Raw genomic sequence first — 144,179 nt, 5'->3', positions numbered from 1 at the left:
TGACTTTACCGAAATAACCAAGAAGAACAATAGCACTACCATGGAAATCTCTTTTCTCCAGAGCATATATCCACAGTGGCCCAGAATGAAATGTGGAAGGACCTGCCTACTTTGGGTGAAGAGGACCTTCTAGAAGAAGAGGTCAAACAAAGTGACCTGGACATGACAGTGAGTAACTCTTTGGTTTTTTCGGTAAAGTCACGTATAAAGATAAAATAATAAATAAAATAATAGCATACGACGTTTCGATTGCAACACAAGCAATCATCATCAGGTATAAATGAAATAGCAACAAAAATCTGCCTTTCCTGTAAACAGAGTGTCCTAACGAGCCATCAGGTCTCTTCTCGATCAAAACATCCAGGAATTGTAGCTTGCCATCATTTTCCACTTCTATTGTGAATTTGATAGATGGGTATATGAAATTCATGTGGTTGAAAAATTGGTTCAGTGCTGACAGGCCATGTGGCCAGATGACGAACGTGTCATCTACGTATGTCTTCCAAAAGGAGGGACGTAGGGTGGATGTCTGGATGGCATCTGTCTCAATTTCTCAATGAAAACATTCGCTACCACTGGCGATAAAGGGGAACCCATTGGGGTACCCTCATTTTGTTTGGAGAATGTGCCATTCCAGGTGAAGTAAGTGTTGGTAAGGCAGTGCCTCACCAAAGTTGGTACATCAGGATTCAGTCCCTGTTGAACCAAGTCTTCAATGATTGCAATGGTGTCAGGTACAGGTACCTTGGTGAACAGGGAAACTACATCGAAACTAACAAGAAAATAATCTGGAGACATTGAGATGTCCTTGATTAGAGAACCAAGTGAGCTGAGTTAAGTACAGCTGAGGTGGTCTTGCCCGTGAATTGAGGCAAGGTCTCAAACATAAATCGGGCCAGGTTTTAGGTAGGTGAGTTGATGGTAGAAACGATAGGATGGAGTGGAGACCATAAAATCTGGGTGGTCTGGCAGCCCAAGGCTTTAGAGAGAGCTGCTTTTTCGATTCGATTAGAGAAGTCGAATTAGTGATGATATGGTTGGTTTTTGTAGCCAGGCAGTTGGTTGGATCTTTGTTAATTTTAGTATAACTGCCATCATTAAGAAGGTCCTGGATTTTGTTGTTGTATGTGGTTTTATCCATGATGACCGTCATCGATGTGAAGGCGCGCTACGAATGTACATTGACATGCTAATCACGTTTACACAGTACATTTGCATGCACATTTCTCCGATCTTACATTTGCATGCAGTTCTCGATGTGACGGCGTGCTGCGAGCTTACATTGACATGCCAATCACATTTACACAGGACATTAACATGCACATGTTTCACTTTAACATTACTAGCCCCTCCCCCAATTCGTTTATGACTCTGGGCTATGCCCATCTCTAACCTTTTAAAGCAGCCTGCATCAGCAACTTCCCTCCTCTTTCTTCTACCTGATGACGATTGCTTGCGTTGCTATCAACACGTCTTGATCTATTGTTAATTTTTACCTACGTGACTTTCCCGAAAGAAGATTATCCACAATAAATATAAATTTGTCGATAAACCCGCCATCACCCGACACAGCCAGTTAGTAAGGTTTGTCACGTAAACAGAACACGCCAGTTAGTTACTACTGCAGCCCACCGGTGTGTTGGAGACTAAAGACCGCAACATTACATTTCGAGCACAACGTTCCGCTGTGAGTGACAGTCTCCGGATGTGTGAGCGAATGCGTTGAGGGGGTGGCTCTGCGTGAGTGTGTGTAAGTTTCCGTGTGTACGTGAGCCTCTCCGTGCGTGTGGGATAGTCTATGTTTGTGAGAGGGTCTGTGTGTTAGTGGGACGGTCTGTGTTTGACTCGAGGGAGACAAGGTGATCGGGTATGCCGCTGGCTACACCCCCCTTCGTGTACTGTTTTGGCCTTCATAGGTGCTCGCTAACAGCACATGCCCCAGCAGTCTGTTAATGATATCTGGGGGACGTTTGTCGTGTGTATGTGAATAGTAAGTAGGGAGCGGTGGCGCAGTGGTTAGTGCACTCCGTTACTGACCCAAATACCAGAGTATGAGTCTCTATCGTGGCCAATACCAGTGACGAGCATCTGGCACTGGTCCTGGGTCCAGCTTGACCAAAGTGTCAAGTAAAAATAGCAATGCCTCGCTGAGTTTCAATCCTCTTGGTTTCAAGCAGGTGCTTCTACATGGGGTTGTTTGGCCAATTCCACCTGTGACAAAATAAATACGAAGACCATTTGTCTCCTTCACATTCACATATCCGTATCGCCACTTACAGAAACATGTAACTTTTTTTTACACATCCCGTCAGCCGCACGGTCGACTGGGATTGCATAAACCTCATCGGCATTGCTTCGAAACGAGCAAATCGCTGGACCGGTTTTGTCGCGCGGTGTCATCACCAGCGGAGTGAGAGACCCCGATGCTTGGAATCCAAAGGTGGTGGCGAAACGGCTGACGTTACCAATGGCACGGGGCAGCTCTACTTTACTACGCGGGACTCTCGCTTCGCTGACGTTTAGAGTATTGTTGAGCGGAGGCAGAGCGGAGGAGCCTGAGAAAATCCGGCACGATCAGAGGAGGCTCGGTGGCATGTGCTTCGCTCCACCGTCGCGATGCGTCTGGCGCTCGGGGCCGCCTCCGAGTTAGACTCCACGCCGCGTCGCCTCCAATTACAGCTCGCCCAGCCGTGATGGGCGAGCGCCTGAAACTTGAGCCAATTAACCGCGAACCAGCCCCGATAAGACGTGTGTCGTGCAGGGGAGAGGGAGAGTAGAAGCGTGTGTGTGTGAGAGAGAGTCTGTGTGTGTGTGTAATCGAGTAATTATCACGCTGCGCTATGAACCCGCCGACTCGAGTTCGATTCCCGGTCACGACCAACGTCGCCAACGAATTTCAGAACCGGCCCTCGGCCTCCCCTAGGTTGACTGAGCCTCAATTTAGTTCCTGGTGTGGTGTGTAATTATTTCCACTAGGGAGACAAAGGCGGCCCGGCGTGGTGTTGGCCTCCTATCTCCTCGTGTGCCGTGCCGGCCTTCATAGGTGCTCGATAACAGCACTTGCCTCTACAGTCTGTTACAGGCTATACGGGTCATTTTTGTTGTATGTGTGTGTGTAGGCGTCTAAATTTGTGGAAGAGTGTATATTGTTTGTGCACCACTCACACTTGCCATCACCACTGCATACAGCTCCCTATCTCCCTCGACACTCTCTCTTTCACTATGCCTCGTTTAACTCAGATAAGAGTGTCTCTCTCATAACCTCATATTTTTACAAACCACAGACAGGCTCGTCGTTTGAACGTTTCCCCCCCATATAATTAGATTCCTATAAGATTGTCTCTTTAAATTGAGCACACACACACGCACATCCACACGCAGAGATACCAATCCCCCATGTAACCGTTATCATCAGACTCTTTGAGGAAATTGCTGTTAGCGAGCACCTATTAAGTTCGGCACGGCATATGAAGGAAGAGTGTCTAACATATTCAAACACACAAACTCCTACAAAGGCAAAGCTCCCCCTACAGCCGTGACAGGCTGTTGGGGCAAGTACTATGAGCGAGCACCTATGAAGGATAGCAAGGCACACGAAGCGAATTGGTGGGCTGGCATCACACCCAATGGCCGTTGTCCCCCTCAGTGCTGTTTAGATACTCAAAGTCGTTTAAGGCTGAGTCAATCGAAGGGAGACCCATGGACTGGTTCAGATTATTGTCAATTGGCCGGGAATCGAACACAGGTTACCATGTTCTTCTATCGCAGTTCGGTAACCACTGTACTGCAGCACACATATACAAGGGCCGTATTAGAACACATTTAATTAATGTAAGAGTCACCTAAGGACACCTTAAGTAAGTAGTTAATGAACGACGGCTGGGACAGGAGTAAGCACGTGATTGGCTGAGAATTGGAAAGCGAGAGCAAGAGATTTGGCACTAAAGAATAAATGAGGAAGAGGAGAAAATTAGAGGCAGAGAAAGATAGCCAATTGACAGGTTTGGTATATTCTTAGGTTTTTTCGGTAAAGTCACGTAGATAAAAATTTAAAATTAATAAAAGTAAAATAAAATAAAAATCACGACGTTTCGGAGGCAACACAAGCTTCCGTCTTCAGGTGGAACTGTCACAGCACGATAGCTGTATCAATTGAGAGAAATTCCAAGAACACGGTATTTGTATATATACTGGTTGAGGGTGGGAAGAGCCAAGGTAGGCCCTGAATATTATTTTTGTAAGGTTCGGTGCGGCTGAAGCACGCTGTTAGGAATGAGCCTTTGTTGTGTAAACTAGGTGCGGATGATGTAAAGGTGCATGTAAAAGGGACTGCGCCTTTTTGTTATGTAGAGATGATGCGGCTTCCTACTTGAAACCCGATTCCCACCACCACCCATCTCAAAAGAATTATCTCATCAAACGCTATACCACAGAGCTAATGGCATTTCTGACCAACACCACCTGACCAGTGAATTAAGACATGTACATCGGGCCCTCAGGATGAACAGATACTCTGACCGCACCATCCGCCAAGCTGTTTCTCCCACCATACAGAAACAGCCACATGAAACTCCGATCAAAACTATCACGTTACCATACATAGCAGGCGTGACCAAAAAGATCTCCAAAATTCTAAACAAACATAACATTCAAGTCCGATTCAGTACAGTACATAAAATCCGTGATCTAATTCCATCTGTGAAACATGTCATCCCTGACTTACAATACCCTGGAGTCTACAAACTGAGTTGCAGTTGGGGTGATTGCTACATTGGAGAAACGAAACGTCATATCTCTGATCGTGTCCGCAAGTCAGATCTGAAACACGGCCAAACTGATTCTTCCGCCGTTGCCGATCATTGCTACAATGCTGTGGGCTCTCATGAAATTGTCTTTTCCGAGACTAAGGTGCTCTGCAAGCCTCCTGGCTACCATCAAAGGTTTGTACACGAGGCCATCCAAATATACAAACACAGACATCATTTCAACCATGATGATGGGTACAAACTTAGTAATCATTGGAAAGATGTTATTAACCATGCAAAAAAAATTTAACTACACATATTTGGAGCATTCCTGGTAGCGATTTCAGCCGCACCACCTCTACATAATAATAGGCTCAGTCAACAATTCTACACAACAAAGACTCAATTCCTGGCAGCGATTTCAGCCGCATCATCTCTACATAACAAAAAAGGCGCAGTCCCTTTTACATGCACCTTTACATCATCCGCACCTAGTTTATACAACAAAGGCTCATTCCTAACAGCGTGCTTCAGCCGCACCGAACCTCACAACAATAATATTTAGGGCCTACCTTGGCTCCTCCCACCCTCAACCAGTATATATACAAATACTGTGTTCTTGGAATTTCTCTCACTTGATACAGCTATCGTGCTGTGACAGTTCCACCTGAAGACGGAAGCTTGTGTTGCCTCCGAAACCTCGTGATTTGTATTTTATTTTATTTTACTTTTATTAGTTTTAATTTTTTACCTACGTGACTTTACCGAAAAAACCTAAGAATATGAATCCTTGCAGTCACGAAAGCTTCAAATATAGGTTTGGTATAAATTAATAAAAGGAGGAACCTTCTGGAAGGTTCCACAAAGGATGGCTAGCGTGATAAGTGAAGGAGGTGCAATTTGAGAAAGGGTTAAATTTTGACTTTAAACTTTCGTGACTGCAGGAATTCATATTCTTGGTTCTTTCGGTAAAGTCACGTAGATAGACAAAATAAAAATACAAATATAATAGTTTCAAATAAATTTAAAATAATAAAAGCAAAAACCCCACGACGTTTCGATCGCAACACAAGCGGTCTTCATCAGGCGGAGAGAAAAGGGGGCAAGCCTCCAAATGCAACTGCTGATAAGGGTTTCCAAAGTCAGTGGGCGGGGGATGGGAATTGGGAGGAGGAGAGCTGTGAAGTGTAAACAGCATGGGCGGGGCAGCCAATGCTAATGTAGGAGTAGACAATGGGGGTAGGGGGTAGAGATAGGGGGAAAGAGAGGGGGTAGAGAAGGGGGTGGGGGCATTGCACCTCGCGACACACATTCACACTGCTGACGGTCGAGGTTGACGAGAAAACACAAATCAAGTCATGACCCAAAGTGGTTTATGACATCTTTCCAATGATTGCTGAGTTTATAACCATCGTCTCGGTTGAAATTGTGCCTGTGTCTGGAAAAAAGGATGGCTTCATGAACGAATCTTTGTTGATAGCCAGTTGGCTGGCAAAGTACCATTGTTTTAGAGAAATCAACATCACGTGAGCCAGCCGCATTAAAGTAATGATCAGCCATGGCAGAATTCATAGTTTCCCCCATGTAACTGCTGCTGCAGATCCAGCTTAGTTTCTAGACGTCGGGGTACTGAAAGTCAGGAATGACATCCTTTACGGATAAGATCAGGTCACGAATTCTGTGCACTTTGTTAAATCGGACCCGGATCTTGTGTTTGTTTAAGATTTTCGAAGTATTTTTGATTTTCCCTGCTATGTAAGGCAAGGTGATGGTTTTGATTGGATCTTCAGATGGCTCCTTCCTCACGGTTGGGGTGATGGCTTTGCGGATTGTGTAGTCAAAATATCCATTCGCCTTGAGAGCTTGGTGTACGTGTTTGAGTTCACTGGTTAGGTGTCCATGGTCGGATATACATTGGGCTCTATGGTGCAGCGTTCTGATGAGGGGATTATTCTGGGATGGATGGTGGTGGGAATCAGGTTTTAGGTAGGTCATCAGTATTGGTTACTTTCCTGTAGACAGAATGGCTCATTGAGCCATCTGGTCTAATTTTTGATTAAGACATCCCAGAAAGGTAGCATGCCATCCTTTTCTACCTCCATGGTGAATTTGATGGCTGGGTGTATGGAATTGATGTGGTTGAAGAATTGGTTTAGAGCCATGTGGCCAGATGACAAACGTGTCATCTATGTACCTCTTCCACAAGGACGGGCATAGAGTGGATGCCTGGATGGCGTCCGTCTCAATTTTTTCCATGAAAATGTTGGCCACAACCAGAGATAAGGGAAAACCCATTGGGGTGCCTTCAGTTTGTTTGTGGAATGTTCCACTCCAGGCGAAGTATACATTGGTGAGGCTGTGTCTCACCAGGGCTGGTATATCAGCATTCAATCCTAGTTGGACCAAATCTTCAATTATTGCAATGGTATCGGGCACAGTAACTTTGGTGAACAAAGAAACTACATCGAAACTAACGAGCAAATTACCTGGGGACAGTGAGATGTCTTTAATTGACGATACCAGGTGAGCTGAGTTAAGAACAGAAGAGGTGGTCTGAGACCTTTCCGCCATTCACTGGTAAGACCACCTCTCCGGAGCCGAAAGTGGCTCACTAAGGCCTGTTTCGTGACGGTGCAATGCGGCTCTTAAAATATATATTTTTTCCGAATTTGAAAAAAAATGCTCTTTTTGTGGGTGTGGTTCGCCGACCCCTATGGTGAAACAATAAAGTCCCGAGCAAAGACGGCCTTCAGAACACTCCAGGGATTGTTCCAGTTCAATTGTTTGCCGATGGGGCTGATGACAACTCCTGCAACGTCCCAAATGATAATGGAACTGGTGTTGGCACGCCTACAGTTGGACACGGGTCTTATATATTTGGAAAGATGGAATCATCTTCAGCTGCTCATTTGAGGAGCAGTTAGGTTGGTTTGCACCAAGTTTTTTTCTAGCGTCCAAGAGGCTAAATTGAAGCTTAAATCATCGAAATAATTACTTCCTCCTACCATCAATCTGATATTTGGGCCACATTGTCTGCGCAACAGGAGATGCTTCAGCCCCTGCAAACACAACCAGCACGAGGGAATAGACCGTGACAACATCAGTGTCAGATGTGCGTAAATTCATTGGCTTTGTGTCCTACTGCTGGTGATTCGTACCCCCATTGTGATGTGCGGTGGAGGAAACTGCTCCTCAACAGCTACACACGCACTTGAAGCAGGCTCCTCCCTCTCGCCCCCCCACCTTGCGACCCCCAGATTTTGCATTTCCCTTCATTCAGGGCACCGGTCCTAGGGATGTCAGAAACGGGGCTGTGCCGTTGCAATTACAAATGGTAGGGAAATGGTCAGAGAAAGTAGTTAGTCGTACCCCGCCTTCTTCTGAAAAAAAACTGTGTCGCTCGCCGCAAACTACTGGCAGTTGTGCATTTTGTTCACTGGTTTCGGCCCTACTTGTATGCCCGTGGGTTTACAGTACGCCCTGACCATGCTTACATTACAATACCCCCTCCGAATTAACCAGTGTGAGGCTAAATGGCGAGATGGATTGAGTGGATGCACAAAGTCATTTATGATGTCGTCCATCACAAGGGCTCTCGCAAGTCCAATTCACACACTCGCTCACTCGCTCACTCACTCGCTCTCAAGTTAGGCTCCCCTGGTGGGTGTGCAGGTGCACAACGAGGGTCGGCACGCTGTAAGGAAATCGTTCCAGACGGAGGTCGGATTATTGTCCCAGTGTCGGAAGTGCCAAAGAAAGATCAGCTGTGTCCTTAGGGATTATGCTTTGGGGTACACAAAGGCCAACTGAAATTCAAGGCCAGGAGGATGATGCCTCCTTAAACCCCACGATGGAGTCCGTAAATATGAAAAGGGGCTGCTTTTGGGCCATTCTTCATCTCACATTTGTTGTCATTGTGGGAGGAGGCCTTCTTATGCATTGGGACGCAGTTTCTTAGCAACGATGTTGAATCGTCCTCTGCACTCCACGGCCACGAGAAATGAATTGGTGGATGACATGCACACACGCCAACTCGTGCCGTCCTGAGACATTGCTATTATTGGCCAGGTTTGTCGACTTCCTGTCCGGCATTGAGTGGCAGCTGTGGGTGGCCGTGCTGGGCCCTTCTTAAAAAAGTGAACAATCTCCCTCCCCATAAAAATGTTCATATCCTCTGCTCGTTGTTCCCACCTGGGTGGGGCAATGGAGCCAAAATCTGCCCCTTCACTCAATCCCCTTGCTGCGCAGAACTCGGCCTGCTGCTGCTGCTATTGTTGTTTGCGGAATTGTTGTTCCCCTCTCCGTTCTATGATCGGCTCTTTATACCCAGCTCGCGTTGAGTTGTAATAAAAACAATTACATAATAAACAGAACAACCACCGTTGGTAGGTTCATTCCCTCATTCGCCGTCATCTGCCTTGAGGACATCAGTAACCTCACCAGGTTGCGGTGTCGCATCGATCACGCATCTATGCCTGCTCCATTCCCAGGGACAATCGTGAGGGACTCCCAGCAGACATTCCCATGTCGGTCCGAGGAGGAGGGAGAAGAAGAAGGAGGCGGAGGAGGGGGGAGGAGGGGTAAGCAAGGAGGGGGAGGAGGAGGAGGGGGGAGGAGGAGGTGGCAGGAGGAGGGGGTAGGAGGAGGGGGTAGGAGGGGCAGCAGGAGGAGGGGTAGGAGGAGGGGGCAGGAGGAGGGGGTAAGAGAAGGGGATAGGAGGAGGAGGTAGGAGGAGGGGTAGGAGGAGGGGATAGGAGGAGGGGATATGAGGAGGGGGTAGGAGGAGGGGATTGGAGGAGGGGGTAGGAGGAGGGCGTAGGAGGAGGGGGTAGGATGAGGGGGTAGGAGGAGCAAGGTAGGAGGAGGGGGTAGGAAGAGGGGATAGGAGGAGGGGATAGGAGGAGGGGATAGGAGGGGCGGCAGAAGGAGGGGGTAGGAGGAGGGGGTAGGAGGAGGAGGTAGGAGGAGGGGGTAGGAGGAGGGGGTAGGAGGAGGAGGCAGGAAGATGGGGCAGGAGGAGGAGATAGGAGGAGGGGGCAGGAGGAGGGGGTAGGAGGAGGGGGTAGGAGGAGGGGGTAGGAGGAGGGGATAGGAGGAGGGGGCAGGAGGAGGGGGTAGGAGGAGGAGGTAGGAGGAGGGGGCAGGAGGAGGGGATAGGAGGAGGGGGTAGGAGGGGCGGCAGGAGGAGGGGGTAGGAGGAGGGGGTAGGAGGGGCGGCAGGAGGAGGGGTAGGAGGAGGGTGCAGGAGGAGGGAGTAGGAGAAGGGGATAGGAGGAGGAGGTAGGAGGAGGGGGTAGGAGGAGGGGGTAGGAGGAGGGGGTAGGAGGAGGGGATAGGACGAGGGGGTAGGAGGAGGGGATAGGAGGAGGGGGTAGGAGGAAGGGGTAGGAGGAGGGGGTAGGAGGAGGGGGTAGGAGGAGCAAGGTAGGAGGAGGGGGTAGGAGGAGGGGATAGGAGGAGGGGATAGGAGGAGGGGATAGGAGGGGCGGCAGAAGGAGGGGGTAGGAGGAGGGGGTAGGAGGAAGAGGTAGGAGGAGGGGGTAGGAGGAGGGGGTAGGAGGAGAGGGCAGGAAGATGGGGCAGGAGGAGGGGATATGAGGAGGGGGTAGGAGGAGGGGGTAGTAGGAGGAGGCAGGAAGATGGGGCAGGAGGAGGAGGTAGGAGGAGGGGACAGGAGGAGGGGGTAGGAGGAGGGGGCAGGAGGAGGGGGTAAGAGGAGGAGGTAGGAGGAGGGGACAGGAGGAGGGGGTAGGAGGAGGGGGCAGGAGGAGGGGGTAAGAGGAGGAGGTAGGAGGAGGGGACAGGAGGAGGGGGTAGGAGGAGGGGGCAGGAGGAGGGGGCAGGAGGAGGGGGTAGGAGGAAGGGGTAGGAGGTAGTAGGAGGGGATAGGAGGAGGGGGCAGGAGGAGGGGGTAGGAGGAGGAGGTAGGAGGAGGGGGCAGGAGGAGGGGATAGGAGGAGGGGGTAGGAGGGGCGGCAGGAGGAGGGGGTAGGAGGAGGAGACAGGAGGAGGGGGTAGGAAGATGGTTAAGAGGATGTAGGAGGAGGAGGAGAGGAGGAGGAGAAGAAGGAGGGGGGAGGAGGGGGTAAGGAGGGGTGAGAAGGGGTGAGGCGGTATGAAAGAGGGGGAGGAGGGTGGTGGAGGTGGATAGAGGGGGGAGGAGGGGGAAAAAGGGGTGAGGAGGGGGAAAGAGGGGTGAGGAGGGGGAAAGGAGGGGGTCTCTGCCAGAACAGAAAATTCGCCCTCTGAACGTGCACTTACATTCTTGGGAATCTTCGGAAAAGTTGTTGCACGTTTCCACGTAAAAACATGGTTTGTGTTTGAATGTCGTGCCAAGAAGGATGCTCTTTTCCCCAATAATGCGTTACTGCTATTTGAAGATCCACGTGTATTTGTGGTGTGCAGCGCTGCGTACCATATTGTTTCTTCGCGTTCTTGTGTAGGGATGCAAATATATATAATGTGCTCTGTGCTCCCCCTTTCTCTATGGCGTTGTGTTCATGTGGCTAAGCGTTGCTCACTATATGTTTAGATGCGGTTAAGAGTTGGAATTGCGAGGCTCACAATACAAGTGAATTACGCCCGAGGTTACATAGGTAAGAAAGGGCCCCTCCCCCTACCCCCCCTCTCTCTCTCCCCCCTTGCTCCTCCCCCCTTTCTTACCTATATAACCTCTTGCCACGGCAGCTCTCTCTCCCGCTTTATCAATTTTGCCTTGCTGTGGTTTTCCCACCTGATGATGATTGCCTGTGTTGCAATCGAAACGTCGTGATTTGTTTTATTTTATTTTTAACTACGTGACTTTACCGAAATAACCAACGAGTATGGATTCCTGCAGTCACGAAAGCTTCAAATCAAGACAGGATTTCGGTCTTACATGAACCGAGCACCCTGGTGGATATCTTAGGTAATTAGAGACCCATCTTCCCTTGTACAGTTCCACCTTCCCTTTGAGCGCAGATTATAAAATCCTCATTTCAATTTAAAGCTTTCGTGACTGCAGGGATTCATCTTCTTGGTTCTTTCGGTAAAGTCACGTAGAAGGGAAGTAATAAAATAATAAAAATAAAACATAATAAAATAAAATAATTCTCACGACGTTTCGGCTACAACGCAAGCAGCCGTCTTCAGGTGAAGAATGAGACACTACCAAGCTAGGAGCTTATATATAAGCTGGGTTGGAGGTGGAAGAGCGCCTTAACAAAAAGAATGTGCATATGAAGAGGAATTTAGCATATTCATGGTAAATGCGTAGGAGGTGGGCGGGGGGGGTTCAAAGTCATATTATGCCCATGCATTATGCAGGATCAGCAGCACCAAGGGGGGGTGCAGGGAGTAGCATTAACAAAGGAAAGGAATGTTAATGATATGTAGCTGCAGTTACTAAACAACCACGTAGAAAACTAAAGTATAAACTACATAAAAAACTAAAGTATAAATTGCATAGCATCATCAGTATACTTACTATACTCTACAATAAGCTGAGTTACTAACAGCAAGTAATACATTACAATTCTACGTGGTAAAAATTATATAATATGCTTCCATCTAAACTTTATTCTCTTACATCACACGAGCATATACCGTACTATATACTGCCATAGATAAACCCAACATTAAATTACATACTGTATTGCTATAAACCACCTTATACATTTTAATATAACACTATGTATTATTCTACCCACCCTAATGTGTATCGAAATGGTTTATTACGTCCTTCCAATGATTGCTAAGCCAGAATCCATCTTCTCGGTTAAAATTGTCTCTGTGTTTGTATATGTGGATCGCCTCATGAACGAATCTCTCATGATAGCCAGATGGCTTGCAGAGAACCTCTGTCTTGGAGAAGTCAATGGCATGTGAGCCCACTGAGTTGTAACAGTGATCTGCCACGGCTGAGGTGTTTGTGAAACACGGTAGTATATAGTACGGTATATGCTCGTGTGATGTAAGAGAATAAAGTTTAGATGGAAGCATATTATATAATTTTTACGACGTAGAATTGTAATGTATTACTTGCTGTTAGTAACTCAGCTTATTGTAGAGTATAGTAAGCATACTGATGGTGCTATGCAGTTTATACTTTAGTTTTTTATGTAGTTTATACTTTAGTTTTCTACGTGGTTGTTTAGTAACTGCAGCTACATATCATTAACATTCCTTTCCTTTGTTAATGCTACTCCCTGCACCCCCCCCTTGGTGCTGCTGATCCTGCATAATGCATGGGCATAATATGACTTTGAAACCCCCCCGCCCACCTCCTACGCATTTCCCATGAATATGCTAAATTCCTCTTCATATGCACATTCTTTTTGTTAAGGCGCTCTTCCACCTCCAACCCAGCTTATATATAAGCTCCTAGCTTGGTAGTGTCTCATTCTTCACCTGAAGACGGCTGCTTGCGTTGTAGCCGAAACGTCGTGAGAATTATTTTATTTTATTATGTTTTATTTTTATTATTTTATTACTTCCCTTCTACGTGACTTTACCGAAAGAACCAAGAATATAAAATCCTCGTTAAGTTCCTCATAAATATATTGGACAAAGTTCTCCAAACGTTCATTGGGTGATGCCCAAATGAGATTCGTTAAGGACAAAAATTAGACTGACAATGTCAGGACGCTGATCAACACGGTGGAGATTGCCTCGAGGGACAGCCTAGCCACTTATGCCCTTACTTGGATGGGGAAAAGACATATGACAGGGTCGAATGGGCCTTCCTGTTCCAGGTAATGGACAAATTCGGCTTTTTCCCCTTCGTTGATTGACATGTGCAGACTCCTGTATGGTAACCCGCCTCAGTGGTTACGAACAGCACAAGGCAGGGTTGCCCTCTTTCACCATTGATTTTTACCCTGGCCATGAAGCTATTTGCAGAGATAGTTATGTCCTCATCACATTTACCAACCCGGAAGCCTCAATCCTCGCCATTTTGGCCTTAGTGAGGGAATATGGGGGGAGCTTCGAGATACAAATTAAATGTAACTAAGTCAGAATAAATGCCCCTATCACCTGTATCTCCCCAGCCCCTGGAGGGCTTGGTGCACTTTAAGTGGTCTCCAACCCACATCAAATATATCGGTGCTCTGATCCCTTCCTTTTTCACGTTGTATTCCAGAATAATTCCCCACTCTGCTCCAGGAGACCGGTGGCCTCTTTATCTGCATGGGCAGATGTCCCGCTCGTTCTTCATAATAGGGTAACACATGGTTAAGTTGCTGATTTTTCCCATTCTTTGAAATAATTTAAGAATAGTTCCTTCCCACATTCCCGAAGTCTTGTTTTAGAGTACTCCATTCTAAATATTGTGTCTTTTATCTGGAATCGCAAACTCTCATGGATTGATTACCCCTCTCTTACTCTCTCGGGACGGGAAGATGGTTTGGCTCTCCCAGATTTAGTGAAATACCACAGCTCTGTAGCTCTTCAGAACATGAAACACTGTCTGGACTACGCTACGAAAGTTGGGATCGCCAAATGGTTCATAAAAGGAGTCCGTAAGCCCGTGCTCCTTCTCTGGGCTTTCCCTAGCATTGGCTAGGAATAAACCCTGGAGGATTAAACCTGCATGAATCGTTTCTTCGACGCTGGGGATTTGTAGGGACAGGCGGCATCCCTTTCCCGGTCCCTTTTCATAGAAGATCTCCACTATGGGGAAATCCGAACTTGAAAATGGCGGATAAGGAGATAAGTTGGGCTAGCTAGAGTGAGTCCGGCCTGGAAATAGTGGGTGATTTTTTGCCCAAGGAAGGCGATGTTATAGACCTTTAAATCAGGTGTAAGTTAAGTATAATATCCCTGGGTCGTATTTTATTATGAATTTGCAAATCAGAGACGCTATTATAAAAGCCCGTCGCAAGAATCTGAACTCCTGTCAGCCAATAATAGATTGGTTCAAAACACCAAAATCTAAATATAGACTGGCAGAGACCTATCGCTTGATGGACTGCGATGGCACGAGCACCCGACCTGTTACTATGAAACTTTGTAAGATGTTTATGTCCTATGATGTCCTTCAGCAGAAATTGGCACACATCTAGTGGGTCCCTCAACTCGGCCCAAGATTGTTATCACTGAGGCTTATCCAGTTTAAATGTATACATGGCACCTACATGCTCAAAGATAGAAGAACAACATTCATGGACGTTTCCCCAGATTGTCCGAGATGCTCTTCTGGCACGGTCCAGTTGCAAGTCCACACTTTTTGATCATGCCCGGACATAGTTAAATTTGATCGGGATATCATTTGTGGCACCAATCCCACTTGCCCCTTCAGTTGAAATCACTCTGTTGGGCCTGAAACCAGACGCTCTGTTGAAACATCAACATGCTTGATTGCAAACCTTTAATATTACGGCCAGGAAGGTCACATTGACCAATTGGAAAGACTGTGAAACCCAGTTGTGGAAACAGTGGCATAATGCCATCATAGCCCTTGCAGGAATCGAGCATTTAAGCCACAAGTTCAAAGACAGAGAACTGGAGTTCGAGGCAAGATGGTCACCAGTCCAAAAGGAGGTGCGTAGGCAGGGAGGTCGAGTGGAATGGAAGGGGGTTTGTGGTGCTTATGACGTGTGTGTGGGTTTGTGGGCGTGTGGGGGGTTGTGCTCCTCTTCCGGGAACGGGAGGGCTCGGTGTGCTACTCTGTGGCACGTTTGTTCAGAAGTTCGCATGGCACGTGTACATCGTTTTATTTGCGGTATTTTATTACGTTTCCCTTCCTTTTCCCTAACCCCTAACCCGGTCCCCACCACCACCCTCTTCCCCTCCTCGCCCCTGTCCATTTCTTTCCTCCGGTATGTTCGTTATCTTCTCCCTTATTGTTGTCCCCTCCTAAACGTAAGTATCCTCGCTCGTGGTCCACACCTGGTTGGGGCAGTGGGCCCAGTTCTCCCCGATTTCATCGGGAACCTGTTGCGTCGAATTCGGCCTGATGCTGCTGTTCGCGGAACTTTTGTTCCCCCCCTCCGCTCTTTGATCGTCACTTTGAGCCGGGCTCGCGTTGAGTTGTAACTTTTTTTTTATATCCTCAGCCAATCGGCTTAAACCACCCTATGCTCCGCCAATCCGGAAAGCACTCGCGGTCAGCCAATGGCATGAGCGGAGGGCTTTGCTCAGCTGTCTTTCCGACAGCCCTGTTCTTCACCTGAGGACGGCTGCTTGCGTTGTGGCCGAAACGTCGTGAGAATTGTATTTTATTATGTTTTATTTTATTATTTTATTATTTCCATTCTACGTGACTTTACCGAAAGAACCAAGAAGATAATAACAATCTTCCAATGATTGCTCAACTTGAATCCATCCTCTCGGTTGAAGTTATGTCTATGTTTGTATATCTGGATGGCTTCATGGACAAATCTTTGGTGGTATCCAGACGTCTTGCAGAGCACTTTGGTATCGGGGAAAACAATATTATGAGAGCCCACCGCGTTGTAGCAATGGTCAGCCACGGCAGAAGAGTTCGTCCTGTCGTGTTTCAAATCTGTCTTGTGCTCGCGAATGCGGTCTGATACATGTTGTTTCGTTTCACCAATGTAACAATCAATGATTGCCGAGTTTAAAACCGTCGTCTCGGTTGAATTTGTGTCTGTGTCTGTATATATGGATGACTTCGTGAACGAATCTTTGTTGATAGCCAGTCGGCTTGCAAAGTACCATCGTCTTAGAGAAATAAATTTCACGTGAGCCAGCAGCATTAAAGTAATGATCAATAAACGGGAGAAGTATTGGACCTGCCGTTTTTCAGATCTGCCTTATGTTCACGATTGCGGTCGGAAAGATGTGGTTTAGTTTACCCAATGTAACTGCTGTCGCAGATACAGCTTAGTTTGTAGACACCGTGATATTGCATGTCAGGAGTCTTGTCCTTCATAGATGGGATCAGATCACGAATTTTATGCACTGTGTTAAATCGGACCAGGATCTTGTGTTTGTTCAAGATTTTGGAAATCTTTTTGGTGAACACCTAACCAGTGAACCCAAACACGTACACCACGCTCTCAAGGCGAATGGATATTTTGTTTATACAATCCGCAAAGCCATCACTCCAACCGTGAGGAAGGAGCATCTGAAGATCCAATCAAAACCATCACCTTACCTTACCAAGAATATGAATTACTGCAGTCACAAAAGTTTTACGTCAAATTTTACACACTATACTAGGTACTGATTTGAGGCTGAGTCGACCTAGGGTAGGCCCAGGAACCGGTTCAGATTATCGTCACCGATGTTGACCGTGAACAGAAATCGAGCTCGGGTCGCCGGGTTCGTCGCGCAGTGTGCTAACCACTGCACCCCCGCTCTTCACGACACATTCACCCATCCACCCAATCACTCACCACATTGCAGGTCACAACAACCAATTCACTCACCCACTCACCCACCCACTCACCCACCCACTCACCCACTCACTCACCCATTCACGAACTCAACCACCCACCCATTCTCCACAATGTAGGTCACCTCACTTCTTTTCCTGCATCTTCCCTCGCGCTGCTCCACTGTGGAATTCCCTTCCTCCCATCATCATCATCACCACCAACGTTTCTTTTCCCCAAGCAATTTTAATAAATAACCTCGCTCAATTCAAGAACCTCGTTAACTCTCGTCCGTTACAACTTTCTGTTGTAAGGGATAATTGCCGGCCGCTTGACATGTGGACCTTTGGGCCGGGCTCAAGGACTGGATGAACACGCAACAGCCAAACATCCCCCGTTATAACGTTAAGCAAACTCTTGGGACAAAGTGCTGTTATCGAACAAATGTGAAGGTCTGTATCACACACGGGGGAGTATGCGAAGAACAGCACTCCTGACAGCCTTTGTTTCCCCAGTGCTGATGTTTAAACACCTCACCAAGTACTCATTTGAGGCTGAGTCGAACTACGGGATGCCCAGGATTGGTTCTCATATTCGTCACTGGTGGTCGCTGTGAGCAGAGAATCAAACTTGGGGAGCCGGGGTTGGCAGCTCAGCGCGCTAACCGCTGCACACTCAACCTATGAAGGCCGGCACGGCACACGAGGGAGTGGGTGGCCAATACCACGCCCGGCCGCTTTTGTCTCCCCAGTGGCGATGTTTACACATCGCACCAAGTACTAAGTTAAGGCTGAGTCGACCTAAGGGAGGCCCAGGACCGGTTCAGATAATCGTCACCGGTGTTGGCCGTGAGGGAAAATTGTACTCGGGTCGCCAGGTTCGTAGCGCAGCGTGCTAACCGCTACACTACAGCTCCCCCATACATACACATACATACACACACATACATACACACACACCTTTACACAAGATCAGATCAGATCGCTACATTTTACGAGGCCGTTATTTATTCAGCCAGCACGTGGCTTTCCCCCATCCACTAAACAATTAATTCACAGCCTAAATTATGCAACCTCGGCGCTGCCCCGTCCACTCGCTGGGTTCCCCAGGCCGCGAATCGATGGAGATGCGCGGTTTTACTGGACGCATCGATCGGGCGCATAGTTACTCACTCTACAGAGCGAGGCTCCATGCTCACGCCTCAGGCTCATTGTCAACTACTCACAACCCGCGACCACCATCAACTCAACGCGAGACCCCATCCACACAACTCGACACCAGCATCCACTCAACCGTGGACCCACATTCACTTAACCCGGGACCCGCATCCACTCAACCCGAGACCACACATCCACTCAATCAGCGACCCACATCCACTCAACCTGGGACCCACATCCACTCAACCAGCGACCCACATCCACTCAACCTGGGACCCACATCCACTCAACCTGGGACCCACATCCACTCAACCAGCGACCCACATCCACACAACCCGAAACCCGCATCCACACATTGACACAACCAAATCCTGCTGAAATTATACACTCCCAGAAGGCCGTGTGGCTGCTGGGATGTGTCTAATATATACATTGTATGTCGACGAATAGATGCATGAGGGCAACAAATAATCTACTCACCTATGTTTTTCACAGTAGGCTGTGAGTTCCAATGCTGGTTGTAACTCGCAAGACAATGACAAAAATCACCCGTATAGACTGTTAGGCACGTGATTTTAGCGAGCACCTACAATGGCCTGAATGATGCGCACACCAGGGAATGCGTGCCCAGTACTGTCGGGTCGCCTTTGTCTCCCCAGAGGCTGCTGTTTACACACCGCAACCAGGTCACTATCGCCAATTAGGCTATCCTTGTTTCCTGAGTTCTCACCTGGTTCAACAAAACAAACCTTAACTTACACCAGCTACTCATTTGATGCTGAGTCAACCTAGGAGAGGCCCAAGACCGGTTCAGATAGGCGCCAGGTTCCAAGCGCAGTGCGCTAACCACTGTGCCACAACTCCCCCAAAGACCCCAGCATAATTCACACAGTCTGGGTTCGGAGCGCAGTGAGCTCACCACTGCGCCGCCGCTCCCCACAGCACAACAAAAATCACCCATATAGACTGTTGGGGCAAGTGTTGTTATTGAGAACCTATGAAGGCTTGCACAGCACACGAGGGGATGGGAGGCCAACACCACGCCCGTCCGCCTTTGTCTCCCTAGTGGAGATAATTACACACCGCACCAGGAACTAATTTTAGGCTGAGTCCACCTAGGGCAGGCCCATGACCGTTTCAGATAATTGTCACTGGTGTTGGCCGTGAGCGGGAATTGAACTCGGGTGGCCGGGTTCGTAGCGCAGCGGCGCTAACCGCTACGCCACCGCTCCCCTTTCAGCACAACAACGCAGACACACGCACCGGACACACACACGCACGGACACAGCAATCCAAGTGCTATTACGCGGCTATACTTGGGGAATAATTGAGCGTTTGCCTTTTCAAAGAGCACTCCTGCGACAATAATGCGAGAGAAGGAGGGAGACCTCGCGTGCTCGCGTGAATGGTGGTGAGCGGAGGAGGACACAAGCCGTCCTGCGGTGACCGCGTGGCCTCTTCATCCCCCCCCCACACACACGTGGGCTAATATTATTACTACACGCACACGCGACAAAGATCTCCCATGTAGCCTTTTAACACAATCCTTGGGCAATTGAGTTTAAGCGAGCACCCACGTAAAAAAGGCCGAGTCCACGGGGGTCGGTCATCAGACACCACGCCCGGCCGCTTTTGTCTCCCCATTGCCGATGTTTACACACTGCACCAGGTACTCACCTAAGGCCCTGGACCAGTTGAGATAGATACTCGTCACCGATGTCGAGATGTGAGCGGGAGTTGAACTCGGGTGGCCGAGATGGTAGTGTATTGCACTATCCATCACACTACCGCTCCCCATTATTACACGTGTAGTGTGTGTCTCACGAGGCACACACAGAAGTCTGGAGGCACCACGATTTATTCACAACTTCACAGGGCTACGGGTTAACAATACTCGGGGTTATTCGAGACCCCCAAAGGGGTCTCTACATAAATTGAGTCCCCGACGACCGACGCTCCAAGACCCCCGAAGCGACGCCACACGGTCAGCTCTTCCAGCCAGACAACCACGATCCACTCCGCCTCCGTCCCTCTTATCCTCCCGAGCGTGGCTTCGCTCCACCTCCAGCCACGCCACTTTCTCGGTGTCTCTCGCGACGGAACCGGAGCCAGCGTCACATGTCCTCCGGGCCCCCTTCACTACTCCGTGTCAGCACGTCCCCCTCTCTCTCTCTGGAACGGGACCCTGCTCTGTCGGGCCTGCTTCCCCGCCGCGTCTCCGTCGGCCCCATCGGGAGGTACGTGCACACGTATTTACCAGTTGTGGTTGTAGTCTGCTTATACGCCGTCGAGACGCTATTTACGTCTCTACACGTGTACACATCCCTGGATTCATATGGATAACAACAAATGATTTGGAGATATTGCGGCATTTCATATATACAATAGGCGACGTTTCGGGCAATGACCATTATTCATAGAACTCATCAACCCCCCATGGTCTTAAGGGCAGTCTCCGACTCTTATGATCCACTCTATCCTCTCTATGTGCTATGAAGGAGGGTCGTTGCCGGAAACGTTGCATATTATATACCAGAGGTGGGACAAAGTCATTGTTATGCAAGTCCAAGTCGAGTCGCAAGTCATCAAATTCATGACTCGAGTCTGACTCGAGTCCAAGTCACATGACTCGAGTCCACATCTCATAGGTGGGACAAAGTCATTGTTATGCAAGTCCAAGTCGAGTCGCAAGTCATCAAATTCATGACTCGAGTCTGACTCGAGTCCAAGTCACATGACTCGAGTCCACACCTCTGTTATATACAGTATGTGTTTCCCTTTTAAGGCCACACACACAGCGTATTTAGAATATGTTGAATTGTACGTCTGGATACACAAGCAATTCGCCTTCTTGCCATATCTGTCTTGTCGCGAAACATTAAAAAGTATATATTCGACAAATTCCACCAAGCCACACGGCCAAGCTGGGAGCGATTATTTTCAGCGGCATTGGCTCGTTACAAGCAAAGCTCCGGTTTTGCCATTTGCTTGAACCAGTGCAGGTGAATTGTCACGTGTTTTTAGGCAAGGACTCTCTCTGCTGGACACGGGTCATGGTTTGACACACACATCTCTCATACACAACATAGAATAAGCAGCAGTGTTGTTGTGGAGAACACGGACTCGTTGTGTGCACTGCTAGAGCGAGCTCTAGAGTGAGTAGTTGACCTCTTCCACGCTGTATGTTGAACTTCTTTCGCACCGTAGTAGCCAACAGTGCTAATCGGAGGTGCTGTGGACGGACAACTAACTAAACAAAAAAGCCGTTCTAAATCAATGGATTTCAATCTAGAGTCTTGTACTTCGTTAGCTGTGAATTGAAGTTCGTGATCATTATTGTTTTCCGTCCAAACTATTTGCAAACAATAGAGAATGAACGCGGTGTAAGCATGGTGCGGACAAAACCACTCGAGTCTTCTTGTTTATCCCGGTGACTTTAACAAATGTCGGCCCTTGGTGCTGCTGTGGGGGAGGAGTGGAAGGCAGCAACGGTGACCTCAGGGTGTATGCAACAGGGTGGTGGAAATCGGAGCTGGAGGGGGTTGCATTACTGTAACGCATGGGAGGTTGGGGGGAGAAACCGGTTTAATAACAACCGTGGAGATGCGCGCGCGAGCGAGGCCGCTTGTTTTGCAGCAATTCGCGTGGAGCTTCTCAGCAGGCCGCCACAGGGTGTATGGGCTGCGGTGTCCGTACGAGCCCCGTACAATGACGGAACAAAATGGGCACGGGCTTTAGCCTTTGGGGAAATAAAATAATCAGGTGTTAAGATGTTCATACACCCAAATAGATACACCTTTTGGAAGGCATCAAGTCTGCATTAACCACACGTACTTGTGGCAAAACATGCAAACAAACATGCTCTGTTAACATACGCATTGGGAGATTTTGTCAGTATCAAAGTATGAAAACATTTGAATAGGTTTTACCCTTTCTGGCAATAAAACAGGTGTGAATGTGTTCAAACACCAAATAGAAACCTTTTGCAAGGAACCATATCGACATTCACCACGCATATTTGTGGTGAACATGCAAACAAACATGCTCTGATTATCAATATATGACTTTACTGATTAGCCTACACCAGTGTCAGACCAGTCAAATAGAACGCACTATCAGAGGTTTCTATTCGGTGTTTCAACATCTCACCACCTGTTTTATTGCCGGAAAAAGGGAAAACCCTATTCTTATGTTTTCATAATATACGCGTTGTCTTTGAAACGGATTGCCCTACATCCGCAGCCTCTGTCTGTGAAACACAGCGGCCGCCTTCCTCCGTGATGATCGCCTTGTGCCGTAAGGACGATGTCGAGCAAAGCAAATATACAAAATAATTAATGTCCGTTGCCAATCCACTGCTGGATGATGTCCCCCGCCCCCTTGCGTGTGGCGGGAGGGTTGTTTGGCCATACTTCATCCATCACGCTGGCTCAGTGCAGGGTTGCTGAAGGTGGGGTGCATAGACATTGGAGTATAGTGCAGTACAACAATGGGATTTGCTGCTTTTGCCCTCTGATGACGAGGAATTGGACTCATAGTCTATAACTTCTGTTACGCATGGTGGGATTCCATCAAAGCAGTCTGATCCTGGGCTACACTGTTCACTGTCTGGTAAGCAAAATAGCCATCATCAGCGTCGCTGTGGAGAATATGAATAACATAATACATTAGCAATGTCTCCTGCACGCATTCGTCTCTCCACACAACAAAGGGTCCTCGCCTCTTACACATCGAGGCACTTCGCCAGCATCGGTTCAAGCGAAGCCAGACTCTGCCGACGCAACACTGAATATCGAAACGGGACCATGGCTGTGTAGAGGTGCTAGACACACTCTATTCGGTAATCTGCAGGGCACTATGTAAACTGTTATTTACAACACCACAGTTGTTTTGGGTTTGAGCCAACGCGACAGATATGATTTCGCTCCCAGGGAGTCGAGTTTGTGTTTTCTGTGCGTAGAGTTGTGCAGTTGTGTGAGCGGGACTGCTCTTCCTGTGTGTATACACACACACAGTGTATATACACCCTGTGTGTGTATATATATATTGTGTGTGTATATATGAACTGTGTGTATACACACTGTGTGTATAGCGGGGAGCGGTAGTGTAACGGCCAACACCACCAACACCACCAACAACAGCGACGATTCTTCTTGGTTCTTTCTGAATGAGTGCAGACACTGTCTTTCCGACAGACCTGTTCTTCACCTGAGGACGGCTGCTTGCGTTGTGGCCGAAACGTCGTGAGAATTATTTTATTATGTTTTATTTGTATTACTTTATTATTTCCCTTCTACATAACTTTACCGAAAGAACCAAGAAGTCACGAAAGCTTTAAATCGAAATTTAACAGCGACGATTGTTTAATCAGTCCTCAAACGTGTACTTGGTGCCGAGTGTAAAAATCATCGCCAGCCTTCATAGTTGCTCGCTAACGGCACTTGCCCCAAGTCTGTTAAAGGCTATACGGGGGATCTTTGTTGTTTGTAAAATTATCATCATCATCATTCCCTTCTGCAGCTCGAACTTCTTTCTCAGCGAATTCTCATGAAAACAAAAACGGAATCGGGAATCATCCGAACGCAGCCAGTCAGAGGTGCACGTGGCGGTGGCTCTGACTTGTGGTTGCTGTGTTGGCTGGGGAACTCCACAATCACAAGCAGCAAGGGCAGTAGCAGCAACAACAACAGCAATAACAATAATGACAGCAACAACAATAACACCAACAATAATAGAAACACTAACAACAGCAATGACAATAATAACGATAGCAACAGCAATAACAACAATAATAACAATAAAAACCGCCTCTCCAGCATGACCGATCCGCGGCTCTCAGACAATGGCCACTGTTAAAGAATGTTGACGTTCAGACGCTACACAAATTCATCAATGTACGACGCTGCACGCATTATTACAGTGAGCGTTCAGCACATAGTGAACATTTACGTGTATTACATACAAATACACAGATCCCCCATATAGCCTTCAGCAGACTATTGGGGCAAGTGTTGTCAGCGAGCACCAGCTCAAGGCAGACACGGGCATACGATGTTCACACAACCGCGCTGCTGGGTCCTGATGGGAGTCGACCTAGGGGAAGCCCAGGTCCAAGTTCAGATATTCGTCACCGATAGTTGGCTGGGAGTAGGAATCGAACTCGCGTCGCTGGATGCATAGCAAAGCTCTAACACACCAGTAGACAAATGTCCCTTAGTGAACACCTATTAAGGCCGGCACAACGCACGCATCGATGGGTAGCCAACACCGCCCGGCCGTCTTTGTCTCCCCAGTGCAAATGTTTACACAAAGTAGCAGGTGCTCAAGATTGAGTCGCCCTAGGGGAGACATAACCAGTTCAAACATTTATCTGTCAACGTTATTGTTCTATGAACGGGAATCGAACTCTGGTAGCCGGATATGCAGGGCAGTGTCGCTTACCGCTGCACCACCGTTTCCCGCTCGATACACTAACAAAGTTAAAGATCCCCAGTCTAGACTTAATTGGCTATTGGGGAAAGTGCTATTAGCGAACACATATGAAGGCAGGCACGGCACACGAGGGCGTGGGTGGCCAACACCACCCGTCCGTGTGTGTCTCCCCAGATGTTAAAGCAACGTACCAGATGCTCATGTAAAGATTGAGTCGACCTTGGGGAGACACAGCACCAGTTCAAATATTTCGCTGTCACCGTTATTGGTCTATGAGCCGGAATCGAACTCGGTTCGCCGGGTATGTATGTAGCGCAGCGTCGGTAACCACTGCACCACCGTTCCCCGCTCGATACGCGAACACGACAAAGATCCCCCATATAGCCTTTAACAGACTGTTGGGGCAAGTGATGTTAGCGAGTAGCACCTATAAAGGCCGGCACGGCACACGAGTAGGTGGGTGGCTAAGCACCACGCCCGGTCTCCTTAGTGGCGATTTTTACACACGCACCAGGTACTCATTTGAGGCTGAGTCGACCCGTTCAGATAATCGTCGCCGGTGTTGGTGGTCGTGAGCGGGAATCGAACTCAGGTTGTCGTGTTCACAGCGCGGCGCGCTAACGGCTATACCACCGCTCCCACATTAACACGCACGCACACACGCACACAGACACACACACGCAGACACACACACAGACACACAAGCGCGCGTGCAGGTAGATGCGTAATTCAATTCGCGAAATTGCGTTGCTGAAGGCGAAGCGCGGGAGGTGATTGCGGTGGTGGGAATGTGGTGGAGTGGAGGAGGTGGCTGTGGAGGGGGGTGATGGTGGTGGGAGGGGATGGGGAGAGTGGATTACGATGATGATAACGATTTTCAGGTGTATGTGTGATAGCGAGCGCCTAGCAGGGTCAAAACAAATACGCAAACAATAATAAACTCGCATTCACATATGTCCATCCACGTTATAAGTATGGCTTCATAAATATGTTTTACAGGGTGTCCATAACGTATTTAATTTATTTAAATCAAAGCAATTTATGGTAAATTATGCAATAATATAAGCAGAGGTATAGTTATTAACAACACTTAAGCGCAGTCAGGATCTCTGCACAACTCAAAACTCTCAACTGCATTGCGGAGCCACTCTTTTTGCAGCATCTTTGGAGTTTTTTTTTGTAACTGACGCCACTACATACGATTTCGTACATCTTGCAGATTTGTAAACTCTTGTTTGATGACACCTCTATAACTCTATAAAGACTCCATGCAAAAAAAATCCAAAAGGCGCCACATCCGGAGATGGAGCGGTCCAAGAAGCCTAATGCCGCCCCGTCCAATCCAAGCGATTTGTATAAAAAACGTTCATGAAAGGCACTCCCTGACACGACGTTTGCGTAATGACAAGGAGTCCCCCGTCTTGTTGACAAGTGTCACTAACGTGGCACGTTCAGAGAAATGTGTACGGGGTGCTTCGAAACAATGTTAACATTTCCGAGAATTTGCAACAACACCACAAGACATGTGTCTCCGGACTCTGGAGACCACCTGGAGAAGAATCCAGGCATGCGTTGACAATGATGGCGAACAAGTGGAGACTCTTTGACTTTTAGAAGCTATTGACATACATTTGTTATCATGTTACAGTGTATTATCCGTTCTTTTTTCTTTAAAAAACGAATGTCCTATATAAGTGTTAATATGTTTTTGAAGCACCCTGTATATACACCATTAGTTCAATACAAAATAGATAGGGAGCTTTATGGACACCCTGTATGTTCCGGCTTACATGAATCCGGCTTGCTGACGGTTTGCTGTGCCTCGTGGTCCCCCACCTCCCTGCTCTTTCTGCACGCAGCTCGGGCAAGGGCTACGTGCCATGCTTCTTGCGTGTGTGTGTGTGCTGTGTGTTCGTGTATGTGTGCTGTGTGTTGTTTGTGTTCTGCGTGTGCTGTGTGTGTGTATGCTACGTGTGTGTACTGGGTGTGTTGCGTTTGTATGTCCTGTGCGTATATACTTGTATGATGTGTGTGCTGTGTATGTAATGTGTGCACTATGCGTACTTTCATCGCTGCGCGCTCACCTTGAATGCGAATTACTTCACGAGCAAGATTATTGTGTAGACGCCATCATCAAGATCACGATCAGAAATATTACCTTCATCAAGAACATTGACAACATCATCATCAACATGATCATCACCATCAACGTCGTTATCACCGTCATTATCATCATTATGAGTGCCTCACTATCATCATATCATCAGCCATACCATCAGCAGCAACAGCAGTATCATCATCAGCTGCAGGAATTATGCACCATCGCTGTTTGCACATGGGGGAGGGGGGGGGTCTATGAATATCTGAGTCAGTGCAGAGGTGAAGAAAATTTCAATGGTTCCACAAATCCCAGCTCCGCTGTCAGCGCTGGTCTCTCGTGGCGGTGGCACGTGCGCCGTTTGTTGCCGAGGTTCGCGGTATTCCAATCCTGCCGGCCGCCCTGGTTATTACGCCGACAGCTGGCAACTGACATTAAAATACACACGTGCCGTCCGCTTCAATCACAGTGGACGTTACACGTTCCGTGTGAAGTCACGGGATACAAGTAGGCGATCATCTATGGGACTCTTTTTTTATAGCATCAGGATGATGTAAGAAAATGGAATTGGCTCTTTAGCCTTTAAGGCAAGAATACAGGAGGTGTTAAGATGTTCAAACACCAAATAGACACCATCACAAGGGATTAACACACATGCTTGCGGTAAAATATGCAAACAAACATGCTTGGATAATGTGTGCATTGCCCTTGAAACTGATTGGCCTACACCATAGACAACCTCCTTTATGGCAGTGTCTCACCAGAAATGTTAGAACAGAGAATGTTAAAAGGCAAACATCACAAAACCAATGCAAATATCAAAGCATTAATCGCTCGAGTTGAGCTGTTATCCCCGTGAGATATTGTCAAAGCACGGTTTGTTTGCCTGTTTTACCACAAACGTATGTGGTTAATGCGATGGGTGCCTATTTCCCGTTTGGACATCTTAAAACACGAGTAGGCCATTGTGTGCCGGCGTCACGGACCAAATGTTGCTAATGCTGCAAAATGACGCCGCCAATTACTTAATTTGGATTACACGTAACAACAGCAATTATCGCCAATAACGGCAGACCAGCAGGCCAGGTCATCTACGTCGCCTGGTGCCGCGCGGGGACAACTGCCACTGGGAGTGCCCGAGGCTAGACCAGGGGTCAGCAACCTGCAGCTCCGGAACCGCGTGAGGCTCTTTGGCCACCCCCTTGCAGGCGGCCGTTTTTAAACCCCTGAAATATTCAACATCATTTAACGTAAAAAGATACTTTATCAATTATGGCAATTAATACGTTACTATGGGATGTCTTGGTGACAACAAAATGTAACAACTGTGTTGTTAAAAATATAACTAAGGAGGGTGGGGGGGAAGTAAATTGACGCAGTTTATTCCCTCACCAATTTTGTTTAATTCAGAATGTGTGGTGTTGTTGTTGTTGTCATCTGCTGTATACCCTCTGCTGTGTTTGTGTACAAGTAGCTCTGCATGTGAAGCTGCGGCTGTCCAACTATTTTGGCCAAAGACAAAAACAAAACAACAATGGCTCTTATTATTATTTGACCACGTGGCAGCCACTTTGGTTGGCCCACTTTGTGTGGACCTGGGGACCCTACTTGTTCCCTTCCCCCAACCCCACTTCCACTCCTCCTGTTCACCGCCCCCCCTCCCCTCCCACCTACACCACCCCTCTTGGGGTCCCGCTTCTCTGGAGAAGGGGACAGAGCGACAGGGCGCTCTCCACCTCATTCAGGCGGGGAGGAGTGAAGAGTGAGAATACCTGTGGGACCTATTTGGTTGTATCAAGAATGATGAAAAATAAGATTTTGCCCTTTTTGCAATAAAACAGGAGATTTAAGATGTTCAAACAACCAAACAGATACCTTTTACAAGGCATCAAGTCTGCATTAACCACACACAGTACTTGTGGCAAAACATAAAAAATACATGCTTTGATAATGTATGCATTGTGTTTGAAACTGATTGGCCTACACCAGAGACAGCCTTTTAATGGCCTTGTCTCACCAGTGTCAGATTAGAGAACGCCAAAAGGCGAACAGTACAAAGACATCATGGGACCACCTTTGCCACTACCAAAATATGATAATAGATCTTTCCCCTTTTTTCTGGCAACAAAATAGGTGTTAAGATGTTAAAACACTAAACTGAAACCTTTTACAAGGAATCATATCTACATTAATCACAATGATTCTGGTCAGAATGCAAAAAAAACATACTCTTATAATATATGCATTGTCTTTGAAACTGATTGGTCCACACCAGAGACAGCTTTCTTTTGAGCCTCAACTCAAATGGTGTTAGACCAGAGGACGCCAAAAGGTATACAGCACGAGGCTCAAAAGAAAGCTGTCTCTAGTGTGGACCAATCAGAAAGACAATGCATCATATTATCAAACTATGTTTTTTGTTTGCATTCTGACCACAAACATTGTGGTTAATGCAGACATGATTCCTTTTAAAAGGTTTCAGTTTGGTGTTTTAACATCTTAACACCTGTTTTGTTGCCAGAAAAAAGGGGAACAACCTATTATCACAGAGTAGTCTGTGCGGGTTGCAACGCAACTCCCCTTAAGCGGCGATCGCCTCAGGCAATACTACCCTAGTTCCCGGCACAGCTTGATGCCGTCCCGTATGTGCTGTTGATGACGCGACTCACCTTGGCGGAGTCCGTCAGCCCCGGCTTCCACGCATTAGTGACCTGCCCCGACGTGGAGTTCACGGCCATTGTGCAACCAGGGCCTTTTATGCACGAGCTGTGCCCTCACATCCTGGGCCTGTACTGGGTGTGCTGTGCCCTGACGATTCGTGTTCTCCAGAGCGAGGAACCACAAGAACCTGGGACTGGAACTCTGCGAATTGGCCTGGCCGGTGCATGCAAATGGCTGATGTGTTGTAAAAAATTGTTCCGCGTTTTTTTTTCTCACCTTGTTGCCATAATGCACCTTGCCAGTCGGGATTAGGAATTCACGCCTTTTGGCGTTAGTAACGAGGTGTGATGGCAGCCGAGCTTGGTCTCCGTAATTCGTCTGGGGATGAGCGCTGGCGAGACTGCATGAGTGAATATGGTGGAACGAATAGAAGGGGAAGATTTACACCTCCATTCCACCACAGAGGCCATTGCTGCCTCCGACTGGCAAACTAACAGACCAGGTCACTTTGTGCCACACAGGGGCAGCTGCTTCTTGCAGCCCTCAGATGACACCGCGTCGCTTTCCATGGTAGAATTGCGAGCGGCTGGTGTTGCCCCCTTGCTGAAAGACGTGGGTTTTCTCCAAGTGGCTCAGTTTCATCCTGCAAGTGAATAATAATAATAGCTAATCGACTGGTGGACACATCTCAAAATAAAAAGCCCAATGTAGTAGTAGGACCCTCGAGAAAAAATTGTTATACGACTGAGCATGGCTCTCCTAGATACATGTATGATGTTGGGATTACAGGGACTGCACAAATGGGATGTTTTTGGGCCATATATAGGGTGTCTGAAAATTAATATACCAAAAAAAAAGTGTAGTAGTTGTATTGTTACTCGAGATGACATCAATTTGATATAAAGATATGCATTATACTTATAAGTTTTAGTTTATTGTGAATATTGATTGTTACTTTCTGTTTTATGAGATGTTCTGATATAAAGACAAGACTGCCCCTTCACCTGACTTGACACCATTCTATTTTTGTATCTCTGAAGTGTGTTAAAAAGTAAAGTCTCACACCAGCAAACCAAGGGACCTTGAAGAAGTTAAACATCGTATTGTTGACGCTGCTGTGTCATCATCCATCCCTAGAGCTGTGTTGGGAAATGTCTCAAGAGTTTGAAAGCCGATTTAGATGGATTAGAGTGAATGATGGACGACATATAGAAGTGTATTAAAAGTTCGAGAACATGCAATGAATACCATACAAAATTAAACAAACTAAAATGTATAACTCTATTACATATGTAGTGACATATGGCTGACTGTTGGACAGCAGCAGCAACTGCAGATGGGCACTTAGCACACACGCCGCTGAGCATATACACGGGTGTGCCGGGAGGGTGGAGGAACTTGGGCAAGGGTCATGGTGGACCTCGTGTGAAAGCCCCTGGAACCCTCTATAGGGTTCGAGAAGGGAGGCGTGACTCAGGCAGAGCCAAGCCACGCCGAGGGGAATATAAGCAGCGGAGAGCGAGAGCGACGCGCTGCCGGTTTTGGGATTGGACTCGTCGTCACTTTCGTCGTCGCCGCCCTCGGCGCTGCCGCCTTCACCCGATCATTGCGCGGCCGGACAGTAGTTGACTGTCCTGGTCGACACTCTCGGTGCAACATGGACAGGGTCATGTCTGGGATGGGTCATGCGACAGCGGGGTCGTGTGTGGGAGAGGCTGCTGTCGCTGGTGCAGGAGTTGAGTGTTGCCCTGTCCATTACGGAGGAAGACAACCTCACGCCCTTGAAGGTGCCCCGATGTATACAGGTGCACCTTAACTTGCAGCAGTGGCCTGCGGTGGCTGCTTGCGCAGGGGAACCCACGAATCCAGAGGGGCCCCCACCAAAGGAGATGGAGCAAGCCTGTGCTTCATTCACCCACAGCTCACGCGGGGGGGGGGGGGGGGGGAGTCAAGGGAAGGCAGCCGGAGCAGGAGTGGCGCAGGAGGGACTCTCTGCTGACCTGGGAATCCGCGACCAACTGCTTCAATTGCAGCCAGCCAGGCCACATCGCCAGGAAAAGCGGCCAAAGTGAATTCGGCCAAATGGCAGGCCACAAACGAGAGACTTGTGGGCCGGCACGTATACGAGCTTCCTTGGAGACCCGGAGATAGAGCATGGTTGCACTGTCCGCAGGTGCCCGTGGGTATGTCCCCTAGATTGCATCGACCAATGCAGTGTCCTGTCGAGGTAGTTGAAGTTAAGAGGCCATAGTGTGTACGCATTCATGTCAGTCGCCATCGTTGGTTTGTGCACCTGTCACGATTGAAACTATTTGTCCAAACCCGTACACGTGCTCCATACCCACCTCCAGATCGGCGGGTGTCTGAGGTGTCCGACGAACCAAGGTCATGAGGCCTGGAGGCGGTGCTCAAAAGAATTGCCTTGTGCCATCCGCAGGATCCTGGCATCTGATGCCTGAGAAGCCTCATAAACCTGCGCAAGCCGTGTCGCAAATCACCGCTCCCGTGGTGGGGCCGCATCCCATAGGCCATTCGAGGGGTGCCCCTGCGGCCCCTGGCATGCTTTATCCTGCTTGGGAGGCGGGTCTGGCATCAATAACTCGCGCCAAAAGCTCTTCGTTTCGTTAATTGGGTAGTTCTTGCGTTCCTCCTACCCTCACGGTTCAATTGTGACGTGTTAGTTGCGAAATTTCTGCTCCCGTTGTTGTGTTCACGGAGATTCTCCGCCTTAACTCCCTTTCCTTAATCAGGTTGTAAGATCAGCCGGGACGGCTGGGTTTTTTTTATGGGGGGAGGGGGGATCATGTAGTGTAATAATGCGGGCTGCTGACGGGGAAGTGGTACTGGCAGCAGGGGGCAGTACACACGTCAGCAGAAGAAGATCGAAGGGGAAGCCCAGAAAGGGGTCAACCACCTTAGACACTGCTAGCTAGATAGCCTGCCAACTGTTCTAGTTAGGTAGTGCCATTGAAAGTGACTGATGTGTGACTAGCGTATTAGCACGTGGGGCGTGGTTAGCTCCCCAACGTATAGAATAAAAGGTGCCTTACGAATCCTGTCTCCGACTGAGTCACTACACATGTATTCATATAAAATCTATGTCAGTATCTTGAATAACAATACAACTATTCAACGTTTTTTTTTGTATACACATGTTCAGATACCCTGCATAAATATACAGACATTGCCCGGTTTATGCCCAGGATGCATTCTTAAATACGAGAACGTCAATCGAAAGTACTTAAATCGAAATATTTTTGGTGGATCCACAAACTCGAAGGAAGACATTGTAGTGATGATGCACTCCGCGAGCTCCTGACGCAGTTGTCTGACTTCACCACCTCAATGTAAAATTGTAGTTGTAGCTCTGCATCTACATCAGCAGCCGTATGACAAGAAGAAGATAGCCCTAACTCTGTCTCTGATCATAATCTTTCCTCTGTCTAACTCTCACCATAGCCCTTTCCAATATTTCTCACCATAATCCTCTGTCTAACCATAACCAAGGTCCTAACCCATAAATCCGACCAAATCACATGGCAGGGCCTCTAATCGTCATGAGGGGGGGGGTGATTCTGAGTAAGCGTTTAATTGGTCCAATTGGCGTTAATTGATGGCTAATTAAATGCACGCGGATTGCCGTGCTGCAGCGATAATTAAATAACATTGACGAGGTGCTCGGGTAAATAAATAAAGTTGGACACCAACAAGAGAAACAAAACCCTTCAATTTCCAGGATCAATCTTTTCGAATCGGTGCAGAACTTGTTAACAAATGTATACATTGATCAGAAGTTGGAGCCATTCCCAGAGATAATGTGCTTAGGATTTGATTTAGGGCTGCGATCATTACCAGTAACTGCATAAGAAAAACTGTAAAAAGATAAAACACATCCTCATCGCCTATAAGAGGCTGTTGGGGAAAGTTCTGTTAGCGAGCACCAACATGGCACACAAGCGAGTGGCTATTGAGTAGCAGGCAAAACCCTTCAATTATCAAAAAGTATTTACTGCGAAAATAAATAATATATTTTAAAAGTAAAATTTAACACGTAGGCTTTCACGACCAATATCATCCATAATATAGTTTTTTTTGGGTCAGATCGCGTAAATATATAAATGTGTCATTAAAACCCGCCACCACCACCCAACACAGCCAACTACTAAGGCTTGTCACATAAACAGAACATGCCAATTTGTCACTAGTACAGCACACCGGTGTGTTGTGGCTTGGCTCTCCAACACACCGGTGTGCTGTACTAGTGACGAATTGGCACGTTCTGTTTACGTAACGACACATATATTTACGCGATCTAACCCTAAAAACCTCTTATGGATAAAAGTTAAATTATCAAATATTGTTGACATTGCATTACGGTTAAGCCTGTTGTACCGAGGTCAATGTAAATATAATTCGCATAATCAACTTAGGGATGCACTCCTGGATACAACTCGAGAATGGACTTGCAAATGTATAAAACTACTGAACCTTTTCCGGCACACTGAAGAGGGAAATGCCATAGTACCGGAATTCCCAGCTGCACGTAGGCAGTGCGTCCCTAGGAATTGCTACATAACTCGAAATTACTTAAAGCAACTCTAATTTCCCACAGACCCAATGTTAAAATCAGGGGTTGTGTGGGGGCCGACGTCCACCCCACTGCCCTCGCTGGGCAGGTGGGGCACGATGTCCGCTCATTCCGCTCCCTCCTCCACCGCATCGATCGGCTCCCGCCGGGCCCCTGCCGACCGGGTGATTGGGTCCCACACGCCTGCACCCTCTCTAAGGGACATAGCTAAACTGCTGGCTCACCGCCACACGGAGTTAACCCACGCTCACCCGTGTACACCACAGCCAATGCTAATGCAGGGCTGTGACCACGCTCGCACCTGCGGGAAATTATCTCCTAGCACACGCGCACAAACTGCGGCTCTGTGTTCAGTCTCCCACGACACCACCACTAACGCGGCGCCCAGCGGTATGACCACACCCACACCTGTGAGTGATTTCCTCTTAATGCGCACATGCTGCAGCTCCGCGTTTGCTTTTTTGCGCGTTTTCCCATGCAGTCGTTGCACACACAAATCACAGACACAACACCGATGCTCTGTGCTAACTTTTATTCGTGGCGCAAATACACATTACCTGGGGGAATATTTTGCGAGAAGAGCCTAGCCTACTGCTGCCTAAGTGCCCAGTCACTCACACGTCCTATCTCGCCTACTTTTGATTATCGCCCACGGGTATTTTTTATTATATGGAGTGCCGCGGGCCAATCGTGTGCCCACCTCTGATTACCGCTCACTTGGACCTTGTGCCACGGGGAGTGCTGCTGCTCTGCCCACCCATTGTTCTCCCATGCTCATTGATTCTGACCTCCTGGTCTGCCCTTCTTGCCTAATATTCCACCCTCAGCCTCTCTCAATGTGGTGAATGACTCATTGAGGCTGGCCCATCGAAGCTTTTTGCGCCCATACAATTTTATGCCAACTCGGGGGCACCGCAATGTGATCTGTCCTGCAAGGGTCGGACAATCTCCTGGAACCGGGAAACTGTGGGACTTTCCTCCGGCCTACAAAGTCACCTCAGGCATCTCCATCACAGACCGTGTCAGGTTCGCGCATCGCTGGTTCTAATCGTGTCGCGTCGTGTGAAATGCATGGTTTTGAGGGTGTTGGATAGCTGCGGTGTCCTGGTCAGTGGACTGCGTTGGCACATCGAGTCGTAGTAGTGGCAGTGGGATCGTCAGTAGTTGTAGGGATGGTGCAGGGTGTAGAGGTCCAGGTGTTGATAGATACCGGCACATCCACCACCCTGATTTCAGAAATAATTTACAGGTCGTTGCCGCAGAAATAGATTTGTTTTGGACTTATAGGGAGTACTTGTGTTGCCGTTAATGGCAGGAGTTTGGGTATTGTATGCCAGATAATGGTGTAATGCGGGCGTAAACGGCTTCGCGGATATGACGTCATGGGGGGGAGGAGTTAGGTCACGTGTGAGAGAGGGGTGAGATCTTAAGGGAGAGATACCGGAAGAGACGGGGGAGTGTGGGAGACAGAGTTAGAGTGAGGCCACGCAGGGCGGAGGTCGAGGAGTGGCGAGATCGCCACACACACGGGGGAGTAAGACTTGGCACCGTCGGCCAGCGGTGACCAAGCACGGAGGAACGACGGGCAGCGGTGGAGCTGCAGTGAGGGCAGCAGTGGAGCTGCAGTGAGGGCAGTCGGAGGACTGCACAGGGGATCTGCAGCGGAGCTGCAGAGGTGTGGAGGCTACGGGAGCGAGGGCAGCTATGGAGCTGCCAAGGGGAGAGCTCTGAGCGAGGGCCATGTGGGAAAAGTGTAAGAACCCGAATAAAAGACAACGGAGACAGACCCAGGATCGAGTCCTTTATTACAATTGCAACGGTCCGGATCAGGGATATTGGGATGACAGGACCAATGCTGGTCTCGAAGTCACTGGCTGTACCTTGTCTATTGGGGATTATTTTTTTGAAGAAGATGCCCCTTAGAATACTTGTGGACCAGGGTTGTGTTTAACTGCCATCGGGCCGTCGGTTGGCGTTTTTGTCGGCCCCGACTCGATTGAGTGCGGCGAATGTTACAGTTCAAGCCCCGGTGAGGGAGACTGTTCGAGTTCCCTCGGGAGCACAAATGCTCGTGCCGTTACGACAGCGAAAGCAGCTCGACCGGGAAGTTACTGCGGGGGGCTTCTCCTGACCGCCTCGAACAGGGCCGTTAAGGGTCTCATGCTGGTGGGAGCCCAAACAATAGTGAGGGGGGATCAGGAACCCTTCCTCTAGGTTTTGAATGCAGGATTGCGTACCGCGGTTGTGCAGGCGGGTACGGTTTTGGCTCATGCATCGGCTGCATGTTGTGAAGAGACCAGTGAAGAGACTGCTCATGTTGAGGTTTTAGTGGAGCATGGAGCGGCGGTGGACGTGTCATGGATGGATGCATTGTGTGCTGAGAACCCGAATTTGACAAGTGAGCAGAGGGGTGAGTTACGAGCCTTACTCCGGGAGTTCTCTGACGTTTTTAGCAAAAGTTAATTTGACACACGTCTTTGATGCATCATCATATTGATATGAGTAACGCTGCTCCCATCCAACAACATTCTCTTTGGTTTAGCCCAAAGGAAAAGGACCATGTGCATTAAGGGGTCGATGAGATGTTGGCCGCCAACATTATTTCTCCGTCCACCAGTCCGTGGGGAGCGCCCATCGTTCTGGTTAGGAGGAAGGAAGGGAATATGAGATTTTGCGTGGATTTTAGAAAATGTAACAAGGTCTCTCCCGTACATGATGCTTATCCGCTCCCACGGGTGGACGATTCATTGGATGCCTTGTCGGGTGCGCGATTCTTTTCCATCTTGGATTTGCTGTCGGGGTTTGGTAGTTGCCCTTGGATGAAAGCTCAAAGCCCAAAAAAGCGTTTTGCACCCCTCGAGGCCTTTTTCAGCTTAACTGTTTGCCGATGGGACTTCATTAGGCCCTGGCTATGTTTCAGCAACTGATGGAATTGGTATTATCGGGATTCCAGTGGGATTCGTGCTTGATTTAGTTAGACGACGTGATCGTCTTTGGACACACGTTTTGAGAGCACTTACAGCGATTGCTCTCGGTGTTTGTTAAAATATGGGTGGCAAATTTTTTACTTAAGCTGCAGAAGTGTCATCTCTTGCAAAAGTCGGATTGTTACCTGGAGTACATTGTGAGTGAGGCGGGGATTGCAACAAACCCTGACAAAACTGGTTGTGTGCGCTCGTGGCCAACCCCCAAGTCAATGGGTTAAGTTCGCAGTTTTGTGGGGTTCGCGTCATTATCGCCGCTTTGTGCCAAAGTTTGCGATTGTCACCAAGCCGCTCCACTTTCTTACTGCTAAGGGTCAGATTTCTCTCTGTCGTTTGTGCTGGACACTGACGCCAGCGACACCGGAATAGGTGCCGTGTTATCGCAGGTAGAGAACATGGTAGAAAGCTTGGTCGCGTACGGGAGCCGGGTGCTGTCTCCCGCAGAGCAGCGTTATTGAGTTATGCGCCGCGAGTTGCTAGCCATCGGTATCTTCGTGCAGCAGTACCGGCCGTACCTATACGGTAGACATTTTGTAGTACGCACGGATCATGCGGCTCTGCAATATGCGCTACGAGTTGATCAACCATTGGGACAGCCCTCGTGCTGGGTAGAGGTTTTCCAGGATTACTCCTTCACAGTCACCTACAGAAAGGGGTTGCGCCACTGTAACGCGGACGCTTTGTTGCGGTTGCCGCCTAAAGGCCAGTGTTCGTGTTTGACTGTGGCAGGGCATTGTAAACCAGTAGGTGATAGAGTGCCTTGCGCTATGGTAGCATCTGTGGACGTTTCACCACCCGTAGCGACAGTCCCACAGTACACACGAAATTGATTTCTCTAAGACGAAGGTACTTTGCAAGCCCACTGGCTATCAACAAAGATTCGTTCATGAAGCCATCCATATATATAGACACAGACACAATTTCAACCGAGAAGATGGGTACAAACTGAGCAATCATTGAAAGGACATTATTAACCAGTTTAGGTCAGAACTGGCTGTGATGTTACCATCCTACCTTCCGATGTTAGTAGTTATTTTCGACTTTCTGGTTTTACATTAACAGGATAAATGTCTCACTAACACAGCCACCGTTGCTCGTTTTCCTTGATGTGGCGGTGGCTCTACGATCTTACATTGACATGCTATCTCTCACAATGCAATGGCCAGCCCCGCAGCTTTGGCGTCATAGAGGTAGCTCTCCGATCTTACATTTACATGCAAATTTCTCACTTTAACATCACTAGCCTTGCCCACGTCGCTTATGACCCTTGGGCTACACCCATTTCCAAACTTTAAAATATCCTGCCTCAGCAGCTTTCCCGCTTTTTTTCTCCTGATGATGTGCTGGTTTTTTGTTACTTTTTGTTATTTTCTTTGAACCTATATTGACCGAATGTCCCAAGAATATGAATTCCTGCAGTCACGAAAGCTTTAAGTCAAGGAGTAGAATACCTGTCACGGTGGGCTTTTACTTGGCCCCTGCAGGATCAATCATCTGCGTTCATTATTGACGATTTAATTAATGGATATGTCTTGGACAAGAGGGCCCTGGAATGTCTATTTACGGACCAAGGCCATAGTTTTTCTTCTAAGTTGTTGAAAGATGTATGCAACCTATTGGGTACTAGTAAAATTCGGACTTCGCCCTACCACCCCCAGACTGACGGGATGGTGGAACGGCTGCATAGGACTCTCATGGCCATGTTGTGCTAGCAGGTCAACGAGGCACAGTCCGACTGGGATTTACACATGCTGGGCATCCTCGCGGCCTATAAAATGGCCCCTCACGCCTCTACCGGGTTCTCCCCATTCTTTTTTACGTACAGGAGAGAGTGTGACCCCCCCATGGAGGCCCAGTTGAATATTGACTCATTTACTAAAAAGACTGCTGTGCCGGAACGTATGCACCTCACGCTTAAACGTTTGACTGAGGCGCGGGAGGCGTCATGTCTGAATTTTGCTAAACGGCAAGTGTCCAACGAAAAACTGGCGGAGCCCCGCGAGTCAGGGAACCCGTGGAACGTCGGGGAGAGAGCTTAGCTGCACTGCAGTCAGGTGCCCTTGGGCACGTCCCCTAAGTTACATAGACCGTGGGAGGGCACGGTCAAGGTGATCGAGGTCAAGAGGCCCCAATGCGTTCGGATTCAGGTCAGTTGCAGACGTTGGTACATGCACCCATCGCGACTGAAACCATATTTTAGCGCCTTGTCAAGATGTTTCATCTCCACTGCCCGAGGCCGGGTGTCTGATATGCCCGACGAGCCCCTGGCGTGCGACCACCGAGGTTGTGCCTCAGCGGATTTCCCCAGCACTTAGCGACCGTGGAGCTACCCATAAGGCCAGCAGAAAGCCTTCCAACAGGGAGGGAGCGGCAGACATCCACTTCCCCTCCTCTCCCATCTTTTGTCAGGGAGGGGCTGCGCCCATTAGGCCAACTTCAAGTCGTCCCCGGGGCCCGCGGTAAACCTGCCCTTGTCCCGCCTGGGGGCCCAGCAACAAGAATCCGTTCCAAAACTGTGAGGTTTAAATGACCACCCCGGTCATCCTATTTATTCCAACACTGCCTGGCAAGAGGCCGCAGCCACGAGGCGGGCTGCATTTGCTGGTTGAACTTGGTCCTTCCTGGGTTTGTGGGCGGCGGCGGGTCGGCGGTCGTCAGGTATTGTACATAGTCCGGGGGTGGGTCGTTACTGTGCCACGGAATTTTGTTGTGTGTTGTTGTTGGTTCTTGTTGTTGCCTCGTGAGGGGAGGGGGCTTCCTATTGTTATTGCTGTTCGTTGTGAGGAGGTCGTTCGAATTGTTTGTCGCTGTTGATTGCAGGAGGTCTTCCATTTGTCGTTATTATTGACTCGCGAGGGGGGGCTGACGTTTTTTGTTGGTTCAGTTGACTTTCGAGTTAGGGGCTTCGACTTTTTTTTCGTTTTGTGTTCCGGTGGTTCGTCCCACTGTGTAAGGGATAGGGGTCAACCGGAACGGCTGAGATTTATAAGGGGGGGGGGGTGATGTAGTGATGTTAAATGGATCACTACGGCGTGTAGCGCCAAGTGCCATAGCAATGGGCACTGAGGCTAACACACCGTACAGTACCATACAGTGGGTCACTAGGGGCATGGTACTGGGTGCTAGCAGAAAAGAGCCAGACGAGCCCTACCAACAGAGTAGGGGATAACAGCCTCCGCCCGCGCGGCAGGTAATTGTCACAAAGTCGGTCACTGGGGGAGTGTAGTGGGGGTGGCTGGCGGTAGGGTGGCATGTGAGGACGAGTCACCCTGGCACCGGGTTAAGCACATGATGGGCCGGGGTGAGGAATGTGGACCAAAGGTGAACGGGACATCGGAAGAGTAGCTGAGAAAAGTCTGTAAAGTTCCCGAGGGGGGCGTGATTAAGGGCGGAGCCAGAGAGGGAACAGGTGTAAGGTGGCCTGGAATCTTCGGGAATATGCCAGAGGTAGGCGCGGCCGGGAGTGGAGCCAGAAGAATAAAAGGGAAGCTTTGATCGTATATGGTGGCTGTCTGCAGGTGAAGTGGAACCCAAGTGCTACGTCTCCGTCTTCGACATCCGAGAGTGAAAGATAGGTGTATTAGTCCCGTGTGTAACGATGTTGCATAAGTGTAGAATAAACGTTGTTGCCTCCTAATTAGTTTCTCTGAAATTACTCACTACACAAGCATTGAACTGTTTTATTGCCGTGGCGGCTATACTATAGGAAGTGGAGTAGTCGTGTCAAGGATGTAATGTGTGGGATGAGAGAAAGGAATGGGAAATGGGAAGGGATGCCGGTACGAAAGTACCCAAGACCGACAAAAAAGGGTGAATACCAAATGTATTTAACTAAACTAAACTATTTTATTTTACCAAGTAAGGCCAACTGAACTATACATCTCTTTTTCAGAGGCGACCTGGCCACAAATGATAGCTCAACGAAGTGGCGTATCATCATGTATACATTTACATCAGCCAAACACTTAACGCATGTCGATTCTAAATGTAGAGGGAAAAACTGGAAGACCCGGAGAAAAATCCACGCAACCCTGGGGAGAGAGACATGCAAACTCTAAATATACAGCAGGCTTCAGAGTCGGGATGGAACCCACGGCCTATTAAACTTATCTTAGATCAACTCCACAGTAGATCTCACACATGAGGGGGTTGTTTGGGCAGCCCCACATCTGACAGCCTTTATATTCCCAGTTCTGCTGTTTAACACAGCACTGCGGGTACACTTTTATGGTTGAGTAGACCTAGAAGCAGCTCAGATATCACACGCAGCTGATGTTAGTCAAATTGGGAATTTAACTTATTTGGCTGGGTTCGTGGCACGGTGGGCTAACCACTCTGCGACCGCTCCCCACAGATCCACACACACACGCACAGACCAGTACACCGTACACATCAACACACGTACACACAGACACACATACATAAGCATACACACGTACAAATGCACAACACGTTTTACAAATGCACGTCTTGCGATTTCAAGTAAATTTGGTTTTGGGAGCACATTTAGCAAAGGTTACCGTACACACCGAGTATGGAACATGCAATCAAATGTCTTTTCACTATATATATGTGTGGACGTGTTTATATCTCGCTATAGCAATAACGTTCCGCAAAATTGCTTCAGCCAGCACGGTTTGTGTATGGGAGCCCCAGAGGAGTGAATTAAATGGCTTTTGCTGACTGAATCCCAAGACCTGGTCCCAGTGCACACATATAACAAACCTGACACACACGAAGACACAAAGATAAAAATCTCCCGTATAGCTTTAACAGACTGTAGTACCAAGTGCTGTTAGCGAGCACCTATAAGGCCGGAAGGGCACAGCAGGGGGTGGGTGGTCAGCAGTGGAAATGTTTACAAACTGCACCAGGTACTCATTTGAGGCTGAGTCGACCTAGGGAAGGCCTAGAAACAGTTCAGATAATAAAAGAGATAAACACCATCACCAATATATGTATATACCAGTACATAAACATAATACCAAATGTTCTAAACTTATCTTAGAGACAATACATATGAATCAACACAATAGGATTGTACAGATACACACATCCACACACAGAACAATCCCTACCACGGACGGTGGTCTGTAATCCAACACTGCGGAGGCAGCGAGGGTTGGGTGGATCACAAAAACAAATGTTGGCCCCTCGCCCAAGGTGTGCGTTTACGGTGTACTGCTGTGTGTCAACGTGAGAAGTATGCACGCGAAGAATTAAGTGTACTGCATTATATTGAGTTACATGTGCGCCCATGAAAGTCATTAAAACATGCATGCGCGAGTGTTGCCTAGGTGTGCGCGCCTGGTCAACTGTGCTGCGTGCATATGAAGTGTGCATTAGTGTCGTGCATGTCAAAAAACAGTGCCCGATAGTGTGCTGTGTGTGTGCTCAATACGTGCTGGGATGTGTATTGTGTATTTACTGGGTTTCGTGAGCGTCTGCTCATCATGGCTTGGCACCAGCGAGACTAGCGATTACGAATCCCCCCCCCCCCACCTGCTGTGCTCATCCCAACTGTGAGTCGCATGACAGAGATGAACAGCGCCAGGGAGACCGCGAGTGGTTGGCCCAGGGGATGACGGTGTTCAATCTTCTGCAGTGACTGTGGTTGTCACTGTATGGTGCCGGGGCTTACGAAGCCACAACGGATAATGTGTTGTCATTATGGGCAGCCCGGGTTACGGGGTCTAGTACCAGCCCTAGCGGGGCTTTGGTGAGCGCTGGTTAGCGCAGAGGCACTGCGAGCAGTGTGCGGTGCGGGCTCCCGGTGAGGGATCGAGAGAGAGTGTCAGCCAGCCAGGGTTACGTTGGGGCATGATACGCTGGTTGACCTGCTGACACGTGACCGGATGAAATTGGAGGGGGTCCACCGGTGGACGGGGGCCGCAGGGTGGTCACGTGGTCCAAATAAGCTCTCGGGAACCTTCGAGAAAGAGCTCGAGAGACCTGGAAGGTCGGCGGGGTGAAGGGCGGAGCCAGCCCCAGCCCGGGGGCATATAACAAGGGCCCCGTGAGAAGCTCGAGGTTCTTCGTGTGCTGGTGTTATGAAGATCCACGTCGGGGAGAAGAAGCATCTAGCCACGTGGTCCGGGATCCAGCTTGCGGGATAGCGAACCGTGTCTAGTTCTGCCGTAGCGTGGTTAGATGGGCATTCGAGACCCGAGTGTAAATCGTGTTATGTTGCGTGCTGTTGTATAATAAATAGTGTTTCTCCCAAGATAACGTCTGCGTCTCAGTTGGACTCACTACACTTCTACAGATTGTTTGCGGAAATGACACCGGAGGTGGAAATTGAGTTCCGAGGAGAGTCATAAACACTGAAAGTGGACGGCCTGGGGGATCTGAGAGGAGAAAGATCCTGCACGTCTCGGTAAAGGCCTATGTGGCGGGCCTGCCTCCTCTCAATAGCCATGCCCTGAGACCCAGGGTGTACGGGTCCTGGCAGCACACGCCTCGCTGAGACAGAAGGTCTGAACGCGAAAGGCAGAGGCCAAGGGTCACAGTCCACCAGCACCAAGAGAACCAGGACCTTTTGGCCCAAGTTGGGAGTGACGAGAACTGCCTCCCCCCCCCCCCATCGCTGCACCTTCTGGACCACCCTGAGTATCAGGAGAAAGGACGCAACAGATAGGCCAGACCCTGTCCCCATGGGCATGTCAGGGGTGTCCGTGGTGAAAGTGCCGGGTTGGCAGTGGCGCGACGTGTAGCGGGTCAGCTTTGCATTGTCCATGGAGGTGAACCAGTCGGTGGCAGGCAAGCTGAAGCGGCACACGAGCTGACCATAAAGCACCGGGTGTAAAGGCTACTCACTGGGATCTAAGGCCTCCCACATAACCAATCGGAGGTGAATTTCTCGGTCCCAGCCAGATGCCCTGGCCACTAGGATTAAACCGGTGGGCCTCCTCAGCCCAGATTAAGAGAGAGAAGAATTTGTTCCCTCATGAGAGCTCCGTGGTAATATTAATAATGGCATTTATAACGCGCCACATTTTTCAGACAAGTCAACAACTCAGAGGTGCAGAGCCAACCTCAGGGCTGCTCGAAAGCCTGAGCTAGACAGATAGCGAGGCCTTTAGACGCTTCTGAAAAGTCAGAATGCATTTGATGTTGCGGATGTGCACACCGAGGGGCCGACAGCAAATTACCGACTGTAACAGTTCGAGACAATGGTGTCCGAAGCAGACATTGAGTGACACTGATGAGGGGACCCCTGGCTCATCATCATGGCAATGGCTGCCGTGTTATCGATGCCCTAGCATTCCAGTTGACCAGGTCAAGGCCTGCATCAAGTAATTAGCACGGTTGGCTACGTACGGTGCGAAATAAGTTCAACATACGTACGGCAAATTAAGGTGGAAGCCAATTACGGTCCCAAAAAGCCCTGCACAGGAGTTCAAAACTTGCCCTTAGATTTAAACCTGACTGATGCCTTCTGTGCTATTTTTTCCACGTACCCTACATATACACCGCGGCCCCGGAGACAGTGAACACCATCGAGGCCTCCTTGTCAGCGGTGCTGTCCACTGAGTCAGAAAGAACCAAAGAGGGTTTTTATTTCCCGCTGGCAGCACGCCTATGGGGAAAATGCGGGAAAACAATGGGAGCATCCACAATTAAGGAACCTCGGACAGCTGCTCACACTGGCCCTCGGGCACAGCATACCGATCGATGTGTAGTGTCTGGAAATGTCACTGCGTGGTACTGGGCCTGCAAGCCCACGGCGGCATGTATACTGTTGTGTACACCCCGGAAACGGGGTGTAGTACCAGCCCTAGTTGGGGCTTGGGTGAGCGCTGGTTAAGCGTGGTGGCACCACGCAAAGTGTGCGGTGCGAGCTCCCGTTGAGAGAGCGAGGGAGTGTCAGACAGCTAGGGTTACCTTGGGGGCATGCTACTCTGGCTGACCTGGGGACATGTGACCGGATGATACTGGAGGGGGGCCACCAGTGGTGGCGGCCAGTGGGTGGTCACATGGTCCTAGAAGAACTTTGGAGAGCCTTCGGGCAAGGACAAGAGAAATCGAGAAGGTGGGCGGGTCCTGAGGCGGAGCCACCCCAGCCCGGCCCGATATGAGGGGGGCCCTGAGAGGGGCTCGGGGTTATTACTGTTGGAGAGGCAGGAGATCCACGTCAAGCTTGAAGAAGCCTCCAGCCACGCGGTCTGGGACCCAGCTTGTGGTCCGGACCAGGAAAGTGGAACCGTGTCTAGTTCCGCCGTAGCGTGGTTAGTTGGGTGGTCACCAACCGAGAGTATGTTGTGTCAATAGCTTGGAGTATGTTGTGCTAAGAGTTTAGTAAAACGTGTTTCTCCCGATTTAGAGTTCCGGTAGGGTCTAATTGGTTCAGCTCATTCACGCCGGATGGCATCCATGCTGGTATCAGCAGAATCTCAGCATAAGTGGTTGTCGTTCTTTGAACTGCCCTCCTTCACCACTGACAGTTCACTGACAGGTCACTGGCAGGTTACTGACAGGTCAGGAGCTACAAGCCCCAGGATCAAAATGATACGCTTATGAAAATGCTTTAGGTCACCGGGCACAATGTGGAGGATAAAATAATCCACCCCACCTCCAAGGCAGCTGAAAAGGTTCCCTTATCCCGCAAATCTGAGTCTCCCCCTGGATATATATTTTTTCAAAGAGCCTCAGAATCACTGTCTAAAGGGATTTCTTTATTTTATTACCTTTCTATTCTCTAGAAAGAAAAAAATGTTTTTTTTTATATACAGAAACTTTATTTTCCATTCGATTTCGCAAGAAAATGGTTGAAGCTGTAATTTTACCACTCTTGACTACTGTGACACTGCTTACAGATGAGCTCCTAATGAAATATTAAACAGACTAAATCCACTTTATGTTTCAACTCTTTCATTTGCACTGGATGTACCATACAGAACCCACCATTGTGACCTCTACTTAAAATCCAATCTCTCATCACTTGTTGCAAGAATAAATCTACATTAGGCCTTGTTCATCCATACATCCTCATTGGCAAATATTCGCTATACTTAGCTAATTCGCTAACCCTATTGTAAAACCCAAGAAACCTAAGGCGTCCATCTAATTGCCTTTTAACTATCCCAAGGACAATACTTGGAATAGGTGACATAGCATTTGTCTTTGCAACACCAACGTTTTAAAATAAACGTGTTTCCTCCCTTAACACCGTACACCTTTCAAAAAATATCCTGAAGCAGAATATTAGTGCTGGACACAACTGCATTTATTTGCAAATATTATTTTTAAGTTTCATCCTTACCCATGTATCGAAAGTTACAATTTAAACGTGCAATTTTATTGAGAGCTGTGTGTTGTATTGGTGTGGTCTGGGACTGTGTTGTTGTTTTTCTGCCTTGCCCAAGCTTGAGAATTGGTTTACTTATGCAATTTGAACTTATATACTTATTTAATTGACAGATGTATGTTTAGTGATTTGCTTAACTTCCCTATACTTTGTACTCCTATCGTTGTTATTGTTTGTTGTTGTAACTTTCTAGACGTCTGTGATAAGGAGCTTCATAGCTCATAGGATTTCTCCAGCATAAATTAAGATTATTATCCTGTACAGCATTGTGTGAGATGCAATTTAGCATGAATGACGCGATATCAAATTAATGATTATTATACCTTAATATCTGGAAAATAAAATGGCCCTGATGAGGATGGAGAATTAACTTTAGCCTTATCCTTTATCTTCTTAGCCCTACTGCCCGTAGGCATCTTAACTGTGGGGTGCCTGTGGCGTTTTGACTTAGTTATGGGGGGCACCCCGGATAGGGTTTCCCTAAACCGGGCCACCTCAAGTACAATGTCGTTAAGAAAATCACCAAAGCCCAAATGAGATAGCTGCTCAGACCAATCCTCCAGGTCTTCTTTGTCGGCCTGAAGAACCTCTTCCTCAAACCTTCCATAGGAGTAATGCTGAGTAGGAAACTCCTCAGGCAAATCGTGGAAGGGCTTCTCAGGACCCAAATCATCCTGCGCAATGACTCTGAGACCACAGCTTCATGGCCCTACAGCACACAGTACAACGCACTGGTAAAGGCGACCGTTGTCTATTTGAGTAGGGACCTGCAGGGACCTGACACCCCGCCAAAAGGGACCGGCAAAAGTTGGCCTTTGCCCCATCGTTCGGAGGCCCCGAAAACAGAAGAAAAGCTTGGCAGAGGTCACTGGTTCCTGGAGGCAGTGTAGGCAGAGCCAGAGCATCCCCCCAGCATGACACGCCCATTGCCACCTTCTAGACAGTCAACAACACTGGGACAGCTGAATCGTGCCTACCTGTCCCTTTAGGATAAAGCGCGCAGCAGAAGGGACCGGAATCGCCCGGGAGCGATGGGCTCGGGGAGAAGAGATGGGTTTTAAGGGAGGAACGAAAGCAGGTTAATGCATATGATTGTTTTTACATGCTGAGGTATGTGGTACCTGTTGGAAAGGAGTGAAGGCGTAGGTAGGAAAAATGGGATGAAGAGAGTTGCAGTCAAGTGGAGTGAAAACGAGGGAGTAAATCACGAGTTCAGTAGCATAGAGTGAGACGAGGGAACGGATTTTGCTAATCATAGAATGGGTGAAAGGGGCAAGTGCGGATAGTGGTAGAGACGTGGTTGAAGAGCGAGAGAGAGGAGTTGAAGATGTCACCGAGGTTCCGAGCAGAGGAGATGATAAGATGGTAGAAAATGAGATGGTAGGACAGGGTGGAGGTGAGCGGGGAGAAGGGAAGAAAAGGATTTCAGTTTTGGAAGGTAGTGGAGTGACATCCAGGATTGGAGAGTGACCAAGCAGTCTGAAATGCGCGAGGCAAGGTCAGGGGTAAATGAGAGAGAAATAAAAATAATATAACATCTAAGTTTCGCCGGGAAATAAGTGATGGGGAAAGTGAAATGAAGAGAGATACAGAGGGAGAATAGCAAGGGTCCTAGGACAGACGATTAGGGTACTCTTAACAGTGACGGGGTGGAGTGCTTGAAAGAAACAGAGGAACGGCGTGAAGAGAGTTGAGAGGAGAGTCAGAGAAGGTGCTGGAGATGAGGGAGATGGTGGAAAAGATGAGCCACCGCTTGTCAAAACCGCTGCAGATGTTTATTTTGCTTGGTTTGAAGCAATGTTGCTGACATTATACGCTTCCAGAAAGAAGGCCGTGTAGCTGATGGGATGTGTAAAAAAACGTAATTTGTATTGATGTGCAGGCACACACATGTGTGAAGGTGGCGAATGTTGTCCATTTAACTCCGAATGCTCAAATCAAGCCGCGTGTGTTGCTCGAGGTGTCCATTGCCGACCGGCATAGAGAATCACTCGCTCCAGTGCCGCAGCTGTTATTGCCGGGTGTTTTATTATTGATGCCAGATAAATGTTACCGTGAAGGACGTAGCAGAGCGATTGATAGACTCGCACACAAACGTAGGAGACAAATAAAAAAAATATCCCCCGTATAGCCTGTCAGACTTTTTGGGGCAAGTGATGTTCGCAGGCACCTATGAAGGCTTGCACGGCACACGAGGGGGTGGGTGGCCAGTACCACTCCCGGACACGTTTGTCTCCCCAGTGGTGATATTTACAGATCGCACCAGGTACTCATTTTAGGCTGAGTTGACCTAGCGGAGGCCCAGGACGGGTTCAGATATGCGACACTGGTGTCAGTCGTGAGCGGGAATTGAACTTGGGTAGACAGGTTCGGAGCGCAGTGGTCCACTAACCGGTAAATTACGGCTCCCCAAACAAAGACAAAGATCCCTCATATAGCCTGAGCAGACTGTTGGGGCAAGTGCTGTTAGCCAGCACCTAACGAAGGCCGGCACGGCACACGAAGGGGAATTGAACTCGGTTCGCTAGGTTCGTATTGCGGCGTACTAACCGCTACGCTACCGCTCACCACACGTATACGCACACACACATTCACGAACAGTCAGATACATAAAGATCCCCCCCCATACAGCCGTGTACGGTGCGCGAAGTGCCAATATTCTTCAGCTTTTCTTTCAGATCCCTCGGCTATCGAGGAGTCAGCTGTCACCCCGGCTCCAAGATCCCGTTCCTGCGGTCTCATCTACATGCTTGGTGGCCAACCTCCGGGCGTCGTTCCGACAACCACGGTAGAGTTGGGGTAAAGTTCCATCTTCGTTTCGCAATGCGCCACCACATCACCCAGCTAGTCTCTTTAAACCGACTGCAACGTGAAGCTGACCAGTCGTGAAACTCCCAAATGATCCCAACTGTAACATTATATTCCATGCTTGCGCATGATTGCAGCAATTTGCTCACGAGATAAATGCCCAATTTTCAGCTTCGCTGGCCACCATTAGAAGGCTTCAGGAGAGAGTTTTTGTAAACTACTATTTTAAAACTATATACTTTACCAGGTAAGGCCGACTGAGCAAAGCAGATCTTTTTCAGAAGTGACCTGGCCACAAATGATAGCTCAACGAAATGGCTTATCAGGTGGAACTTTATAGCAGCCAAATACTCTAAATGCTTGTTGTTCTAAATATGTAGGGAAAACCCGGAGGACCCGGTGGAAAATCCACGCAACCACAGAGAGAACACGCAAACTCCAAATATACAGCAGGCGTCACGATCAGGATCGAACCCACGACCTCCTCCATGCCAGGCGAGGTAGTTAACGTCTAGCCACGGTGGCGCCCAATATAAGGCGCGTATGATGGGTGATGGAGGAGCTCCTGACGAGAAGGCTTTCTACGCACGAGCAAGTTGTCAAGTTGTTTAGAGTGCGAGGAACTTTTGTTGTCCTACCCCCGCACCTCCAATTATCACGGTTGGTTAAGTACGGTGCGAAAGAAGTTCAACATCCATGCATTAAAGTCATCACCCGAAGATGTACGTATGTATGTTGAACTTCTTTCGCACCGTACGTAGCCAACCGTGCTAATTGGAGGTGCGAAGATCGCCTCGAGTGGACTTCCTTTTCCCTTATGCGATGTGGTCCCAGTTCGACGCTGGATTGTATAATAATACACAACTCAACATAACGATGCGCGTTATTGTGCAGAATGTAAATAACAAGAGTTAGCTAACCGCTGCACCATCGATCGATTTCAGAGTTTGCTTTTGCGTTGAATCCCTGATGATGGAATCAGGACTGATCATCACGCACTCCTACAGGGGCTGATAGGGTGCGTGCAGATTCCTTTAATTTAATGTGCGGAAGACGGATATGTGAAGGAGACATCGCCTGCCAATTTATCTCCATATTTCTAATCTCCACGGCCGCCCCGAGAAAAATGGTTCTTTTGATCGCAAGCTGTTGGCTAAAAGTTGTCGGGTTATCATTTACACGGAGATCCTGGAGGGCCAAATGTTGTTGGTGAGCGTCCACAATGCAACCTTTTCTGTTCTGTCTGTCAACAACAAAACAACTTAACGCACGTATTGATTCACGGTTGCAGAACTCGAGGACAATCATTAAGCACGTTATGTCTCGTGACATTGCTGCTGCTGCTTTGGCAGTGCTGCACTCACACAATCAACACAACGGGAAGCTCGACGCAAACGTCAATAACTGTGGCGTTAAAAGGAAGAGACACCCAGGGTAGGCGACGATTTCAAGCAATGGCCCTCGCGACTGCTCATGAAGAAGGGTCATTGCCCGACGCGTCGCCTATTGTGTGCCTTGATAAGGGTGCGGTGTTGTTGACGGATGTGTTGAGGATTTTGTTGTTGTAAACAATCATCATGATAAATCCACGTGGGTGAGAGTTTCCATTAGAGCTTCAGCCATCCCTTACGACTGATTCACTCGTGTTGATTACCAATACACACACAAAGACACAGATCCCCTGTATAGTCTTAACAGACTGTTGGGGCAAGTGCTGTTCGTGAGCAACTATGAAGGCCGGAACGGTACATGAGGAGGTGGGTGGCCATCACCACGCCCGGCCCTCTTTATATCTCTAGTGGCGATGTTTACAAACTGCATCAGGTACTCATTTGAGGCTGAGTCGACTTAGGGGAGGCAACAGAAAGAGTTCAGATAATGGTCACTGGTATTGGCTTGAGCGGGAATCGAACTCGGGTCACAGTACATAAACACACGCATACCATAATAAAAGCAATAATCCTCCGCATAGCCTTGAACAGAGCGTTGGGCCAAGTGCTATCAGCGAGCACCCATTTCGGGCCGTGCAACGCCGCAGGACGAGACGGGTGTGGTCAGCACCATGCCCGGCCGCCTTTGTCTCCCTCGTGTTTGAGGAAGACAACCGTTTTTATGAGCGTCCTTGGTGTCTGTGAGTAGACCCTCGTATTGTGAGCGTGCGTACCACTGCTTGTTGAGCAAATGTACCTGCTGTTTGTGTATTCGCGTGCATGCTTATTTAGGGGAGATGCAGTGCAGCGTTTAGCGCACTGCACTACGAACCCGGCGACCCGAGTTCGATTGCCGCTCACGTCCAACACCGATGTCGATGATGCAAACCAGTACCTGGCCCTCCCCTAGGTCGACTCGGCCTCGAAAATAACTATGTGATGCGCTGTGTAAACATTTTCACGTTGGGCGTGGTGCTGGCCACTCACACTCTCATGTGCCATACAGGCATTCACAGACGCTCGTCAACAGCGCTTGCCCCAACAGTTTGTTAGAGACTATACGGGGGATCTTTGTTATAAATAATCTGGATTACTATACACTACAGTAATGCACAGTCGAGTGTGGATGGGTAAAGTGTGGTGTGACGTACAGCACTGTATACGGTAGTGGATGGCAATTATGGGGTGTGTGGTGTACGTGGAGTGTAATGTGCGGTGTAAAGTGCAGTGCAGTTGCTCTTCACCTGGGGTGCACGCTGCACCCCCTGAGGTGCACGCTGCACCCCCTGGGGGTGCGAGATTCCCTTTCTGGGGGTGCGAGACATGGCCAGATTTTTGAAGAAGTTAAGTCATCGAAACACAAATTAAGTTACTACTACTTATTTTTTTTATCAAACACACCTATGTATTTATTAACATTGTACATTTTTGTAATGATTGGTGTCGTCTATGATTGTGAAGCGTTCGTTTAGTGCAGGGGTCCTCAAACTACGGCCCGCGGGCCACATGCGGCCCGCCGAGGACATTTATCCGGCCCATGGTCACTAATTGGGCTGCGCTTGTGAGCACTAATTGGGCTGCGCTGGTGAGCACTAATTGGGCTGCGCTGGTGAGCACTCATTGGGCTGCGCTGGTGAGCACTAATTGGGCTGCGGTGGTGAGCACTCATTGGGCTGCGGTGGTGGGCACTGATTGGGCTGCGGTGGCGAGCACTGATTTGGCTGCGCTGGTGAGCACTGATTGAGCTGCGGCGGTGGGCACTGATTGAGCTGCGGCGGTGGGCACTCATTGGGCTGCGCTGGTGAATGGTTCAATGGGCCAATTGACTGGACTTGCCCCCCAGGCCTAAGGCTGCCAGCCCTCCCCTGGCTGCACTTGACTGGCTCTCCCTCCCTCAGCTCCCTCACTTGCCCCTCGGCTCCACTCCCAGTGATAATCCTGTGTGCTGGGGATGTAGATCCCCAGCACACGCACCGCTGAGTAAATGATAGAGGGGTAATAACAGAGTGATCTCTGATCTCTGGAGGGGCTGCCTGCTGTTTTTCCGTGCCGGTCAGTGACAGACAGCCGAGGAGTAGGAAACCCAATTTAAATGACAGTAAGTGCATTTATATTCTGATTGCTATTCATTTGTATGAGGTTATATGTTGTGTAATCCCCGGTTCATATTGTTGCGATCTCTGAGCAGTGCGAGTTCAGCCATATGCTTGTATGGCTGAACTTGCATTAGATTCGGAAGAAAAAAGGCACATGTGCCTTCTTTTTTCCTGCAGTGGAATCGGATCGCATGGGTCTTCTCCCCCATGCGATCAGATTCCTATGCGAGTTCGCAGATCGCACTGCGATCTGTGAACAAAACTGCAGGTGTAATTAATTTTTAATGGCACCCGCACCAGTGTGAGCCTGGGGTAAAAGCGGAGTTCCCCCAATCAGACTGCATTGATGGGCAGTGCAGTCTGTATGTCTCTGTGTGGGCAAAGTTATTGCTGGTATATTGTTTTTGTAGCGCTGTATATATATATTGGTATTTTACTAATAGCAATTTTGACTCCCTAGGAAACAATGATGTCAAGAAAGAGAAAAATTGACTCGGAGTGTAGGATATTCAAAGAACAGTGGACTTATGATTTTCTTTTTCATGCAGTACAAGGAAAGAGCTGTGTGTCTGATATGCCAGAATATAGTGTCTGTGTTCAAAGAATACAATTTACGTCGACACTATGAAACTCAACATAAAGATAATTATAATTGTTTGGTCGGATAAGTGAGAAAAGATAAAATATTCAAACTGAAAAATACATTAACAACTCAGCAAAATACTTTTGTGAAGCAGAAGCAGCTAAATATTTCATCACTGCGAGCAAGTTTTCAAGTTGCCAAGCTAATAGCGTGCACTGGCAGACCATTCGGGGAGGGAGAATTTGTTAAAGAATGCCTTCTTTCTGTTGCCAAAGAGATGTGTCCAGAGAAGGCCGATTTATTTAGTACAGTGAGTCTTTCAGGACCTACAATTACACGGAGGATTGAAGAAATGGGAGACAATTTGCATCAGCATTTGCAAAACTCCACAAAAAAACGTTCCTATTTTTCCTTGGCACTCGACGAAAGCAATGATGTTCGTGATTCTGCACAACTTCTAATTTTTATTCGTGGGACGAATGACTATTTCGAAGTCACAGAAGAGCTTGCTGCACTGCAAAGCATCAAAGGAACAACTACAGGAGAGGATATCTATGAAAAGGTTTGCCAAACTGTGAATGGTTTGGAGCTGAACTGGGCTAAACTAGCCAGTGTGACAACTGATGGTGCTCCTAGCATGGTGGGGTCTAAGAAAGGAGTAATTGCTCGCATTAACCAAGAGATGGACAAACATAACCATTCTCATCCAATAGCCATACACTGCCTCATCCACCAACAAGCGCTGTGTAGTAAATCACTGAAGTGGGACTCTGTTATGAAAATTGTGGTATCTTGTGTTAACTTCATTAGAGCTCATGCACTAAACCACAGACAATTTCAGGAATTTCTGTCTGAGCTAAATGTTGACTATGAAGATGTTCTCTACCACACAGAAGTCCGTTGGCTGAGTCGAGGGAGAGTTTTGAAACGTTTCTATGACTTACTTCCACAGATTACAGCTTTTCTGCTTTCAAAAAACAAAGAAGTACCAGAGCTCAATGATGCAGAATGGAAATGGCACCTTGCCTTTCTGACAGATGTAACAGAGCTACTCAACAGTTTCAATGTGCAACTTCAAGGAAAGGGGAAGCTCATCTGTGATATGCAATCACATGTCAAAGCATTTGAAGTAAAATTAGGCCTCCTCATCAAACAAGTGAAGGAGGAAAACTTCTGTCATCTCCCCACAACTCAAAATCTGTTAGCGGAAAAACCATTGGTTGCATTCCCAAACAAAACATGTGTGGATTCACTGGAAAAATTGCAAAAGGAGTTCCAATTTAGATTTAAAGAGCTTCATCTACATGAACAGGACATACAGCTTTTCCGTAACCCATTTTCTATTGACATTGAAAATGTGGATACAATTTACCAAATGGAACTGGCTGAACTGCAGAATTGTGACTCTCTGAAAGACGCATTCAAGTCAAGCAGCCTTCATAATTTCTATGCATCTCTCCCCTCTGAGACATAGCCTCATCTCAGGAACCATGCACTCAAAATGGCAACCATCTTTGGCAGCACTTATGTCTGTGAACAGACTTTTTCCAGAATGAAACATTTGAAATCTCCAACCAGATCTAGACTAACGCATGCACACTTGCATCACTTGTTACGACTAGCAGTGACAAATATGGAACCGGACATTGACCATCTCATTAGCCAAAAGCAGGCCCATAGTTCCCATTGAAATACTGGCAAGTTTGTTGATTTAACTTTACTTGTTCGTCATTTTAAATATTGTATTTGTTCCCGTTTTGTTTCTTCACTTCAAAATAAGATATATGCAGTGTGCATAGGAATTTGTTAATATTTTTTTTTAACTATAGCCCGGCCCTCCAACGGTCTGAGGGACAGTGAACTGGCCCCCTGTTTAAAAAGTTTGAGGACCCCTGGTTTAGTGTAAGGATGAACGCGGTGAGGTTGACTTGAGTGAGTAGAGGTAAGTAGGGAGTGAGTATGTAACTGTAGAACTTATTTTGCTAATCGGAGGTGCGATGAAGGACAACAAACTAAACCCAAAAATCGGTCCTAAAGAGCAGTTCTAAGGCTGAGATGAGGCTCAAGTGAGTGGGAGTAGCGGGTTATATGGGCCTCTCCTAGGTAGACTCAGCCTCAAATGAGTACCTGGTGCGGTGTGTAAACACCGCCACTAGAGAGTCAAAGGCGGTCAGGCGTGGTGATGACCACCTACCCACTCATGCACCGTACTGGCCTTCATAGGTGCTGGCTCACAGCACTTGCCCCAACATTATGTTAAAGCTGTATCTGGAATCGTTGTCGTTTATATATGACTGTATGTGTATGTAGTAAGATTACCAATAACCAGTCTGAGCCATTCCCTGTTCACCTTGGGGCACGACAGATATGTCCTCTGGCCCTAACACTATAGCATTTCTTCTTTGGACACCTAGCTGGAGACGCTTTCCGTGGATTTCCTGGTGAAATTTGCATATGGTACATATAGAATGGGAGGCTGATCGATGCCCGGATGCTGTTAGGGGATGGCTCCCTGTTGGTCAACCATATTATTTATGCGAATAAGCTGGTAATGTGGCTACTGCAGGAATTCATATTCTTTGGGTCTTTCGGTAATGCCACGTAGATAGAAAAACTGAGCAATCATTGGAAGGACGTTATTAACCAGGTTAAGTCATAATTCGCTGTGATGTTTAGTAGTTATTTTCAACTCTCTGGTGTTACATTAACAGGTTAAATGTGTTTACATTAACAGGTTAAATGTCTCACTAACACAGCCACCGTTGCTCGTTTTCCTTGATGTGGCGGTGGCTCTATGATCTTACATGCTATCTCTCACAATGCAATGGCCACCCCCGCAGCTTCATCGTCGTGGAGGTAGCTCAGCACTCCGATCTTACATTTACATCCAAATTTCATCACTAGCACCCGCCCACTTCGCTTATACACAATACAATGGCCTCCTCCGCAGCTTGGTCGTCGTGGAGGTAGCTCAACTCTCCGATCTTACATTTACATGAAAATGTATTCACTAGCCCCGCCCACTTCGCTTATGACCCTTGGGCTACACCCATCTCAAACCTTTATAACATCCTGCCTCAGCAGCTCTCTCGCTATTTTTCACCTGATGACGATTGCTTGTATTGCAATCGAAACGTCGTGATATGTTTTTTTTATTATTTATTCTATCTACATGGCTTTACCGAAATACCCAAAGAATGTGTCTACTGTCCACTCTGAGAAGGATTAAGACGCCTTACTACCGAACTTGGAGCATACTAGTTAGAGATGGGGCCTTACCATCAGCCCCACAAAAATAAAGCACCTGCCTGGGTATTTTACGACATCAAATGGTTTCCTCCCCAAACTCCGAATGGGTGATGGGGCAGTAGTGGAGAGAGGGGAGACGTTTCTGTACCTGGGCAGTGTGCTTGGGCAGAAAAGGGCTCAAAATCAGTCGAGCGGCATGATCTTTTAATCACCTGCGTTATGCAGTTTGAAAGCTACCTTGCCTTTCAATCTTATTGGCCATAGTTATGTCCTCGCTTCCCTTTCCATGCGTAAAACGTGGAGCCCTTTTAAAGTAACATCTTTGCTGGCTTGAAACATTCAGGTTCGCCTGCCTATGATCCACCATGGGTTTAACCAGACTGGATTACAGTGTGGAGGAGCTCACATCCTTGAGAGATCTGGACACAGTCCCATCGGAGACCACCTCCGGCCGGCTGCGTTGGCTGGATCATGTATCCCGCATGCCAAGCCATCTCATTTAGCTTCCCTTTGGTCGGATATAGGCGGCTAAACGGGTATACGGCACGGGTTATAGAGGAGATTGACTGGCGTGGTATAGAAAGAATGGACTTGTCGATGATTGGAGGAGGTTTATTATGAAGGACGCTACCAGGCAGGTGGAGGCAGTCGCTCTCCAGCAACAACGGCCGGTGGAGGAGCGATGCTCACAACAACGAGACGTTTAAAACACAGCGATTTGGCACAGTCGGGAGCACAGGTGTTGCATCTGCCAGTTAATCTCAGTTAATCAACCCATGGCACCTGGGTATGTTCCGTGACATCCTGCCAGCGAGGCAAAGGCAAATATCCCTCCGTTATAGCATTTAAGGAACTGTTGAGGCAAGTGCTGTGAGCGAGCACCGGCGTTATTGTCGATCCAATGGGGTGGTGTGTGGCCTGAAAAAAAACAATGCCCGGCCGTCTTTGTCTCCTCCCGTGCTAATGTTTACACATCGCACCGAGATACTCATTTAAGGTCTGTAAACCTAGAGGATGTTGGCCGTGAGCGGCAGCTGGGTCGCTCTTATGATTCAGACGCCTTCGGAAACAACAAACCCAGCGGCGCGTGGAGCACTCACCTACACTGCCCGTCAGTGCCCACACATGAATCACGGCGTGACAGTCTAATTAGGACGCTGCTAAATTAAGAAACCATGCGTGCAAGTGGCCCGGAGACGCGGCGGGGGTGGATTCATAATGGTTGTTGTCCGCCGAGTGGATGCTGAGTCTGGCATAAGCGACTGACCGTGATTAAACCAGGTTCTCTAATGTGGCGAGTTGATGGCCTCAGCCCGGTTACCAATGACTCACACAGAGATTCCAGTGACTTACACAGAGATCCACAGACTTACGGAGAGACACATAAACTTACACAGATATCCATAGACTTACATAGAGACACATAGGCTTACACATAGATCCAGAGACGTACACAGAGATTCATAGACTTACATAGAGATCCATAGACTTACACAGATATCTATAGACTCACACATATATATAGACTTATACAGAGATCCATAGACATACACAGAGATCCTTACACTTACACTGAGATCCACAGACTCACACAGAGACCCATTAACTCACATAGACCAGGCTGTGATTGAACCTGATTTTCTGTTCTAGTGAGTTGATGGTCTTTACTCGGTTATTTCGAACTGCACAATGAGACCGCCGTGCTACATTTGATTTCTGGCCTCATTTGGCAGAATTTCAACTCTTGAGAATTAAATGTCTCGTTTGAGGAACATGAGACGGATACTCTCGCTACGGCATATGCCACGTGCAAAAAGATACACCCTTTGAGAGGCATCAAGTCTGCATTAACCACATGTACTTGTGGCAACACATGCAAACATGTTCTGATAATGTATGTATTGTCTTGGCAACTGATTGGCCTACACCTGACAGCCTTGTTCATGGCCACGTCTCTGCACCAGTGTTAGACCCTCGAACGGCAAAAGGCGAACAATACAAAGACAATGCAAGTATCAGAGCATTTAGCGCTCGGGTTGAGCTATATTACCAGAGCATGTTTGCATGTTTTTCCACAAGTACGTGTGGTTAATGCAGACTTGATGCCTTGCAAAAGGTATCTCTTTTGGTGTTTGCACATCTTTACACTTCCTGTTTTATTGCTAAAAAGGGAAGAACCTCCACATATTGTTTCATCATGTTGATACTGGCAACAATGTTCCATAGATATTAAGAAAGTTGGCTAAAAGGTTGGAAAAAAACAATTCCATAGCTAACTGAAAGCACTTGATTCACATAAACTAAACTATTTTTTATAAACTATTTTTATTCCAGGTAAGGCCCAATGAGTAATATAGCTCTTCTTTTTCAAAAGCAACCTGCCCATCAATAATAGCTCAATGAAGTGGATTATCACGTGAAAATTATGAGCAGCCAAATACTTTTAACACATGTAGAGGGAAACACCGGAGCACCCAGAGAATAACCCACGGGACCATGGGGAGAGAGACACGCAAACTCCAACTACAGTATACAGACATCACGGTAGGGATCGAACCCGCGACCTCCTGTATACCAGGCGAGGTAGTAAACATATCACCACCGTGGTGCCCTTTAACACGTTTAATCCTCTATCAATTAACACCACTGTAATTTGACAAATCGTCAGAATTTCCAATCACAAATGGACTCTGGACAGAATTGCTAACCTATCAAGAATATAGTCAGATTGCTTGTGTTATCGTTAGAGCTGGGGGTTAATGCCTACGGTTAAGGTATGAGCGATTGCTAAAGCTATGGTTAATGTCAGAGCAAGAGTTATAATTACAACTCAGGCCGCTAGGTAGCATTGACCCAGACAGTTCGGGAATTGAAATCCGTGTTCGGGTGGCAGGGGTTGATTTGAACCAAGATCTGGTAAGGGTGTTACTTTGTAGGACTGAATTACAAGTTGCAGCACAGATTTGAACGACCCAGGCTTATTGGAATGTCAGGGTTTGTGCATTCCAGAGGTGGGACAAAGTCATTGTTATGCAAGTCCAAGTCGAGTCGCAAGTCATCAAATTCATGACTCGAGTCTGACTCGAGTCCAAGTCACATGACTCGAGTCCACATCTCATAGGTGGGACAAAGTCATTGTTATGCAAGTCCAAGTCGAGTCGCAAGTCATCAAATTTATGACTCGAGTCTGACTCGAGTCCAAGTCACATGACTCGAGTCCACACCTCTGGTGCATTCTATAGAATTGTTTTGGTATGTTGTAGATTATGTCGTGGTGGTATTCTATGGAAGTTTTATGGTGGAAATATGTAGAAACTGTAAGAGTTGAAATCTGTAGGATCCACAGTAGAGTGAATCTGTAGGATCCACACTGGAGTGAATCTGTAGGATCCACAGTGGAGTGAATCTGTAGGATTCACAGTGGAGTGAATCCGTAGGATCCACAGTGGAGTGAATCCGTAGGATGTGACTCTATGGCGGTATCAAGTTTTACAAAAACCACAAACACATCCATCCCAAATAATCGATCCTCACACAAACACACACACATGGTTTGACGCACGCGCCGTGAGTGTAATAGTGGAATTTTAATTGATAATAAAATTGAGGAATTGTCATGTGCCTAATGTATGCTGCTGCGTCTGACCACAATCGCCGACTGGCAAGCTCCGCTTAAGCTCATTAATAACTACTCCACACTAACCGTGGGAACGCAGTCATAAAATAATGATCATTAATATATCTACATATATATATATCTATGGGCAACATCTGCTGGTATGTGCATTGCAAATTCCCATTTATTAAGTATAAAGATCTTGCATCACGTTTCGCTGCACTCACTCCGATTGATAATGTACATTCCTGGGGAATGTGTCCTGCGGTTTAACATTCACACGCTGCTAACGCACAGCAGTAGCAGGGTTTTTTTCCGCCGTTTGTTATTACTTTGAATCGGAATTTATTTTTTACGAGTAGGCTGGCCCCACGTCAAGATGCGGGCCAGATTCGTGTCGTAAGACCCTCCGCCATCTGACGAGAGCCAAACAAATTAAATATGCCTGTGAGAATCGTTCTCTACTGGTGAGTTAAAACCATGATTAAATATTACGATAAAAACTTGTACACCATTTAACACGTTTAACTGTTTGGTGGCTATGTCGAATGGTATTATGACACGCAAATTTGACCGCCACATTTACATCGTGGCCCATGCCCCGAACAAACAAAATCAACTCTGAATCATTAAGGTCTCTGCTCGAAACGTCACACAGGTCTCCTCCGTGTTCCAGGTTCGTCTCGTGGAAGTGATCGCGAGCTTTTAATTGGCATGTCGTTTCGGTGGATCATTAATCAAGGTCACAACTCATTCCGACATGGTCCAACACTTACCAACATCCTCCCACGATCATCAATGATGCAGTTCCGTAATCCAGAAAGACTCGGGGGGTGGAGTTGGTGGATCACTCATAGATGGAGCGAGGTGGTGTTTTTAGAAGGCAGTGCAGCAGGTTATCCTCCCGTATTTTGACGTGCGTCTCCATGGGTTTTCTCGTGCACAAAAGATGACTTTAGTATGGATTCGGCCAAACATCTCGCAAGCAGGTCCCTCCTAACAAATAGTCTTGGGACTCACTGAGCCTTTCCTGACCTGTAGAGACGGGGGGTGAAGGAGGGGGTTGGTGGTTCACGAATAGGAGACACGGCCCGTCAAGATGATGATTTACATGAGGAATATGTCATTCGCGTGAAGGCCAGCACAGCGAGTAGGCCGAGCCAGGGTAAGGTCATGTTGCTTGTGTGGTGGTAACATTGTTGAAGCACTCTCCACGTTTGCGTGCACGGGTGTCATCTGGGCACTTCTGCGTTCCTCCCTCGCGTAATTGAAATGGATGGACAGGAATTATCCGAGCATCCCGAGTACATTGCTGAGGCTCGGCGAGGTGTCCTGATTTCATAAAGAGAGTTGAAAACGATTGACTCACATTTGTAGATTTTTAAAAAAAAATGCTTCAGCCAAGACGTGTTTTAACAAAAAACGCCAGAAATTGCATAAAAATTCAGAAGCTTCTGCCTGAATATTGGCTCATTCATTGACCACAGTGCCAAAGTGGGAAACCCGCCCGCATTGATTGAAACTCGAGACATCTCCAGAGACTTCAAAGTGCAGATGATGAGCCTTGAAAGTGTTTCTTACACTTCCCAGAAACCCACACGTTTCTCTGACAGTGTTGCCAGAAACTTGCAAATCCCAGCTGTCTTGATCTGAATGTCAGAAAATTAACTTACAATTTCCTGAAACGTTCTCTGATTTCACGCACGTTGGCATGTCCACGCGCATTGCTCTGGTTCACCAACAATCCCGGCACAGAAACAAACTGGACGGACACGGTCTCTCGGTCAGCGCGAAGTCGTCAAAGCCGTGCAGTATCCTGCAAAGAAAGTTCAACACGGCAACAACCGGGACCAATATCTCAGTACAAATCAACTCTGCTGACACTCGAACACAGAGGATGCCAATGTCCTGGACTGACCACGGTCAAACCCTGCAAAGGTGGTGACTTTAACATCGGTTCATGTGAGCAGGTCACCTCTTATTCACTCACCAGTCATGAGAAAGACAAGACAAAGCTTTTCCCTTCTTATCCACTGGTGGATATTTCAGATTCCCATGTTGGTGTCCGTTCTCTCCACATAGCAAAATATACAATAACTTTTTCATAAAGCAATGCTCGTTTTATTTCACATAGAGGGATGATGGTGATGATGATGATATTCCAAGTTCAAATTCTGGTTAGGAGGGCTTTACTCAACCCACCGTCCTTCTGCGGTCAATAAAAGAAGAACCACATTGTGGGCAAGATCAACAGTGATCATCCTATACAGTTTATACTCGTCCCTATCATTAAAACGTGGAATTTCCGCCACTGGCTCTGCAGGGCTGTAAATGGAAATGAGCACGAGTGCCCCAATCACTGCTCATTTGTGCAGGAACTCACTTCGACATCCTTAACTGGTCGATATATTTAGAATCAGTTTTGCCCTTTCTGGAAAGGCTGATCTGTGACGTAGACATGTGGAACATGGAGAGTCACCTCAATAGGGGACCCACTGTCCACCCGAGAGAGACAACGACGGGCCAAGTCTACCTGGCTGGAGGGTTTTGACTCAACATTTATGGGCACGGAGGACAAAAAAATGGTAACTGATGAGCCCACGTCTCGGTGGCAAGGAGGCTTCAGTCACTCAAATATCCCATCGGCATCGCGGAACTTCTGGGAGCACACACTCCCGGCAGCATTGGGTTAAACACAAAGCAAACCCTGAACCGGTTGCAACATTCAGTGACTCATTATTCAGAGTGAGGGGGGCTTGCTTGAGCCAGTACTGATGGACTGCCAGAAGTTTATGGGCGAGGGTCTCCTCTCTGTAAGATATGGGCTTGGTAGAAAATGTATAACAATAGTATACATTTCCTACGTAGATGGGAGAGACGTGAGAAGGGAAGTGAATTGTCACAGGTGGCTGAGAGCTACCTGGCCTTGCAGAACCTCCAGGTAATCCGTCTCGGCTTGATGCTGCTGCTGATTCTGTTGCTGCTGTTGTAGCTGATGATGATGTTGTTGCTGATGCTGTTGTTGCTGCTGATGATGATGCTGCTGATGCTGCTGCTGTTGCAGCCGTACCCGCAGCTCCAGGTACTCCCCGCCGCACCCGCCCTTGGCCACGGCTTCGGCCGCCCCCATGGAGGCCGAGGGCCGCTCCTCGGCCAGGCGGCGGAAAGGCGCATCTGCGCCGCGCACCTCGCAGTAGCGCAGCCGCTCGTCACAGCGCAGTGCGTGGCACGAGAGCTCGTGCAGGCCACCGGCGTGCCGAGGCGCCGAGACAGCCGTGCCATGCCGGAGCGGGGTCTCGGTGCTGGCAGCCTCCCCTCCCTTGTTGGCCACCACAGTGTCGTCGTCGTCTTCATCATCGTCATCGTCTTCGTCGTCCTCCTCCTCGTCGTCGCCATGGGGGTTGTAGATGGGGTTCTCCTGCAGGAGGTTGGGGGTGGTCGAGCGCGGGTCATACACAGATATGGCGCCACCCTCCGGCTCGAAGAAGTCTACCCCTCCCCCTGGTCCTCCTCCTCCGTGGCCGCTGCCACCCCCTCCCACGCCTTCCCCCGCCACCTTGGAGGAGCGCTTGGCGTCGTCCTGGAGCCTCGTGCGCCCGTTCCTCCTCCGACCCCTGCGGCCGGCCCTGCTGCCGCCACCCCCCCTCCTCCTCCTCCTCCGCCGGCACCGCCGCCGCCGCAAAACGAACACGAGCCAGCCGGCGGCTACGAAGACGGCACACAGCAGAACGAGCAGCAGGCCCAGAATGAGCACGGAGAGGGGAACGGGTCCCGTAGGGACGGAAGCCCAAGCGGGGGCGGCCGTGCCCACACAGGTAGTGGCCTCCACCTGCGGCCATGTGGGCACCATCCAAATGCCCGAGCCGCTCCTATTGCCGGCGCCGCCACTGCTGTTGCGACCGTCGCCACTGTCGTTGGCGCTGGTACCGAGCAGGACGCTAGCGTTACTGCCGGCGTGGCCCCCGCCGGCCGGGATCAGCAGAGGCCCGCGCGTGCGGTTGGGGCACAGCGTGTCCAGCGGCACGGAGCGCAAGTCTCGGCCGGCCAGCTCCTCGGGTGACTCGCAGGTCAGGCCGCCCACGAGCACGCCGCTGCTGAGCCGCACGGCCCAGCGGCGCAGCTCGGCTAGCGGGCAAGAGCAGTCCCACGGGTTCTCCTGCAGGTCCACCTGCACTGGGCCACACATGCACACACAACAAACATTCTCCACTCACGTTGCCCTGCGCTACATGCTCATCGCGCTGGAACTCTCTGCAGCAGCGGTGGCAGTGGCGGCATCAGCGGTAACAGCAGAACGACTCAAAACCTCTCCCCCCCCCCACTCTCTACTCCATGGAGCAGGGACCATGGTCACTGCCGGGCGTCGTTTCTTCGGGACAGCATTAAATATTTCTGAAAGGCCCTCGATCTCTAACGCCTGGCTTCAAGTGACACTGAGCTTGGCTCCATGCCTCTCAAATATCACAGCCATTTGTATTGTGAAATGCTGCGTCTCTTACAAATTGCATTGTTTTATTTTATATTCTGTTTAATCCAGATCGTGCTACCATTGTGATGCGAAGGAACGGAGCGCAGAGCAGTTTAGTGCTCCATGTTAGAGAATGGCCCACGGAAGAAGCGGATATCATAGACCTACCTCTGAGATACATACAAGTCACCCTGAAGAACTGTCCCATCTCCGTTCTTCATATGGCAGTCAACGCCAATGTTTCAATACTCAGAGATTACATTTAGTCAAATTACGTGCAGGGTTACGGTTGAGACCATTAACTCACTAGACTAGGGAACCCGGTTTAATCACAGGCAGTAGCAAAAACCTCATCCGTGCTCGCTCAATGTTCAGATGCCTGGGACACCAGGCCACCATCATCCCTACCACCACCACCATCTTCACCACTACCACCGCCACGGCAGTGCCCGTTGCCACGCACCTGCACAAACCCCGTGACGGGCTCGAGCACGGCGCGTGCTGCGAGCCACGCCAGGTGGTTGCCCCGCAGGTCTAGGCGTGCGAGGCGGGTCATGCCCGAGAAGAGGCCGGCAGGCAGAGAGCGCAGGAGGTTGCGCCCCAGGAAGACGAGCTGCAGACTGCGCATGCCGTCCAGTGCGCCGGCCTCCACCTCGCGGATCACATTGCCCTCCAGGTAGAGGTAGTGCAGGCCCGAGAGGCCGGCCAGCATCTCGGGCGTGAGGCGCGCCAGATCATTGCCATTGAGGTAGAGCCGGCGCAGCGAGGGCAGCGATGCGAAGGCGCCGTCCTGCACGAAGGAGATGCGGTTGTTGGCCAGGTGCAGCAGTTCCAGGCCCGAGTAGCCGCGGAAGTCGGCGCGCATCACGCCGTGCAGCTGGTTGCCCGTCAGGTAGAACTGGCGCGGGTCGGAGGGCCGCGGGCGCAGGGTGGCCACGCGGCCCAGCCCCCGCTCCTGGCAGTTGACGCGTAGGCCCAGGTCCACGTTGTGCACGAGGCAGCGGCACGGCCGTGGGCACTCCACGGGGATAGGGGGTCGCGCCGGGCCGGCCGTTGTTGCGGCGGCATCGCCGTGGGTGTGCACGCGTGCCGGCCGCGGAGGGGCCCGCGTAGCGCCCCGGGGAGGGGAAGGCGCCGGGGTCTTGGCGTGGGGTGAGAGATCGCTCTGCCCGGGTCGGTTGAGGCCCAGAGTTTTGTCGGCGGCGGCGATGCTGCTGCTGGGCTTGGCGGTGGGGCTCGGCGTCACCGGCTTGGGAGCGGCAGGGGCGCCCGGAGGCTTCGGCCTTCTGGGCACGAGGCCGCCACCTCCCAGTTCATCGTCTTCACCTTCGTCGTCATCGTCGTCAGCGGCTCCGTAACCTCCTCCTCCCGCTCGAGCGTCGCCCCCGTGTCCCCCGCCCACGTGGACCCTGCCGGCGCCTGCCGCCTGCATCATCATGCGGCGCGAGCAGACCTCGTGGCGCGACAGCTCGCGGAGCAGCTTTCCGTGCACGCGGAATGGGTACTCGCACATCACTTCGCCCACCAACGTGGAGTAGGGGATCTGCTCGAGCCAGCGGCGCATGGGCAGCGACGCGCACGAGCAGTTCCACGGGTTCTCGCCGAGCTGCAGTTCGCTCAGGCGGCCAAGGTGCTCGAGCAGCCCGGGCAGGGGCAGCGTCTTGATGCGGTTGCCGCGCAGGTCCAGGTGGGTGAGCGCCAGCCCGCGGAAGGCGTGCGCCGGCAGGCCCGTGAGCACGTTGTCGTTGAGGATGAGCACCTTCAGGCGGGGCAGTGGCGAGAAGGCGGCAGGCTGCACGCGGCGGACGAGGTTGTAGTCCACCTGCAGGTACTCGAGCGAGTGCAGGCCCAGGAAGGTGTCGTTTCGTAGCACCTCCAGGCGGTTGTTGCTTAGGAAGAGCTTTCGGGCCGAGCGCAGGCCCTCAAAGGCGCCGTCGTGTGCCGCGCGGAGGCCGTTGCCCGAGAGGCTGAGCAGCAAGACGCGTGAGAAGTTGGCGAAGTCACCCGGCCCCACGCGGCCGATGGAATTGCCGCCGAGGAGCAGGGAGAATGGCGGAGCCGGCGCCACGCCAGCGCCGGCACGGGACGTGAGGGGCACCGGTAGGCGCGCCACGGAGGTCACGCCGCGGCCCTCGCAGTTCATCTCAAGGAGGCCCTCCCGCTCGAAGCAGGAGCACGGCTCCCGGCACAGGGGCTCCCGCAGGAAGGAGCGCAGAGCCTGTGACGTCGAGGAGGTGGACGAGGAGGAGGATGGGGAGTGGTGCCCTCCCAGGGGAGATGAGTTCCCGGCAGACACCAGGACGCAGTAGGCAGCCAATGCGAGGCCCGGGAGCGGAGCGGGTGGGGGAGACATTGCGCGTTGTGCGACGCCGTCGGGAGGGGGTGGGGGTAGCTGGGGTTGGGGGGCTTGGGAAAGGGGTTGGGGGCTGGGTCGGGGTGGAGGTTGAGATGAGGAGCAGCAAGAGACTTAACACCTCGAGGAAAGTGGATAGGTGGGTGGGAGGATCGCCGGTCTGAAAGGAGATGGGAGACGTGCGGAGAGGAAGTGACAGGCAGGTTGAGAAACAGAGACACAAGGAGACACAGATTATCATTATACGTGTGTACATGTGCCTACGAGTGTGCGTGTGTGTGCGTCTACGCTATCGTGCATGTGTGCACTATGTCTTTGTCTTTTGTGGACATGTATGTGTTTGGGGAACGGGAGTGTAGCGGTCAGCGAGCTGCGCTACGTGCCCAGAAATCCGGGTTCGATTTCCGCTCACGACCAATACCAGTGACGATTATCTGAACCGGTCATGGGCCTCCCCTAGATCGACACAGCCTCAAATGAGTACCTGGTGCGGTGTGTAAAATTCCAGCACTGGTGAGACAAAGGCGGCCGGGTTTCGTCCAAGCCACATCACCATAGTGCGCCATGGTACTACTCGCCAGCAGCACTTGCCTCAACAGCCTGTGGAGGCGACCTGGGGAATATACGCCTTTTGTTCGGGATGTGTTTCAGAATTATCAGGCGAATCTGCGATTCTGGCCACGAGTGTGGTGTTGGCCACCCATCCCCTCTTGTGCAGTGCCGGCCTTCATAGGTGCTCGCTAACAGCACTTGCGCCAACAGTCTGTTAAAAGGCTATACGGGGGATCTTTATCCTTGTGCAGAGCTCAGCAATGGTGAATGAGCAGCCTTGTATTGCGTCTGGCACCGCGAATGAATGAAATCTCCGCCGCAATTTGATTCATTTATGAGAAGAGCGATTCGCTCGCTCTCTGCTCTCATTGTTAAGTCGCAGGTCACGCCAAACAATAACAACCTCAACTGGCATAACAAGTTAGATTTCTCCTCATATTTATTCCAATAATAATTTAATTGGTGGAGGGGGGGGGATTCTGTGAGCGAGGGGATGCCCCCAGAAGAGGACATCAGATAACTGCTACGTCTGAGGCCATTTCAGCAGATTGAGCCAAACTCATCGAAGCAACTTTTGATGTTCCCGCAGAGAGTGTCTCTCGCAAGTCCATCCAGTCAGTCATTGGAGACCATCAGTTCACTGCGCTCGGGAACCCAGTTTTATCACAATGCGAGTCTATGGATCTATATGTTAGTTGATGGATCTCTGTGTACGTCTATGGATCTCTGTGTAAGTCTTCGGATCTCTGTAAGTCTGTGGATCTCTGTGTAAGTCTATGGATCTCTATGTAAGTCTATGGATCTCTGTGTAAGTCTATGGATATCTGTGTGAGTCTATGGGTCTCTGTGTAACTCTATGGATCTGTGTGTAAGTCTATGGATCTCTGTGTGAGTCTATGGATCTCTGTGTAAGTCTATGGATCTCTGTGTGAGTCTATGCATCTCTGTGTAAGTCTATGCATCTCTGTGGAAGTCTATGGATCTCTGTGTAAGTCTATGGTAATTCGGCTGATTGGCCTGATACCACGAGAACCCGGTTTAATCACAGCACAGTCGATGTGAGTCTGTGGATCTCTGTTTTGCTCGCTTTTTGCGAGTCTGGTTTGTGCGATTTTTAGTAAATTCGGATGACCTATTTCTACCCAAAATGCGCTCCATGTAGTTTGAATTTACTCTACATGAATTCGGCTATGCGGTCGAATGTGTGACAACAGTGTGTGTGTAATATGTGTGCACTGTCGACTCTGTTTACCGTGTGTGTACAGTATGCAGTGTCCAGTGTGTGCTGTGTACAGTGTCCAGTGTGTCCACTGTGTACTGCATGCATACTTTGTGTACTGTGTGTAGTGTGTATTGTGTGCACTGTGTGTATACTGAGTGTGTGTGTAGTTTGTACCATGTGTGTGGAGTGCGCGCACTGTTTACTGTGTGCCCTACTCGGCTACGGGCTGTCTCGTGAGGTTTCGCTTTGTGCACCCTTCATTGAAAAACATATCATCGCATGAAACGAGGTGAACCTGTATACTTACACGTCAGCCTATTGGGGTCTCTATAACAGGACCCTGCGGGGTGGGCTGGTAGGAACGAAAAATTGAATGGCTATAATAAAATGAAATGGCAAAAAATGGCCTCCAATAAGTGGATGCCCCGTGGCCCCGCCCTCCACCCGCGTAACCCCGCCCCGGCCACCCGTGGCCCTGCCCCATCTCGGTGTCCCCGGCCCCAGCTCGTTGCCCCGCCCCTTACCGCCGTAACCCCGCCCCAACCCCGCGTAGCCCCGCCCTCCACCTCGTGCACACGCCCTCTGCCGCCGTTGCCCCGCCCAGCCCCGCGTAGCCTCGCCCCCTGCCGCTGTAGCCCCGCCCAATACACCCCTAGCGGGGGAGAGATTTCCAGGCCTGGCTCTAGGCTGGAAAGCCCTCGACGAGGAGGGGGTAGGGAGTTGTTTTTAATGTAAAAGCTTTAAATGTAAATGTTTCTATTAAAAAACATCAGGGAATGTAACATTGTTAAACATTAACTCCCTTTCACACACGCGGGGGTACGATACGAAGGGAGAGTTTGAGGACTAGGTCTAGGCTATAGGCCTAGCTGTAGGCTTTAGGGCGCCGTGAGTTAATTTTTAATTTACCTGTTTTAATTATTTATGTAAAAGCTTTAAATTTAAATGTTTCTATTTAAAGCATCAGGGAATGTAACATTGTTAAACATTAACTCCCTTGCACACACGCGGGGGAACGATACGAAGGGAGAGTTTGAGGCGTTGTTCGAGGCTTGAGGCCTAGCTGTAGGCTTTAGGCCGCCGTGAGTTAATTTTTAATTTAAATGTTTTTATTATTCATGTAAAAGCTTTAAATTTAAATGTTTATATTTAAAAGCATCAGGGAATGTAACATTGTTAAACATTAACTCCCTTGCACACACGCGGGGGTACGATACGAAGGGAGACTTTGAGGCCTAGTTCTAGGCTTTAGGCCTATCTGTAGGCTTTAGGGCGCTGGGAGTTTTTTTATTTAATTTCCAAGTTTTAATTAAAAGCTATCTCAGGGAATTATAATGGAAGGTTACACGTGTTTAGCCAGGAAAGCCTCATTTATTTAAATGTTTTAATTAAAAGCTATCTGAAGAAATTATAAGGGAATGTTACACTTGTTTAGCCAGGAAAGCCTCACAGAGTCTAAAGGTTTTTGTAGGGTCATGCCAAGTGTTTGCAGTAGGGGGCTATGTTGCTACACGGACGGACGGACGGACGATATAATCTATTGTAGGCTGGTCCACTTAGTTCCTACCAGTATAAGTCTATTTGGTAGCTATGCAAGTCATTCGTCTGGGCACAGTGCCGTCAAAGAGAAGCTGCTTGATTGGACATGCAGTGGCTGGGCATGCGGACTCCATCGCCAAGCCAACAACAGCGTCGCCTGCCAGAGGAGCTCACTGATGAGACTGTGGCGGATGCCTTTCGAGGATCTGTGAGCGCCTTCACACTGTAAGCCAAGCCAAGGCGGGGTAACCCAGGATGGATAGTCGGGCAGGGCCAGCTTGAATGTTTCAAACCGGCGCAGATGTCCCTTTAAAGGGAGTCCGCGTTTCATCAGTACATAGAGAAAGGAAGGGCATAACTGTGGCCGAGAATGTTTGCACGTGTGTGGAACTTATTTCGCACCGTACGTAGCCAAACGTGCCATTCGGAGGTGCGAAGACCCGGAGCAGCGCGAAGGGCCAGGCATCATCCACAGTGTTACACAAATACTAAGACTCCCACCCCCCCCCATATAGCCTGAACGGATTGTAGGTGCAAGTGCTGTTAGCGAGCAGCACCTATCAAGGCCGGCACGGCACACGAGGGGGTGGGTGGCCAGCATCATGCCAAGCTGCCTTTGTCTCCCCAGTGGCGATGTTTTACACACCGCACTAGGTACTAATTTGAGGCTGAGTCGACCTAGGGGAGGCCCATGCCCGGTTCAGATAATTGTCACTGGTGGTGACCGTGAGCGGGAATTTAATTAGTCGTTGGCGGGTTTGTAGCGCGGCGCGCGCTAACCGCTACACTACCTCTCCCCATAACAGCGTTTCCGCACGCATAGACACACACACAGACACACACACGCGCATAGACACACACACAGACACACACACGCATAGACACACACACGCACGCATAGACACACACACGCATAGACACATACACGCATAGACACACACACGCATAGACACACACACACGCGTAGACACACACACACGCGTAGACACACACACACGTAGACACACACACGCACACAGCTTCCGCGCAGCATTACTTGCGCAAGCCGATGAAAAGAGAATGACGCGCGACTGATACGCAGCGTGTGAGCGAGCGAGTTTGTGTGTGTGTGAGTGGGTGAGTGAGTGGGTGAGTGTGTGTGTCGTGTGTGAATGAGTGTGTGAGTGTGTGTGGGTGGGTGTGGGTGTCGTGTGTGAGTGAGTGAGTGTGTGAGTGATTGGGTGAGTGTGTGTGAGAGCGGGTGTGTCGTGTGTGAGTGAGTGTGTGAGTGAGTGTGAGTGGGTGAGTGAGTGGGCGAGTGTGTGTGTCGTGTGTGAGTGAGTGTGTGAGTGATTGGGTGAGTGTGTGTGTGAGCGGGTGTGTTGTGTGTGTGTGAGTGTGTGAGTGAATGGGTGTGTGAGTGTGTGTGGTGTGTGTGGCCTCAGTGGAGGAGGCTCGTGAAGGACGCTACTGGGCAGTTGGAGGCAGTCACCCTCCAACAACAACGGAGGGCGGAGGAGCGACGCTCACAACAACGAGCGGAGCGCCGGGTGCTAAAGCACAGCAAGTTGGTACAATAGGGGGTACAGGTGGTGCATCAGCCAGTCATCTCGGTCAGTCGACCCGTGGCACCTGCTGGGTCTGCCCCGTGACCTCCTGCCAGCGGGCGTTCGACACTTCACGTGGCCTCAAGGTGCACTTGGCCTGGCACAAGCGTCGTGGTGACGTCACCGCCACTTAGTGGCGAATGGCGGTTGTTGTGTGTGTGAGCGGGTGAGTGTGTGTCTGGGTGAGTGTTGTGTGTGTGAGTGGATGAGTATGAGTGGGTGTGTTTGGGGAGCGGTAGTATAGTGATTAGCGCACGGTTCGAACCGGTCCTGGTCCTCCTCTAGGTCGACTCAGCCTCAAATAAGTACCCGATGCGGTCTATAAACATCACCACTCCGGAGACAAAGGCGGTCGGGCGTGGTGCTGGCCACCCATTCCCTCGTGTGCCGTGTCGACCTTTATCGGTGTTCGCTTCCAGCACTTGCCCTAACAGTCTGTTGAGGCTATACGGGGGATCTTTGAGTGAGTGGCTGTGTCAGTGTGGAGGAGGAGGCTCGTGAAGGACGCTACTGGGTAGTTGGGGGCAGTCGCCCTCCAGCAACAACGGAGGGCAGAGGAGCGACCCTCACGACAACGAGCGAAGCGCCGGGTGGCTAAAGCACAGCAAGCTGGCACAGTGGGGGGGCACAGGTGGTGATGCATCTGCCAGTCATCTCAGTCAGCCAACCCATGGCACTACCTGGGTCTGTCCCGTCACCTGCCAGCGGGCGTTCGACACTTCAAGTGGCCTCAAAGTGAACTCAGCCTGGCACAAGCTCCGTGGTGACTTTCACTGCCACTTAGTGGCGAATGACGGTTGTCGTTGTTTGTGGCTGAGTGTCTGGGTGTGTCTGGTTGAATGAGTCCGTGTGAGTGAGTTGTGGGCGTGTGATTGGGTGTGTGTGGTTGAGTGAGTTCGTGTGAGTGAGTTGTGGGTGTGTGAGTGGGTGGGTGTGGTTGAGTGAGTTCGTGTGAGTGAGTTGTGGGCGTGAGTGGGTGTGTGTGTGTGGGTGAGTCCGTGTGAGTGAGTTGTGGGTGTGTGAGTGGGTGTGTGTGGTTGAGTGAGTTCGTGTGAGTGAGTTGTGGGCGTGAGTGGGTGTGTGTGTGTGGGTGAGTCCGTGTGAGTGAGTTGTGGGCGTGTGAGAGGGTGTGTGTGGTTGAGTGAGTTCGTGTGAGTGAGTTGTGGGTGTGTGAGTGGGTGTGTGTGGTTTAGTGAGTTCGTGTGAATGAGGTGTGGGTGTGTGAGTGGGTGAGTGAGTAGTTGTGAGTGAGTTGTGGGTGTGTGAGTGTGTGTGTGGTTGAGTGAGTTCTTGTGAGTAAGTTGTGGGTGTGTTAGTGAGTTGTGTTGAGCGAGTCCGTGTGAGTGAGTTGTGGCTGAGTGGGTGGGTGTGTGTGGCTGAGTGAGTCTGTGCGGGTGTGTGTGTGTGGGTGAGTGGGTGAGCGAGCGAGCAAATGAGTGTGCAGCTCGAGTGAGCACGCAGCCGATGACAAGACAATGCCCGCGCTCGACTGATTCCGTATGAAACCCCCGCTGCTTAAAACCCGGAGCTGGTCATGAGGGGTATGGAGGGGGAACTCATCCACACTCTCTCCACAATTGCCCCCTTACACTCACATGCACATTATGAAACGAGGTCAATCGTGGAGGTCACGTGACCAGGATGGGGATTGGGGCGGCAGGAGAGTGGGGGGGGGCAGTGACCCCCCAACCCCACGCAACTCGGTTATTGATTTTTTCCCTGCTTGGGTAGAATTCTCGGCGATTAAACACAGAGATTTACTGCCCATGGGGGAGGTGTCAGTCAGCGAGTCCGTCACTGCCCCCAACACACGCACACACAACAGCCAAAAGCAAAGGGTCCCCCTCCCGGTGTAGCCTTGCACAGGATGTTGGGGCAAGTGCTGATTGCTGTTCGTGCTGCGGCGCGCTTTGCAGGTCAGCGAGGCGCAAGGTCGAGTGGGTGGTGTCGCTCAAAACCGCCGTGCCCGGCCGCCTTTGTCTCCCCAGTGCCGATGTTTACACCCAGCCGCAGCTGTTGGTTAGCAGTGTGCAAGGGTGATTCGAGCGAGCGGGAATCGGACTCGCTAACCACTGCGCCACCGCTCGACGCTCCCAACAACAACAATCGCTGCCGCCCACCGCTAAGTGGCGCGACGTCACCGCATATCTTGTGCCAGGCTAGGTGCACGACGACGCTCACACACGCGAGTGCGTGGGCCCGTGTTTGAAACTCACACACACACACGTCGACAGACACACACACATCCAGAGGCACAGACAGACACACACATCGAGTAGCGGCTACACTACAGCTCCCCACACACGCACACACGCACACACCCACATGCTCGTACACATGCTGGAGGGCGACTGCCTCCAACTGCCCAGCAGCAGCGTCCTTCACGAGTCTCCTCCTCCAGAGGCTGATCTTGACGCCGCTGGTGCCAGTCATCGGCAAGTCCACTCTGCTCCACATCCTCCTGTACCACATCACTCCATCTCTTCTCTAGCCCGTGCCGCGCTCGTTTAGCCCCCTCGATCCGGCTGAACAAAAGCTGTTTGGGCATGCGGTGGCTGGGCATGCGGGCTACATGACCCAGCCAACGCAGCCTTGCCCGCCGGAGGAGCTCACCGATGGGACTTTGTCCAGATCTTTCAATGAATTGTGGGCTCCTCACACAATCCAGCCTGGTTAAACCCAGGATGGGTCGAAGGCAGGCCAGCCTAAATGGTTAGGCTGCCTTAAACACACACACACGCTCACACACACGCACATATGCTCACACACACGCGCATACACATGCATCTGTAGTAGGTTCAATGAGACGCAGACGACGTAGTCGGAGGCACACTTATTTATTATAAAGTTCACTCAGCACAGGCCAATGTATACAACACTCGAAGGGGTAACGGCCCCTTCACCCGTCTAACAGGGAGACCCCAGTGACTCTAACCGGCTAGCCCACTCCCAGGTCCTCCACTCGAGAGCTAGGGGAGGCTAACTGATCCAGCTCTGGTCAAGCTAGAATCACGGCACCCTTAGCCACCAGACCTGCTCTTACAAGCGCATCAGCTCTGGGCTCTCGGGGCCACACCACTGGCTTGCCCTGGTCGGTCCTTAGAAGGACAGCGATCCAGGGGAGTCCCAGGGCCTATCTAGCCGGTCTTCGCTCTTCACTGGCTTAAGCTGAATACTCAACCCCGAGCCCACCGGCTCTCCACCTTATATAGCAACTCCCCCCCGAGGGGTGGGGCCGTGGGGGATCACAGCGCCGTTACAGCCCTCCAGGGCTAACCAATGCGGACGTGGATGTAAGCATCCTTCCGCGTGCGGGCATAACCACCCCTTGTGTGTTTGTTCGCCAGCCCGTAACACCCCTACACATCCACTCACACACGCACACGCTCACACTCACGCACACACGCACACACACGCTCACACACACGCTCACACACACACGCTCACACACAAGCTCACACACACACGGCACACACACACGCTCACACACGCACACACACACACACGGGCACACACTCACACGCTCATAAACACACACGCTCACACACGCACACACGCTCACACACGGCACACACACGCTCACACGCTCATAAACACACACGCTCACACACACACACACGCTCACACACACACACGGCACACACACGCTCACACACACACACGCTCACACACACACGCTCTCACACACGCTGACACACGCACACACGCTCACACGCTCACACACACACGCTCACACACACGCACACACGGCACACACACACACGCTCACACACGCACACACACGCACGCTCACACACACACGCTCACACGCTCACACACGGCACACACACGTTCACACGCTCACACACACACACGGCACACACACGCTCACACACACGCTCACACACCCACACGCTCACACACACACGCTCTCACACGCTCACACACGCACACACGCTCACACGCACACACGCTCACACACACGCTCACACACACACGGCACACACACACACGCTCACGCACACACACACACGCTCACACACACGCTCACACACGCACGCTCACACACACACGCTCACACGCACACACGCTCATACACACACACGCTCACACAAGCACACACGCTCACACACGCTCACACACACACGCTCACACACACACGCGCTTACGCACACACACACGCTCACAAACACTCACACGCTCACAAACACGCACACGCTCACACACGCTCACACACACGCTCATACACACGCTCACACACGCACACACGCTCACACACGCACACACGCTCACACACACGCTCACAAACACTCACACGCTCACACGCACACACGCTCACACACACACACGGCGCGCGCTGTACCCGCCGCAGGGGCGCGTCGTGCCAGCTGCTGCTCACGAGACTCGCGGGGAGCAGCAGCAGCAGCAGGAGATACGGGGCTCCCGGCCTGTCCGTGTCTCTTTCTCTCTGTGTCTGCGTGTCCCCCGATGTCGGTGTCTCTCTGTCTGTGCGTGCGTCTGTAAGTTTGTCTTTGTGTCTCGCTCTCGCTGTGTCTGTACTCTGTATGTATTTATGTGTGTCTGTGTGTGTCTCTCTTTCGGTGTGTGTCCGCGTGTCCCTTTCTGTGCGTCTGATTCAAAGAGAGCACTAGGGAGACAAAGACGGTTGGCCGTGGTGTTGACCAACCACCCCCTCGTGTGCCGTGCCGCCCTTGGTTGGTGCGTGCTAACAGCACTTGTCCCAACAGTCTGGGAAAGGGTACATGGGGGATCTTTGTCTTTGTGTGTCTCTGCCAGTCTGTGCGTGTCTGTATGTGTATCTGTAGCTGCGTCTGTCTCTGCGTGTCTGTGTCTCTCTGTGTGCCTCTCTTTCTTAAAAGGAGAACGTGTAATGCGTGACGTTTTGGGCAATGTCTCTTCTTCATAGCACATACACAGAGAGGCGGGTGGAGAGTGAGCGTGGATGAGAGTTTGAGACTGACCAGCTAGTTAATAGGCGTGTGAATAGTTACACTAATCTGAGCTATTGGGTAACAAAAAAAGTTCAATAATAATCAGAAAGTATGCATCGCTAAATGAACTAATTCATGAGGCGATCCACATATACAAACACAGATACAATTTCAACCGAGAAGATGGATTCTGGCTCAGCAATCATTGGAAGGACGTAATAAACCATTTAGGATCTTAACTGATTGTTGTTCACGTTTACGGTGACTTTCAGACCGCAGTCCACTCACTGGCATTAACTGTGTATCTTGTGTTCTCCACAGGGAATGCATTATTTGCTCCGCTGCGGGTCTCCTGCCACCGTTCTCCCATTCACATGTTTCATTGCTTCTACATACTATTAACATTCCCTCCCTTTGTTAATGCTACCCCCTGCCCCCTCCCTTTGGTGCTGCTGATCCTGCATAATGCATGGGCATAATATGACTTTGAAACCCCCCCGCCCACCTCCTACGCATTTCCCATGAATATGCTGAATTCCTCTTGATATGCACATTCTTCTGTTAAGGCGCTCTTCTGACACCTCCAACTCAGCTTATATATAAGCTCCTAGCTTCGCAGTGTCTCATTCTTCACCTGAAGACGGCTGCTTGCGTTGTAGCCGAAACGTCGTGAGAATTATTTTATAGTGTTTATTTTATTATTTTATTACTTCCCTTCTACGTGACTTTACCGAAAGCACCAAGAAGAGAAAAAAACATGAAATGTTGCTGGCACATTGCATTGCGGGGCAGAGCTATTGCCTCATTAGCATAATCCACTTGGCGCCGCGTTCATTGCGGGGCCTCAAGAGGGTCAGAGACGTTCTCGACAAGTGTTCGGGTCGGAGCGGTGTTCTTTATTGATCAGTGTTCTTCATTGATAAGTGTTGTTCATTGGTCAGTGGTGTTCATTGATCAGTGTTGTTCACTGATCAGTGCTCTTCATTGCCCAGTGTTCTTCATTGATCAGTGTTCTTCATTGATCAGTGTTGTTCATTGCTCAGTGTTCTTCATTGATCAGTGTTCTTCATCGATCAGTGTTCTTCATTGATCAGTGTTCTTCATTGATCACTGCTCTTCATTGATCAGTGCTCTTCATTGATCAGTGTTGTTCATTGCCAAGTGTTCTTCATTGATCAGTGTTCTTCATTGATCAGTGTTCTTCATTGATCAGTGTTCTTCATTGATCAGTGTTCTGTATTGTTCAGTGCTCTTCATTGATCAGTGTTTTCATTGATCAGTGTTCTTCATTGATCAGTGTTCTTCATTGATCAGTGTTCTTCATTGCCAAGTGTTCTTTATTGATCAGTGTTATGCATTGATCAGTGTTCTTTATTGATCAATGTTCTTCATTGATCAGTGTTGTTCATTTATCAGTGTTTTTAATTGATCAGTGTTGTTCATTGATCAGTGTTCTTCATCGATCAGTGTTCTTCATTGATCAGTGTTCTTCATTGATCAGTGTTCTTCATTGCCCAGTGTTCTGCATTGCCCAGTGTTCTTCTTTGATCAGTGTTCTTCATTGATCAATGTTCTTCATTGATCAGTGTTCTTCATTGATAAGTGTTCTTCATTGATCAGTGCTCTTCATTGATCAGTGTTCTTCATTGCCAAGTGTTCTTCATTGATCAGTGTTCTTCATTGATCAGTGTTCTTCATTGATAAGTGTTCTTCATTGATCAGTGTTCTTCATTGATCAGTGTTCTTCATTGATAAGTGTTCTTCATTGATCAGTGTTCTTCATTGATCAGTGTTCTTCATTGATCAGTGTCTGTCTCTGTGTCTCTGTGTCTGGCTCTATGTGGTTGTCTCTGTCTATGTGTGTCTGTCTCTGTGTCTGTCTCTGTGTCTGTCTCTGTGTGTCTCTCTGAATGTCTATGTGTCTGTATCTGTGTCTATGTGTGTCTCTGTGTCTATGTGTGTCTGTCTCTGTGTCTATGTGTGTCTGTTTCTGTGTGTCTGTCTCTGTGTCTACGTGTGTCTCTATCCGTGTCTATGTGTGTCTGTTTTTGTGTGTCTGTCTCTGTGTCTACGTGTGTCTCTATCTGTGTCTATGTGTGTCTGTCTCTGTGTGTCTGTCTCTGTGTCTATGCGTGTCTCTGTGTGTGTGAGCTGCTGAGCAAGGACCCAAAACCCCAACACGTCACGGAGCCAGACATCAACAACCGCACTATCAAAGTAATCTCAATCTCCTTGCTCTCTCCCCATTCTCCTCTCGCTCACGTTACTCTCTCTCTCTCTCTCCCTCATTACCTCTCCTCTCCACCATGCTCAGGGGTCGGAAACCTGCGGCTCCGGTTCACCATACGGCTCTTTAAGGACCGCTTCGTGACCATTATTAAGGACCCACCGTCTCGTATTCACCACACAGTGCATTGGCCGCTCTTCAATTATTTTACAGAGTTCCAACAAATTGTCGCTTCTTATTTTTTTGGTCTGTGTGTATGTGTAACTTTTTCGCACCGTACGTAGCCCAACCGTGCTAATCGAAAGCCTGGGTTGCCGTGCCCCTGACCATGGCCTCTCGCCTCTTGCCCTCCCGAAAGTCTCCCCCAGCGCCCGTTGTCTCGCCCCCTCGCTCTGCTGGTCACGCTCACACGAAGCACGCGCACACACGCGACGTGCACATGAGGCGTGTGCGCCCTGTTGGGGCAACTGCCGCTAGTAGCGAGTAGCAGCACCCATGAAGGCCGGCACGGCACACGAGTGGGTGGGTCGCGACCTACCACGCCTGGCCGCTTTCGTCTCCCCAGTGCTGATTTATACACACTGCATCAGATGCTAATTTAAGGCTGAGTCGACCTAGAGGAGGCTGAACACTGGTTTGAGATAAGGCATAATGACCGAACCACCGCTCCCTACTAACACAAATAACCCCCGTATAGCCTTAAAAGACTTTCGTGGCAAATGTCGTTAGCGAGCACCTATGAAGGCCGGCACGGCACACGAGGGGATGGGTGGCCAGCACCATACCCGAACGTCTTTGTCTCCCCAGTGTTGATGTTTACAGATCCTATCAGGTACTCATTTGAGGCTGTCTTAACCTAGTGGAGAAACAGGTTCAGATATTCGCCACTGTTGTTAGTCGTGAGCGGGAATCGAAATGGAGTCCGCTGGGTTCGTAGCGCAGCGCGCTAACCGCTACATTCCCAACACGCACACACACAAAGACAAATATCCCCCGTCAGGGACGCTCGGACGGTTGGGACAAGTGGAGTTCGTGAGCACATCTTGAGGCCGGAACGGCGCACGACGGGGTGGTGAGGCTGGGGCCGCATTTGTCTTCCCAGTGTTGATGCTTACACGCCTGTGGTACTCAGGCGTGTGCTAACTACTATACCACCGCTCCCTTTACATAAAGACAAAGATAATCCAAATAGCCTGTAACAGACTGTTGGGGAAAGTGCTGTTAGCACCCACCGATGAAGGCCGATACGGCACACGAGGGGTTGGGAGGCCAACACCACGCCCGTCTGCCTTTATATCCCCAGTGCTGATGTTGGCACGCCCTACCAGGAAGTCATTTAAGGCTGAGTCGACCTGTTCAAATATTTGAACTCAGGTCGCCGGGTTAGATAACCACTGCGCCACCGCTCCCCCCCACACAAACACACACGGACGATGTAATCTCTTAAGTGTATTCCGCGTGACGCATTGACGTCCTGTCGCTTTATAGCAGCGCAGACTCTTATAATGTATAAACACTGATTGAGTTGGGCACGCATCCAAATGTAGGACTGCAGAGCTCGGGAAATTAACCATTGAGGCGTTGAGTATTACTGCCCCTCGGACGCGTGCGTTTTCCCCGGGTACTCCGGTTTCTCTCCCACGTGTATAATAAACACTCCACGAATGGAAATGAACGCACTGCCCGATGTAGGACCACCAGAGCTCGGGCAATTTTTTCAAAGCGCCGGTTCTGCCTGCCTTGCTTCCCAAGCGCTCATCTCTGATCATCGCCCCCCCCCAACAGCCTCCGTGCGAAAAATTCACGCCACATTACAAATCCCGCACTTCCGATTAGCACGGTTGGCTACCTGCGGTGGGTGCGAAAGAAGTACAACGTGCATCCTGCGGCGGGAGTTTGATCTGTACTCCGCACGCATGAAGGCGCAATGTGAAAGCAAGACGTGGGTATTGGTGTTGCTTAAAGCGCACTCAGAGAGAGAGAGCGTCCCAGGCACGCGTGCGGTGCTGGCGTCATCGCGAGATGAGCACGGGAGAGACGGAATGCATTCGGCAGGCTTAGGACTGTAAACAATATAACTCAAAACATTGACCAATAGCACACCGTGCACGTGTGTACGGCTCTAAAGGGAAACAGATTTATAATCGGAGCCGTTTCAGGCAACGGCCCTTCTTCATGTTAAGAGAAAGCTGAAGTTTTCGCCTGTTATGTGTTTTTTATCTTAAGATAGACTGTAGGGGCAAGTGCTGTGAGCGAGCACCTATGAAGGCCGCCACGACACCCGAGGGAGCGGGAGGCCAACACCACGCCCGGCCGCCTTTGTCTCCCCATTTGAGGCCGAGTCCACATAGGGGAGGCCTCAGGAACGGTTTAGATATTCGTCACTGGTGTTGGCCGTGAGTGGCAATGGAACTCGGGACGTCGGGTTCGTAGTGCAGCTCGCTAGCCGCTACATTACCGCTTCCTCACCTGTCACGTTGATGCCACAAACACACGCGCAGTGTTGCCATTGACACGGAACGAGTTGAGTTGCTTTTTGTTAGCTGTGTTTGTGCACCACCGCCATTGCAACAGCAGCGGCATCGCCAACGCAGTTTGTTTAGGATTCTCGTGACTCTGCGGTAATGCCCCAGGGTTAATGCGCGTTAAGGATTACTCGGGTTTCATTAGTAATGCCCCATAGCGTTAATCCAGCAGCTGCTCTCACTTGTTTGATAATAATAACGATGATGCTGTATATATATAGAATAGATATATATAGATTGATATCGTCATTCTCCAAAGCACGGATTCGAAATGAAGCAGTCATTGTGATCGATGAATCAACACTCACCGATTCACTCGCTCATTCAAAACTAAAACTATTAAACTAAACTATTTGTATTTTACCAGGTTAGGCCCACTGAGCGATGTAGCTCTTTTTTAGAAGCGCCCTGGCCACAAATGATAGCTCAACGTAGTGGCTTATCATAATGTGGAGATTTATAGCAGCCGAAAACTCTAAACGCGTGTTTTAAATGTGGTGGGAAAAACCGGAGGACCCGGAGAAAAATCTACGCGGCCACGGGGAGACCATGCAAATTACAAATAAACAGCAGGCATCATGGTTGGGATCGATCCCATGACCTCCTGTACACCAGTCGAGGTAGTTAACATTTCACCACCACGGCGCCCAGTCGCGTGGATTTTTCTCCGGGTCCTCCGGTTTTTCCCACCACATTTAGAAATGTGCGTATTTGGCTGCTATACATTTCCTCGTGATAAGCCACTTCGTTGAGCTATCATTTGTGGCCCTACCTGGTAAAATAAAAAAGTTTAGTTAAATATTGTTCTCTTGAATTCCTCCGCCCATGTTGAAGACTCAGTCTATGCCAGACACTGATTGTCTCGTCTCATCCACCACTGCACTACAGGTCACAACTACTCACCCACCCACGCAAAGAAAACGATGCCCCGTATAGCTTGAACAAACTGTTGTGTAAAGTGCTGTTAGTGAGCACCTATGAAGGCCGTCACGGAGCACGAGTGGGTGGGTGGCCAGCAACACGCCCGGCCGCCTTTGTCTCCTCACAGTGGCGATGTTTACACACTGCACCAGGTACTCGTTTGAAGCTGAGCCAACCGAGGGGAGGCCCAAGACCGATTCAGATGATCGTCACTGGTGTTGGCCCTGAGCGGGAATCGAGCTCGGTTCGTAGCACATCGCACTACCCACGACACTACTGCTCACACTTACCCACCCACTCACCAACTCACCCACCCACTCACCCACCCACTCACCCACCGACTCACCCACCCACTCACCAACTCACCCACCCACCAAAGCACTCACTCACCCACCCACTTACCAACTCACTGACCCACTCACTCACCCACTCACCAACTCACTGACCCCCTCACTCACCCAGTCATTAACACACTGACCCACACACTCACTCACCACACTACATTTCTTCCTTCGCACTGTTGCACTTTATCATTCCCTCTTTCCATCATCATCGTCTTTTTGCCCCCAAGCTCCCACAATAACAATAATAGCCTCGCTCAATCAATGACATGCGTAAACTCTTATCTCTTACAGCTTTGATAACGGTGCTCTTTGTTGCCGGTTGCTTGACGTTTTTGACCTTTGCTTAGCAACGGTGTTAACCTCGGCAGCAAACAGCAGCGGCAGCAGCATAGCAAGGGTGTGATCACCACCATCACCGCCAGTATCATCAGCAGCAGCAGCATCATCATCATCGATGCTCAGCACCACCCATAATATATATAATCACCATCATGGGCTGGGGGGGGGAGTGGTGAGTGCGTTGGTGAGGAGGGTGGGGGGGCTGATGCGGAGGGTGAGGACGCTGGCTGTAAGCCTGAGTGGTGTGTTTCAGAACAGCACTGATCGGGGAAGCAGAGGAGTTCGAACGGCTGAGTTGTGAGCGTGATGGTGAGTGGGGAGCGGTAGTGTAGCGGTTAGCGCTACGAACCTGGCGACCCGAGTTCTATTCCCGCTCACGGGCCTTCCCTAGGTCTACTCAGCCTCAAATGAGTACCTGGTGCGGTGCGTAAAAACATCGCCACTAGGGGAGACAAAGGCGGCTGGGCGAGGTGTTGGCCACCCACTCCCCGTTCTGGCAAGCATAGGTGCTCGCTATCAACACCTGCCCCAAAAGTCTGTTAAGGCTATAACGGGGATCTTTGTGTGTTTGTTGTTGTGCGTGTGAGTCATCTCAGTCAATCCATGGAACCTGGATCTTTCCCGTGACCTGCCAGCGGGCGTTCTATGCTTCACGTGGCCTTAAAGTGCACATAGCCTGGCACAAACGCCATGGTGACATCACCGCCACTAAGTGGAGAACGGCGGTTGTTGTTGTTGTGTGTGAGTGGGGAGCGGTAGTGTAGTGGTCAGTACGTGCGCTACGAACTTGGCGGTCGGGTTCTATTCCCGCTCACGACCAACATCAGTTGTGAATATCTGAACCCATTTATGGGCCTCCTCTAGGTCGACTCGGCTTTAAATACGCACCTCCTGCGGTGGATCAACCAGCTTCTTCGTCTTTCGTGCGGCTGCTGATGTCGACGCAGAGCAACGACGACAATTTCACGTGGTCAAGCACAGATTGACGCGTCAGGAGCAAGCGGAGTGCATCGCTTAGTATTGGAGTGACAAATGCGGCCAGAATGGTGCTGGCATCTGTGACACAAAGAGCTTCATAGCTCATCAGATTCCTCCACTATAAATAATATTGTGATTCTAATCCCCACTTGCCTTTGTTAAGTACACCTATCAATGCTGGTGGTGGTGTGCTGTCTGCCATGACATCATCGGAACTGCCTGAATGGCTGCATAGGCATGGCGGGCCCCTTTTATGAGATTGGGTACCACACCGATTTCAACTACTGGGGCGCACCTGCTCGCTCACCCACTCACTTATTTACTCACCCACCCACTCACTTAATGACTCGTCATTTCCCAAGTCACTCGACAACTCACACACCCACTCATTAATTCGCCCACTCACACACTATTGTTCTCACCCACTCATTCACCTACTTACCCACCTACTCACTCATTCACTATTAATTTCCAAAGTCACTCAACAACTCATTCACACACCCACTCACTAATTTTCTCACATACTCATTCGCCTACTCACCCACTCCCTCATTTACTCATGCACTCACTCACCTCACCCACTCCTTTTCTCACTCACCCACTCACTCAACCTCTCACCCACTCACAAAGACAAATATCCCCCTATAGCCTGACCAGATTGTGGGGGCAAGTGCTGTTAGCGAGCACCTATAAAGGCCGGCACTGCACAAGAGGGGGTAGGTAACGCTTCCTCTGATCTGCGACTTGTGCACGTTCATTCAACAAGTTCCACTGCTTGAGCCTAGACGTCAAAAGCTCGGTATTGGACTTGGTGAGACCCAGATCTCTGATCAAGTCGTTGAGGTATTTTTGGTTGGGGTAGTATGGGTTTCTCTCCTCAGCTCCACCTCTAAAATTGTCATCTGGATCTACAACGTCTTCCTCGCTCTCTGACGTGCTGCTCTCTTCTAAAGAGGGCTGCTCTCTCTCCGGATGAGTGGGTGCGGGGAGCTCATGGCAGTGTGGCACCAGGGCGATGGATGAAGGAAGGTCCGGATACGTGATAGCAGGTGCATTCTTGCCAGTCCGATGTTTGGAAGGGTCCACCATGCAGAAGTAGCAGTTGCTTGAGTGGTCAGTGGGTTTCGCGCCAAATTCTTGGGACAGCGAACTTCATGGCTCTCTTTTCCCCTCTGTACCATCCTATAAAAAATAATTTATTTCACCCATGACTAATGTGTAAGAGATTCTCGCAAGATTTTTTTAATATGATATTTTTTTTCAATAACATTGAAAATTGTAAAACATTTACAAATGTAAAATTCTTTACAATTAAAATTTTTAAACAAATTTTATAACATAAAATTTCGAGAAACAATTGTCTATCTTACCTTCCAGAGTTTTTTTTTGCATTGTTCGCAGGTGAAATGAGGTGCTCAAGATTTGTCTTGATCCCTGACAGGCATGCCGAAATATGCCTTGTAGGCCTTACACATCTTAGCAGATGCTTCCACAGAGTAATTTTTCACTCTTGTCTTGATAAATTGGTCTTAGACATAGCAAAATGCGCCTGCCGGATGCTTGCAGCCTCTTGATGTCATCTCAGAATAATGCAGATATGTATCCACTTAGGCAGCTGGAACGAAGCTGAACTGGTGGGCTTAAGGCCCCTTTATTTATACTACTATTTATATTACTGGAAAGTTCTACAATGTTCGAGAAGTTACTCCAAGATTACTCAGCACTGAATCTATCTGGAATGTTCTGGAAAATAGGTAAATTTAAAAATATCACTGTCCTGGTCACAATAGCAAAGTTTGTGGGGAATAATAGCCATTTTCTGTACTTTTCAGGCATAAGCAATTCGGAAATAACATTACTACCCAGGAACAAAAAAAATTGTTACACAGCGATTATTCAAGATGACGTTGCCAAGGAAGCACGATGAGAGAAGCGTTACAGAGTCCCCAATGCGGTTTCAGGCAGGGGCGGTCCTGCGCGGATGCCATATTCTCCGTCCGTCTGCTGCAGGAGAGGTACGGGGAATTTCAACAGGGACTTTCACCTCTGATTTATTTCCCTGTCAAGGGCGACGATACCATCGCGGGGCCGGAGCTAAGGGCTATTCTTCATTCTTTCAGAGTCTCTGACTGCGGTCAAAGCCGTTCCCACAGACCAACCCCTGCATACGCGTGCTTGTCTCAGTCGGCACGAGGTCTGTCGAAACTGTGCGGCATCTCGCATTTAAGTTCAACTCAAATAACGGGCGCCAGATCTCGTGCACAAATACATCCTTGCCGCCACCCGAACACAGATGCCAAGTCCCCGACTGTACCGGGTCAACCCTAGGCAGTTGGCAACCCTATGGGGTGAGTGGGTGAGTGACTCGAGAAATTAACGAATGAATGAATGAGTGAGCGGGTCTGTGGGTGAGTAATCAAAACTGTGCAGGTATTTAAAACTGTGGAGGACCCTGAAATAAAGTTCAACGATGTCGGCACCAGATCTCGATACAAATCCAATCCAGCCACCCGAACACAGATGCCAATTCCCGGACTGTACTGGGTCGAACCCGGAGAGATGACCACCCTATCTCGACCCTCCGCTCATGATAATTAAGGGCCTTCATGATGGTGGGGAGGCCCAGGTTAAGCTGCGTGGCCGGCAGTCTGCGCCGTTCCATGTTTTTGTTTGCATGTTCACCGTGGTTAATGCAGACATTCATCGCAAAAGGTTTCTGTTTGGTGTTTGAACATCTTAACACATAATTTATTGCCAGAAAGGGTAGAACCTATTCTCATAAGTTTTGCTGATGACCCAGTCTGGATGTCTTCGCAATATTCAAGGCAAGTGGTGAATGTTGATGCAAGTGCGGAGTGTTTTTTCTGTGTGGCTGTGGTCAACAGTGGAGTAACGTGCCGTGAGGCCCTGCGGCGGAGTGATTGCGTGTATGTGTCTATTGAGTCGGGGGCATCGTTGTCGAGGGAGCTCGTGGAATCCGAGTTCCTACCGGGAGATTGTAAGGCGATTTGAGAAGCCCAAGGTGGAGCTCGCCATATTTCTTTCGGGGTAGCGACGCCGTTGTAAGATGCTGCCTGGCGCCTTAGAAAAGAGCCACGGAATTTGTTTTCAGGGTTTAATGGGCAGGGATTTGACCAAAATCAGTGCTGGATGGCAGACGCACAATTGTCGAGATTGACCGGGCCTTGAGTGGAGGTTAATGAAGAGTATGATTGAGTGTGATCGGTGTAGGTGCCGTTATGACATGATTATACTAAAAGTAAACATTTTTTTTGTATTTTACCAGGTAAGGCCCACTGACCTATGTAGCTATTTTCCCGAAGCGACCGGACCACAAATGATAGCTCAACGAAGTGGCTTATCATGTGGAAATTTATAGCAGCCAAATATTCTAAATGTGGAGAAAAGCCCACGCGACCACGGGGCGGGAGAGACATGCAAACACGAAATATACAGGCGTCAGGGTCGAAATCAAACCCACGACCTCCTGTATACCAGGCGAGGTAGTTAACATCTTGCCCCCGTGGCAACCAATTAGGGAGAGATGTAGGCTGAAGACAGTAAAGAATCCAGGGATAGATCCCTGGGGGACACCCTGCAGTGGATGTGTTGACTGTGGTTGAGGGCCTGCCGACCCTTGCCATGGGACCTTTTTGTCAGAGATGGATGACAAACGCCACTGCAGAGCTGTGCCGCTGATGGCGAAATCGGATTCTAAGGCACTTCAGTAAAACAAATCTTGCGGTTTAATGTGTCCACGGTGGCACCTATGTCGAGGCAAACCGAAGCAATGATGGAACTGGAGTCGATAAAGGCTGTGATGTCGTCGGTGATCTTGACGGGTGCAGTCTCGGTGGAGTGAGCTGCCCCATAGGCAGACTGAAGGGGGCAGAAATTAGAGGATTAGGTGAAGTGATCTGTGATCCTGACAAGGGTGAGGTGCACCAGAAGTTTGGATATTATTAATAAGCTGGTAATAGGGCAGTAATTCACAAGTTTTCCATGGTTAGTCACGTTTATTCAATAAAGGAGTCAATTGGCCCAAATTAAGTGATGGATGAAATAGACCCGACTGAAAGATGGCATCAGCAACATGGAAAACTATGATCGCAATGTCAACGGCACAATGCTCGAAGGCACTCGCTGGTAGGAGATCCAGGTAACCGTTTTTTTGTTTGTTTTGAGTTTCAGAATTAGTTTTAGAACCTCTTGAAGGTGTAACAGGTTCGGAGGGAGAAGTGCAGAGAATGGGGGTGAGAGAAGAAAGGGGATTGGTCCATGGCAGGCCATAATAGATGGACTGATGGTGGAGGCGATGCTGACAAAGTTGTCGCTCGAAAATCGATTGAATTCTAGAGCAACTGAAGAGTCGGAAAAGGTCACGAATGAAGAGCCGGCCAGGTGACCGTGCAGCATCATCTCCTGGTTGTAATGGAGGGCACTGAGTGTGGTTCAGGGTTGAATCTGGTGGTTAGCTACAAAGATTGTGTTCGTATGTTTATTATTATTGTTGTCACGCATGTTAGATTGTACTGGGCTTGTTGGTGGCTTCACAGGTACAAGTATATGGTCTCCAGACGGCTTATGCTGAACCCTGATGCAACAGCTGCTACAAACAACTGCACAGGCATACTTCTTTGAGCGCTCCGGATGCACTCTTGGTAAACGGATCACTATACGGAGCAGTACTATAGGAGGTCACTATAACACGGTTCCAATGGAGATGTGTTACTGACAATGCTATACGGAACAGCGCTATAGGAGGCCACTATAACACGGTTCCATTGGAGATGCGTTACTGACAGCGCTATAAGAAACAGCACTATAGGAGGCCACTATAACATGGTTCCAATGGAGATGCATTACCGACAGTGCTATAAGAAACAGCGCTATAGGAGGTCACTATAACACGGTTCCAATGGAGATGCATTACCGACAGCGCTATAAGAAACAGCGCAATAGGAGGTCACTATAACATGGTTCCAATGGAAATGCGTTACCGACAGCGCTATAAGAAACAGCGCTATAGGAGGTCACTATAACATGGTTTCAATGGAGATTAATTACCAACAGCGCTATCGGAAACATCGCTGTAGGACGTCACTATAACGTGGTTCCAATGGAGATGCGTTACCGACAGCGCTATAGGAAACAGCGCTATAAGAGGTTACCATAACACGATTCCAATGGAGATGCGTTATCGACAGTGCTAATTTTTACCTGTGAGGGCTTCATTGTGGTATCAGTAACATCCTCAATGATACGATACACATGATAAATGTGTTAAAACATTTCATGAATAAAAAATATTAACTTTTAATGATAATGGCGTGTGAAAAAAACACAATAAACTTACGTACTCGCCAGTGCATTCGGCCAGAGCTTGCGTGAGATTAACCACCATCTGCCATGAAATGCGCGGGCAGGGTCTGAGACTGGCAGGCCGAAGTCGAGGGGGCGGCCAATTGCCTCGGCACCACTGAGCCAATCGGCCGCCCTCACCGGTCGGGCACCCGCACGCGGCTCGGAGGAGAGAAGAGAGGGGGGAGCGACGCAGAATTCTGAACTGCACAGGGGAATCTCCCGTGCAGGGATTTTGCCTCCGGGACAAAGCGAGCATGATAAGGAAATGGCAATATACATAAGCTAGACTATTTTTCATTTTACCAGGTAAGGCCCACTGAGCTATGTACCTCTTTTCCAGAAGCGACCTGGCCACAAAAGATAGCTCAACGAAGTGGCTTAAGTGGAAATGTATAGCAGCCGAATACTCTAAACACGTGACGTTGACACTAAATTTGGAGGGAAAACGCAGAGGGCCCAGAGAAAAATCCACACAACCATGGAGAGGGAGACACTACAAACTCCAAATATACAGCAGGCGTCAAGGTCGGGATCGAACCCACGACCTCCTAGTATACCAGGCGAGGTAGTTAACATCTCGCCACCGTGGCAGCCCAGCACTGTAAGAGGGTACCGCGCCTGTACTCTTGACAGGTGATATTTGGTCACGTCGTCTGCCGTCGGTAGGTTGTAGGAGGAGGTGACGTCACTGAGGCAAGTGAACAAACTCAAGAGTTTGCGGAGCTGGATAAATTAAAATCTCAGCGATGATGAAGCCACCGATCGCTGCTTAGGCGAGGGTCTGCGAGGTTGGACAATCTCAGGTCTGGTGGGCGGTACAGAATGTGTAATGAGAGACATCTGGATCCGGAGACGAACTAGCAGACTTGAAGCTCGAAATATCTGGGACTGAGCGACAGTGCTGTATACAATTCTGACAAGATCAGCCTCTGTGGATGAAGCTTGTGAAGGACGCTGCTGGGCGGTTGGAGGCAGTCGCCCTCCAAGAACAATGCAGGGTGGAGGAGACGACGCTCACAAGAGCGAGCGGAGTAAAGGGCGACTAAAACGCGGCGAGTTGGCACAGTGAGAAGCACAGGTTGTACATTTGCCAGTCATCTCAGTCAGCCAACCTATGGCACCTGGATTTGCCCCGTGACCTCCTGCCTAGTTGCGAGCCTTCCACACTCCACATGATGACCTCGAGTGCACCTAGCCTGGCACAATGAAAGTAGTCGAAGTTTTGACTTAAAACTTTCGCGACTGCAGGAATTCATATTCTTTGGTTCTTTCTGTAAAGTCGCGTAGATAGAAAATAATGAAATAAAATAATAAATAATTAAATGAATAAAAACCAAAAACTCACGACGTTTCGATCGCAACACAAGTGGTCGTCATCAGGCGGAGACGACCGCTTGTGTTGCGATCAAAACGTCGTGAGTTTTTGTTTTTTATTAATTTAATTTATTATTTTTCTTTTATTATTTTCTATCTGCGTGACTTTACCGAAAGAACCAAGAATAATATGTAGTCGAAGTTGTTATCATGAGGTAGCGTGTGTATGTTTAAGTGTGTGTGCGTGTGAGAGTGCAATTTTGAGTACTGGAATGGATGTGTGAATGTGTAAGAGAGTGTGTACGTGTGTGTGTATGCGTGTTCTTTTAAAGAGAGCTGCTAATGTAGATGATCCGTCACACAGTCTCATAGATTCGTGAAGTTAACAAAGCCACAGACTCGTTATCTCTTTCTCACGCTCTCTCTCTCTCATGGTGTCTCTCTGATGCTCTCTCACTTACGCTCTGTCTCACGCTCTCTCGCTCTCTCTGCTCCCGCGCCATGAAGGAGCTGCGCCTGAAGCTGGAGGCGCCGAGGGACGGTGGCGGCTCTCCACCCCCCTCCTCCTCCTTCCAGGAGTTGTGCTTCTCCTGCGCATAGCCCCCTAGCCACAGCAACTCCGGCAAGCTACTGAAGCTCCGAGGCTGCAGGAACGTGCCCCTGAAGAGTGCCCCGAACAAAGCGTCCTACACGTGCTGTGTCAAGTCGCTCTACACGTGCTGCGTCAAGGCGCTCTACACGTGCTGTGTCAAGGCGCTCTACACGTGCTGCGTCAAGGCGCTCTACACGTGCTGTGTCAAGGCGCTCTACACGTGCTGTGTCAAGGCGCTCTACACGTGCTGTGTCAAGGCGCTGCATTCCCGGGACCTGGCCGACCTACCGGACACAAAATAGAGAGACCATTTACCTCCCTTCATTGCGGCCGCCCCCCAGTGGAAACAAATGTACAAGTCTCCCGTAGCCAACAGGTGCGGTGACCTCCAGTGGAGGTTGGCACACTGCACATTGGCATTGGCCGTGTGGCTCAGCCGAATCTCGCCGGGAGTAACATAATTGTGCATTTCCTGCGGTGCCAGGGAGGATCTGACCCACCAGTACTTACGCTGCGAGCGCCTCAAACCAATGTTCCGCCTTTTGGGGGACATCTTGAGGAAACTGGGGGTGCCTTCTACAACAACAGCTTCGTATATGGGGTGGTGCCTTACCTTGTCTAACAAGCTCCATGACCTCGCCAACTTCGCCTGTGCTCAGGCGAAGATGGCGGTTTATAGAACGAGGAAAAAGATTCCGCAAGGTGACACTGACGGCTGCTCTGTGCTTCCAGTGTTCAAGGGCCTGCTCAATGCGCGGCTCTGGCTGGTGAACGCATACCACACACATGCCAGTAATGTGCGCGTTTTTTTCGAACGCTGGGGGGTCGGAAAAGCCCTCTGTACCAGCATGGACGGCACCCTCGTGTTCACCTTCTGAAACACTCGCTCGTCGCCGTGGCACGCACGATGACCACCACCACGTGACTTTTATTTTGTGTTGTGCGTGGCGCATTTAGCGCCACAGCGCATGGATTTATAGTGTTTGTTATTTGTTTACTGGTGACTGTATTTCGTATCGGAATCGCCTCCAGTGCTGTTGCTGCTGGCGGCAATACCAGATTTAAAAGTCAAAGTCTCTCACTCACGCTCTATCTCACGCTCTCTCACCACACACATGTCGATGATGTGTAAGTCTTCTTCGAACGCTGGGGAGCCGGAAAAGCCCTCTTTACCAGCGTAGACAGCACCCTCATGTTTACCTTATTGAAGCGCTCGCTCGTCACCGTGGCGTGCGCGATGAACACCACCACCACGTGACTTTTATTTCGTGTTGTGCGCGGTGCATTTAGCGCCACAGCGCGTGGATTTATCGTGGTTGTTTTATTTGTTTGTTGGTGACTGTGTATTTCATATCGGAATCGCCTCCACGGCTGTTGCTGCTGGCGGCAATAAAAGTTTTTTTAAAGTCAAAAAAGTATCTCACGCTCTGTCTCATGCTCTCTCATTCACGCTCTGTCTCACACTCTCTCTCTCTCGCCCACACTCTCTCTCTCAGTGTCCCCTAAGTCTTTCACGATCTCATTCACACGCTCTCTCTCTCACATACAACCTCTCTCTGACTTTCACGCCCTCTCTATCTTTCAATCTTTTCACACTTATCAACTCTCTCTCTCACTCTCCCTGACAGCCTCTCACTCACTGTCTGCGGCTGCTCTCTCCCATTTATCGTGCTGCTTGCAGTTATCTTTCACAACACGTTTATAGATTCATCGTTTTTTACTAAAATATAAACTTTTTTTTTTACTGAGCTATGTAGCTCTTTTTCGGAAGCGACCTGGTCACAAATGACAGCTCAATGAATTGGCTTAGCATGTGGACATTTATAGCAGCCAAATACTCTAAACGCACGTTCCTGAATGTGGAGGGATAACCCGGAGGGGCCGGAGAAAAATCCACGCGACCACCACAGCGAGAGAGAGACGCAAACTCCAAATATACAGCAGGCGTCACGGTCGGGATCGAACCCGCAACCAAGCGACGCAGTTAACATCTCGCCACCGTCGAAACTCCCAAACGTCAAGCAGCCAGCACCAAACAGCACTATCAACGCTGCAAATAAATACGAAATTGTCGCACTTTCGTTACGTCCAGTTTTCATAGGTAGTCACCGACACGCCCCGTATAATGTACAGATGAACTCCACACCTATCTGCCGGCCTCCCACATACTCTTTTTTTTTAAACGATAACGAAATATCGAAATCTCACGCGCGTGCTGGCTGATTCCCCCCACCGGGATGACTGGTCCTCCTCCTGTCATTGTTCGAGTGATACGACAACAACCAAAGCCGCTTGCAGACGGTCACAACCAAGAGAGCTCATGGCACTGCGAGTAACGCCAGGGTCCAACCATGCCCCGAAATAACGGAAGAACAGGATCAACGGAACGCGAATATCCTACCCTGCCCCAAAGGGCACGTTTAATAATAATATATATTTAGTATAGACATGACATTCACCCTTGCCCCCCTACGCCATTCCCCACGTTTGTCTTTCTCCCGCTGCCAATCTCATTCGGATACCTGATGCACAAATGGAAAATTAATAACTCTCTGGTCGCGGTGCAAATGTGGTCATCCAGAACAGACCGTACACATGTATAGCGGAGCGATTCTCCCGATCCACAAATACGGAAACAACACAGCAACGATGCTACACTCGGCTAGCTCCTAATGCCGTTCTCTGGCTTGACCACCTGAATGTGAGATTGCAGTTGCAGCTCTGCATCAGCAGTCGTACGGAAGAAGAAAAATGAAAAAAAAATACCAGCATAACTCATCCTCTGCCATTTTCGCAGCGACACGAAAACAACCAAAGCCACTTGCAGACAGTCACAACCAAGGGAGCTCATGGCACTGCGAGTAACGCCAGGGTCCGACCACGACCCGAAATAACGAAATAACAGAATCAACGGAATGCGAAGATCCTACCCAACCCTAAAGGGCACGTTATATATACTGACATGCTATTCACCCCTGCCCCTCCCACTTCTACTCCCACCATTTGTATTTCTCCCGCTGGCAATGTCATTCAAGGCAATACATTTCTCAAGGGTAGACAGGAGGGATGCGGAGCGTGTAAGGTGACACCTATGAAAACCAGAGTTAACGTAAGCGCTGAGATCTGGCCTGCGGTCACCGACGCGCTCCGGGTGAGGTACAGATGAACGCGCGCCGGAGCTTTGGCGGAAGTGTGGGATGGGGGGCGTACTTCAGTGTCTGCAGTGGGCCCATGCTGGATTTCACTTCACGGCAAGATCCAGGACGTCATAGTCACCGTGTGACCTGACCTCGCTTCATTGACCGCACAGGAACAAACCCCTCGCATTAAAAAAAAAAACTAGATATCAACCACTGGCAGTTGATGCACGGTAGGACAAACACCTCAGCCGTGGCAGATCACTGTTACAATTCAGTGGGCTCACATGACATTGACTTCTCCAAGACAGAGGTTCTCTGCAAGCCATCTGGCTATCATGAGAGATTCGTTCATGAGGCAATCCACATATACAAACACAGAGACAATTTCAACCGAGAAGATGGATTCTGGCTTAGCAATCATTGGAAGGACGTAATAAACCATTTCGGATCTTAACTGATTGTGTTCACGTTTACGGTGACTTTCAGACCGCGTTCCACTCACTGGCATGGTGCAGTGTGCAGAGTAATGTATGGTGTCGTAATTATATAGTAAATATATAGCAGTGTGATACACATTAGGGTGGGTAGAATAATACATAGTGTTATATTAAAATGGATAAGGCAGCAACTGCAGCAGCAGCAACTGCAGCAGCAGCAGAAACTGCAGCAGCAGCAGAAACTGCAGCAGCAGCAACTGCAGCAGCGGCAAATGCAGCAGCAGCAGCAACTGCAGCAGCAGCAGCAACTGCAGCAGCAGCAGCAACTGCAGCAGCAGCAGCAACTGCAGCAGCAGCAGCAACTGCAGCAGCAGCAGCAACTGCAGCTCCCTTTGATGCTGTTAATCCTGCATAATGCACATGCATATGTAGTACTAATCACATTCCTGCATTTCCCATAAATATGCTAAATTCCTCTTGATATACAAATTCCTTTGTCAAGGCGCCCAGCTTATATATATGCTCCAAGCTCGTGTGCTGTTTCATTCAGACTCTGTCGCCTCGACGGACCTGGTTTTCACCTGAGGACGGCTGCTTGCGTTGTGGCCGAAACGTCGTGAGAATAATTTTATTATGTTTTATTTTTATTATTTTATTACTTCCCTTCTACGTGACTTTACCGAAAGAACCAAGAAGATGAATCCCTGCAGTCACGAAAGCTTTAAATCTAAGGATAGAAATCGTTCCGTTAAGCGAAGCGTCAGGCTACGTACTAATTCGATGTTGCTTCGAGTGTTTGCAGTCACGTAACTAAAGAAATTAGCCCGTATATTTTATTTATTTTTCAGATAATCTGGAATCAGCTGCACGTACGGAGAAACGTGACTTGTACATGGACGCACGTTGATGAATGCCAGTGGTGGTGACATCCAAAGATTCAAAGTCAGAATATGTATTTACAATGGAGTAATCCGATGAGCTTTCAAGCTCTTTTGCCCAGTAGGGACGGGTAGGAACGTTACAACAACAAACAATACAAAAACATGATAGTAATGCAAAGTACAAGAAAGGTAAACAAATCACCCAAACACATATATATACATATAAAAACTAAACAATCTCCATCCTACCTGGCAAATCCCACTGAGGTATTAACTTACTTTTCAGAAGCAATCTGGCCACAATTTATAGCTCAACAAAGTGCCGTATCATTTGGACATTTATAGCAGAAAAAATATCTAAATCATCTCAATGCATGTTTCAAAATGTGGAGGTAAAACCGGAGGTCATGGAGAAAAAAATCCACGTGACCACGCGGAGAACATGCATACTCCAAATATACAGGAGTCAAGGCGGGGGTCGAACCCCTGACCTCCTGCATACCAAGCAAGGAAAATAACACACCGCCATATAATCTAATTGCATTATCAATTCCCAAGTTTCGGGAATTGGAGGAGGCCGATTGGCACAGAGGTCAGAGCGCCGCGCTGGCGCTGCTGAAATCCTGGGTTCAGATCCAGGTTTGTCGCCGTCCGTGACCCTAAACTGGGTTCCTCCAGTGTAGTGAGTTTATGGCATCAGCCCGGTCACCAGTAATTCACTCAGAGACCCATAGACTTACACAGAGGTCCATAAACGTACACAAAGATCAATAGACTTACACAGAGACCCATAGACTTACACAGAGGTCCATAGACTTCCACAGAAATCAATAGACGTATACAGAGATCCATAGACTCATATAGAGATCAATTGACTCACGCAGAGATCTATAGACTCACACAGAGATCAATCGACTTACAAAGAGATCCATAGACTCACGCAGAGTCCCATAGACGTACACAGATATCCATAGACTCACGGAGAGATACATAGACTGATATAGACATCCATAAACTCACATTGATTGGCCTTTTTTTAAACCGGGTTCTTTTTTACTGGACATCTGTGGAAAAAAGCGTCGCAGCTCATCGGATTTCTCCAGGATAAATAAAGATTCTGTGTCCTGCAGTGGGCTGATGGTCTCAGCCCAGACACTTCGTGAATGCACAACAAAAATCCCTGATCACGTAAATTTGTATCTGCGCTTATTTAGAGCTCGTTTTGACTGAAATGGCACGAACATAATTAACCGTCGCAGGGAGGGTGGATTAGAGATCAATTGAAATTGAATCTTAGAGGCAGCTTTGTGGTATCTGCTTCTGCGAGAGATCCACTGAAACGAAACATTGCACTTGCTCTCGTTGGCACAATATCGACAGCAGAATCAGTTAAACGGGGGGATTCTTGTTTAATGGTTGGTGACATTACCGAGGCGTTTGTACCAGGCTAGGTGTACTTTTAAGCCACATAAAATAGCCAAGTCTCGCTTACAGGATGTAATGGGGCAGTCCCAGATGTTATGGGTTAAATGACTATCGGATGCACCAACCTGCGCTCCCCACTATACCAACTCCCACCCCCTCCCCCCGGTTTTATCTGCTTATTCCAAGCAATCTCTGGGCATATACGGGCTACGTGACCCAGCAAGTGCAGCCTCCTAACCTGGCTTACCGATGGGACTGTATCCAGGTCACTTGCTGTGGTGTCACAGATTCCCCTGCTAATTCTGAAACACATCCTGAACAAAAGGCGTATATTCCCCAGGTAGCCTCCACAGGATGTTGAGGCAAGTGCTGTTAGCGAGTAGCACCGATGAAGGTCGGGCTGGTGCACTATGGTGATGTGGCGAGGATGAAACCCGGCCGCCTTTGTCTCTCTAATGTTGATGTTTACACACCGCACTAAGGTACTCGTGTAGGGCTGAGTCGACTTACCACTCACATTCACCTACCACTTACCCTCACTCTTCACCTTCACCACTCGACTTCGCGCACCACTCACCTTCAGTCACCTTCACTCACCACTTACTCTCACTGCTCGCTCCCACATTTGTATGTATGTATGTTGGACTTCTCTCTCGAGAAACGGTGCCTTAATGCGGCGAGAGAGTTTGTGTACGTCTGAGAAGCTGATCGCTATACCGTCGAGAGCCTAGTGATCTCAGAAGGGTCACCCAAGGCGGGAAGACTTCAGTGGAGACGTCAGACAAAACCCGTTTCGAAAGGTCCCCACATGACCTTTTCAAATAAATTGTGATCCAAGAAAGCAACGGGAAACTACTTGGATTATTTCTCCCTTGAAAACTTCAATGATGACAAGCAAAATCAACAAAGGCCCTGAGTATCGGCGTCCTTTAAATAGGACAGGGGTGCGAAGAATCTCCGAGCTTGTGTCAAAGAACCCTTTCAAAGTAGCAACTTGGAACGTTAGAAGTTTACTTAAAGCAGGAAAACTAGCCAATGTCATACAAGAAATTGATCGACTTAAAATCAACATAATCGGTCTAAGCGAAACTAAATGGCCTGGAACAAAAAAGTTTATATCGAGTGAACACCACATCTTCTGCTCCGGAGGAGAAGAAAACACCAAACAAACATACGGTGTCGCCTTTATAGTACACAAGAAATTAGCGAATAAAGTCAACAACTTTACCCCAGTATCAGAACGAATAGCACTACTACAATTAGCAGGCAACAAAGTCAACGTGAACATTCTACAGGTTTATGCTCCAACAGCAGATAAACAAGATCATGAAATCGAATCGTTCTATGAGCAACTAACCAACACGCTAAAGCCGCTGAAGAAGCAAGACATCACTATAATCCTCGGCGACTTCAACGCCAAGGTTGGCCACGGTCGAATGCAGAACATTGTCGGAGAACACGGACTAGGAACACGGAATGAACGAGGCGACAGACTGGTTCAATTCTGCCAAGAAGAACGTTTCAGTATTGCTAACACGTGGTTCCAATTACCACCTCGACGACTGTACACGTGGACCTCGCCGCAAGACTCCGACAACAACATCGTCAGGAACCAAATCGATTATATCCTAATTAACATCATGTTTAAGTCCAGTGTGATTACAGCAAAAACCTACCCTGGAGCCGATATATCGTCAGATCATAACCCAGTAACAGCTACAATAAGACTCAAATTGCGATCAATACAATGTACAAAGACGAGACGAGCAGACCTGGAGAAACTGAAGAACAGCGCCGATAAAAGACAAGTACAGCAACATCTCAACGATAGCATCCGCTCAATAACAACAGAAACAGCAGATGTTCAGGAGTACTGGCGCTCGTTCAAACAATGCATCATAGAAACAACAGAAGTCATGCTGGGACATCAGCCACCGAAAAAGAAACAACGATGGATGACACATTGTATTCTCGATCTAATGAGCAAACGAAGAATGTACAAAAATAACAACTTGGAGAAGTACAAACAAATGCAACAGAAGATCAGAGAAGCAATCCGACAGGCAAAAAAAAAGTGGATGGAAGAACAATGCGCCGAGATTGAAGAACTAATTAAAAAACATGACAATTTTACTCTGCACAAGAAGCTCAAAGAAGCTGGTAACATCTACAGACCAGCCTCAACAGCTACATTGTATGCGGACAACAACCAACCAATCCTAAATAAACAGGAAAAAATGGACACCTGGACAAACTATATACACAAGCTCTATGGCGCCGCGAGAACATCTGCAGAAAAAGACCAACAGATGTCGAAAGACGCTCTACACATTTTAACATCAGAAGTAGAACATGCAGTCAAAACAGCTAAGTCAGGCAAAGCGTGCGGGCCCGACACAATCCATGTAGAATTGCTCAAACTATTAGACAGTAACAACATACGACAACTGACTAATTGGTACAATCAAATATACAATGGCAATAAAATTCCATCCGACTGGCTACAATCCATCTTTGTGGCCATACCAAAGAAAGCAACAAGCCGGAAATGCGAGGACTACAGACTGATAAGCTTGATGAGCCACGTGCTGAAAGTCTTCCTGAAGGTGATCCAACAGCGCATACGCTCCACATGCGAAAATGCATTGAAGAACACACAGTTTGGCTTCTGCAAAGGACTAGGCACAAGAGAAGCAATCTTCTGTCTACAGATACTACTACAGCGATGCTACGAACATCAGAAAGAAGTGTACATCTGCTTCATAGATTACGAGAAAGCCTTTGACTCAGTCGACCACGACCGACTAGCTGCTCTATTAAAACAACTGGGACTAGATAAAAACGACATCAACTTCATCATTGCTCTTTATTGGAAGCAAACAGCCCAACTCCGATATGACAACGAATTGACAGATCCAACACCAATACAAAAAGGTGTACGACAAGGCTGCCCACTTTCACCCAGTCTTTTCAACATCTACTCGGAGCAGATTTTTGATCGAACACTAGCAGATAAAAACATTGGTATTAAAGTCAATGGACAATACATCAACAACATCAGGTATGCTGACGACACTGCACTGCTGGCCGATTCGGAACAAGACCTACAAAAAATCTTGGACGAGGTTGCCACAGAGAGTCAAATATGGGGCTTACGAATTAATAAAAAGAAAACAAAGGTTATGAAGGTCAGCCGAACTACAAGCGAAATAACAATCAAGCTTGGCAGCGAAAAATTGGAACAAGTACACCTATTTAAATACCTTGGTGTAATCATTGACGATCAGTTGAACCATGAAGTCGAAATCAAGAGCAGAATTGAACAAGCAAGGCAAGCATTTATTAAATGGAAAACACTCCTTGCAGACCGCAACTTGAGTACATCACTGAAACTGCGCACACTGAAATGCTACATCTGGTCAATTTTGCTGTACGGAGTAGAGACGTGGACATTGACAACAACAGCAACAAAAAGGCTTGAAGCTTTCGAGATGTGGCTGTATCGAAGAATGCTGAAAATCCCATGGACAGCCAAAACCACCAATACACAAGTTCTGCAAGATATGGGCACTGACAGGCAACTGCTGAAGACCATCATTAGCAGGAAGTGTTACTACCTAGGCCACATTGCCCGAAACGACCACAAATACCAGCTATTAAAGCAAATCCTGGAAGGAAAAATCGAAGGGAAAAAACGACCAGGACGGCCAAAAAACGACATGGCTCAGTAACATCAAAACATGGCTACAATTAACAACAGCACAAACTCTACACGCCGTGCTAGACCGGGACCAATATCATCGTGAAGTCGCACACGCCGTTAGGCAGCACTAAAGAAGAAGATGTTGGACTTCTTTCGCACCGTGCGTAGCCAACCATGCTATTCGGATGTGCGCATTTCACTGGGGTCGCCACCGTTTCCACCAGGGACGAAATCCAGGCAACGTTCTCCCCAGTCGAGTTCAGCGAAGCCATCGATGGCGGTGCCAGAGAACTCGGTGACAAAGTGACTTGCGGGATTGCCGGCCAAACACCGCAAGCACCAATTCCCGGTACTGTCCCCACGTCGAACCCGGACGAGGGGGAAAACCCTTCTGATCGGCCACCTCGAGCAAGGGGATAGTGGCCCAACAGTCTCGCGATGGCCATGCCATGAAGAGCGACGAGGAAGCTGGGTTTTTTAGAATCTGGGGGGGGGAGTCAGCACGTAGTGAGGCTTCGCGCGACCAGTATCACTCACAGTGAAGTCTTTGTGTCATCGGGTCAGATCGCGCGAGTATAAATGTGTCGTTAACACACCACCACCTGATACAGCCAAGGGTTGTCACGTAAACAAAACGTGCCGATTCGTTACTACTTCACTCTCCAACATACCGGTGTGCTGAAGTTGATCTATTTTACCAGGTAAGGCACACTGAGCTATGAAGCTCTTTTTACAGAAGCGACCTGTCAACAAACGATAGTTCAACGAAGTGGCTTATCACGTGGAAATGTAAAGCAGCCAAATACTCCAAACACGTGACGTTGACTCTAGATGGAGGGAAAAACCGGAAGACTCGAAGACGGGGAGAGAGAGACACGCAGACTCCAAATATACAGCAGGCCTCAGGGTCGGGATCCAACCCCACGACCTCCTGTATACCAGGCGAGGTAGGTAACATCTCCTAGTCACCGTGGCATGTCCGGGTTTTGCTCTATGGTGGAGACGGCAGCAAACCTATCTAGCCATCGGAATCGCCTCTCGCTCCACCAACCGCCCCTGTCTGAGATGGTTTCTGTTTGCGTTGAGTGTTCACAGTCCGACCGCGCACAGGAGACCAGACTCAATGATGCAGGAACCGACCCGCGTGATGCAGAGCTGCCCGCGTGCGTTGATATTTTGTCACTCGAGCGTCCGTCGGTCAGACGTTCAAGAGGTGGCGCTGCCTCTGTTTGTGCTTACTATTTGCGATGACTCGAAGGTCACGGAGGCCCTAGGGAGCGTGCATCGGGCTTTGTGCCTAACGGGTCATTCGGAATATTAATTAAAAAAGAATGAAAGATAATTTTCCTTCCTTTTAAGCTGAACAGAATAATTAAATATTTGTTGGTCCTGGCTCTGTGTGTGTGTGTGCGCGCGCGGGTGAACTGTATGAGGACGATGTGTGTATGCGTCTACTGCTACACGTGTGGCATAATAACGATGTTTGTGGGCGTGCGGTGGTGATGGGCTGCAAACGCGAAGGCGACGGTCGGCTCTCCGCACGAGTGCCACTCATGCATGCGAGCGAGTGCAGGACGTGGCACCGACTACCGACGCTCGAGTATATTCCGTCTGCCCACGTTCCACTGCTATTACTCTGGGGAATTGCATTCTGAGTGCACAAAGCCACTCGAGCCCCACCCAATCTCAATGAGCACCAAATCCAGCCACCCAGCCACGCGCCTGGACAACCAGTCAGCCACCCTGCCACCCACGAAGCTATCCACCCAGCCATGCACCCAACCTGCCACCCACCCAGCCACTAAGCCACGCACCCAGCCAGCCAACCAGACACCCAGCTATACAGACAGCCACCCACCCATGCACCGAGCCACCCAGTGACCCAAGCACACACGCACCCCATCGGCCACCCGCGCATGCACCCAGCCAGCCAGCCACGAAGCTAACTAGCTAGCCAATCAGCCACCCTGCTCCCCCAACCACCCGCCCAGCCATGCACCCAGCCACCCAGTCACACACCCAGCCAGCCAGCCAAATACCCAACCAGCCACCCAGCCACCCAGTCAACCACTTACCTTGCAAGTCATTCACACAGCCACCCTGCCCTGCCAACCACCTACCCACCCAGCCACCCAGCCAGCCATCCAATCACCCATGCACCCTGCCCCCCAATCAAATAGCCACCCAGCCAGCCATCCAACCACCCACCCATAACCTAGCCACGCACCCACCCAGCGACTCAGATTTCCACCCAGCCATCCAGCTACTTACCCACCCCAGTGAATATAAATACGCCCCCATCTCTGTAACACATCGATCATTCGCATCGTAAAACAATAACTAGGGAGACAATTCGCCTCCTTCTCCACATATCTTGTTTCTCCACGTGGCAAATAATTTGGAAATGTACACATCCCATCAGCCACACCATTCTTCTGGGAGTGCACAATTTCAGCAGCATTAGTTAAAAAAAAACTATGAACTAAACTTTTTATTAAATCAGGTGAGGCCCACTGAGCTGGCCACGAATGATAGTTTAATGAAGTGGCTTATCACGTGGAAATTTATAGCAGTCAAACATTGTAGACGTGTAGTGAGTCCAACTGAGCCACAGACGTTATCTTGGGAGCAACACTATTTATTACACATTAACACACAACACAACACGATCTACACTCGGGTCTCGAATGCCCATCTCACCACGCTACGGCAAAAATAGACGCGGTTGCTATCCCGGTCCGGACCACAACTGGGGTCCCGGACCGCGTGGCTATAGGCTTCATCACTCCGACGTGGATCTTCGAACACCAACACTTGAAGAACCCCGAGCTCCTCACGGAGCTCTCGTTATATGCCCCCGGGCTGGGGCTGGCTCCTTCTCGAAGGTTCCTGAGAGCTCCTTTGGACCACGTGACCACCCCACGACCCCCGTCCACCGGTGGCCCCCCTCCAATATCGTCCGGTCACGTGACAGCAGGTCAACCAGCGTATCATGCCCCAAAGTAACCCTGGCTGGCTGACGCTCCCTCTCGTTCCCTCACCGGGAGCCTACACCGCACACTGTACGTGGTGCCTCCGCGCTCACCCAAGCCCTGCTAGGGCTGGTACTACATCCCATAACCCGGGCTGCCCGTAATGACAACACATTACCGGTCGTGGCTTTGCAAGCCCCGGCACCATAGAGTGACAAGCACAGTCACAGCAGACGTGTGAGATTGATTCTAAATGCGGAGGGAAAAACTGGAGGATCTGGAGAAAAATCCACGTGACCACGGGGAGAATATGCAAACTCCAAATATACAACAGGCGTCAGGGTCAGAATCCAACCCCACGACCTCCGACATATTAGTTTACATCTTTGCTTCACGGCGCCCCAAACAGGAACTCTGCACCGGTTTTGTCATTCCGTATTCCATTGGCAAAGTCAAAGCTGATTGAACCATTGTTTACAGATGTCTATAGGCAAAGTCCCCTCGTCTGTCTTAGATACGGGTCCTAGTTCAATGCAAACCTCTACAATACATAACACTGAATAATCACTACGTCGGTTACAGACTTTCACAAATCCAACTCGTTATATATCGTTAAATATAATGTCGAAAATGGCAGAGCTCATTTAGCAGTATAGGGGTTGTTGGCGAGCGCCTAACAACAACCGCCATTCGCCACTAAGTGGCGGTGGCATCACCACGACGTTTGTGCCAGGCTATGTGCACCTTGAGGCCACGTGAAGTGTCGAACGTCCGCTGGCAGGAGGTCACGGGGCAGACCCAGATGCCACAGATCGACTGACTGAGACGACTAGCTGATACACCACCTGTGCCCCCTACTGTACCAACTGATCCATTCACTCATACACACGCATGCACAGAGACAAGTGCTGTTAGCGAGCACCTGTGAAGTTCAGCACGGCACACGAGGGGGTGGGTGGCCGGCACCATGCGCGGCCACCTTTGTCTCCCCAGTGCTGATTTTACACACCGTACCAGGTACTGTATTTACTTAAGGCTGAGTAAACCTAGGGCAGACCCAGGACCAGTTGAAGTATCTGCCACTGTTATTAGTCATGAGCGGTAATCAGACTCGAGATGCTGGGTTCGTAGCACAGCGCACTCTCCGCTGCGCCACAGCTCCCCACTGCACTCACACACACTACTTAATATGGGCAATTCCCCGACAATATAATTACAGCGTTGGACAGCATGGACAATAATCACAGAATTTATATCGTGGGCATCACCGAGTACTGTTGTACTCTATAAGTGTCCATGCACAGCAATTTGGAGCAACACAGAGGGAGAGAAAGAAAGGCGATTTCACCAGCCCACTCCTAACTATACTATTTATTATTTGATCAGGTAAAGCCCATTATGCTATGTAGCTCTTTTTCAGAAGCGACCTGGCCACAAATTATAGCTCAACGAAGTGGCTTATCTCGTGGAAATTGATAGCAGCCAAATACTCTAAGCACAAGTTTCTAACTGTGGAGGGAAAAACCTGAGGACGCAGAGAAAAATCCACGCCACCACGATGATAAAGACACGCAAACTCCAAATACAACAGGCGTCAGGTCGGGATCGAACTCGAGACCTCCTGCATACCAGGCGAGGGAGTTAACAGCTCACCACCTCGGCTCCCCCTCTGTAGGCCCCAATCTATAGAATCTCCAATGTTGCCATCATCATCATCGTCATCATCCTCATCTTCATTGTCAATCCACTGCTGGATTGAGACCTTCCTAATTTGTCCTAGCCACCTGCACACATCCTCCAGGGAATGTTTTCCACCAATTGGCTGCCACTTCATCATGAGTTTTGAACCATTGTCCATCCATCCCTTCTAGCCATGACGTGACCTGTCAAATCCCACTCTCATTCACAGTTTGAATGATGTTAACCTGCATACGCTCTGCGTTCATATTCGGGTCTCTCAATGTAATGACCATCCCGCATCTCTCCATGCTTCTCTGTGCATTTCAAATTTCATCGTCAGTGTCCGGGTTTCCCATTCTGTGAGTCGCAGTGGGCACGACGATTTGAAACGGCATAGAAACTCGTTTGGCAGCTGCATACAAAACACACAAAATGACAAAAAAACTCGAAACACTTATCAAATAACTCCCAGTGGCCACACACTTGCTGGACGACTGCCTCGCAGATAATGTCCCAGTGGATTCTACTTATACTTTTCGACAGTTAAAACCGGAAAACGAAGCTTTTCCAGATTGCAGAAAAGAACTATGCTGATATTCAACACCGGTCTTGCAGGACAGATTCCATGAACCCAGTGTATTCCTCAAAGTTACGCGTGTCCTCTATCATCTACCTTCCCGGTTTTGACGTTTCAGAATTACATGCATTGTGTTGAACTTTATCACAGTACGCGGCACAGTTCTGATACTATACCTAGCGCTGACTGGGGAAAATATGCGGGTTTGGTCGACAGTGGGAAAGGTGGCAACTTTACCAATCACTCACCTGTTCACTCACCCACACACTCACCTACTCATCAATTCACTCATCCATTACCAAAGTCACTCAGCAACTCAGTTTCTCACTCACCCACCTACCCACCAACTCACCCACTAAATCATTCACTAATTTATTTGGCAAATTACTTAGTAACCAGAAAATGTGTGGGAACTACAGAGAAATAGCATTGATGAGTCACGCCATGAAACTCTGGGAAAGGATCATAGAAAGGAGACGGATGAAGCTGGTGGATATTGGCGAGAGTCAGTTTGGATTCAGATAGGAACGGCCAACAATGGATGCAAACTTTGCAGAGAGTAGTGATGAAGAAGTTTAGAGAGAAGGAACGGGACCTGCATATGGTGTTTATTGATCTAGAGAAAGCGTACGAAAGGGTGCCTAAATAGCCCATCTGATGGTGTATGAGAATAAGAGGTATTCCTGAGGTATATGTCTGGCTTATCCAGGATATGTATGAAGGAGGGATATGCATGTGGGGAGCAGCTATGGAGTGTCGGAGAGCTTTCAAGCCAAAGCGGGAGTGAAGCAAGGCTCCACCCTGAGCCCCTTCCTGTTCATCCTGGTGCTGGACACATTTACGAGAGATATTCAGCACAATGTCGTCTGCTGTTTGCAGACGACATTGTGCTATGTGGTGTTAGCAGAGGGGTAGTTAAAGATAATTTAAAGATCTGGGTGCAAAAGATTGAACGGAATGGGTTAAGGATCAGTCGGACAAAGACTGAGTATATGGTGGCACATTTCAGTAGAAATAATGCAGAAGGAGGATTGCAAATTGAAAGTGACCAGTTTATGAAGACGAACGAGTTTAAGTACCTGGATGCAACGAGGTGTGCTGATGGATCACTAGAAGGAGAGATGAGAACAAGAACAAGGGCTGGATGGTTAAAATGGCGAGAGATAACTGGTGTGGTGTGCGATAAGAGGGTCCCAGTTTGGTTGAAAGGAAAAGTGTACAAGCCAGTGGTGAGGCCAGTGCTGTTGTATGGGGCCGGGTGCTGGGGCACAACAAAAGAGGGAGGACCAAGCTATGGCAGTCACAGAGATGAGGTTGTGGGGATTAACAAGGAAAGACAGAGTGAGAAATGAAGAAGTGAGAAGAAGACTCAAGATGGTAGAAATCACAGAGAAGATGAGAGAGAAAAGTCTGGTGTGGTTCGGTCATGTGAAGTGATAACAGGAAAATTATGTGGGTCAGAAGGTGCAAGTGATGCAAGTGGAAGGAAAGAGATCACGAGGAAGGCAGAAGAAGAGGTGGGGCGATGTGGTGTGATCGGACATGGTGACCCGAGGAGCAGGAAGAGAGATGGCAGCGTGGAGGTTGGCAAGGATAGCGGACCCCACATGTGGGGAAAATGGGTGGAAGAAGACTCAGTAACGTATACGTATTTAAGGACAGTACGCGGCCTAGTGGCCATAAATAATAATTGAAGTGACAGGGACAGGCAGGGTCATGTAAGGACAGTACGGGGTCTAGTGGTCGTAAATAACAATTTAAGGACAGGGACGGGTAGGGTCAAATGAGGAGAGAGAGAGAGAGTTCGGGAAAAGAGGCGTGGCTGAGTTGAGGGGTGTGGCTAAGCCGGAGGGGGAGATTAAAGGCAGCGGAGCGGGGCTCAGGGTTGCTGTGGGGATTCTAAGTTGAACCTTCGTCCCTGTCGTCATCTTGGAGTGGATCGTCCTCACCGTCTGGGAGCGGGTCGCCTTATCGTCCATCGGCTCCTATATAGTCAGCCAGCTATATAGGTGAAAGTCGTGTAGCAGTTACATGAAGTTACCCACTGTACACAGTCAACTCGCATCTACCTGTTAACATGCCATACAGTCGGGCAGAATGTAATAGACAATAAATATATATACAGTACATACTTGAACAAGAAAGTGTATCTGAGTGCTACATTACACATACATACACTCACTCATTGATCCACTTACTCGGATTTCCACATATACAGGAATGTGCATCTCTGTACACATCTTGGTGTTTGTGATACGGCCATTGTCAACCCACTGAGCCACTTTTCCACTTCAATTTCATATCCTGCTCAATGTTGCTGATCAATGGTTACGACCTGTCCAGGTTTGACCTCGACAGTCTGGGGTAAATGACATTTTCTGTATTTGGGTGGCAACAAAAATGGATTTTTGCCGAGGTCTGTTATCGGTGTTGCTGTGTTGAACTCTATTTCAGGATACTGTATGTATGTATGTCGAACTACTTTCGTACCACACGTAGAAAACCGTGCTATTCGGAGGTACGGGAGAAGGGCAACAAACTAAACACAAAAATCAGTTCTAAAGAAACTAGTTGTCAATGATGATTTAAAAGTGCATATATCCAGTGGCATCCTAATATCGGAAGGAAGAGCATTCCAGACGGCCGCAGAAGCGCATCTGAAAGTGCATGATGCGGTGACAGTCCGTAATCGATGACTAACCAAAAGGCACTCTTGTTTTAACAGTATAGTTTTAATAAACCTAGCGCTTTCTTTCATGTCCAGGTTTGTCTGCTGTGGAGGTGGCGACACTACGAGACCATCGTCCAGCAGTGAATTAATGGTGAGCTAGATATAACTATGTTGTTGTGATACGATTAGAGTCATGGGTGTAGTGCAAGGGTCGACCCCACCTTTCCCCGTGATGTTGTTTGAGCTGAGGGGACCTCACAGAAACGCTCAGGAACCCTGCGAACCTGTTCTTGTGAGTCAGATATCAAATAATAGTTATTTCCCTTCAGGATACTGATATATCCTTGGAGAGCCGCAGAGCTTTTCGAACCTCCGAGCAAAGGCTGGAATATGCCTCCTGATTTTCAGACAGAACACCTCCTTCGTTAGCCAGGGGTCTCTGGGGAAGTCTGGACCACGTACCCAATGCAGCCATGGCAGCTGCAAGAGTCGCAGTCCCATTACCCCTCAGCATCAGATGGAGGGGGGGAGAGTGGTTGGGGAGGATGCCAACTCCAGCTGCAAGCCGTGATGACGTTCTCGCTTCCAACCTTCATCGGCTAGCCACTGGGGGTTTGAGTGGGGTCCAACATGGGCTCTTGCCACCACAGTGAAGTATGGCAGGCGCATATTACAGATGACAGATCAAATCCACGGTAGGTCCTGGCGCAAGGGCATAGGCCCGCATTCCCTGCTCCATCACAATATTCTTGCTTGGATCCGGCGTGCATCTGTGATGTGTCAATAGCGGAAAAGTGTGTTGATAATTACCAGTCCATGGGCTGCAAAGAAGTCTAACAGCCTCTTACTCTCATTGAGCTGATCTGGCCCGATACCTTCCAATCATTCTGGCCTCAGTGCCTGTGTCATGACCCACTCAGGCATTAACGTCACCTCACAATATAACTCCATCCTAAGGGGGTTACTTTAGCCAGAATGTGGGACAGGAGGTCATATAAGGCATCTGATTCATCAGCCTTGTCTGCATCTCTCCACTGATATTCACATTCTTTACTCACACCTTCCCATACCTCGCTTCCACACCCCCGTTCACTATTTTATTCAGAAGAAGAGCTTTCTTCATTGTTTGGCAATTTCCTGCCCCAAGTAAATAACTGTCCACCCCTCATGGTGACTGGAGCCAGGACCAGTCCATTGGACTTCCTGTATGCCACAGAGGTCCAAGCGGTACCGATCCAGCTCCCGACAAAGAAATGGAAGCCTCTCTTCTGCAGTGAGCTTTCAGATATCCCACGTGGTTAGCCTCGGGTTTTTCCTATTTATGGAAGAATCCCAAGGGGAGGAGCAGAGTCTGGCTCCCCCGAATGGGGGTTCGGCCAGAGGCGTCATTGACGAATGTGTCCAGCACAAGCCGAGTTTGGTGTTCCCGTTGTGTTTATTGGTAAACAAAAAAAAACTATGTAAAGATGGAGGGGTTACCAGCACCTTGCACACACTAATATTGTTACATACCAATACCCACCGTTTGCCACTAAGTGATGGTGACGTGACCACGGCGCATGTGCCAGGCCAGGTACACCTTGAGGCCACGTGAAGTGTTGAAGGCTCATACCCACATACCCAGGTGCCATGGGTTGGCTGAGATGACTGGCAGATGCACCAGCTGTGCCTCCTACTGTGCCAACTTGCTGCATTTGATCTGCCCAGTGCTTCGCTCGTTGTTGTGAGCGTCATTCATATGCACTCCGTTGTTGTTAGAGGGTGACTGCCTCAAACTGTGATAATAGGTTTTTCCCCCTTTTTCTGGCAACAAAACTGGTGTTGAAATGTTAAAACAGCAAACTGAAACCTTTTACAAGGAATCATGTCAGCATTCACCACGATGCTTTTGGTCAGAATTCAAAAAAAAACATACTCTGATAATATATGCATTGTTCTTGAAACTGATTGGTCCACACCAGAGACAGCTTTCTTTTGAGCCTCGTCTCAAACGATGTTAGACCAGAGGACGCCAAAAGGCCTCAAACTGACCAATAGCGTCCTTTACTTGCCTCCTCTACTGTGGCCGATCTTGACACTGCTGGTACCAGTCATTGGAAAGTTCACTCAGCTCCACAACATCCCGTAACGCATCAATACCTCTGTTCTCCAGTCCGTGTCGTGCCCGTCTAGCCCCCTTTATCTGGCCAAACAGAAGCTGCTTGCGCATGCGGTGGCCGGGCATGCCGGCTACATGACCCGTACAAACACACAGACATGCACACCCCTTACTCACTTCCTCCTCATCTTTGACGCAACACACTCACCCCTATTCACAGTCACTAAAGCCTCACCACTCACACCCCCTAATCACCTTTACTCACTCAGGTCAACCTCACCACGCTCATACTCACACTACACTATGCCTTACGCTCGTATATTATGCGAAATACTACACTATATACTACACTTTACACGATGAATTACACCAGACTAAAATATTAATCATACAGTACTGTACACTAGACAGTAATGTATAGTACTCCACATTAAATATAACACTCACATACACAAATATGCACACAAACACACACATATAAGCGCACAAAATAGGATTAAACAAACACATTGTGATATTCTTGGGTCTTTCAGTAAAGTCACGTAGATAGTTTAAAAGAAAATAACAAAAAATAACACATTGTGATAGTAAAAAGCAAGTTAATACGAGCTCATAAAGCACACGCAAGCAAACCCATTAAAACTAAACAAACGCTTAAAAATAGACTCTGATAATAAAATTGTTAAGTGCTCATTAAGGCTGTCGGTCAAATAAAACAAAAGACTAACCAATACCCATACTCGCCATTCGCCACTAAGTGGTGGTGACGTCACCACGGTGCCGTGCCAGGCCAGGTGCACTTTGAGGTCAAGTGAAGTGTCGAAGGCTCGCTGACAGGAGGTCATGGAACACACTCAGGTGCCATGGGTTTACTGACTCTGAGATGACCCCCCGACTGTGCCAACTTGCTGTGTTTTTAGACGCCCGGCGCACCACTCGTTGTGAGCGTCACTCCTCTGCCCCGTTGTCAAGGATTTGTGAGCTCCTCACACAATCCAGCCTGGTTAAATCCACGATGGATTGTAGGCATGCCAACCTGCAAGTTTCTAACTGGCGCAGACGTTCCATTAGAGCTGTCCTCTTTTCATGAGCATAGAGAAGGGAGGGCATGACTGTGGCCGAGAAGACCCGACGCTTCATGCGGAGCGACTGACCAGGTAGCTTCTACACAAAATTGTACAGCTGATGAAAATATAATGCCGCTCGACTGATTCGAAGTGAGACCTCTACTGTCAAACCGGAGTTGGTGGTCAAAAGCACACTGCCGAGGTATGGGAAACTCTCAAATCTCTCTACAACTGCTCCATCACCAATGGAGAGCTGAGGGGAGGAGCGTTTGGTGGCACAAAATACCCAGACAGGTGCTTAGTTTTGGTGAGACTCCAGGTGCAGCAGCAGCTCCTCCAACTCCTCCTTTGAGTGAGCAGCAATCACCAGATCATCGGCATACATAACATGGTTGACCAATAGGGAACCATCTCTTTCCCGCACCCGGTCATAGATCAACCTCCCGTGGTATCTGTATCAGATGAAAATTCCTAACAACAACAACAACCGCCATTCGCCACTAAGTGGCGGTGACGTCACCAGATGCTTGTGCCAGGCCATGTGCACCTTGAGGCCACGTAAAGTGTCGAACGCCCGCTGGCAGGTCACGGGGCAGACCCAGGTGCCACGGGTCGACTGACCGAGATGACCGAGATGACTGGCTGATGCACCACCTGTGCCCCCTACTGTGACAACTTGCTGTGCTTTAGCCACCCGGCGCTCCGCTCGTTGTTGTGAGCGTCGCTCCTCCGCCCTCCATTGTTGTTGGAGGGCGACTGCCTCCAACTGCCCAGTAGCGTCCTTCACGAGCCTCCTCCACAGAGGCCGATCTTGACACCACTGGTACCAGTCATCGGCAAGTCCACTCAGCTCCACGTCCTCCTGTACCACATCACTCCATCTCTTCTCTAGCCCGTGCCGCGCCCGTTGAGCCCCCTCGATCCGGCCGAACAAAAGCTGTTTAGGCATGCAGTGGCTGGGCATGCGGGCTACATGACCCAGCCAACGCAGCCTTGCCTGCCGGAGGAGCTCACCGATAGGACTTTGCCCAGATCTTTCAAGGATTTGTGAGCTCCTCACACAATCCAGCCTGGTTAAACCCAGGATGGATCGTAGGCAGGCCAGCCTAAATGTTTCCAGACACATACACAAACACCTATCAGACTTTCCCTAAAGGCAGTAGTCGGTCTGGTTTTGGGTTCAGCTGTTGCACATTCAACGGCTGTTGTAGCCCGGTTGGAGTGTCGGTCTTAGACCAATTAATGAAGTAGTGTCCAACTCGAAGTAAATCCCAGATGGGCTGAACATATTTAAGAAATACATAACATAACAATCTTTCAAAGTAATAATAAGAATACAATTAGGAATAATCATGTTAATAAATACCACGATTTTAAACGTAACTTTCAACTCTAACTTACATAACTACATCTATATATTCTTAGCTTTACTTACAGAGCTACTTGATATAGGACGTCGGCTCTCAGATGTCACTCCCGTAACCACACGAAAACACGAAGGCTCGCTGACAGGTCACGGGACAGACCCAGGTGCCATGGGTTTGCTGAGTGAGATGACTGGTAGATGCACCAGTTGTACCCCCTACTGTGTCAACTGACTGCGTTTTAATCCACCAGGCGCTCCGCTCTGCTGAGAGCGTCGCTCCTCCACACACACTGTGACACACACTGACACACAGTGGCACGCATTGGCACACAGTGATATACATAACCTCCCTCCGACACTCACAAAGACAAAGACCCCCGTATAGCCTCAGACTGTTGAGGCAAGTGCTGATAGCGATCACCTATGCAGAACGGCACGGCACACAAAGGTGGCCACGCCAGGCTGCCTTCGTCTCCCTAGTGGCGATGTTTACGCACCACACCATGTCCTCGTTTAAAGCTGAGTCGGCTGATGGGAGGGCCCAGGATTGGTTCAGATGTTGGGGAACCCCAGGACCGATTCATCAGGAATCGAACTCGCTCGGTTCTTAGCACTGAGTGCTAAAAACTATACTTCCACTCCCGAACCACAAAAGACAAAGATCCCCTTATAGCCTTAAGAGACTGTTGGGGCAAGTGCTGTTAGCGAGCCCATATGAAGGCCGGCACGGCACACCAGTGGCGATGGTTATGCATCGCTGAGTCGACCAAGGGGAGGGCCCAGGACCTGTTCAGATAATCGCCACTGGTGTTGGCCATGAGCATGAATCGAGCTCAGGTCGCCGGGTTTGCAGCATAGTGCGCGAATCGCTGCACTCCCTAACCACACACTCGCACGCGCGCGAACGTGGCTCGTTACCACCACACGCGGCTAGGATTAAAACACGACAGCCGAGTTATTGTAGCTGAAGATCAGAGCGCCCACGCAGAGCCGCGTACCTCGCGAATACTCACGTCTCACAGGGTGACGTGGGTTTAGGGGGTTGGTTGGCGAAGGGGTTAGCACTCTCCGCGCACCTGTGTTCGATTCCCCGGCTACGGCTAACACCGGTGGCGAGTGATGATCTAAGTGTCCGCAACTGGTCTTTGGATCAGATCGCCGGCCGAGTAACATGTTGTGTCGCCCGCGCCCCAACTCAATCAACACAACAAAGAAACAAAAGACTGACAACTAGTTACAGTAATGCCCCGCTTTGCGTCGAGGCCGCGTTCCTGAAAAGTGCGACGACGAATATCGGAATGACGCCAACCCAAGCACTTTACAGGGTAGGTGGTGGAGGCGAAGGCTGAGAATAACGGACGATGCTGTCAGCGACGTAAGTGTGGGGTTGAGGCGATGCAAATCACGTCGTGGTAATAATAATTAAGTGACGACATATTTGCGAAACGACGTAAAAGGGGAAAGACGTATATCGGGGCATTACTGTACTGCTTCAACACCACCACCAGGTAATGCTGCAGAGCGATGTAGACGACATTGAGCAGCTGACTAGTCCGACGTTTCGCTGGTCGTCACAAACCAGCAACATCAGGCAGTTGGCTCGCTCTCCAGCGCCCTCGTGGTGATGCTGCTGAAGCAGTAATACATTGACGCATGCGTCGATCACCTGACAGCTTTATGAATTGGCTGCTTTGTCAGGAGAAAGTTATTTCTTGACGGATATTTTGCTTTCGCCGTCTGACTGAAGAGATAATTATGAACCGATGTGAATTTCTGATTCATCTCAAACCTCCGTTTCTCAAAATGCTCATCGTTACCGACATCTCTTCGGGTCACCTCTTCCCCTCCTCGTAGGACGAGAACCACCTCGTCTCGGCCACCGGAGCCGTGATGCCTCTCCCAGGAGACAGCTCTCCCAAGCTGGTTGGCATGACGCTCTCTCTCCCGTCCCCCCCCCCGTCTCTACGGGCCGTGCATCCCTCTTGCTCCGAGTCCACTCATAACTTGTCTTGGCCTTCTCTGAGTTCAGGTAGAGTCTCGATTATCCGCGCTCATGACGGGGAGGACGGCCGCGGATGATTCAAAATCGCGGATAATCCAAAAATATACAAATTTCCCCCGGATCTCTATGCCAAACGCTAACGATCGATCGATCAATGCACATGCTCAGTGATGACACTTCCCTGCTCCCGTGCAGAAGACTCGGCCCACTAAGCGGATTATAGCAGAGCCACGCCAATCAACATCAATCAAACTCTGCCCACTGTTATAAAGATATGCAACTACTGTAGTTTAGAGGGCAATCACGTGGATTTCGGATTAACCGGAGCACATACTTATTCGTTTTAAGCCCGTAACTTTGCGATACAAATTTACAATAATTACGATGTATAACTGTTTTTAGATCATTATTAATTTGGGCTTAAGTGAAAATTCATGAGTTATTAATTGATGTCAAATTCTCATGTGCCCACTTAATCCACAAATCGGATAAATCGAAAGCAGATAATCGAGATTATACTTTACCAGTGTAGTGACTTATTACGTCACTACTGTGTGAACCTTTACACACATGACATCACTACGTCGGGTATATTGGAAAGACGTCACGGCCGGGTCGGAGAGTTGGGAGGCTGTCGTCAGCGCCACGGGGATTGTGTCAGGCCGTAGCACTCTGTATGAACCCGGCTGGACACGTGACCGGATTAAGGTGGGGGCCGGGGACCCCAGGGGGACCTTGGGGGTCGCGTGGCCAGGAGCTGAGACCTTCTCGAGGGTTCGAGAAGATGGGTGTGGCCTGGGCGTTAGTTTCAATGTAGTCTCTATGTTTACCACAGTTCCTGTGCCTGACACCATTGCAATCATTGAAGACCTGGTCCAACAAGGACTGAATGTTGATGTACCGGCCCTGGTGAGACACTGCCTCACCAACACTTACTTCACCTGGAATGGAACTTTCTACAAACAAGTTGAAGGTACCCCAATGGGTTCTCCCTTATCTCCAGTTTTATCCAATGTTTTCATGGAAACATTTGAGACAGATTCCATCAAGGCATCCACTCTATTTCCATCCTTGTGGAAGAGGTGCGTAGATGACACGTTCGTCATCTGGCCACATGGCCGACCAGCTCTGAACCAATTCCTAAACAACATCAATTCCATACACCCAGCCTTCAAATTTACCATGGAGGTGGAAAAAGATGGCAAGCTACCATTATTGGATGTTTTAATCGAAAGGAGACCAGATGGCTCAATGGGACACTGTCTACAGGAAAGCCACCCAAACGGATGCATATCTAAAACCTGCCTCCCACCACCATCCTTCCCAGAAGAATTCCCTCATCAAAACTCTACACCATAGAACTCGATGTATTTCGACCATCATCACCTAGCCAGTGAACTGAAACACGTACACTAAGCTCTCAAGACGAATGGATATTCAGACTACACAATCCGTAAAGCTATCACCCCAACAGTTGGGAAAGAACCATCTGAGGACTCAATCAAAACCATCACCTTGCCATACATAGCAGGGGTCACCAAAAATATCTCCAAAATCATGAGCAAACACAAGATCCAGGTTCGATTTAACACAGTACATGAAATTCGTAATCTGATCCTATCTGTGAAGGATGTGATCCCTGACATGCAATACTTCGGCGTCTACAAACTAAGCTGTGTCTGCGGCAGTAGTTACATTGGGGAAACTAAGCGACATTTCTCGGACCGTGTTCGTGAACATAAGGCAGATCTGAAACACGGCAGGACCAATACCTCAGCCGTGGCTGATCATTGTTTTAATGCGATGGGCTCACACAAAATGTATTTCTCTAAGACAAAGGTAATTTGGAAACCCACTGGCTATCAACAAAGATTCGTTCATGAAGCCATCCACATATACAGACAGATAATTATCATTGAAAGGACGTTATCAACCAGTTTTAGTCATAACTGGCTGTGATGTTCCCATCCTACCACTCTCCAATGTTAGTTGTTATTTTCGGCTCTCTGATTTTACATTAACAGGTTAAATTTCCCACACTAAAACAGCCACCTCACTCGCCGAGCTCGACGTTGCTGCTCTGCGATCTACCATTAACATGCTAAATTCTCGCAGTAACATAGCCACCTCCAAACCCTCATGGAGGCCGCTCTCCGATCTTACATTAACATGCTAATCTCTCACGTTAACATAGCCACCTCCGCGCCCTCGTCGTGGACGTCGCCCTCCGATCTTACATTAACATGCTAATTTCTCATATTAACATCACTAACCCCGCCCACTTCGTTTACGACCCTTGGGCTACACCCATGTAAAACCTTTAAAACAGTCTGCCTCAGCAGCTTTCCCCCTCCTTTTTCTTCCTGATGACGAACGCTTGTGTTGACGTCGACACGTTGTAGTTTTTTGTTATTTTTTGTTATTTTATTTGAACCTATCTACGTGACTTTACGGAAAGACCCAAAGAATAATATAGCTGGTATTAGATTTACATATCGCAACTGCATCTTACAATCACTGAAAAACCACAGATGAGTGTGAAGGAAACAGTCTTCCCACATGGGTTTCCATGAGTTTGTATTTGGGTCTCTGTTATGATGTTTTAGTTTTCCATAGAGAATCATCGTTCTTGCAAATTAAAACTCTCACAGTCGCTGAGCAACCACAGACATAAGTAGGAAGGCAGCAGCAGCAGTCAGGCGGTTAGCCATATCCACCAGAATTTTCTGAAGCTCTGTAGTCCTATATAAATATTAATATGACATCAGCCAATCAATTAGTGTTTCTACATGTGTTTATTTTGGTCTCTATGTGTCTCTCTTGGTTGGTATGGGTATCTGGGGCTCTATAAATCTTTGGGAGTCTCTGGATCTTTACGGGTGTCTATGGGTCTCTATAATAATGTTCCGTTTTTACAAAGGGCATCATTGTCGTTCATGTAAATTGCATCTCTCATGGTCGCCGAGGAACCACAACAACGGGAAGGCAGCAGCAGCCGGGCGGTGAGCCAGCGCAGCCAACAATGGTGCATGCTCTGCGGTCCCCTATGTACGAGGAGAGGTCTTCAGCCACTTGCCAAATGTGTTTATACGTGTGGGAAGGAACCCAGAGAAAAACCCAACGTGTGTGAGAGGGGCAACACAGATGGAGCAGATGGAGCAGATGGAAATTGGTCCGCACTTTTCAGCACCGCTGTCTGCTGGCGAGCCAGGATATGGCTCCTGCTTGACTCCCACGGGAGAGAAGGGAGTTATACAACGTCCACCGACTCCCGCTGCTGCCTCCAAAGTGCTGACTGCTATGCACGTACAGGGCACGTGCATAGCAGCATCCACCGACACCGCACGGCAAGGTGCAGGGTAGAGGCTGGTTATTGCAGGTATCTAACTCGGGAATCTAAGCAAAATGTTTATTCATAGAGCGCCTTCACTAAAGGCTATTTGGAATGCTGTAGTTGACAGGGGCGTACTGCAAGGGTTTATTAATGAGTGACAACGAAAGAGGGGTGCTTAGGGATCACGAAAGGGCTGTAGAGGAGGGACGAGAAGGAGTGGAGGGGCAAGGGGAGGAAAAAGGAAGGGAATAGACGATGGAGAAGAGGTGAGGCTTTAAGAGAGGAACAGAAGGAGGTGAAGGAGGAGGGCTGCCTTAAAATCCAGGGGGAGTTTATTCCAGTGGATGAGTTATAGGCTTGGGCTGAGAGGTGGCGAGGAGATGTCAATGCAGTGGTTAATTCTTGAATCTATCTGTGAGGAGTTGTGTGTGTACTGGGTTTTCGCTGGGTTCTCTGATTTCCTAACGCACAAAGCCAAACTCTAAGTACTTGTAGTAGGACCCTCCCGATTAATTATTAAAACTCGGCGAGGTTTAACCAAGAGTCCCAGGGACTCACAGAGATATAAAAACCCACATTGAGATCCATAACCTCACAAAGAACTCATGGACTCGAATAGAGATCCACATACTCACATATAAATAAATAGACTCAAATAGAGGCCCATAGCTGTAAATAGAACCACAGCCTCGCATATATATCTACAAACGCACAAAGACACCCATTAGACTCACATATAGACCGATAGATTCCCATAGATGTCCATAGCCTCACAGAGACCCATAGCTTCACACAAAGACCCATACACTGACATAGAGACCCCTAGGCTAACATAGAAACACGTTGACGTACATAGGTAGCTGATAAACTCACATAGAGACCCACATCCTAATATAGAGACCCATAGCTTCACGTAAAGAACCATACATTCAAACGAAGACCCATATACACAAATGTAGATCCATAGATTCACAAAAAAACACATATAGAGAATCATAGCCTCATGCAGATAACCAAAAACTCACACAGACGCATAGACTTACATAGAGACCCACAAATTGTGACGACCACAGCCTCACATAGAGATCCATTCACTCACACAAAGACCCATTGCATCGCATAAAGACTCAGACTTCCATAGATATCCGTAGACTCACATAGCGAAACTATAGACACACAGAGAGAACCATAGATGGACACAGAGACGCATAGAAGCACAACGTCATCTTTATATTTACAGAGACCCATAGACTTCCACATGGACCGATAGTTTCACATAAAGACCAAAGAACTCACATTGACTCGAACAGAGACATAGAGACTCACATAGAGATCCATACACTTCCATAGAGACCCATCGTGTCACATGGAGATATATACACACAGAGAGATTCATATATCACATTAAGACACATATACTCACATAGAAACCCATAGCCTCACATGCTGACCCATACACTCACATAATAATGAATAGACTCATACAGTAAGGGGAAAAAGTATTTGATCCCCTGCTGATTTTGTACGTTTGCCCACTGACAAAGAAATGATCAGTCTATAATTTTAATGGTAGGTTTATTTGAACAGTGAGAGACAGAATAACAACAACAAAATCCAGAAAAACGCATGTCAAAAATTTTATGAATTGATTTGCATTTTAATGAGGGAAATAAGTATTTGACCCCTCTGCAAAACATGACTTAGTACTTGGTGGCAAAACCCTTGTTGGCAATCACAGAGGTCAGACGTTTCTTGTAGTTGGCCACCAGGTTTGCACACATCTCAGGAGGGATTTTATCCCACTCCTCTTTGCAGATCTTCTCCAAGTCATTAAGGTTTCGAGGCTGACGTTTGGTAACTCGAACCTTCAGCTCCCTCCACAGATTTTCTATGGGATTAAGGTCTGGAGACTGGCTAGGCCACTCCAGGACCTTAATGTGCTTCTTCTTGAGCCACTCATTTGTTGCCTTGGCCATATATTTTGGGTCATTGTCATGCTGAAATACCCATCCACGACCCATTTTCAATGCCCTGGCTGAGGGAAGGTGGTTCTCACCCAAGATTTGATGGTACATGGCCCCGTCCATAGTCCCTTTGATGCGGTGAAGTTGTCCTGTCCCCTTAGCAGAAAAACACACCCAAAGCATAATATTTCCACCTCCATGTTTGACGGTGGGGATGGTGTTCTTGGGGTCATAGGCAGCATTCCTCCTCCTCCAAACACGGCGAGTTGAGTTGATGCCATAGAGCTCCATTTTGGTCTCATCTGACCACAACACTTTCACCCAGTTGTCCTCTGAATCATTCAGATGTTCATTGCCAAACTTCAGACGGGCATGTATATGTGCTTTCTTGAGCAGGGGGACCTTGCGGGCGCTGCAGGATTTCAGTCCTTCACGGCATAGTGTGTTACCAACTGTTTTCTTGGTGACTATGGTCCCAGCTGCCTGGAGATCATTGACAAGATCCTCCCGTGTAGTTCTGGGCTGATTCCTCACCGTTCTCATGATCATTGCAACTCCACGAGGTGAGATCTTGCATGGAGCCCCAGGCCGAGGGAAATTGACAGTTCTTTTGTGTTTCTTTCATTTGCGAATAATCGCACCAACTGTTGTCACCTTCTCACCAAGCTGCTTGGCGATGGTCTTTTAGCCCATTCCAGCCTTGTATAGGTCTACAATCTTGTCCCTGACATCCTTGGAGAGCTCTTTGGTCTTGGCCATGGTGGAGAGTTTGGAATCTGATTGATTGATTTCTTCTGTGAACAGGTGTCTTTCATACAGGTAACAGGTTGAGATTAGGAGCACTCCCTTTAAGAGTGTGCTCCTAATCTCAGCTCGTTACCTGTGTAGTAAGTTCGAGGAGACGAGGTCGGAGTTGAGGCACACTCTGTTTATTAACTCAGTGACAGGCACAATTGTTGAAGGGGTAACGGCCCCTTCACCTGTACTATGGGAAACCCACCCTAGTACTAAGCCTTCTGTCCTGTTCCCCGGTCCTCCTCTGTGGGCTACGGGAGGCTGACTGATCTGGCCCTGGCAAGCACAGATCTCGGCACCAGCTAAGCCGGCCTTGCCCTGACAAGGGCAGAGGTCCGGGAGCTCTTGGTCCACGCCGCTGGCTTACCCAGCTCGGCCCTGACAAGGGCAGCGAGACAGGGGAGTCCCAGGGCCTAATCTCCGAGTCTTCGATCTTCACTGGTCAGCTTCGTGTCGAACTGGCCTCGAGCTCTCTGGCTCCCCACCTTTTATAGGGATCCCCTCAGAGGGCCGGGGGCGTGGGGGATAACGGATGCGGACGTCAGTGTGACCACCCGTGTGTGTGAGTGCAGACACCCCTGTGTTTCTCGTCCGCCGTTTCTCCCGTAATAACCCCTACATCACCCCCCCCCCCCCCCCTGTACAGCTCGCAGCCGTCCCGGCTGCAACAATCCCTCAACCCCCAAGAATAAAGATTAACCCCAGTCAACACGCGTGTGCCTCGTAACCGTAACAATAACAAGAACAAGTGTAACAACAACAACAACCGACGGTCCCCTATACGTACCTACTTCCCCAAAATGCAACATATATACAGAACGTGGTTCCCCATCCCCATGCACACAACAGGAAAAAAACAGGTGAGTGAGCCCACCAGCAGCGGAACGTGCGCGGTAAGCACTTTACAATAACCGGCGCGTCCTGGCGCGTGTTCGTGCAGCGGGCCCATCACAAAGGCCCGACCCGGTAGGGTCGGCGGCAGGTGGTGAATGTACAGGTGCGCGGCGCACCGGCATCCTGGACGAGCCAGCGTCGACCTCCTCGGAGGAGGCTGGCGGCAGAGAGGGCATCAGTCCTCGGACCCCTGAAGATGGAACAGTCAGCAGCGGATCAGAGGCAGACAGCGACCCCGCCCTCCCGGAGTCAGTGGACCCCCCACATGTTCGGCCATAGTCATGAGAGGAAGCATGTGGAGCAAAGAACGGCTTCAACCGTGAAGGGTGGACAAACCACCGACGTTTCCCCCATTTAATGCGGACACATTGCGGCCGCATAACCTGCACAATTTCCACGGGGCCCCTCCACGGCCTCAACAACTTAGACGAGGTGGCCAATAGCACCTGGGGGCAGTGCAGCCACGCTCTGTCACCCGGGTGCCATTTGTGCGTGTGTGACCGGCGCGATCGCAACTTTTCATTTTGCTTCTGGCGTGAGGCAGAGTTTTGCATGGCCGCCTCCCGTGCCTCAGCCAACCGGAGGACGTTAAACTTAACATGGTCCGCCAACTTAGATTTAGCGTGCGGTGCGGTACACGTCAGCTGAGTCGCGACAGGCGGGTCAACTTCGCGGCCATACATAAAAAAAAAACGGTGAGAATCCGGTCGCCGCGTGAGGAGCCATTCTGTATGCTGCTAGGACTCCAGGGATCTGAAGGTCCCAGTCGGTTTGGGACTCAGATACCTGGTGGGATAGCATGGACGTAAGAGTCCTATGCAGGCGTTCTACCATCCCATCCGTTTGTGGGTGGTAAGGGGAAGTACGAGGGGCCAAGCCATAGGCCATCGCGTGAAATACTCGACGCCAACCAGCAGGTACTTATTACCCCTCGGCGTGGAGGGAAACGGCCCCAAAAGATCGAGGGCGACAAGCTCATTAACCCGGGTGACCGAAATAGACTGGAGCGGTGGGCCGGCTCCCCTCGCCGGCGGTTTCCGTTGAGCACACTGGGTACAAGATTGCAAGAGATCGTCCACATCCCTTGCCATGCCCGGCCAAAATAAATTAAGCTGGAGCATGGCAAGGGTTTTGAGGGTGCCCAGGTGCAGGAGCCGCTCGTGAGCGGCCCACACAGCCCTACCCCTCAACGCGGAAGGCACCACCAGCCTGTGGCGGCGGATCGTACCATCCCAATGCATGAGGAGGCCCTGGCACAACCCCCATGAGTCAACGCCAGACTTTCCCTGAGCGGATCCTTCCGCGCGATGCCGTAGCACCAGGAGGGAAGCATCCTCCATTTGGAGGCGCCCCCACTCCGCACATGACAAGCCCAATAGGGAATCCTTCCCTCCCACCGCAATAGGGTCAACGTCCGAAGGGGCCTCAACGGCGGCCGCTAGGACCGGATTGTGGCCGTCGTTTGCCGATTTGCAACGCCCCGAGCCCAAGAAACAGGTGCAATCAGAAGCGACCGGCAGGCGTGACAGGGCATCGGCATTGGTGTGGCGAATCCCCTTACGGTAAGTTGTTTCGAAATCGAAATCTTGAATGATCTCCAGCCATCGGGACAACTGCCCCGATGGCTGGTGAATACGCAGGGCATACTGCAACGCCGCATGATCTGTACGGACGGTGAAACGCCGGCCGTACAGATATGGCCGGTACTGTTGGATAAAGAAAACAATAGCCAACAGTTCGCGGCGGGTGACGCAGTATCGCTGCTCGGCCGGAGACAATACTCTACTACCATAAGCCACATCGCGCTCCACGCCACCCACAATTTGTGACAGCACGCCTCCAATCCCGGTGTTGCTCGCATCCGTGTCGAGCACGAAGGGTATAGAAAAATCGGGGTAGCTTAACGGTGGGGCACCCACCAGGGCGACCCGAAGAGAGTTAAAAGCGGCCTCCTCCTCCGGTCCCCAATGAAATTTGACCCCTTTGGCCGTTAAGGCATGTAATGGCTTAGCGATGGAAGCGAACTCCGCGACAAACCGGCGGTAATATGAAGCAAATCCGATGAAGCTTCTAACCTCCCCCACCGAGGTGGGAGTTGGCCAGGAGCTGACACAACGCGTTTTGGCGGGATCGGTTGAGATGCCTGACCGGCCGACGATGTGACCCAAATATTTTACAGATTCGCGCAGCAAATGGCACTTTTGTGGCTTGAATTTCAACTTAGCTGCGCGCATTTTGAGAAAGACGGCCCGAAGCCTATCAAGATGTTCCTCGAACGTCTTACTGAATACGATAACGTCGTCCAGGTAAATCAAACACACCTCCCATTGCAAGCCAGCGAGAACCAATTCCATCAGGCGCTGGAACGTCACGGGAGCGGAGTGGAGCCCCATGGGTAACCGATTGAATTGGAAGAGGCCGTGTGGCGTTCTGAAAGCTGTTTTGGGCTTAGATTCGTCGTCCAAGGGAAGTTGCCAAAATCCTGAGAGTAAATCCAAAGTGGAGAAGAATCGCGATCCTGCGAGGGCATCCAGCGATTCGTCCATTCGAGGAAGCGGGTAAGCATCGGCCACCGAGATCTTATTTAACCGCCGGAAATCAACGCAGAACCTTAGGGACCCGTCGTGCTTTTTAACCAACACTATGGGTGCACCCCAAGGGCTGGTCGAGGGAGAAATGATGTCAGAAGTCAACATGTCATCTACAGCCGATTTGACATGATCCTTTTCGGCGGGACCTAACCGAAAAGGATTTTGTCGGATAGGAGCGTTGTCACTGGTGTCAATATGGTGGCGCAGCAAATTGGTACATCCGATATCGTATTTATGTTTACTAAAGACGTCGGAAAATTCCCGCAAAAGGGTGCGCAATTTAGCACGTTGTGAGTCGGACAGGTCAGGTGACTCAGCACACAGCGCCTCGAGCAAACCCTCGTCAATGTCTGAGGGCAGCCGCGACTGAGAATCGGTGGCCACCTGGCCAATGATCGGCATCTCCGCAGGTACCGGAACTGCATGTGCGAACACGGTTCCCTGCGAAACCACCGCCGTCCGTGTTCCGACATTTAGGACCGCGATAAACGGGTCCGCATCCCCTTTAACAATAGTCTGGGCCGTCACCAAATCTGGCCCATTTACCCCGGCCCTAAACGGGCCCAGCATAATGCCCTGGTCTGAGACCCCTTTAGTGAATGGTCGACGCAACCGCAGGGGCACCAGCATCTGTGCCCCCGGGGGTACACGCACCGTTCGAGCAACGAGCGCCTGTACCGTTGCACAGGCAGTATGCAAGGCAGGAGTGGAAGGCAGGAACGTTATACGTCGGCCCGATGGAAGCTCGATGCATCGCTGGTCAATCAAAATTTTGATGGGCAATTTGGCCAAAAAGTCTGTCTCTAACAGGCACGGAATTGCCAGCGAGGAGGAGACGAACAACGGGCCAGATAGTTTAATGTCCCTGATAGAAATTTGCGCTCGAATTTGGCCGATAATACCTAACGAGCCCCCGTTTGCAGCGTAAAATGGTATGTCGACAGGGAGCAATGGGCGACTCTGAACGGGCAGGATATTATAAATCAAATCCGAAATGATAGTCGCCGAAGCTCCCGTATCGACCAGTACCCGTACCTACACCCCGTCAATATGCCCCGTGACAACGGACGACCCCGCCGACGCAGCTACAACCCGGTGAGCCAACTCGGACCATTGGCCCAGTTGGAGCGCCCTCCCCGACAAGCCGCGACCCGACGCACCAGCACCCAAACCCCGAGACTCGTGTGTCGGACCATGTGAGAGGGAAGTGGGTGTGCGTGCAGGCCGAACATGTGGGGTGCCACGACTTGCCCGAGGATGTTGCGAAGGCTTGTGAAGAGGACCGTCTGCAGCCCCAGGTCTCGCTCCGCGCTTTCGAGGAGCCCGGCATCCCGACGCCACGTGACCCCGGAGGCCACAATTGTAGCACGCGACGAGCGCTCCCGAAGCCTTGGCCTGCTCTCGGTGGCTCAGTACATCCCGAGCCAGTCGCTCGCCAGATCGCCATCCCGCAGAACGGTCGGCAGCGAACGCCCCCTCAGATTCGGAAGTGGTCGCCGCCACGGTGTGTCTCGCAGCTGCCTTGTTAGCCTTCCTCTGCTGGGAAATGAGATTGGCATGAATGTGCCTTGCAGCCCGCAATGACGACATGTCCGCATCATCCTGTGCTAGGATGACGAAGTCCAAGTCATCGGCCAGCAGCAAAATTTTCTCGGCCACCATCGCATCGATCCCCTCTTCATCCATACGCGGGAAGGCCTCCTTCGCCAATGACAGCAGGGCCGTGCGATACGCAAGTGGTGACTCCTTGTCACCCTTCTGTCGCTCGTAGAAGAGCTGGCGACAATCGGAAGGCGGCCCATAAACCGTGGCCAGCAGCTGCAGTGCCGACTGAAGCGTGGAGCGTGCTGACTTGGGAGCAGCGGTGAGGGTGCCCAGGGCGTCGCCATCCAGCATCGCCGGGAGAGCACAGAGCGCCTCGTTGTCTGTCCACCCAGCCATTTCTTGGTGGGCGAGGAACCGGCGCTGGAACCCACCCCAATCGCCGTCGCTTGCTACGAACACCTGCAGGGCCGGCAGGCGTTGTTGAAATGTCGGCTCCGTCCCCGATCCTCTCGCAGCACTCGTACCGTGTCTATGGACAGTATGAGCAATGGCGGCCCCTACTGGAGGTCGCGCCGTCAGTGACGCGCTGGTTTCAGCTTGGTCGGTGCTGGCGTCCACTGGTGGTGATGTGGCAACCCCTGATAGGCAGCCACTGCGACCCGCCCCCGCCGATGACGTGGCACCCGCTGGTTGGGCCCCGCCACCCGCGTGACGAGCTGGGGCCCCTCCCTCGGCCCCTACTGTCCCCGTGGCGGGAATTTCAAGCTTCCTGCCCATCGCAAAGGCGGGAGTTTCTGGCGGGCGTTGTGCATCTTCCTGCCGCGTCGCTCCTCCCGGCCCCAGGCGAGTTATCTGCTCCACCATGGCGGCCGCTGCATATAGGAGCTCCGCCAGCCGCGAGTGGGCTAACGCCAACTCGTCAGCCGACGTCCCGAGCCTCTCCGACGATCCCGCAGGTGTTGGAGCCGGCAGCGGTTGTGCAGGTACGTCGGCGGCGACGTCTTGCACCGCCTCTCCCTCGTCGTCATCCTCTCCTGGGTGTTGGGCACGAGCCATCCGTCTCGTATCCATGCTTGGACCACTTCTGACGCCAGATGTAGTAAGTTCGAGGAGACGAGGTCGGAGTTGAGGCACACTCTGTTTATTAACTCAGTGACAGGCACAATTGTTGAAGGGGTAATGGCCCCTTCACCCGTACTATGGGAAACCCACCCTAGTACTAAGCCCTCTGTCCTGTTCCCCGGTCCTCCTCTGTGGGCTACGGGAGGCTGACTGATCTGGCCCTGGCAAGCACAGATCTCGGCACCAGCTAAGCCGGCCTTGCCCTGACAAGGGCAGAGGTCCGGGAGCTCTTGGTCCGCGCCGCTGGCTTACCCAGCTCGGCCCTGACAAGGGCAGCGAGACAGCGGAGTCCCAGGGCCTAATCTCTGAGTCTTCGATCTTCACTGGTCAGCTTCGTGTCGAACTGGCCTCGAGCTCTCTGGCTCCCCGCCTTTTATAGGGATCCCCTCAGAGGGCCGGGTGCGTGGGGGATAACGGATGCGGACGTCAGTGTGACCACCCGTGTGTGTGAGTGCAGACACCCCTGTGTTTCTCGTCCGCCGTTTCTCCCGTAATAACCCCTACACCTGTATAAAAGACACCTAGGAGCCAGACATCTTTCTGATTGAGAGGGGGTAAAATACTTATTTCCCTCATTAAAATGCAAATCAATTTATAACATTTTTGACATGCATTTTCTTGATTTTTTTGTTATTATTCTGTCTCTCACTGTTCAAATAAACCTACCATTAAATTATAGACTGATCATTTCTTTGTCTGTGGGAAAACGTACAAAATCAGCAGGGGATCAAATACTTTTTCCCCTCACTGTAGATAGCCATAGCCTTCCATAATAAAGACCCATAGTCTCACACGGAGACCCACAGACTCACCTAGAGACCCACAGACTCACATAACTTCACAAGAAGCCAACTCTCATTATTGGCCAAACATCAAATGTATATATGTATGTTGAACTTCTTTCTCACCGTACATAGCCAACCATGCTAATCGGAGGTGATGTAGCAGCACCTTCTGATTCACGTGCGTGGGTTTTTTTCTGTCTGGGCACTCCCCTTTCCTCGCACTTGTTTAAAAACACGCAATGATCGGCTGATAAACATATTCGTGTATATACATATATAGAGAAATGCAGAGCTTGTGTAATTGTTGGGATCGCCGGCTCCTCGCCGTCTGGCTGCTGCTGCTGCTACTGCCTTCCAGCTTTGTCTGTGGAGCCTCGGCTATGGCGATCCATACAAATTACATCAATGACGACGCTACCGTATATACAACTAAACATTAGCATAGAGACCCATAGAAACCCATAGAGATCTACGTAGACACAGAGATTCATAGAGCCTCAGAGACTCATACTGACCAATAGAGACCCATAGAGACCGGAAGAGACACATGTATAAACGCTCATTGATTGGCTGATATTATCTTTAAATATATATAAAGCACGGCAGAGCTTGGACAACTGTTGGTGGAAGTGTCTCACCGCCTGACTGCTGCTGCTGCCTTCCTGCTCGTGCCTGTGGTTCCTCAGCGACCGCGAGAGATTAAATTTGCATGAACGACGAAGGTACTCAATATGTGACACTGCACATTATTACAGACACCCATATATACACTCATAGGGTGGTTCCATTGAGAGTCCACGGAGATCCATATAGACTCATTGAGCCGCAACAGAGACCCCCTTGACACCCATAGGGACCAACAGAGACCCGAGTGAGAAGGCGACTGCCAACATCGTGCACACTGCAGCTGGATTCGGTTTGTTCAACAATGAGCCTGGTGAGTGATCCAGGAGGTGCTGGAGTGTGGATTGGACAAAGGCGGAAGACAGCGACGAGGAGGAGAAGAGGAGAAGAAACGCCAGGACAGAGAGAATTGGCAATTATAATGATGATGACATTCATAGCACGACAGATGTTGCAGACAAGTCAACAACTCAGGGGCGCGGAGCCAAGCTTAGGGCTGCTCGAAATGTTGACCCAGACAGACAGAGATGCCTTGAGACGCTTTTTAAAAGTCAGAGTGCATTTGAAGTTGCCGATGTGCAAAGGGATTAGAGAGTTCCACACGGAGGGGCGACAGCCGAGATCCGACGTGAGGCTGTAACAGTGTAGTGTCGTGTATAGTGTAGTGTATAGTGTATATTAGGTATAGTATATTGTATAGTAGTGTAGTGTATAATGAAATTTAGTGTATAGTAGTGTGGTGCATAGTAGTGCAGTGTATAGTGTAGTGTATATTAGTTGTATGGTGTAGTGTATAAGTGTATAGTAGTGTAGTGTATAGGAGTGTGTAGTGAAGTGTATAGTAGGTATAGTATATTGTATAGTAGTGTAGTGTATAGTGAAGTTTAGTGTATAGTAGTGTGGTGCATAGTAGTGCAGTGTATAATGTAGTGTATATTAGTTGTATGGTGTAGTGTATAAGTGTATAGTAGTGTATAGTGTAGTGTATAGGAGTGTGTAGTGAAGTGTATAGTGACGTGAGGCTGTAACAGTTCGAGGCCCCCTTTGGTGTCCGAAACAGATTTTGAGTGACGCTGCTGCTGCGTCGGGTTCTACCGTGAGCGCTCAGTGCAAGGCGAGGGCAAGTGAGGCGAGCTCTGGTGGAGAACCGGCACAAAGCATTGGCAAATGTCGACCGTGATGCCCGCCCTCAACGGCCGACTTGTTGCGAATGACCTCACACACGAGATCTGGGACGTCAGCTGTGAGTGAAGCTGATGGCGTGTGGTAGCTTGTTTCAGGTCGACGCACAACAGACAACGCAGTGTTTGCCGGGGCGACGGCCGGCAATTAAAACCGTGAACATCTGCGGCCAGCGCCGAACGTGCTCCCACTTGCGCTGTGTCACCAGAGGAGGAGGAGGTAGTGATGGGTGGGACACGCGGTGTGTACGGTGGAGGAGGATGGGGTAAGCGACTTGGAGGTTGGGAACAGGAGCAGGAGGAGGTCGTGATGGGTGGGACACGCGGTCTGTGGGGTGGTGGAGGGCGGGTGACCAAGACTGCAATGGCACCCAGAGGTGGGCGACCGAAGGTGGAGAAGACCTAAAGCCACAGTCGGGGAGGTGAGGAAGATGAGACTCAATAGGTGTTCGCTAACAGCACTTGCTCCAACAGTCTACATGCCAAAACGATGGGAGATTTCACCGTCCTCGTCCTGACCAATGTATCACCGCTACCTCGACCATCAGAGTGATGAATACCTCACCACTATCATGATAATGAACATCTTCATCATGAACACACTACACTGCCACACAGTCACCATCACCACCACAACCACCGCAACCACCACCACCAAAGACAAAGCTTTCCGTATAGGCTTAACAGACTATTGGGGCAAGTGCTGTTAGCGAGCACCTATAAAGGCCGGCACGGCACACGAGGGGTGTGAGTGGTCAGCACCACGCCCGACCGCTTTTGTCTCCCGAGTGGCGATATTTACACACCGCACCATGTACTCATTTGAGGCTGAGTCGACCTAGGGGAGGAGGCCCAGGACCGGGTTGTTGACCATGAGCGGGAATCGAACTCGGGTTGCCGGGTTCGTAGCGCAGCGCGCTCACTGCTACACTACCGCCCCCTACAATAACCACCACCACGACCAGCACCACCACGACCACAACCACCACAACCACCATTTCCGATGCATTGCTGCTGCAGCCTCACCCCTCGTGCTGCTCGTGGCGAGTCCACGGGCAGTGGCGGCTGCGAGAGGCTCGAGCGCTTCACCCAGCAGTGCCTTGGGCACGGCTGCTGGCGATGAGTTAAGTAGCTACGGGAGTGTCTGTGTCTCTGTATAGGTGTCTGTCTTGCTTTGTGTCTACGAGTGTTTCCCCGCGTCTTCCCATGTCCCGCATGTATCTCCGTGTCCCGTGTCCTCCCCGTGTCTCGACGTGTCTTTCCGTGACCCGCCGTGTCCCCCGTGTCTTCAAGTGTCTCTCCGTGTCCCCCCATGTCTCTCCGTGTCCCCCCCCCCCGTGTCTTCAAGTGTCTCTCCGTGTCCCCCGTGTCCCTCCGTGTCCCCCCCCCCCCCCCCCCCGTGTCTTCAAGTGTCTCTCTGTGTCTGCGTACCAGCCGGCGGCCAGCGCGCCTCGTCTCCCCACGTCTCGGTATCGAACTTTGGCGGTGCGAGCCCCGGGCTCCATGTCGTCGTCTCCGCTTCCCGCCTGCCGCTGCTCCGCAACTCTGCGAGCTCCTCTACCGGTGCTGCGAGCGGCCACGGGCAGAGCGGGAGAGCGAAAGGGAGGGAGCGGGGAGAATTAGAGCAGAGAGAGGAGACGGCGGGGAGTCAGCGGAGAGTGGAGGAATGAGAGAGAGAGTGGGGAGGGAGAGGTGGGAGGTGGACAGGGAGGGTGATGGAAGGAGGAGGGGAAGGGAGAGAGGGAGTCTAGAGCGTAGCGAGAAAATGAGAGGGAGGCGATCAATGGGATGCAGGAGAGGAGAAGCGAAAGTAGAAAAATAGAGAGGGGAGACAGGGAGGGAGAGGGTGCAGCCGTTCGAGGGGAGGGGAGAGTGCGGAGGCATCAATAGCGGAGAGACGAGGAAGAGTCTGCGATTGAGAGAGAGCAGAACGAAAGTATGGAGCTGGTGCAAAGACAAAGACCCCCCGTATAGGCTGTAACAGAATGTTGGGGCAAGTGCTGTTAGCGAGCACCTATGACGGTCAACACGACACACGATGGGGTGGGTGGCCAGCACCACGCCCGGCTGCCTTTGTCTCCCTCGTGGCGATGTTTACACACCGCACCAGGTACTCATGTGAGGCTGAGTCGACCTAGGGGAAGCCCAGGGCCGGTTCAGATAATCGTCACGGGAAACGAACTAGGGGCGCCAGGTCCGTAGCGCAGCGCGCAGTCCGCTACGCCACCGCTCCCCAGAGTCCGTTCACGTCTCTACGCGCATGTGATGAAGACAAAGATCGCCCATGTAGCCTGAACAGACTGTCGGGGCAAGTGCTGTTCGCGAGTAGCGCCTATGAAGGTCGGAACGGCGCATGACGGGGTGGAGTGGCCAGAGCGACGCCCGGCCACCTTTGTCTCCCCGGTGCTGATGTTTACATACCGCACTCAGGTACTCATTGAAGGCTGAGTCTACCTAGGGGAGGCACAGGAACGGTTCGATTCTCATACACACACTCTCTCACTCTCCCACACACTCACTCTCACACACACACACTCTCACACACACACACTATCTCACTCTCACACACACACACTCTCTCACACACTCACACAATCACTCACACACACACACTCTCTCACTCTCACACTCTCTCACTCTCACACACACACTATCTCACTCTCACACTCTCTCACTCTCACACACACACTCACACACACACTCATTCTCACACACACACTCACACAAAGACAAAGATCCCCCGTATAGCCTTAACAGACTGTAGGGGCAAGTGCTGTTAGCGAGCACCTATGAAGGCCGGAACGGTACACGAGGGGGTGGGTGGCCAGCACCACGCCCGACCGCCTTTGTCTCCCCAGTGGCGATGTTTACACACCGCACCAGGTACTCATTTAAGGCTGAGTCGACCTAGGGGAGGCCCAGGACCGGTTCAGATAATCGTCACTGGTGTTAGCCGTGAGCGGGAATCGAACCCGGGTCGCCAGGTTCATAGCGCAGCGCGCTAACCATACACTACCGCTCCCCACACTCACACACACACACTCTCACACACACACTCACTCTCTCACACACTCACTCTCTCACCCTCAACACACTCTCACACAATCTCACACACACACTCACTCTCACAAACACTCTCACACACACACTCACTCTCTCACACACTCACTCTCTCACTCTCAACACACTCTCACACACTCTCACACAAACACACTCACTCTCACACACACACTCTCTCACACACTCACACACTCTTTCACTCTCAACACACTCTCACACACTCTCACACACACTCTCACACTCACTCTCACACACACTCTCACACGCACACACTCACACACACACTCACTCTCTCACACACTCACTCTCTCACTCTCAACACACTCTCACACACTCTCACACAAACACACTCACTCTCACACACACTCTCACACACACACTCTCTCACACACTCACACACTCTTTCACTCTCAACACACTCTCACACACTCTCACACACACTCTCACACTCACTCTCACACACACTCTCACACGCACACACTCACACACACACTCACTCTCTCACACACTCACTCTCTCACTCTCAACACACTCTCACACACTCACACACGCTCGGCTGGAGAGAGACCGCGTTGGGGGAACTCTCCACGGGGAGAGACCGCGTTGGTTCCCACGACGGCGCCGCCTCTCATCTGGGCCACAGGGAGATGGGAAGAGGGAGCGCGTGCGCGTGTGTGAGGAAGGGAAAGTGGAGGGTGCCCGTGTGTGTGAGAGCGAGAGAATGGCAAGGTGTGTGTGCGCGTGTATGCGCGAGAGGAAGACTGTGTAACAGAGTGTGTGTGTGAGTGTGTGGCAGTGCGAGAGTGAGTGTGTGTGAGAGTGAGTGTGTGTGTGAGAGTGTGTGTGTGTGAGAGTGTGTGTGTGAGAGTTTGTGGGGAGCGATAGTTTAGCGGTTAGCGCGCTGCGCTATGAACCCGGCGACACGGGTTCGATTCCCGCTCACTGCCAACATCAGTGACAATTATCTGAACCGGTCCCGGGCCTCCCCTAGGTCGACTCAGCCTCAAATGAGTACCTGGTGCGGTGTGTAAACATTGCCACTAGGGAGACAAAGGCGGTCGGGCGTGGTGCTCGCTAACAGCACTTGCCCCTACAGTCTGTTAAGGCTATACAGGGGATCTTTGTCTTTGTTGTGGGTGAGTGGGTGAGTGTGTGTGGCGGTGTGAGACTGTGGTAAGCTTTGTGTGTGTGTGACAGTGTACTGTGGTAAGGTTTTTTTGTGTGAGTGTGAGACTGTGGTAAGCTGTGTGTGTGTGACAGTGTGAGACCGTGGCAAGCTGTGTGTGTGCGTGAGACTGTGGTAAGCTGTGTGTGTGTGTGACAGTGTGAGACTGTGGTAAGCTGTGTGTGTGTGTGTGTGAGACAGTGTCAGACTGTAGTGTGTGTGTGTGACAGTGTGAGACCGTGGTAAGCTGTGTGTGTGTGACAGTGTGAGACCGTGGTAAGCTTTGTGTGTGACAGTGTGAGACTGTAGTAAGTTGCGTGTGTGTGTGACAGTGTGAGACTGTGGTAAGCTGTGTGTGTGTGTGAGACTGTGGTAAGCTGTGTGTGTGTGTGTGAGACTGTGGTAAGCTGTGTGTGTGTGACAGTGTGAGACCGTGGCAAGCTGTGTGTGTGTGCGTGACAGTGTGCAAGAGGGACAGCGTGGAGGCAGGGAGGCTGTGTGTGTGTGTCTGTTCTCGTGCGTGCGATGGAACCTTCATAGGTGTTCGCTAACAGCACTTGCCCTAACAGTCTGTTAAAGTCTATATGGGGGAACTGTGTCTTTGTATGTATCGCGCTGCGCTTCAAACCTGGCGCCCCGGGTTTAATTCACGCTCACGGGCAACATCAGTGACCAATATGTGAACCGGTCCTGAGCCTCGCCTAGGTCGGCTCAGCCTCAAATCAGTACCACCCACTCCCATTGTGTGCCTTGCCTGGCTCCATAGGTGCTCGCTAAAAGCACTTTCCCCCACAGTCTGCTGAAGGCTATACGGGGGATTCTTTGTTTTGATGTGTGTATGCATTTGTGTGTACACTTGTGTGTACACGTGTGTGTGTGTGTACACGAGTGTGTGTACACGTGAGTGTGTGTACACGTGAGTGTATGTGTGTACACGTGTGTGAAGCCTCACGTGTGTGTACACGTATGTGTGTACACGTGTGTGTGTGTCTACACGTGAGTGTGTGTACACGTGTGTGTGTACACGTGAGCGTGTGTGTGTACACGTGAGTGTGTACACGTGAGTGTGTGCGTGTACACGTGTGTGAAGCCTCACGTGTGTGTGTACACGTGTGTGTGTGTGTACATGTGAGTGTATGTACACGTGTGTGTGTACACGTGTGTGTGTGTGTGAAGCCTCACGTGAGTGTGTACACGTGTGTGTGTGTACACGTTGGTGTGTGTACATGTGAGTGTGTGTACACGTGTGTGTGTGTACACGTGTGTGTGTGTGAAGCCTCACGTGTGTGTGTACACGTGAGTGTGTACACGTGTGTGTGTGTACATGTGAGTGTGTGTACACGTGTGTGTGTACACGTGTGTGTGTGAAGCTTCACGTGAGTGTGTACACGTGTGTGTGTACACGTGAGTGTGTGTGTACATGTGAGTGTGTGTACACGTGTGTGTGTGTGCACGTGTGTGTGTACGTACACACGTGTGTATGTGTGTGAAGCCTCACGTGAGTGTGAGCTCCCCTCTGTGCCCCGAGTCCGCTGCTGGAGTGGCAGCAGCCGCCGTAGCAGCCGCTTCGTTCCGCTCCTCCTCCGACTCGCGCCTCCTCGAGTCGGAGGATCGTCGGCGTCGTCGTCGGGACATTCCATTTCGGATGGGACCGGCGGGGGAGTGCGAGGGGGCTGGGATCGCGCGTGTAAATCGCTTAGCCGAGAATGACGCGCAGAACGCGCCGGATGATTGCTCAACACGGCCGCTGCCTCTCGTAATGCGGGCGGAGGCCGCGCGCGCGTTTGCGCGTGTCGCTCGGGATACAAAGGCGGCCGGGCGTGGTGTTGGCCACCCACCCCCTCGTGTGCCGGCCTTCATAGGTGCTCGCTAACAGCATTTGTCCCAACACTCTGTTTTCTATATCTGTGTACGGGGGGAGGGGAGCGGTGGTGCAGTGGTTAGCGCACTGAACTACGAACCCAGCTACCCGAGTTCGATTGCCGCTCACGGCCAACATCAGTGACGAATATATGAACCGGTCCTGGGCCTCACCTAGGTAGACTCAGCCTCAAATGAGCACCTACTGCGGCGTGAAAACATTTCCACGAGCGTGAAACAAAGGCGGTCGGGTGTGGTGCTTCGGCCACCCAAACCCCCTTGTGTGCCGTTCCCACGTGTAACAGGTGCTCGCTAACAGCACTTTTCGCAGTAGTCTGTTGAAGGCGATACGGGGGGTTGATGTTTGTCTTTGCATCGGTGGTAAAATTCGTGCGCGTGCTGGCGCCACCTCGAGACGAGAGCTCGAGACTCAGAAAACATCGCACATTGGGGAGTAATGCGAAGGGGTGGGGCCGATTACATCTCCCATCTACCCCACACTCTCACCCACTCACCCACCACTCACCCACCCAGGCACTTTCTCATCCACTCACTCACCCACTCACCCACCCACTCAGCCACTCACCCACTCACCTACTCATCTTGCCCCTCTCACCCACTCAGCCACTCACCCACTCACTCACTCACCCACTGTCTGGGCATCTACTGGACATCTGTGAAAAAGAGATTTACAGCTCATCGGGTTCCTACAATATGAATGAATATTCTGATTCCGATATTCTGTCTGCCAGTGATCTGAGTCAACCCATAACACTTGCCAGAGAACCGTAGACATTTTACGTGACCTCAAGGTACACCTAGCCTGGCACAAGCGCCGTGGTGACGTCACCACTCCTTAGTGGCGACTTAGGCAGTCGTACGATCGATGTGTCTATGCGCGAGGTTGTGTGTGTGTCTGCGGGGAGCGGCCGAGTAGTGATTAGCGCACTGGCATACAGAATTCGATACCTACTCGCGGCCAACACCCAGTGCCGATTAACTGCGGTGTGTAGTAAACATCGCCCCTCGGGAGTCAAAGGCGGTCGGGCGTCGTGCTGGCCACCCACTGCCGTGCCGGCCTTTTATAGGTGCTCGCTAATAGCACTTGCCCCAACAGTCCGTCCAAAGTTATACGGGGATCTCTGTATTTGTGTGCCCGTGAGAGATGTGCGTGTGGGTGATATGTGTGATACTTAGCCGAACATCGCCACCTCACGCTCATCTTGCCTCACTTCACTCGCCTCCACTCCTCTCGGTTCCTCCTCCCTCCTCCCCCCTCCCTCTAAAGGATGAGCACGGGTGGCTACGTGCGGTGCGAAATACATTCAACATCCATCCATACACACGAACCATCATCAACTGCATCAGGACATCAACAGGCCGATGAGCACATTTCCTTGATGAATGGAAAATTAAAGACACAAGCCACAGTAGCGCGACTGTGGACACGCAACCCAAACTATAGACCATATACTAAACCCATAGAGACACATAGAGACACATAGAGACCTCTAGACAAGCCATAGTAGTGCAATTGTGGCCATACAACCCAAATATTGACCCTATAGCAAACCCATAGAGATGCATAACTATGAATATAGGTTAATAGAGATACAAGGATACCTATAGAGACACAAAGAGACATAGAAATGCATTAAAGAAAATCAACAGTAGCGATATTGTGGACATGCAACCCAAACCCTGACCCACAGAGTAAACCACCGCGCTGCTTCAACAGAGGAGGAACAGCAACACCACACGAACTTAAACCTCGTCGTGGCCAGCTGACCTCGACATTGGCAACTCGCTGCTGAACATGGTATTATTGCTGCTGCTGCTGTTGCTGCTGCCATATGCACTGGAATATAAATCGGCAAAAGCTCAGCACATTCGTCAATGTCACCGTGGCCTTAAAAATAGAAGAAAATATATAACAGGCGACATGTATCCTCGTGTGTTTATACATGCATATACAATAGTCACACCGTGTCTGTTTAACGTTTGTGTAACTCATTGTTGTAATTGTGCTGTCATCGGTATGAACATAATCTGCTCGAAGCGGCTCACGTTACGGGGAGTTCGCTAGTTAACGTTGATTTGTGTGTTTGTGTGAGATCGGTTTCTCGCATGGTGGTGGTGATGGTGGTGATGATGACGCAGCAGTCGATTTGGCCCTGTCATTTGAGACCCATCCGGGACTCTTCCCGAGTTCTCACCTCGTGAAATTACACCACAATCTCGCGTCGGGCAACGGTCCCATCTGCGTAGCACATCTCGGGCCATTAAGAATCAAAGCCCATCGCGTAGGCGCCGGAGCTGATGGTCACCAGAGTAAACCATCAGTTCCCCCCAAACTCCAGCACGCGAGGCCCACCACTAACCACGCAGCGTCTTAGCCTCATTGATAATTTTTTTACTCCTCGCCGTTCGAATACAAATTAACGCGGCCCACGCTGCACGCGCCCGATTATTGTAAACGTGACGCGCCAAGCAATTGACGCTGCACGCGTCGGGGCACGCGTGGGACGCGCTCGCCACACCGACAGCTCACTCCGCATCGGTTCCATTCACTGCAAGGCGGCGGGAATTACTCGGCGCGACAAGCGGGTCCGCGTTTTGACGACCATCGGGCGTGGAAGGAGGTAATTTGCGCATTTTGAATTGGGTGAAATGCATTGGGGGCGGATGGGGGACGTGAAAAGATAACTGAGCGTCATCCGGGGTAGGTGGGAGCGGGTGGAGTTTGGAGAACCCTGCATGCTCTTTGGAGTAACAACAATAACGTTACGTTAAGTCGATTGCGAAACTGGCTCAGACTCGAGGAGCATCTGCCGCCAATAACCGAGCCCAGGTTCTGCGTGGCTCGGAGACCTCGGCAATATTTAACTATTTATTTTACCAGGTGAGGCCCACTGAGCTGTATAGCTCTATTTCAGAAGCGACCTGGCCACAAACGATAGCTCAACGAAGTAGCTTATCACGTGGACATTTATAGCAGACAAATACTTTAAACGCGTGATGTTGATTCTGAATGTGGAGGGGAAACCCGGTGGGCCCAGAGAAAAATCCACGCGACCACGGGGAGAGAGAGACACACAGACTCCAAATATACAGCAAGTGTCAGGGTCGCGATCGAACCCATGACCTCCTGTGTACCAGGCGAGGTAGTTAACATCTCCTAGCTACCGTGATGATGAGAGAGAGAGAGACACGCAGACTCAAAATAGACAGCAGCAGGTGTCAGGGTCGCGATCGAACCCACGACCTCCTGTGTACCAGGCGAGGTAGTTAACATCTCCTGGCCACCGCGGCGCTGGCTGACCGCACGAGGTTTGTGCATCGGAGACGGCGGCAACTCGTTGCTTGGAGAGACAAAGACGGAGCGGATTGGTACCATACTCTTGACGAAGAGCACACGAGACGCAGGGGAATGAGAGTCGGAGACGCCGCTATTCACAGGCGCCGACACCCCGACAGATGCGGGCACATGAGCGCAACCACGAGTGGACATTGGTGGGGCGACACGGGGCGAGTATGGTCGGATAACCTCCAAGAGCCAGACATGGCGTGGGGGGAAGGGCTGCGCGCATACGGAGCCCAACCGCCTTTGTCTCCCCAGTGCTGATGTTTACACACCGCACCAGGTATTCGACCTCGTGTAGGGGTCGGCAAATTGAGGCTCCAGAGCCGCATGCGGCTCTTGAAGGACCGCTCCAAGACGTTATGTATTGAGGTCAACCGTCTCATACCACACAGTGCATTGGCGGCTCTTAAAATGTCGATGTATTTTGTTACCAAATTCGACAAATGGCTCTTCTTGTTATTTTGGTTTCCGACCCCTGACCTAGGGGGGAGCCCAGAACCCGGCCCAGATGTCACAACTGTTGTTTGCCCGTACACGGAAATTAAAATCCAGGTTGCCGGGTCCACTGCGCACGCATTGACATTCATACGCGTACACACAAAGACGAATATCCCCTACGTAGCCTTGAACAGTCTGTTTGGGCAAGTGCTGTTCGCAAGCACCTATGAGGACCGGCACGGCACGCGTGTGGGAACGTGGTCAGCACCAGTGGTGATGTTAACAAACCGCACCACGTACTCCTTCAAGGCTGAGTCGACCTAGAGGAGGCACAGGACAAGCTCCATTATTCCCAGCCAATGTAATTGGTCGTGAGCGAGAGTGGAACGGATGGCCGGATTCGTCGAGCATTGCGCTCACCACTGAGCCACCACTCCTTACACTACAAAGACAAAGCTCTCCCATATAGCCTTCACATAATTTTGGGGCAAGTGCAGTTCGTGAGAACCGATGAAGGTCGGCACGGCACCGGCTAACACACGCACGCATATACGCCGACACAGATGCGCATGCATCGCGACACGAACATGCACAATGACATTCTCTCATTGAGACACCGACAAAGATGATTACATAATCTTATATTCACACACATTTGGCCATGGTGACCCACGCGTTGACGCGCACACACGCATTGGCATTCAGACGCACGGATACAACCAAGGTGACACGCGCACACTGATGCACACACATCGAGATGCACACAGACACACGCGTACCTACACGCATTAACACGCAAATACAAAGGCAAAGGTCCCCCGCATAACCTTAACAGGCTGTTGGGGCGAGTGCAAATACCGCCTCTCGCTGAGACAAAGTTCCCCCGTGAAGGCTTCAATGATTGTTGGGGTAAGTGCTACGAAGGCCGGCACGGCACACGAGGCAGTGGATGGCCTGGACCAAAGCCGGCCGCCTTTGTCTCCCTCGTGGTGATGTTTACACACCGGACCTTTCCCGGCACAGTAAGGTAGATGCCTCAGTAGTTGTTACAAACCGTGCGGTTCACTTTATTAATAGGAGGACCACCATGGCATCCTTCCAATCCTGCGAAACCCATCCTGTGGTCCAGACGGTTGTGATTATGTCATGTCGGGAAAGTCTGCACGCACTCGCCACATTCCCACAACAGTTCGCTTGGGAGATCATCTCTGCCCAGCGCTTAACCTGGTATCAGGCTGTGGGTTTCTCTTCGTTCTTTCTCAACAGATGGCACATCAGCCAGCCACTCCAAGGCGGGTGGCTACTTATTCAAACATGTTGAGGCACCGCAGCCTCAGGAGGGTTATCTCAACCTTTATCTAAGATGTAATTTAGGCTGAGGGTTTCCCCTCCCCCAAATACCTAAAATACTCAGCAAACCTGCAGCAGACTTGTTGCTGGGGGTCGGAGATCGAATCACCGATCTATCCCTCCGGATGGTAACAGGTGTGACGCTGTAAGTGCATTTGTGGTTGGAATTAAAGAGTGATTTGTGATGGCGGGCTACTGAGGCATTTTCAATCTTCTCAGCAACCCGCAACCACCACTCATCTTTGCAGCACCGCATGGCTCTCTGAACCTCCGAGCGACGGATGCGGTAAGCCTCCTCATTTCCCCACATGGGATGTTGTAGATAACGCACACACTGAAACAAAGATCTCCCGTATAGCCTAAACAGACTGTACGAGCAAGTGTTGACCATGAGCGGGAATTGAACCCGGGTCGCCAGGTTCGTAGCGCAGCGCACTAACCGATACACACAGACAAAGATCCCCCGTATCGTTTTAACATACTGTAGGGGTAAGTGCTGTTAGCGAGCACCTTTGTCTCCCTAGTGACAATGTTTACACATCGCACCAGGTACTCATTTGAGGCTGAGTCGACCTAGGGGAGGCCCAGGACCGGTTCAGATAATCGTCACTGGTGTTGGCCGTCAGCGGGAATCGAACCCGGGTTGCCAGGTTTGTAGCGCAGCGCGCTAACCGATACACCACCGCTCCCATACTTACACACAGACACACACACGTGTGCACACACACACACGTGCACACAGCAACAACAACCGCCATTCGCCACTAAGTGGTGGTGACGTCACCACGACGCTTGTGCCAGGCTATGTGCACGTTGAGGCCACGTGAAGTGCCGAACGCCCGCTGGCACGAGGTCACGGGACAGACCCAGGTGCCACAGGTTGACTGACTGAGATGAGTGGCTGATGCACCACCTGTGCCCCCTACTGTGCCAACTTTCTGAGCCACCCGGCGCTCCGCTCGTTACTGTAAGAGTCGCTCCTCCGCCCTCTGTTGTTGTTGGAGAGCGTCCTTCACGAGCCTCCTCCACAGAGGCAGATCTTGACACCGCTTGTACCAGTCATCGGCAAATCCACTCAGCTCCACATCCTCCTGTACCACATCACTCCATCGCTTCTCTAGCCCGTGCTACGCCCGTTTAGCCCCCTCGATCCGGCCAAACAAAAGCTGTTTAGGCATGCGGTGGCTGGGCATACGGGCTACATGACCCAGCCAACGCAGCCTTGCCTGCAGGGGGAGCTCACTGATGGGACTTTGCCCAGATCCTTCAAAGATTTGTGAGCTCCTCACACAATCCAGCCTGATTAAACCCAGGATGAATCGTAGGCAGGCCAGCCTAAATGTTTCTAACCGGCGAAGATGCTCCATTATGGGGGTCCACGTTTCGCAAGCGTAGAGAAGGGAGGGACAGACCTTAGCCGAGAAGACCTCAAGCTTCATGTGGAGCGACAGACCAGGTAGCCTCCACACAGCGTTACACAACCGATGAAAATATATTGCCGCTTGACTGATTCGGAGTGAGACCACTGCTGTTAAACCAGAGCCGGTCATGAGTACACTGCCCAGGTATGGGAAACTCTCCACTCTCTCCACAACTGCCCCATCACCGATTGGGAGTCGTGGGGGTGGAGTGTCCGATGGTACAAAATACCCAGGCAGATGCTTAGTTTTGGTGGGGCTGATGGTAAGGCCCCACCTCTTAGTGGCACACTCCAGTTTCAGCAGCAGCGTCTCAGTCATGGTTTAGACCAGGGGTCGGCAACCTACGGCTCCGGAGCCGCATGCGGCTCTTTACGGGCTGCTTCTTGACGATATGTACGTATGTACAGTATGTACTCAGATGCATTGCGGCTCTTGAAATACTGAATTTTGTACCGAATTGGAAAGAATTGGCTCTTCTTGTTATTTTGGTTGCCGACCCCTGGTTTAGACACACACACAGACACACACAGACACACAGACACACACACAGACACACACACAGACACACAGACACATATACACAGACACACACACACACATAGACACAACAACAACAACTCCCATTCGCCACTAACTGGCGGTGACGTCACCACGACGCTTGTGCCAGGCTATGTGCACATAGACACACCCACACACAGAGACACACACATATAAACACAAACAAACACACATATATAGACACACACACATACAGACACACGCCTGCGCTGCGCTCATTAAGAACCAGCAGCCCCCTCCTCGCCGGGCTCCATTAAATACATCCCGGGAGAGTCCATTGCGAGTGGTGCGGGGGGGGGGCTAAGTGGACGCTACCATCCCGCACTCGGCACGCGACCGCTTTGATGAGACCCCCAACGTTGATCCCTTTTCATCGCAGCCGCCATGGCACACAGTGGTGTGGTCAGCACTACGCCCGGCCGCCCGCCAGTGGTGCTCATGCTTACACACAGGGCCAAGGGTGCTCATTTAAGGCTGAGTCGACTTAAGGTTGAGTCCCTTCACTGGTTCCAGATGCTCTCCAACGATGCTGGCCGTGAATTCGAATCGAGGTCGGTCAAGCTGGGTAGGTAGCGCAGTGCGCTAACCGCTGCGCCGCCGCTCCCCACTGCATTGGGGTGACAGGCGCGCATACGCGCTGCGCGGGAGCGTCCCTAAGGATATAAAAATAGGTTTTACCCTTTCTGGAAATCAAGCAGGTGTTAAAACACCAAACAGAATCCTCTTCAAGAAGCTGTCTACATTAACTACACGTACTTGTGGTGAACATGCCATTTTTTT

At 49.9% G+C, this 144,179-nt stretch overlaps 1 protein-coding gene across 1 annotated transcript; it reads right to left on the bottom strand.

Moving 5' to 3' along the window:
* Nucleotides 1-39,410: 39,410 nt before the first annotated feature.
* Nucleotides 39,411-131,704, bottom strand: LOC144946921 (SLIT and NTRK-like protein 2). Its single transcript, XM_078875988.1, has 6 exons — nucleotides 131,615-131,704; nucleotides 65,006-67,055; nucleotides 63,631-64,242; nucleotides 63,145-63,393; nucleotides 43,630-43,766; nucleotides 39,411-39,465 (listed from the first exon to the last, which is right to left on the bottom strand). The coding sequence occupies exons 2-6, from the start codon at nucleotides 66,893-66,895 to the stop codon at nucleotides 39,411-39,413; spliced, it is 2,943 nt and encodes a 980-aa protein (XP_078732114.1). The 5' UTR covers nucleotides 66,896-67,055; nucleotides 131,615-131,704.
* Nucleotides 131,705-144,179: the final 12,475 nt, after the last annotated feature.

Source organism: Lampetra fluviatilis, chromosome 43 (assembly GCF_964198595.1).
Source record: "Lampetra fluviatilis chromosome 43, kcLamFluv1.1, whole genome shotgun sequence".
NCBI classification, from domain to species: domain Eukaryota; kingdom Metazoa; phylum Chordata; class Hyperoartia; order Petromyzontiformes; family Petromyzontidae; genus Lampetra; species Lampetra fluviatilis.
Note: the sequence above shows the minus strand (reverse complement) of the source record. Positions and strands in the feature narration are given on the sequence as shown.

What these genes read in the sequence shown, in the direction of transcription:
- LOC144946921 (XM_078875988.1), bottom strand. Translation starts at nt 66,895, where the DNA reads ATGTCTCCCCCACCCGCTCCGCTCCCGGGCCTCGCATTGGCTGCCTAC. An exon ending in ACGCCAAGCGCTCCTCCAAG is followed by an intron (nt 63,394 to 63,630) that starts GTGGCGGGGGAA and finishes GTGGCCAACAAG; the next exon opens with GGAGGGGAGGCTGCCAGCAC. An exon ending in GGGAGTACCTGGAGCTGCGG is followed by an intron (nt 43,767 to 63,144) that starts GTACGGCTGCAA and finishes CTTTATGGTCAG; the next exon opens with CTCGTGTGCCGCTTCAGCTT.